At 45.6% G+C, this 137024-nt stretch overlaps 1 protein-coding gene across 2 annotated transcripts; it reads right to left on the bottom strand.

Annotated features, from left to right (window-relative positions):
• Positions 1-54846: 54846 nt before the first annotated feature.
• On the bottom strand, positions 54847-133434 carry LOC147624248 (serine/threonine-protein kinase BSK1-like). Of its 2 annotated transcripts, none has more exons than XM_086819213.1 (10): positions 132863-133434; positions 132435-132655; positions 93736-93871; positions 93301-93434; positions 93064-93169; positions 89014-89099; positions 88685-88873; positions 56685-56852; positions 55874-55987; positions 54847-55698 (listed from the first exon to the last, which is right to left on the bottom strand). In XM_086819213.1, exons 1-10 carry the CDS (start codon positions 133044-133046, stop codon positions 55453-55455), a joined length of 1584 nt encoding a protein of 527 aa, XP_086675339.1. In that variant the 5' UTR covers positions 133047-133434; the 3' UTR covers positions 54847-55452. The 2 variants fall into 2 exon arrangements, with proteins under 2 accessions (XP_086675339.1, XP_086675340.1); XM_086819214.1 differs by having other exon boundaries at positions 132968-133189.
• Between the last annotated feature and the right edge of the window lie 3590 nt (positions 133435-137024).

Raw genomic sequence — 137024 nt, 5'->3', positions numbered from 1 at the left:
GGGTAGCTTCATGGTTTGTATTGCTAGCACCTGTGCACAACCGATACAAGGGCCAAGACTGGAAAGGAATAAATCGACCCTTATCTCTAAACTTATCACTAAGTTTGACGGGTTCAAAGACCCCATACCTCATCTAGAGATGTTTAACCAAATTTTTGAGGCATTTGGCCACATGGAAGACCAGGTTAAGGTGAGTGCCTTCGGTCTCACCCTTGATGGAAAAGTAGAACAATGGTTTCGATCACTAAAAGTAGAAGACAAGGCTACCTTTGATGCCTTGAAAGAGCTTTTCAAAGTAGGATATTCAAGACAAGGAACTCAATGGAGTTCAATCGAACAGTTGCACAATGTAAGACTGAAAGAGGGATAATCCATCCAGGACTACAACAACCGGGTGAGATATCTTCACTCTCACTATAAACGATAGGGACAAGTTCTCTAACGAAAGACTGATCAGTCGATTCCTAGAGGGACTTAAACATGTAGCCCTACATGACTCTCTCTATGCTGTGGAGCATACCTCCTTTGAGAAATGCTGTAGAAGTGCCATGGATTTCGAGGACAATTTCAAGGGAACTTGTTCTCGAGCATTACATGAGGGAACTTATGAAGCTTCCTTCAAAACCACAAGTACGAAATCGGAATGAAATTCCTCTTTAAGACAACAAGTGGAGGAGACTTGAATAGTATGCCTAAACGACCGCCTATGTAATGCTATCACTTTGTTGACCTCATCAAATAGTTGAATGTCCAGTCAAGAAGGGGATGGCTAATACTCTTGTGAGTACTCCCACCTTAATTCTCTTATGCACAGGTTGTGGGATAGGCCATATTACAAGGATTTCACATTAAGAATGGGTATAATGGAGAAGGAAAACGACACTAAACCTAGTACCAACAGTAATTTGCTGAGTATACGAGATGGTTCCATCCACACAGTGCCTTTGAATGCAATCACTCGAATGCAAAGTAGAAGAAGAGATTGCTAAAGACTCACTAAACTCAGGTTTAAAGAAAGGCTTCGTTGTTTCACATGGTCCTAGCTCGGTGCATGCTACACAAAGTCTCAGGGAATCTGGATTTTAACCTTACTCCTACTAAACATAATCTAGCTATTGCTAGAACTATATGCTCAGTAGTATCATAGGCAAACTCGACCAAGGGTAGCCGTGTCTACTCAGCAGAAGCAGGAAGCCTCAGGACATGCAAGGATCTTATCTTCTAAGGAGATTCTTGAATAAGCACGAGCACTCTTGAAAGAAAAAGGCCACAAAGATCGGCAAGGGAGATAGCTGTGTCATCATAAAAAGTGGGTCCGATGAGGAGATAACTACCAATGTGCTATCTTCCTCATCTGATGAGGAAAAGATACTACCATCCGCCCCTCAAGCAAGAGAGAAAATAGGCTCCCAATCGGGTGCCCAGGAAGTTAGCCAAATATCTTATTCCAATCAAGGAGAAGGGAAGGCTAAAGGCCGCTCAAGAACTAGTCAAGGATTGTCAAGCTCGATTGGAGGAGAAACGTCAAGCAGTTCAAACTGTGGGAAGTTCCTCTATGCCCAACTTAAAACCAATTGAGGAAACCCAAGAGCTTGACAGAAGTTCCAACCACCAAGCACATCCTGAGAACCTCCCTTGAGAGGTAGACCTAAATGCCACAACATTTCCTCAATAGGTGAACCCTGTTTTGTTGCGTATCTTAAGAACCTGAGGGATGGCCACCCAAGAAGAACAGACACTAAAGTTCATATCCCTATACCCTACACCTTGAAAAGCCTAAGCATGAATAGGGATAACCAAACTCAGGAACCCACACCCATTCCAAGAGATATTGTAGGTCTCTCTTCCTTTTTGTCTTCACAAGTCTAGATTCCCATGGGCACCTTACTTCAAGGTAGCCCGAGTCTATGGAAGAATTTGAAGGATTGTATGGAAGGAAGGCTTGGAGCAGGAATAGAAGAGCAAGTGGAACTAGGAAGTTCCAACAATGAGACCAATGACGAAGGATCCATAGAACTAGACAGGATTACTGGCGTTCCTATGGTCCGGGCAAACAAGTTAGGGTAGTACTTTGAAGGAGATGTACCAACGTAGCACTGCTCCTAACTTTTTATGAGCTTCAAGTCATCGCCATCCTAGATGGCAAGGTAGGAGTGATCATTGTTACCAAACAATGATGGGAAAAATGGGGGAACCTTCTATGGATGACAACACTGCCATAATCATGAAACTAGTTGATGAAGCCACCACCCCGCGAAGCCCATAGGCCTACTGCAAGATTTGAAGATTAAGATTCTCAGAACCTCGTTTCCTATGATTACATCTTAGGATGACCCTTTATAAGATAAACCAAGATGATCCAGGACTAGGAGACACGAATAACATTTACATTCGAAAAAAAAGACCGAATGCTAAAGTTCAGCCTACGCACTTGGAAAATCCATCCAATGAGTGGGGGACTCTTAGCATAGGATTTAGTTACTACCCTAAGATCCACGACAGTACACTTATGCCAAACGTGCCATAAAACGTGATGATGAATGGGATAGCATGGAATTCGCATCTCTACTGGAGCCGGAAGGCTCTGAGAAACTAGATGCACCTCCTTACTACATTGGACATACTTCCAAAATGCACGGGTACAAGATTTACCACGAAAGATTTGTAAGAGATTACATCCCTCTATATGCTCAATGCCACGTGTATGCCCGATGCTACAAGCCAACAACCTGAGCATTAAAGAGGAAAGATCGTTACGAGAAAAACCCACCGGCAAGACCCATAAAACAAAACGGCTTCACACGAAAGGAGGCTTACATCTTCCCAATAGAATCAGAAGAGCATTGGCTGATATATGTGGAAGCTATTGACGTACATTATGACTTCTACCAAGTCTGAAAAAAGGAGCTCAACAAATTTCCCATTCAGTTAACACCAAAACCACACACACAAAAAAAGAGTCAGTCTATTCCTAAACCAAACCCCAAAAGCTTTACCGCTTTGCTCGTAAAGCATGAAACAAAAAATTGGCACTAGCCAAGCAAGAGGCCAAAAAAAGAATGGATGAGGAAAGCACAAAAGCTGAGGAGACCAAACAAGTCCCCAAAAGCTTTAAAGCCTACAAGGTAGAAGACCGTTTTGTACAGTACAAAAAGGCTCAAAGAACCCATGATGGGAAGCCAAGAACGTCTTATGATGGTCTGGCCAAAAGGTCAAAGAGATCAACCTAGCAAGTCTAGGGGAAGATCCTTGGACCATTTACATTGGGGAAGATCTCTGGAAGAAGAGAAAGACCTTATGTCATGATCTCCTTATAGAATTTTAGGATTGCTTCGCTTGGAAATATACGGATATGAAGGGTGTACCTCCTAAAGTAGTTAAACACACCATCCCCATGGTAGAGGAAGCAAGGCCGGTGCAGCAAAGAGCATACCCTATGAACCCCAAGTACTCCAAGATGGTTCGAGAAGAAATTGATCGGCTCATAGATGCCAAATTCATCTACGAGATAGAGCATACCAAATGGGTCTCACCCATCGTGATAGTACCCAAAAAGAACAGAAAAGTGAGAGTGTGCAGACCTGAAAAAGTTCAATGCCGCCCACGATACGAGACCACTATCCACTGCCCTTCACAAAACATGTGCTTGAGAGGGTCGCAAAAGGAAGCCTACAGCTTCCTTGATGGTTTTTTCGGCTACAACCAAGTGCTAATCAACCCAAAAGATCAACATAAAATGGATTTTGCCATCGAATGGAGCATATCGAGTCATGCCATTTGGTTTGACCTATGCCCGAGGCACCTTCCAACACCTAATGTGCACAGCCTACGAGGAGTATCTATGGAAATTCATTGAAGTCTTTATGGATGACCTCTACATCAATTCTACATGGAAAGCACATTTGTGGTGTCTGATTCCATGTTCACACAGATGCCTTTAGTCGTGTGTTGACTCAACCTAGAGAACACAACAAGGATTTTCGTATAAGCTTTTCCAGTCACCAATTAAACAAAGCAAAATGAAATTATACCACCACAGAAAGAGAAGGATTGGCCATGGTCTATACAGTTAAAATGTTCTATCATTACCTTTTGGTGACCAAATTTGTTTTCTTCGTAAACCATCAAGCTCTTCTTTATCTGGTAAATAAATCTTGCACCACGAGTAGGATCACCAAATGGCTCCTAATTCTACTAGAGTTTGATTTTATGGTCACAATATGTAAAGGCTCCTAACACGTATTGGTCGACCATATGTCACACATTCCTTACAAAGTACCACCGGTGGGTGTTGATGATGACTTGCTAGATGCCCCCCTATTCTAACTATGCATGATTCCTAAATGGGAAGAGGAAGTTGCATACTTCTGGCCTACCCACCAAAGCACCGATCAATAAGGATCGGGTAAGACATCTCATCAAGAAAGCCGCCCCCTATCAAATGATTGTTGTAGGGCAACTTTACAAACAAGGGAAGAATAGAATGATGAGACGTGGTGTCTGTGATGAGGATGAATACGTCTCTATTTTGGAACAAGCCCACCTTGGACTCGTAGGTAGATACTTTGCAGAGCAGATACCACTCCTTTGAAAGAGCCTTCTAGCAAGCTTATGGTGGCCAACTTTATTTGGGTATGCCGTCGAATATGTCAAACAATGTAATGAATGCCAACGGACGGCGATTCCACACAATAAGGACATGATGTCCCTTTATCCCATCATGTTCTTACAACCATTTGAGAAATGGGGAATTGATTTTGTAGGTATACCGCCGAATATGTCAAACTTTATTTGGATATGCCGCCAAATATGTCAAACGATGCAATGAACGAACGGTGATTCCACACAATAAGGACATGATGTCCCTTTATCCCATCATGTTCTTACAACCATTTGAGAAACGGGGAATTGATTTTGTGGGACCCATTATTCTGGCTGCCCACACACCCCAAGCCCGATACATCATAGCAACCCACAAACTATTGCACAAAATGGGTTAAAGCTTGCACCACATGAAAATCCGATGCAAGGTCCATGGCTAAATTCCTTTACGAGTGTGTGATCGCTCACTTTGGGTGTCCGCTTGAGCTAGTTAGTGATAATGGCACCCACTTCATCAATAAGGTAATACAATTCTTGCTACAAGAATTCCTTGTCACGCACCGTAAATCTTCACCCTATTGCCCTCAAGCCAATGGCCAAGTAAAAAGTACGAACAAGACCTCCATCTTGACCAAGACTATAGAGGCAAGTCATGCAATGACTAGGACCATAAGTTTCTACTGCACTCTGAGCTTATCGAAAGCATATAAGGTGGTCATTAATACAACACCGTTAAGCCGAACATATGGAAATGAAGCAGTTATGCCTATGGAATTTTTGGTGCCAAGCACAAGGGTAGCTGTTGAAGAAAGACTCACTGACAATGTTCTGAGTGATCGGCTCTTTGAGCTTGAGAAACTCGAGGAAACGTGTCTAAAGGCTGTGTATGGAATGATTGTAGAAAAACTAAGGTGCAAGCAGTGGTTTAATGGCTAGCTCAAGGACAAATTATCACTCCCATCATTTCCAAAAGACTGAGCTGATTTTGCCTTTAGCTTATAGCCGCCCTGACAAAAGGCTTTACCTTTACTTTTTTGATTGGTAATAGCTACTTGATCTCCTACACCACACATACAAGTTCGAGTTTGTCAAAATTTCTCTTCTTGTAAGAGCACTACAACCAACTCATCCATTGGGATTACCCTTCATCATGAGCCAAAGTGTAGATGCAAATCCATGGTATGCGTCTAGTAGAGTTGTGAGAGAACAATAGATACCAACAACACACTAGGAGTCAAGAAACCACACACATGAAAACTAGCAACATAACTTTCTCCATCTTTGTGTCCCTCCAATGGATTGGGATCATAGCCTAGCAGAGTAACAATGTTGTTTTTGTGTAATGATCGCCTAAAGCTTGATTTGGCACATATTCACCTCCCCTTTAAGGCAAGTGGCTTAATTCTTTGTCTGTTTGCAGATAGCTCTCCTCTCAAAACTTTAGCAAGTTCGCTCATTTTCTCATTGCTCCTCTCCTCTATCTTTGCTTTTTCAAAGTCTAGAGTTTAGGAAATGCCTACTTTTGTGGGGTAACAATGGGTTGCTTTTTACTCAACTAAGATATGTAGAACTACCAAGAAAAAAAAAATTCCCATTGGTGGGTTGCCTGGTATCTAAATCACTGCCCTAGTCTAAATCACTGTATGCATAAAGCTACAAGATGTCCCCTTGGGATAGAACAAATTAAGATCTAGGGAACCCTATAGATAACGAAAAATGTGTTTAAGTTTTTGCCAGCACTTTGTACCTAGGTTGTGCATGAATTGGTGCAATAGAGACACCTCAAAAGCTATGTCAGGTCTCATGTTACACAAGTAAAAATGAGGCATCCCACTACCTGGCTGCAAATGCTGACTTTAAAAGGTTCACCAATGTTATGCATGCTAAGTTATAAACCTGGTAGAAAGCGGCTTGCACTCTTCCATGTGAAACCTTTTCAAGAAACTCCTTATGTACTTAGTGTTGAAATTTGAGCTAAATGATGAGCTATGGTGGATCAAACATTAGAATCAACATAATTAACAAAGTGATTAGCAAGTGATTAAGATGTAATTAGTGAATAATTAGCACATAGATTAATGTAGGCATGGATACTCAAAAACCAGCAAATTCTCATTAGGGCTATGCCTCAATTTATAGAGTTTACATCAAGCATCAAATCCCATTGATTTCTCCATGATTTACTCCCAGAATATCTCCACCTTTTGCCTGATTCTCTCCACCTCTTCTCTTTTCCCTGAATATCTCCCAGAATATCTCCACACTCCTAAATTCCCTCATGCTACCCATTATTCTCTCCCAGTAGATTCTTCTAACCTTTTCACAGGTTCTTTCACAATTACATCTCCTCTTTTACAGCCTCTATCCAAGAGCTTGTTCCCACACACACCCTTTTCACTTGTATATTTCAACACCTCCTGTTAGATATCCGTAACGCCACTACGGGCGTTACCACGAGAGGGGACGGCCTCTGGCTCACCACCCAGCCATAGAGGAAGAATGAGGATTGCCCCTCATCCCCCAGGCTATATAGTGTGTGGCCTGCCGTCCACACTAGCCTGGCCGCCCATGACTCCGCATAGGCGTCCTCTCCCACTGAACCCCGGATATGGCCATCCGGTCTGCCGTCGGTCAGAGGCATTACAGCCTACGTGACATTACCCCCCCTTAAGAAGAGTTTTCGTCCTCGAAAACAAACTGGGGAAACCTTTTGAAAATTGCACTACGGCGTTCCCAGGTAGCTACCTCCTCATCCCTATCTGTCCATTTAACAAGTACCTCCTGGTACACTTTATGTCGGGTCAGTCTATCACGATACTGTAGAATCTTTTCAGGTTCATGTGGTATTTTTGGTGGCTCTATCAAGTCCACCAAAATCTCTCGAGAAACTGCGTTCTCTAACCCGTGAACTGATTTCTTCAGTTTACTGACATGGAAGACAGGATGGACTTGAGAACTCTCCGGTAACTCAAGTTTATATGCTACGTCCCCAATCTTCTTAAGGATTTTAAAAGGACCACAATATCTCGGAGAAAGTTTATCACACTTTCCCGTTTTCATGGTTTTTGACTGCGCAGGAACCTTGAGGAATACAAAGTCACCTTCTGCAAAGGTCACCTTTCTTCGTCCTTTATCCGCATAAGTTTTAGCGCGATCCTGAGCGCTACGAATGCTCTCACGTGCGGCTCTGAGCATATCATTCATATCTTCAAGGAAATCCTTGACAGATTGAATCTTCTCCTTTTCTAGGCCTACAGCCATTGGAGATCTCGGCTGGAATCCATACATTAACATGAATGGTGTAAATCCAGTCTCACTGAGTGTTTGGAGCTGTTATAGGCAAACTCCAGTAAGGGTAAGTACTCTTCCCAATTAGATTGCTTCTTACTAACATAAGAACGCAACATATCCTCTAGAATTTGGTTAACTCTTTCAGTTTGACCATCAGACTCCGGATGATCTGCCGTACTCATACTCAGAGTAGTATCCAGCTTTTTGAAGACTTCCCTCCAAAAATGACTGTTGAACTTTCTATCTCTATCCGACACTATATCTGCGGGCAGGCCATATAGCTTGTAGAGATGTTCAATAAAGAGTTTTGCCAACTCTGGCGTTTTAACAGTTTTCTTCGTGGCAATAAACTTTGCCATTTTAGTTAACCTGTCCACTACCACCCACACCGAGTCATTCCCTCGACTCGTCTTGGGTAAACCGGTAATGAAATCCATGGAAATGCTTTCCCATTTCCCTTGAGGAATCTCCAGCGGATGGAGTAGTCCTCCAACCTTAAGACGTTCATGTTTATTGACCTGGCACTTATTGCATTTCAGCACATAAGTCTGGACGTCCTTAAACAAACTAGGCCAATAAAACTGTCTTTTTACTAGTGCATAGGTCTTTTGAATCCCGGGATGACCCGCACTTGGACTATCATGACTTTCTTTAAGAATTTGGGCCCGAAAGTCACCAATAGTTGGTACACATATTCTACCCTTGTAGAGTAAGTACCCGTCGTCAATGGAGTAATTAGCATATTTCTCCCCCCGACGAAGTTTATCACTCCCCTTTGAAGCCGTGGCAGTCAAAGGTGATGAAGGGCCTACGTCAGAACTCTCCGGTTCCAAACTATACCCAGAAGACACGGCTAGTCTCTCCGGACTAACTCTCGCTTCCCTTCCCGTTGCACCTTCGGCCAGTCTCTCCGAACTAGCAATACGTGCCAACGAGGGAGGTGGTCGCGTCTGCGAAGAAGTGCGTACGCGTACAGCGCGCCAGACCTCTGTAAAAGATGGATCGTGCTCACATAAACCACGTAGGGACTCCAAGAAATCATTCTTGAAGACTGTGAAACTAAGTTCATTAATCTGTGGCATGCGACTAAGTGCATCTGCCACCACGTTATACTTACCTTTCTGGTAACGTATCTGAAGGTCAAACTCTTGTAGAATCTCCGCCCACCGAGCTTTTCTACCCTTCAGTTCATTTTGACTTGAAAGCCATTTCAGACTTTCATGGTCCGTCCGGACCTCAAAAGTGGCACCATATAAATAGTGTCTCCACTTTTTCAGTGCATGAACTATCGCTAGTAACTCTCGCTCGTAAGCCGAGTAGTTACGCTGCGCACGATCTAACTTTTTACTTTCAAATGCAATTGGGCGTCCCCTTTGCATAAGTACGGCCCCAATGGCCTCATTACTAGCGTCTGTTTCCAAAACAAACGGCTCATTTGGATCGACAATTGTCAAAACAGGTGCAGCTGCTACGGTCACCTTGAGCTTATCAAAGCTTTTCTGTTGGGCGTCCCCCCAACTAATGTTCTTTGTTTTTGACCGTAACTGGTCAGTCAACGGGACTGCGATCTTCGCGTAGTCCTTCACATACTGTCGGTAGAACCCCGACATGCCAAGAAAAATCTGCAGTTCCTCGAGATTCTTCGGCGCTGGCCATTTAAGAATAGCCTCTACTTTTTCTGGCTCCATCCGCGTACCATCGGCGGATATAATATGGCCAAGGTAGTGAATTTTTGTTTCAAAAAATTCACATTTGCTTTTCTTTGCAAATAATTTGTGCTCTCGTAACAACTTGAACACTAGACGCAAATGCTCTATGTGTTCTTTCTGTGTCTTACTGTACACAAGAATATCATCTAGGAAAACTACTACGAATTTTCCCAGATATGGACGTAAAATACTGTCCATCAGCGTCATAAACGTCGCTGGAGCATTGGTTAGCCCAAATGGCATAACCAAAAACTCAAAATGCCCGAAACGGGTTCTAAATGCTGTCTTCGCAACATCTTCTTGTTTAATTCTAACTTGATGATACCCAGATCTCAGGTCTATTTTTGTGAAGTATCTCGATCCATAGAGTTGATCAAACAACTCATCCATGCGTGGCATCGGATACTTGTTCTTAATCGTTATCTGATTAAGAGCCCTATAGTCTATGCACATCCGCATAGATCCGTCTTTCTTCTTTACCAGAAGAATAGGCGATGCCCACGGACTTGAACTAGGCCGAATAAAGCCTTTGTTCAAATATTCCGTTAATTGTTTTTCCACCTCCTGTGCCTCGGAGTGGCTTAATCTATAAGCAGGTTTGCTTATAGGTTTTGATCCTGGCATAACTTCGATGCCATGGTCTACTTCCCTAGATGGTGGTAAACCATCTGGTAAATCATCAGGAAAAACATCCTGAAATTCCTCTAATAAATTCGTTAAAGTATCTACGTACTTTTTCTTTAATGTCTCATTCACCTTGGATTTTTTCTTGTTTGAATCACATGCATGCCAAACAGGGTTTTCAAACAGTGTGTCTCGTCCAAGGTTATTTTGTTTTTCTTGTTTGTCTACGCAAACACCATTTATCGTTTCATCTACGGAAACAGAATTCAAAAGAGGGTAACAAGCATATACCTCTGCTATCTGGTCTCTGCGGACCGCTGTACACAACTCCATGGAGGAAATAAGTGGTGTGGCAGGGACAGTACGGTCGCCCTGCAGGGTGATGACTCTACCTCCATGCTCAAAACATAGCGTGTTATGTAAGTAATTCCGAGCTAGACTAGGGCCCAAGCCATACAGCCACTCCCTGCCTAGATATACGTCTGCTCTGGCTAAGTGCATGACTTGAAAGTCAAGCGGAGCCTTGTAGTCCTGCATAGATAATGGGACCCCCAATACTACGGTATTCCATACCGTTTTGTCATATCCGTTGGCTAGGCCAACAGTATACTCATGATCACTCCGGGTCTCAGTCAATCCCAATTTCTTGACTAACGAGTAGTTCAAGAAGTTGTGACTAGCTCCATCATCAATAAAAACTGTGACTCTACGGCCACCTAGGGTGCCATACATGCGCACCATGTCATGCGGACCTACAGTAGGCTGCCACATCGCTGGTGTCACTGAACAAGCGTGATGCTCATCACAATGACACACTGTCACCTCTCTGAACTCTGCGGAACTGAGAGGGAGTCTCTGCACTGTATGCAACTGCCTAGAAGATTTACCATCTTTTTTGGGCTCGTTGCCACTCGTGCTGGCTTTAGGCTTTGGACACTCAGCCTTCGTGTGTCCTACTTCATTGCAATTAAAGCAGCGATTTTCCTTTCGCGCTTTAATATATTGCTCTTTCTTTTGGTTTTCGGTGTCTCTTTTTTTTCTGGATGGTCGCGGTTTTTTAGACCAATGACCACCCTGTCCTTCCTGGTCCGTCCTATCCCCTTGTTTCTCACTGCGGAACCCTTTTCTTTTGAGGCTTGACCTCCTCTTTTCACTACCCTCGGCCCTGCTAGAACCACCCCGCGCACTACGGCGCTTGATGTCATCGAATATCTGTGCATATTGAATTGCCTCTGCTAAGTCTTTAGGCTGTAGGGGTTCTACATACTCAAGGTAATCATCTTTGAGGCCTCTCTTAAAGCCCCGCAATGTTTGGAATGCATCGATTCCTTTTAACTTGAGTACTATCTCCCTGTAGTTTGAGATGTACTGAGTTAGGGATTTGTTCTCCATCGAGCACTTGTCCCATAACTCCCAGCTTCTCTCCGCCTCATTAACAGGCAAAAATTCTTTTCGAAACATTGTTTCAAATTCCGTCCAAGTGGCAGGGCGAGTTGTCAGACTCATCCACCACTTGTACGCTTTGCCGGTTAAAGAGAGGCTAGCCTCTACGGGCTGTATACGCTAGGCTGCTGTCGTAGCGCGTGCAAATCTGACCACTTCGCTAGAAACATATTGACTGAGTCCTTGTTTCTCTCCTTTTCCTCGCCACCAAAACTAGGCGGCTTTAAGTCTTTTAACAACGACGAAGCTGTCGCTACGGACGGCCCCGCAGGCGCATCGGCCTGTACTCCTACAACCACTGGCGAGGCTACGCTCACCCGTGCTGTAGGAGCTCGGCTACCACGAGGAGTCGGAGTACTAGCCGAGGCGGCTGTCAGTGCATCTAACCGTGTGGAGATGCTCTGTAGCATCGTGACTAAATCAGCTTGGACTTTACCCATAGTGTTCAATTTGGCATTAAAGATATTTAAACAGTCCACTAGAGAGCTCCGTCTCTGTCAGGACATCAGCAGGGTCTAGTAGGTCATAGTCATCGTCGTCATAATCCAAGAGGTCCTCCTCGGTCCCCTCGGCGACGTCAGTGTTCATGTCCTCTGGCTCATCGGCCAGAAAGGGGTCATCAGCCAATGCGGCCGCTGCGGGCTCGCTGGGTCCTAAGGCGTGGTCAATAGACGAGGAGGGCGCTGGCGGATCACGAGTGATCGATAAGCGCGCTCCGGACCGAACAACGGTCGGGCGTGTACGGCCTGACAATTCGGTCGGGGTCAAACCCGCGACCGAGGACAAGAGACTGGAAAAACCTAGAGAAGTAGAAGGCGGTGGGGACACACTACGCCTAGCAGACATTTTTAATTCTTGCAAAAAATAATGCGAGAACTCGGAAATTACTAAAAAAAACGCTAATAAAAATGAGCAATGGTGGAGAGAGAATAATAGTCACCCCCCTTTACGGTCGCCTGTCGGTTTGTTGCGTTGCGAGCCTCTACAAGGACGCTTCCGGGATGCTCCGATCCACGAGAAAATATCTGCAACTCATAACAAAAATTAACTCCGGAAACACTTATCCCTTGCCGGGATTATTTCTTGCGGGAATGATTCTCTTCCCCAGTCGAGAGAGAGCGTTGAATTTTTCATTTTTAATTTTTTTTTCAAATTGGATAATGAAAATATATATATATATATATATATATATATATAAACCAATGGTTTTTTTTTCTTTTTTTTTTCTTTTTTTTTCTTTTTTTTTTTGGTTGTCTGGCCGCTGGTGGGCGTCTGTCGCTCGCCGGCTGCTGTGAATGGTGGCCGCCACCCCTGGCTGGCCGCCGCCCATGGTGGCTGGCCGCCGCCGCCGCCGCCCATGGCTGGCCGCCGCTGGCTGGCCGCCTGGGCCTGGCTGGCCTGGGTGTTTGGGTTGGCCGCCTAAGCCACTACGTGGAGGAGGTAATGTCAAAACAGCTGCAACCACCCACTTCAACGGGTCGCCTCTTCGCTCACGCAAGCCTGCGCCTCCCCCCCCTCTACACGACTAGATATGTGTTTCGCCGTGGGTTTTCTGGGGCTGGCTGTGTTTCGCCGCCCCACCCCCCACACACTGTTTTGTGGGGTTGGTCTGCGCCCCAAGGCTTGCTGGGGCTGGCTGCTCTTCGCCCCCCCACCCCACGCATTTCAGCAGGGCATGGGTTTCGCCGCCCAACCCCCACACACAGGGCTGTCGTGGGCGTGGTCTGCGCCCCCCCCCCCTTTTACACAGACAATTTTTTTTTGAAAACCTTCAACGCAGAGCTTTCAAAGCGATCAACGCAGAAAAAAAATAAAACAAACACATTTTGCTTACCTCGATGCTGTGCGTGACGGGGAGAGAGAATGAGAGAGAGAGAGAGAAAGAGTTCTTCCCTTCAAAAGTCTTGGCCCTCCTTCCTCCACACATTCCCTTGTGGAGATAAGGGTGAGGAGATTGTGGATGAAAACCACCGAGTGGGCTCCGGTCCCCCCGTTCGCGCGCGCGGACTCTCACGATCCCTTCGAACCATGCTCTGATACCAGTGTTAGATATCCGTAACGCCGCTACGGGCGTTACCACGAGAGGGGACGGCCTCTGGCTCACCACCCAGCCATAGAGGAAGAATGAGGATTGCCCCTCATCCCCCAGGCTATATAGTGTGTGGCCTACCGTCCACACTAGCCTGGCCGCCCATGACTCCGCATGGGCATCCTCTCCCACTGAACCCCGGATATGGCCATCCGGTCTGCCGTCGGTCAGAGGCATTACAGCCTACGTGACACCTCCCCTCTCAAGTGAATAACCCTAACACACCTGGACCCTGTATCAAGTTTCCCTCTTACTTGATAGCCCGCGACCAGTGCCTCAAGTCCCTAAACTCCATAGTCCTTGACACTCTCTCTCTCTCTATGTGTCCAAGGCTACTATAAGTGCCCGCGACCTTGACTAAAGTGCTCACACATACATCTACCACTTGGCCTACATCATCGGTGGCTCAGAGGTGGTTTTACTTTATTGGGGCAGGTTACATTGGGTTGTGGGCTCTCTCTCTCTCTCTCTCTCAGAAAAGATGATCTGACTCCACTTCTCTTGGAGCCTCCATGAAGTTTGCCGATGTCGTTCCTTCTTCACTGGGTTTGCTGTAGCAGTCTCTCGCCATGTGTCCTGGCTTTCCACATTTGTGGCAAGTGAAGGTCCTCCCTCCTACTCTGCCTCTTCCTCGTCCTCGTCCTCGAGAGAATCCTCCTCGGGTGAAGAATGCTTTTTCCTCTCCTGCTGTTGAGTCGAGCTCTTTCTTCTCTTTGCCTCTGCTCTCTTGCTCCAGTAGAGCTGCTTCTATCTTGTGTATCTTCAGTTCAGGTACATTCTTTAGTGTTGCTACAATGTTTTCATAATCTCCTTTGTCCACACTTTTCAAAAGTACAGCTAATGCTTCATCATCTTCCACCTTTTTGCCAATAGCTGCCAGCTGTTGCTTAATGCTTTTATATTTATTCAAGTGTGTGATTAAAGGTTCACTTTCCTTCATGTCCAATTTGTAAAATTGCATTAATAGATTTATCTTGGAATTTTTTGCTTGTGTACCAAATAATTTATTGAGTTCATCCCATGCATCTTTTGCCCACTGTATCCCTGTGATATGATGAATGATCTCATCATTTAAACTGAGTGCAATAAGCCCCAATGCTTTTTCATTCCTACTCTTCCACTCATTTTCCCCTCTCTCTGGGCATTCATCTCTCCCTTCAACTAATCCCCACAGATTTTTCCTCATCAGCAAATACATGGTTTTTGTTTGCCATGTATAAAACTGTTCTCCATTAAATTTGGCTATTTCCTGTGCTGAATTCATGGTGATGTGAAGGGGGTCTTACCTCTTGATCCAAATTCAAGATTCAAGGGCAGTGTCTACCCTTTTACAACTCAATCTGGTGTTTAATAGATGATTACAACAATTTTATCAGCATAAAATCACCAGAAATTACATTAAATTGAGAGTAACCAATTTGTACGGGATGGTTGGAGTATCAAACCAACTCCGATTTGCAATCTGAAGCTTTAGGGATCTGTATCAGATACCTAATGGTTAATTTAAACCCTCAATTGCACCAAAGTACAGTGATTAGCACTGATTAATCACTGATTAGCAAATTAATGCTCTGGTTTGTGTGCAAAAAACAGAGTATGCGGGGAGTCCAGATCTGGTGCCTTCCACTTCAAATGAGCTCAAATGCTTTGAAAGGCATCAATAGCAATGAGTCTAGTAGAGGATTAAGCCAAGAAACACAAGATTTGACCAAATAATGAAAGCTTAATCTCTGTTTTACCAAAGTCACCTGCAGATTTGATGAAGAGCTTGGATCTCACTGTAGACTTGATGAAATTGATTTCCGTCTTCACCAGCTTGTAGAGCATGCTTGATTACCCTTTGTGCTAAGAGGAATTGAAGACATTTGAACTGAGCAAAGAGAAATCTTCAAACTGCTTCAAAAAAACGGCGCCTGCTAATTAGCGAAAATTCGCTGCTTCCGCCGCCGCCAGCGGTTTGCTGCGTGGAGTAGATGGGCTGGTAGCCAAGGGTGTTGGCTAGCTTAAGCTAGAAGCTTGTGACCTAATTTGAAGTGTGCTAAGTGCTAGAGACCCTCCACTGGCTGGGGGTGAAGGGGAAGAGTGAAAGCTTACTAAAAATTTGATTTTTTGCTAATTATTTTACTAATCCTAATTAATTCACTAATGGGCTCATAAATCTGGTTGATTCTAGGCATGGCTCTGATACCATGTTGAAATTTGAGCTAAATGATGAGCTATGGTGGATCAAACACTAGAATCAACATAATTAACAAAGTGATTAGCAAGTGATTAAGACGTAATTAGTGAATAATTAGCACATAGATTAATGTAGGCATGGATACTCAAAAACCAGCAAATTCTCATTAGGGCTATGCCTCAATTTATAGAGTTTACATCAAGCATCAAATCCCATTGATTTCTCCATGATTTACTCCCTGAATATCTCCACCTTTTGCCTGATTCTCTCCACCTCTTCTCTTTTCCCTGAATATCTCCCAGAATATCTCCACACTCCTAAATTCCCTCATGCTACCCATTATTCTCTCCCAGTAGATTCTTCTAACCTTTTCACAGGTTCTTTCACAATTACATCTCCTCTTTTACAGCCTCTATCCAAGAGCTTGTTCCCACACACACCCTTTTCACTTGTATATTTCAACACTTAGTCTACTGCATGTGACAAAGCTGAACTAAATCCCCACTAGTGGCTATGGGTAGAAGCCCATCAAACATGTCTTGTGTGCTTGTATCATAACTTCTATACGAGTTGAGCATAGGGATTAAACTGAATTTTCAGCAAATACCACATCTCGATTCAAAGCTGTGTGCTTATATCATGACTTTTATATAAGCTGAGCATAGGGTAAATTGAATTTTCAGCAAATAATACATCTGTATTGACAAAAATCTGGCATGTCACTAGATCATAGAGAGACTTTATCTCTTTCTCATTACTATAGCCCAAAAAGATGCATTTGATTTCTCTAGCGGCGTACAACAGGTGCACATGGTCGACAATGGAATGCATTGCATGACATAGCATGGCAGGGCAACGAGACGACTGTGATGGTGGCGGTGAAGCACGACGAGCAGCTACGCGACAATGGTGCCGAAATGAAAACAATGACTTGAGTTGATGACTTTTCCACTTGCCTTTTGTATTCTCATGTGTATGTGTGTGCATTTGTATTGAAGACCTTGATGCAAGTTTGATCTACTATATCAAAGCAAGGCTTGTATAGAATAACTAGAGCTAAGAAACCACATGAAGATACTTGCTATTATGATCAAAAGTGCACTTTGGTATCAATTTGCAAAATCTCATGAGGATGACCTAGAGTAACTTATCCCATTTTGGGGGAATCTAATCAAGGAACTTTAAAAAGAGTAAGAAATTGGCTAGTTGAGATGTTGGATCTCTTTTAGGATCAAGGATTAAACAATGAAAGGATCCTTTTAAGGTAATTTCAATGGCCCACCTCGCTCATCTCTAAAGCAGTTCCTCATCATGGCACGGTTTGAGCACATTTGCTCCTATAATACATTGTACCACATCTCGGCTTGGCATGACCACATAGACTAGCCTAGAACATAAGCTTTCCCTCATCGACTTGGGTTGCTTTGTAGCAGCACTATCAAAGAACCAAGCATCAACAATGGGATGTGCCACCATTGTCATGCAAGCATCATGTAATGAACGATCATACTAACATGTGATAACAAGTGCATAGTCATCATGCACCATGTTAGCTTCATCCTTCGCATCATTAGATGAATCTATATAGTGACAAACTGACCCTACTAGTTCTTTTTCTTCTCACTTTCCATACGCTTTTTATAACATGACCAGGTTTCTGATAGTAATTGCATCTCTTATTCTTTTCCTTATCCTCATCTTTGAAAGAAGTAGAGTTCGATGAAGTAGGTGATTTGCCCTTAGGTGATTTCCCAAACTTCCCTTTCCCATGATGAGACGTAAAAAATGCATGTTCATCACCAGAAATCATGCTAGACTTATAAGCACAAGATTGCTCTTCTTGAAGAAGAATACCCACCAACTCATCAAATGTGTACAAGCTATCATCTTTCTTCGATATCAAACGAAGAGTAGTAGCTAAACCCTGATAAGATTCTAGAAATCCATCGAGCACAGAAGTAATAAGAGAATTATTCGTAATAAACTCATCAATGTCACATAGCTGCTCTCATAAGTCCGTGAGTGACGAAGTGTCAAGTATGCATCGAGAGAATCACCTTCCTCCATATGCTCTCGCACTAACTGCTTTCGCAGAGAGGTAACGTGTGCCTCATTGTGTATCTAATACAAAGAAGCCAATACATCCCATGTGTATTTGGCCATATGCTCTCGCACTAACTGCTTTCGCAGAGAGGTAACGTGTGCCTCATTGTGTATCTAATACAAAGAAGCCAATACATCCCATGTGTATTTGGCCAAAGTACACAATCGAATGTGTGGAATGATATGCCTCTTGCACAAAAGAATAATCAATGCATGTGCTTGAGCATCTCTGCTATCCCACTGAAGCTATTCTTGAGTGGGAGAAATAGGTATAGGAGACTGAGTGCCTGTCTGGCTGGATACATCAACAATTGTACTGCTTGAAGCACTAGATGTAGATGTTGTTACATGTCTTACTTCACTGCCTGATACATAGTTCCATAAGCTCTTTGTAACCAATACATAACCCATCATATAAGACCACATGGGATACTTAGTCCCATTGAGCTTGTCCACCGCATAACATCCCAAACAAATCTTTGCTTCCACCAGCCATAACGCACACAAATGGCGAATTCACTAACAATGCACATGTTTCCATACTATGCAAGTTTGACTGCAAATCAAAACCAAATGGGCTAAATGTAACAGTTGAGAGGACCTGTAAATAAGATTAGAGGTAGAGATAGAGATATGTACCACAAGCGACTAAAGAAAGCCAATTCAAGAAGCTCAAATAAGTCGATGTAGATATGGTTTGATGAAGAAGATACAAATATAGCAATGTGAGGAGACTAAAATATAGGAAGAAGATACCAAACCAAGTCACGGGCTGCTCTACAACTTTTGAACTGCTGTTTTGATGGAGAATCTGATTGCATGGTTGGTTAAAAAAGGGGGTGTAAATGTAAGTGTACTGGTCAAAATGCATTCGGCTTGCAGATTGTCGTGTCGTGGTCTTTATAGAAAAATTTGTAACATGAAAACTACGCGCGTGCGAAAAAGCAAAGCTAAAGAGAAAAATAGTAAACTGCCCACTCTGATACAATTGTTAGGTTGGGAATCTCTCAGCTCACACACACACACACACACACATAGTGTAGAAGCAAAGAAGAAACACTGAGAAGCTCGAAAGTTATCTCCTTGATATGAGTGAATATGAATGAATGTACAAGGATATCCCTGTAGCATTACATGGTAGTGATGTGTGTGAACACACTTAGGACCGTTGAGGCACTTCCCTCACTAAGTGGTTTTTTCCCCTGTGCGTATGTACACCCTCTTATCGACTCATTTTGGGGTGTATACTTATCTTTTGTATCTAGCACACATTTTTTTATTCTAATCTAGTGAGTTTGTGTACTCTCAAGCTTCTTTATCTTGTGTGTGTGCATTGTTGTAACCCTAACCCTAATTTCAACAATTGGTATCAGAGCTAGCTTCCTTAACACTTGATCTAGTAGTCTGTCTCCCTCCTCACATGACCCTGTTTTTTTTGTCTCCAATTGAGATACCCTCTTAGAAGAAGAAGGTATATACTGTAGTGTGTCTTATTTTTCGGGGTCTGCGGTGTGATTCGAGCGTATTTTGGGCACCGCAAGGCTCAGACGTTTTGGAGAGACATCGTTTTGGATTGGTTCTGCTCAATTTTGGGTGTCTGGGCTGTGCAGCGGCAGTAAAGATTTGGTGTGTAGCAGCATCTATAGTGTCTTCAACATCGACCATCATACTTTCGCCAGTAACACTCTATTCTCTACTCTGTGTTATTTTTCATACACTTTGCAAGTGATTTAGTCAGTTGGCAGCCACCCAGGGTTGCATTCAGTGAATACTGAGTACTTTCAGTGAATACTAAGTACTTGCAGTGTGTTGAAAGATTTTGCATTTGGTAGACAGTCATGGTTGGCAGTAGTGATGTATTCAACATGTTGTCTACCGATGACAAACTTGATGGGACTAACAACCCATTACGGTCCTATATGATGAGGCATGTGGTATTAGTTGCTAAAGTTCTTTGGAATGTGGCTAGTGGTAGTGAAACTTGTCCTATTTCATAACTACTAGTGCAACCAGGTGCTGCACGTACATATGAAGTAGAATCTAATACAGATGTGGCTCCTCCACATGCACCACCAGTACCTCCCACTATTACTCAAACGAGATGGGATGGAAGAGATGCACAGGCACATGCATTGCTTGCACTGTCTGTGAAGCAAAGCAGTATTCCTCATATTCGGTCGTGTAAGACTTCAAATAGGCATGGGATGCACTTGCTACATTATACCAAGTGCGCAATGAAGCACATGTTGCATATCTACGCAAACAGCTAGAGTTTGAGCACATGAATGAGGGAGACTCACAGCTTCTTGACCAAGATCAAAGATTTTAAGGAGCATCACGCTAGTGTGGATGAGATATATATTACGATAGAGCATCCATACTGCTACCAATACGCCCTCAATCCTAGCAACTCATTTTTTATTTGGTTGACTTGATTTATCAAGTGTGTAGTCCTTAAAGACTCAAAGTTGACGGGCTTTAGGCTGGAAGCTCCCGCTACTGGGGCCATTGCAATTAATGTTGAAATTTGAGCAAAATGATGAGCTATGGTGGATCAAACACTAGAATCAACATAATTAACAAAGTGATTAGCAAGTGATTAAGACGTAATTAGTGAATAATTAGCACATAGATTAATGTAGGCATGGATACTCAAAAACCAGTAAATTCTCATTAGGGCTATGCCTCAATTTATAGAGTTTACATCAAGCATCAAATCCCATTGATTTCTCCATGATTCACTCCCAGAATATCTCCACCTTTTGCCTGATTCTCTCCACCTCTTCTCTTTTCCCTGATTATCTCCCAGAATAACTCCACACTCCTAAATTCCCTCATGCTACCCATTATTCTCTCCCAGTAGATTCTCCTAACCTTTTCACAGGTTCTTTCACAATTACATCTCCTCTTTTACAGCCTCTATCCAAGAGCTTGTTTCCACACATACCCTATTCACTTGTATATTTCAACACCTCCCCTCAAGTGAATAATCCTAGCACACCTGGACCCTGTATCAAGTTTCCCTCTTACTTGATAGCCCGCGACCAGTGCCTCAAGTCCCTAAACTCCATAGTCCTTGACACTCTCTCTCTCTCTATGTGTCCAAGGCTACTATAAGTGCCCGCGACCTTGACTAAAGTGCTCACACATACATCTACCACTTGGCCTACATCATCGGCGGTGGCTCAGAGGTGGTTTTACTTTGTTGGGGCAGGTTATATTGGGTTGTGGGGTATCTCTCTCTCTCTCTCAGAAAAGATAATCCGACTCCACTTCCCTTGGAGCCTCCATGAAGTTTGCCGATGTCGTTCCTTCTTCACTGGGTTTGCTGTAGCAGTCTCTCGCCATGTGTCCTGGCTTTCCACATTTGTGGCAAGTGAAGGTCCTCCCTCCTACTCTGCCTCTTCCTCGTCCTCGTCCTCGAGAGAATCCTCCTCGGGTGAAGAATGCTTTTTCCTCTCCTGCTGCTGTGGAGTCGAGCCCTTTCTTCTCTTTGCTTCTGCTCTCTTGCTCTAGTAGAGCTGCTTCTATCTCGTGTATCTTCAGTTCAGGTACATTCTTTAGTGTTGCTACAATGTTTTCATAATCTCCTTTGTCCACACTCTTCAAAAGTACAGCTAATGCTTCATCATCTTCTACCTTTTTGCCAATAGCTGCCAGCTGTTGCTTAATGCTTTTATATTTGTTCAAGTGTGTGATTAAAGGTTCACTTTCCTTCATGTCTAGTTTGTAGAATTGCATTAATAGATTTATCTTGGAATTTTTTGCTTGTGTACCAAATAATTTATTGAGTTCATCCGATGCATCTTTTGCCCACTGTATCCCTGTGATATGATGAATGATCTCATCATTTAAACTGAGTGCAATAAGTCCCAATGCTTTTTCATTCCTACTCTTCCACTCATTTTATCCTCTCTCTGGGTATTCATCTCTCCCTTCAACTAATCCCCACAGATTTTTCCTCATCAGCAAATACATGGTTTTTGTTTGCCATGTATAAAACTGTTCCCCATTAAATTTGGCTATTTCCTGTGCTGAATTCATGGTGATGTGAAGGGGGTCTTACCTCTTGATCCAAATTCAAGATTCAAGGGCAGTGTCTACCCTTTTACAACTCAATCTGGTGTTTAATAGATGATTACAATAATTTTATCAGCATAAAATCACCAGAAATTACATTAAATTAAGGGTAACCAATTTGTACGGGATGGTTGGAGTATCAAACCAACTCCGATTTGCAATCTGAAGCTTTAGGGATCTGTATCAGATACCTAATGGTTAATTTGAACCCTCAATTGCACCAAAATACAGTGATTAGCATTGATTAATCACTGATTAGCAAATTAATGCTCTGGTTTGTGTGCAAAAAACAGAGTATGCGGGGAGCCCAAATCTGGTGCCTTCCACTTCAAATGAGCTCAAATGCTTTGAAAGGCATCAATAGCAATGAGTCTAGTAGAGGATTAAGCCAAGAAACACAAGATTTGACCAAATAATGAAAGCTTAATCTCTGTTTTACCAAAGTCACCTGCAGATTTGATGAAGAGCTTGGATCTCTTTGTAGACTTGATGAAATTGATTTCTGTCTTCACCAGCTTGTAGAGCATGCTTGATTACCCCTTGGGCTAAGAGGAATTGAAGCAATTTGAACTGAGCTTGAAGAAATCTCAATTCTCCTCCAGAAAAAACGTGCCGGCTAAATCGCTGATTTCTGCTTCGTTTGTGCGCGGTTTGCTACGCCGTCTTGCTGAGCTTGAAGCTAGGGATGTTAGCTAGCTTGTGTATAAAGCTTGTGCCCTAATTTTATGTGTGCAAGGTGCTAGAGATCCTCCACTGGCTGGGGGTGAAGGGGAAGATGAAAAAACTCACTAAAAATTGATTTTTTTGCTAATTACCTACTAATCCTAATTCATTCACTAATGGGCTCATAAATCTGATTGATTCTAGGCATGGCTCTGATACCATGTTGAAATTTGAGCAAAATGATGAGCTATGGTGGATCAAACACTAGAATCAACATAATTAACAAAGTGATTATTAAGACGTAATTAGTGAATAATTAGCACATAGATTAATGTAGGCATGGATACTCAAAAACTAGCAAATTCTCATTAGGGCTATGCCTCAATTTATAGAGTTTACATCAAGCATCAAATCCCATTGATTTCTCCATGATTCACTCCGAGAATATCTCCACCTTTTGCCTGATTCTCTCCACCTCTTCTCTTTTCCCTGATTATCTCCCAGAATAACTCCACACTCCTAAATTCCCTCATGCTACCCATTTATTCTCTCCCAGTAGATTCTCCTAACCTTTTCACAGGTTCTTTCACAATTACATCTCCTCTTTTACAGCCTCTATCCAAGAGCTTGTTCCCACACATACCCTATTCACTTGTATATTTCAACAATTAATACATTATAAAACTTATGGTATACGGGAACACGAGCAATGTTGAAGGGAAGATTACATTGATAGAAGAATTGATGCTTTTGATGATTTGTGCCGCTTGCTTTAGCTTTGGGGCATACCGTGATGCAAGTGTGCTTTGATTACCATGCGAGTATTGTCTACCCCTCTTTCTTGTGAAGACTTGTTCTTGGAAGGCATACGAAGGAGTGTGTCATGAGTCTCGTCTGTGAATATTTGATAAGATGCACCCATATGAGGAGAATATGCTGTTAGCCACACATGAGGGTGCTCCATCCATAATGGTAGAGTGTGGTGCACCAGTGCATCTTGATGCACTTTGTGGTTGTGAGCTCACACCACCAACATTTGATGAGCTTGGTGGTTGTGAGCTCGGGGTCGATGGTTTCCCACCTCTTTGACTTTGCTTTGTAGCTTCTACACACTCCTCAATCCGCTCTTGAGGTAGTGGAGGGGTGCATGAGCGAGCACACTTCTTGAATTTTTTCCCGCCAAATCACCATGAGAAAGAAAAATGGCCTCACTCACACGATAACATCCATGTCACCCTTTCTTTCCCTCCCAAAATGAATTGAGCTCTTGCACATAAGACATCTCCACAATACTTGCACACTACACATTTGGTGACAGAGGTCTCATACTTGTTTGGATGAATATAGTGTCATCCCACACATTCTGGGTATGATCATTTCTGTTACATGAGGCATTGTGGAATTTGAGGTTAGAATCATAGATTTATGGGATTAAAGGGGAAAAGGAGAGGAAGTGGAAGAAAAGAGGAAGAAGAAGAAAAGGGGGGGAAGTGGAACAAGGGAAGAAGGGAGGAAAGTGGGAGAAAGTGGATGAAGAAGGAGAAGAAGAGGGCAAGGAAGGAGAAGAAGAGGAGAAGAAAGAGGAAGGAGAAGGAGACCTGCAAGGGTAGTCAAAAATGGAAGGAGAAGGCGACCTTGCAAGTTGCATACGCACTAACGAGCAGGGCCAATGGGCGGCTAGATGGCAAGCAAGCAAGCAGGTGACGATCAGCTGTGGGGGGAAGATTGTGGGCTACTGAACAGATGTCAAGCTGATGGAAAATGAGGTGGACTGAAAACACGAGCAGCTTTGGAATCAAATCGAAAAAAACAGGACTAATATTTGGGAAGAACGTGCTTGATTGAGAAGTTTCTAGGTTTCGTAGAAACGTCTTGTCTCCAAATGTTTTATCATGAAAGGTGTTTTCTTGTAACTATGATATTAGTTTGATTTTGTCGAGATTGGTCTTCTTGATCTCCTGCACACATACTAGTTCTATTTTGTTAAGATTTCTCTTCTTATGCAAGAACACTGTAGCCAACTCATTAAAATTAAGGGCATTAGGGTTACCCTTCATAAGTATAGATGTAAAACCTTGGTATGAGTCGAGTAGAACTATGAGAATAGTAGACACCAAAGATCTATCCAAATAGGCCTCATCAACACATGCTAGTTGCTCTCCCTAAGATCTTTAATCTTTGTGAGAAACTCATCCATTAAATCTCTCTCATTCATATGCTTGAACTCAAACTGCTTGCATAAGCAAGCCACTTGTGCCTCATTACGCACATGGTAAGGCACAAACCAAGCATGCTTTGCAGTTTTACATGAGCGAATATGAGGAATAATGCTCCTTTTCACTAAAAGTGCCACCAATGTATGTGCATGTGCATCCCTGCCATCTCACCTGGTTTGTTCTACTTGGGGAGGTGTGGAGGGGGATGCCACAGTGACATTAGAACTCATATCACCATCCAAAGTACTTATACTATCTTGCAGGTAAGACATGGTGTGTCACAATGCCAATAATAACATTCCAAAGCCCTTTAGGCGACCAATACATGGCACATTATATAGGACCACAACGGGTAGTTAGTCCCATCAAGCTTATCCTTGACAAAAAGCATCCCAAATACATCGCTGCCTTGCCATTCAAATCTACAAATAACTAATCTCTAACACACAATGCAAATATCTCAACTACTTGCAAGTACTACCAATGTCCACTAAATGTAACTGATATGACAAAGAAAATTTGCAAAAGTGTATGAAAAATTACAAAGTGTAGAGTGTAGAAATGATACTTAGCAAGAATGCAAAAATCAATGATAATGTTGAAGATGTTGTTAAAGCTATATTGAAGATAAGATTGATGATACAATGTTGAAGATGACGACAATCCTGTTTGCACACCAAATGCTATTTTGGCTGTGAAGAATAACCAAAATTGAATAAAAATAGTTTAAATTGACACATGCCTAAAACTTTAAAGCATGCGAACGAGCCTCAAAATGCAATCGAAACACTCTACTACCTTCTCCAACTAAGATGATGGCTCAATTTGAAATAATCAAAAGAGAAACTCTAGGGAGTGAGAGCCAATATAACCTGCTCTTGATACCAATTATTTTAGTGGAGACCAATGTTGCAACACACACATAGATGCAACAAGCAAGGAGAGATAGATGGAAGCACACACTTAAGGTAAATTGATGAGAAGAAGAGAAGTACAAGTGAAGTAACATGATAAGGCCACTTACACACTCATAAGAGTGCATACATACGTTCGGAGGGAAAAGCCTTCTAAAGAGGGAAAAAGTGCCCCGGCTCATTATGAGCCTACGTTCACACATTACTACCATATAAATGGCTGCACATCCATGCATGTGTTGATTTCTTGAAACATCAATAGAGATGCTGCCATTTACAAGCAAAAGCATAAAGTGTGTGCAAGATGATACAATGCAATTTTGTGCTAATAAGAACTGGTACACCTAGAGTCTTAGAAGAAAGCCATTGGGTTTACTTGAGAATTCCAAAATATTATTAGGTAATGAGGACTGGAAAAGTCTATAAGTTGTCTTTGAGATATTTAGGACCTTATGTTACGTCTTCTAGACAGTGTACATGCATCTTGTCTTTCATGCTAGTAGACCAAAGAGGTGTTGGGTGTAGGAGATAACTTGGTATCTCACCAAGAGCTTGTGAGACTTGAAGATCTATCCATTTATGTTCCCCTCCATGAGTCGGATGCAGATTTTGATCGTAGATAGGGAACAGACCCTTAGAAACTTGACAGTTTTAAGTGTCTGATTAAATGGAATGATCATGTTAGTGAAGACAATTCTTGGGAGAACATTTCTTCACTTTAACACCATTACCTAGAATTTGTGTCCTAATCTTCCTCTCGATAGAAGAGAGAGAATTTTATGTCACGTGTTGTGTGGACATAACAAGGCTAGTGTTAGAGGACATTCTTGTAGTAGTGTGAATTGGTCATTGAGGCTATAAAATTGGGATTGTGGCTCTTTTGTAGTGAGTTCCAATGTGGGAGCTCTACTTTGGATTGGGGCATTGCAAGGGTCCCAAGTAGTTGATTAGCCTTGTGGTTGGCCATGTCAGAGATAACCATGAGGGTTTGGGATGCATGGTATGGGATGCACATATGCCTTGTGGATGCTTGGGTTATGCGAGTGTCTATCTTGGTGGGTGGTTTACCATTTCGCATGGTTTGGAGCCTATGGTTGGGTGGCAAGTGCAAACTGAACCCCTATTTGCTTCCCTTGTTTGTTCTTGGTTACATTGGTGGGTGTATGGTGTTGTAGTGCTATTGATGTGCTTTTTCGAGGAGCTATCAAATGTGAATTGTTGGTCTTGGGCAGACACATAGGTAGGTGGATTTTTGCCTATTCATTTCCCCTGTTTGTGTTTTAATCTTGCTCTAAAAAATAATCCTGCCTTCAAATTCTCACCAAAAAAGTTTCACCCTAAGTTTCAGGCAACTTTGTTAGCCTATCTTAAACTCATCAACGTATAGGCATGACTATCTAGTGATGGACTAGCTTCTAAAATTTTACGTTTTGGATGACTTTGGGGTAAAGCTCTTCCCCTCCTAATGCTTTTTTTATTTTATTGCTCTAAGCTTTTCTTCTTACATTTTCTCCTCTCCCAAGAGAAAATTAGTTCAAAACTACTCTCATTTGCTCCCCTCCTGAGAGAAAATTGGTTCAAAACTACCTTCTTATTGGTACTAATAGTTAAAAGGTTTAAAATGACTTTGAAAAAGTTCACCTAGCTTAAATGGGAGGAAAAGAAGTTTTTACTAGCATTGTAAGAAGAGAGAGAGAGAGAGAGAGAGAGAGAGAGAGAGAGAGAGAGAGAGAGAGAGGGAGATTTTGACTCGTGGGGGGTGATTAGGCAAGCGTTATGTACGAACGGATTTCTCCCACACCCATTTGCTATTGAGCACCCAAGAAAAGAGAAGTTGTTAGGTTCCTTCTTATGAGTAGAGTCTAGAAGAAGAGCTATGAACAACTTCTTTACTTGTTGAATGAGAAGGTGTGGCAAGGGATGAAGGGTAACATTTGGTTATGAAGGTATGAGAAATAAAGTCATAAAGCAAAAAGAATATCATGACATGTTAACAGCCTATCTTATCATAGAAAGAAACATCAAATAGGGCTCTCTATCTTCATATATCCCCTCCCATACATGAATGGTTATCACTCACATGCATTTCCCTTGACTCTACATGGGTAAGGTTCTTGAGTGGTAAGTGATTGGGGGGTAGACTACTAAGAAGCCCTATGTATAATGTGCGTTCTCAAGGGGTATTTTAAAAACCCCTTACCTGTGAATTTTTCATGAATAAATGACCCCTTTTTCTTTATAGGCTTATGGGTTTTTTTTTTCAAAATCGATTTTAAAAACCCCTTCTATATTTCTGTAAATTTTAAAATTTTGAATTGAAAAAGCCCTTCATTTGAACTCACAAGGTATACCTACATATTTTTAGGTGAACCCCCCCAAAGAAAAGTGACAATATCCATTCTCCCCCTAGCCTAATGGGAGTGATAAGTGATAATGCAAGACCTTAGTCCTCATAACCTTAGATGTAGTTCCCTTTTAATCCTTCAGTATAGTCCATGGGATGGATCTAGCGCTCATATCCTATCCACTTGCAGTTAGACCTTAGTCCTCACAACCTTAGATGCAATACCCTATTAATCCTTCTATATAGTCCATGGGATTCATACCTTATCTAATTGCATTCACACCCTTTTAATTCTTAAATAATAGCTTTTGGGGCTTAGTCCTTGTGATGTTCATGATTACTCGGGTCTAACACTCATACCCTAGCCACTTGCACTCACATTGGTGAGCCATCCATGTTGCCTAGCTTTTTGAGTGTCGTAGGATTAGGCAAATACAAGATATGTAGCATTTAGAGGGATATATTATTCTAAGTTATTGTATGTTACCATCTCAAATTCATATTTCATAGGTAGTTAGATCAATTTTATGGTGGGAACATTACCTCTATTGTATTAAATTTAAAATATAATTTTCTAATTATGTTTTGAGAACTCACCTTTTTATTAAATTGAATTTAAAATCAATTCAAATATTTAACCATTTTATGGTGAGAACATTGTATTAAACATAGGTAATCTAATTATTTGTAAGATGGGAATTTCCCAAACTTCTTAATATGGTCTTATAAGCTCTTTGCTTTTGCTACACAAGCCAACCTGGGGAAGAGAAAATGATGGCATGAGCAATTTGGGAACTTGAAATTTGAGAGTTTCGCAAAAAATGCAAATAGGTAAGCTAGTTACACACCTGTCACCAATTTTATAAATGCCATATAAATATGAAACTTTTATGGTAGGTAAGCAACACCTTAATTCCTTTCCACAAGATGCTAGTTTTAGTGCCAAGGCTAGATTTAGTGTTAAGATTTCTCTTTAATGCTAGTCTTTGCAAGAAGATAAGTACTATTGCTTTGTGAGGTTCTTCTTATTTTCTCTTCAATTGATGAATAAAGTGGAAATATTTGAGTGCATTTTTAAAAAGGAAAACTCTCAAGCTTATTGAACTATTAGATAACTATTGGCTTTGGTAAAACAAAGATAGGTACCAAGCTGAAGAATATATCAAAGTATACCAAGGAAAAGAATCCATGCATGCGTGGTGCTTGCAAAGAGGTACCATGGCTGATATTTGTACAACAAAATGTGGTTGGAGAGCTCAAGAATTGTACAAATTGTTAAAAAAACAAGGAGTTTTGCCCTGAGTTTGCATAATGGCATAGTTTGTCTTGACTTCTTTTTAGCAAAGATAGTGTTACATTCTTTATAGACAAAAAAATGGCTCGTAAGAAGCCTAGTTGGGTAAGAAACCTTTAGTTTCACACTTAAAAAGCCTTTGAGTAGTATGAATACCTTTACGTGGTCTAGGTGCAAGAACCAAATTAGACTTAAATAGACCACATAGATACGTGGGTTATAAGTTTTTGAGTATGAATACTTTTATGTGGCCTAGGTGCAAGAACCAAATTAGACTTAAATAGACCACACAAATACCTTTGAGTAGTACGAATACCTTTACGTGGTCTAGGTGCAAGAACCCAATTAGACTTAAATAGACCACATAGATACGTGGGTTATAAGTTTTTGAGTATGAATACTTTTATGTGGCCTAGGTGCAAGAACCAAATTAGACTTAAATAGACCACACAAATACCTTCTTGGGTTACAACATGGAGTCAAAGTCTTTGAGTATGCATGGTCTAGATGCAAGAACCAAATTAGACTTAAATAGACCACAAAAATACCTTCTTGGGTTATAACATGGAGTCAAAAATTTTGAGTATAAATACTTTTATGTGGTCTATTGTGGAAACAATATGAAAAGTTGACTCAACCTCAATAGTGAAAATGGGATTTTGCGTTTTCTTATCATTGGTTAAAATGTCTTATATATAACACTCATTTGTATAATGCGTGACTACCCAATTAATGTCTGAGGGTCCAATAAGCTAGTCTAGGCTAATTTCCTAGCCTAAATATGCATCATTGGCATTATACAAGTCGTAAGCTCAGATATTTCCCATAATCATTTTATATGAAGCGCATTGCACGGTACAAAAATATGGCTTGAAGAAGTTACCACGTATGGAGTAATGTTAGCCAATGTGGTTAACGTATCCCCCTTCCTAAATCACAGTTCTATCCTCGGAATTAGTAGTGAAGCTTCATAGGAGGCGAGTGGTAAAAGCCATTGAAGTTCTAATAGAAGTCACAGCAAGACTTCATGTACTGGGTGGTTCGATGGAAGGCTTTGTAGGATGCCTAGAAGACAGTTTCAAACATTTCTTCGAAAGTGAGCATACACTATTATACTCCCTTGTAGTAGCCAAGTATTTGGTAAAGTGTGGGACCCTTATTGATGTAAAAGGCCATGTCCTATTGACCTTCATGAATGCGTGCCATTCTAGGAATTCCACCAAAAGTATAATGATGAGCTTGAAAAAGCGGATGGTGTTGGCCGCCATATCTGGGTTCGGTACATCATCATAATCCTGAAGGGTGGGGGCGAAGGGATCCATGGGAAATTAAATTGCATCTTTGGGTTCTTCTCCATCTCCTACTCAAAGAGGTCCCATGCCCATCTACGTTTGATTGGAAAGTAAAGTGGGCTGATCTTGAGATACCATGGAGCAATAGTAGTACACTGGTGAGGCCAGGGCCCCAAGGGGGAATAGCAACTAAGCCTCTAAGTTTGACCTGGTAAGCTGCTCCATGACCTTTGGGGTCCTTGTAACCTAGTAGCACTCCTGACATGGTACATGAGCTTTTGCTCGACCTTCATGTCCGACTGCATTCACCTAACGGACCAGCTAACTTCTTGAAATAGCTTCACGCCAGTGGAGGAGAAGTTGATGGTAGCAACCTAATACTCTAGGAGCTTGGCAACTTTGGTGGCCTTTCTCTTCTTGGGAGGAGTGAGGAGTACTATGTCAGAGGAGGTCTTGGATGCCCCAAAGGTAGGTCGCGAGATGATGAGAGCAGAGGATGTTTGAGAGCTAGAAGGTAGGGATAAGGCAGGAAAAATTTGGCAAGAGCTTGGTTAGGTGCATAAAAAATAGTGGGAAATGAGAGGAAAACCCCTTTTTTTAATAGTATTTTACTTGGGAGCATACGTATGCAGTGGGTACGTATGTTTGCAAGTCATTCTTAGGAACATGTGTACATAGAACGACACACGTGTTGAGAGCTCCAAACGTGCATGCCGAGGTGTGAATGTGAGGTTTGCATCCACCCGGGTTTCTATATTGTTGGGAGCCTTAGGTTGCCATTGACATCACTCCTTGGTGCTTTTTGTTGTGATTGAAGAGGTTAGTCGATGGTGTGACCTTAGGGACCCAAATGCTTTTGTGACCTTGTAATACCCTTGGGCCACTAGAAACATGTCAGGCACCCACCATCTTTATGGAGTGCATTTTTGTAGAGGTTGACTTGTGTGATGGGGCATCATGAACTGTGGTACTTTCGGTAGCCAGAGTTATCTCTGCCCGGCATGGTAGCCCTGGGCCTCCAACAACTACCTTTCAAGATGAACCATGCTTTTGGTTTGGGGTTGAGGTTTGGTGTTTAGGTACGTAGTTTAGTGGGTGGCATGGCATTGGTTGGTGGATGCTGGACCTTCCGTTTGGGTACACCCAGATTTTCAATTTCCCTTCGTATAGTAACCATGTTCTTGGAGCAATACTTTTGGTACTCACCACTTGTCGCCCTTCTCATAGAAACATTGGTGTTGGTGGTGGGGATGGATGGGTGGTCCGGATTGTGCAGGCTTAGATGTGTTAGTGGTAGTGATGTTAGTTGGGTTAGTTTTTTGAGAGACCACTTACATCATCGGCGGGGGGTACTCGGATGGTGAAAGTTGATCTTACAAAGGCGAGGCATTTATGGGAGCTTAGTTACTCAGCCCTATAGAGTCAAGGATAGGAGATGCCTCTTTTTAAGTGGCTTGACTGGGGTGTGGGATACCCTTGGATGTTTTATGGGTATGAACACCTCTTTGGTTCTTTGGTGTTGAAGTTTGACAAGATCTGGGCTCCTTATCCATCATAAGGACAGTTCCCTGTCCACCAGATAGTTGTAAGGTAGCAGTTCAAGAGTCCCAATCTATTTGGCATCGATTGTTTCCCATCCGTCCATGTCCAAGAAGCACTTGTTCGTGCATGGTACCTGTAGGCTAATAGCATCATAGAGGCTCGTAGTAATCAAGGAGCATCATGACTATGCATAGATTAAGCTAAAGAAACTTAATCACAAGTATGATTAGCATAATCATGCACACATTGTATTAAGCAGCTTGCCTCTTAAATAGGTTTCATGTATACATTGTTTCATCATAGAAACTCATGGGCATGATTCCTACTTCTTCTCCTAAACCTCCTGCATAAAGCCTAGAATACCTCCACCTCTCCATAACTCATGGGCTTTAACATTTTACTCATCTATTGGTGCTTTTACATGGATAAAACTACTTTGAACCTTAGCCCCTTGTCCCCTAATGTCATACAAGATATTTTGGTGTATTTAATATAACACACGCCACATAACTTTCCTTCCAAGGGGTTATCCCCAATGTAAAACATAGCATTGAATGATCCTATGCATGGGGTATTGTGACGGTGTTTTCTTCTTCAACTCACACATTTGTGGGTGCCAAAAATGGTTGTGTAGTGCACACCAAGTTGTGTGGGACATTAGGTTATGGCTCGCACCCATGTCGATGGGGGAAAGGTTGTTTTTAGGCCAATCTCTATGGTTACACCCAGCCAAAGTCTAGTGAGCTTCACTTCCCACTCCTCCTCTTTAGGTTAACAACCTGGGCCTTGTTTATTGATATCTGGCAGTTGTGCAACTTTTCTTAGCAAGCCTTAGCTTCTCATTGGGCCTCTTGCTTTGGTCCAACTTCTTTTATTTTTTCTTCTTTTTCCTGATAAATGGCCTTCAAGGAATTCTCACTCAAGGGGCCATAGTAGCATCTAAGTTTGCTACAATTGAAGAAGCATTATTGAAGAAGCATTATATTTAGACACCGCTAAGTGGTGTAATGCACATTGATCCTTGTGGGGTGAGTTTGCAGATAAGGAATGGTCCCAACCCCTTATACAAGAGAACCATGTCCTCGACTTTGATATCTTTGTCCTTGATATTTTCATTAAACCATTCTTGGTGCCTCAATTTTTTGATTATCATGCGGGCTTCATCCAAGTGTTCAAGTTTAAATAATCGGTTAGTTAATACCCTGTGAATATCTCCTTAACAGCAATTCTTAAGCTTGGTACCAAGAATTCCATGGGCATGATAGGGTGTGTTCCATATGTTAAGTGAAAAGGCATCATGTGGATGGAAAGCCATCCTATAAGCCTAAGGAGTAGCAAGTAACATATGTCCCCAGTCATTGCATAAGGCTTCTACTATCTTGGTCAAGATAGCACACATAACCTTATTGGTGCTTTTTGCCTGACCATTGGCATGGGGATAGTAGGGCAATGATTGTACAACCATAAATAGTGGATGCCCCTCTCGCTTGCTAGCTCGAACGGAAACTCGAATCTAGTAATTATGTTCTTGTAAAGAAATTTGGTTGTTACTCTTGCATCATCATCCGTTTGTCACATAGGCCTTTACCCAGTTGGTATAATAGTTTATGGTAGTGATGTGATGAATCACAAATTGAGTGCCTCGAGTTGCTAGACTAATTGGTTGTCCAACAAAGTCAATGACTCACTTTTCAAATGGTTGGAGAGACACTACAGAGTACATAGGCATTTTGTCATGGTTGTGAACACCACAGCGAATCACTCGCATTCATCGTAGCTTTTTAGAAATTCGGTCCCAACTGTAAACAAAGTGGGCCACCATAAACAAATTTTTTTGGTAATGGTTATCTCGCAGAGAAATGTCCTCCAACTGGGCTTTCAAGAATGTTAACATATTTAATTCTGAGGATAGTGCCTCCCTCATGATCCCGTCTTAGCCCAACTTGTAAAGTTGTCCTGCAAATAAGTTGGTAAGGGGCTATCGTTTTTATAAGCCATCATGCTCTATCATGATTGATGGGTCTCTCTTGGAGGGGAAGCCCATTAGCCATTAGCCAAATAATGATGGGTATCTCTTGGGGAAGACCATTAGCCATTAGCCAAATAATGATGGGTATCTCCTGGGGAAGACCATCAGCCATTAGCCAAATAATGGGCAATCTCTTCGGCCCATTCTAGAACAATGTAGAGTCTAAGCATCAGGGATTTTGTCCTCTACTCCAACCGATGGTTCTCCATATTAGGGATACATGACAAGTGATCGCATGCACATGCCATGAGATTTTTGCACACTCATCACCCCGTGAAATCAAACTCTAGATGGATTAAGAGCCATCGGGTTATCCTTTCCATGGTGCAAGGCTTATTGACTAGGTAGAGAAGTGCCTAATGGTCTATGAAGAATACAAATTTTTTGGCATTATCAAAAGTCCTTCTCATTCCATGGCAGTGTAGTTTTGTTAAGCATCATTTAGCTGGTGGGATGGCAAAACTAACAAGGAAATCCATGTCATATGCTCTTGGTTGTGCCAAAACATAGCCAATTTTCTAAAAGTCGAGCCATCTATGTGCACATGGAAAATGATATCCTAGTTGGGAGATCGTAGAATTGGTGCGCTTGCTTGGGATTTCTTGAGAGTGGCATAGGCCTTTTGACACTCATTTGTCCACTCAAAGGTGACAAGTAGTCTGTATAAGAGTCTCACTATGTCAATAATATAGGATTATAAATCTTCTATAGTATTTAACATGTCCCATGAAAACACTGGACACCCTTGAAGTTAGTGGGTGGTGGAACCTTAGGAATTAGATTCACCTACATATCATCAATGGAGATGCCATATTCATATATAATGTGGCCTCGTATTATTCCGTGCCTTTCCCAAAATTGGTATTTGAGTGGGTTGAGGGATATCCGATATAATTTGCATTTTCCTAGTACCTTCTTAAGGCACCAGAGATGTGCTTTCCATTTGGAATTGACACAAATATCATCCACGAAAACTTCAAGGAATGTGCTATACACATAAGCCTTTGGAAAGTGTCTGGGGTGTTGGATAGGCCTAATGGCATAACCTTGTACACATAAGTGCCCCACTAAGGGGCAAATGCAATCTTATGTTGATAATTCGAGTCTATTTCCACTTGGTTATAGCCAGAGAACCCATCAAGGAAGTTGTAGGCCTCCTTGCCTACTACTCATTCTAGCACATGCTCGATGAATGTGGTAATGGGTAATGGTCCTTCACCATGGCTACATAAACCTTTTAAAGGTTAATGCAAACCCAAATCTTTCCATTTTTCTTAGGTACTATGATTATTGGGGATAGCCATTCTATGAGCTCTATCTTAAATTGTCAATTTTGTCCTCGACCATTTTAGAATACTTTGGATTCATTTGGTAGGCTCTATGACTTGTTGGCCATGCCCCTTCCAAAATGGAATGGTGTGCTTGACCACCTCTGGGAGTATGCCCTTCATGTCCATATATTTTAAGTAAAGTAGTCTTGGAATTCTATGAGTAGATCAATAAGGTCTTTTGCTTCTTCATGAGATAGGTCCTTTCCCAATGTATATAGGATTGGGATCCTTGTCGGGTCTTGTTAGGTTGAGCTCTCAGCCAATCCATTATAAGATGTCCCAAGCTTCCCGTCAGGGATTTGCTTCACCTTCTCAAAGTGTACAAAGCGATCTCACCCACATTGTATGTCTTGAAATGCTCAGGCAAATGTTTAAGGTCTTCCACACAGGTGCTGTCTTGTAGGGTGTGCTTGGCTTCTTTCTTTAGCTTCTACTTAGGCTTTTTTCTTTGTCCTTCTTGCAGAGCAAGATAGTTTTATGGACTCACTTGACTTTGTGGGATCATCTCTCTGTGGCCAATAACCTGACCACAATTTCAGAGAGATTAAGCTCTTTCTACCCTGATGGTAGAATTCTACATGGGATTCTTTGGCTTCGATGTACCGATGAAGCCAATGGTCTTATTTTCCTCCTTGGAAAGATATGCATCACCTCTTTTTGATCTGTTTGGGCCACAAGCTATGGTCACAGATTATTGCCTTCAAATTTTGGTGCATGTTGCATTAACATATATGTGGAAGCAATTTCCTTACAATCTTCTTTAGCATATCTTGTGCCTATTCTCGTTGGGAGGATGTCCATAGCTATAAGAATGTGTATCTAATTGTTTGAGTCTTCTGGCTCTCTAGAAGTGAGGCAAACTCTAAACTTTAACATTCCACATCCAACATTTTGTGACAAGGTCTGCATTTGAGTATTTCTTTGAGCCTGAGCTCTTGTGACTACATTCATCCGTGCGATTTCATCACTTTTGTTCCCACTGGTTGATGGTAAGACTGTTTGTCACATGATTAGCTAGTGTTATTGGTGGTTATGGAGTCTTTTGGCTCTAGAAGTGAGGCAAAATCCGAACTTTCACATTTCGCATCCAATGTTTTGTGTGACAGTTGGGCACATGTTTAGCTCAATGGTGGTGTTGGTGGTTATGGACTCTTCAGAAAAGATCCACCACTCATTGGATGAGTTTTCCATGTTCAAAGGTTCAGTTTGAGGGTTTCATTTCTCTTCTGAATATAGATGTGGTTTGTGTCCCAATCATGGTAGGCTAGGATGCAGTCATGGGAATTAGGTTGCTGAGAAAAGTCATGGGAATTAGGTTGCTGAGAAAAGTCATGGGAATTAGGTTGCTGAGAAAATTCCATCACCACAAAAGAATGGCAGAAACTTAAGCCAAAGTTTTTATTCTCGAGTTTTTCAATAACCCCATGGGTTTTGTTGTGGCTCCATCAATGAGCTTGACTATCAAGCTAGGTAGTGTGTAGTGATGGTTTTCCCCCACTTCTCCCAACATTGTTTTGTAATAATAATAGCCCCAGGCCTTGTATTTCACGTGAAGGATGGCATTCATGTCATCAGTTTCAAATTAGTGGCCTAGATTATTCACCGATATCTTTGGAAAGGCTTGATGAGAATAGCTTGTAGCTTAGCGGGTTTATCAGTTTTCGACTTATCTAAGGAGTCTTTTTATTCTTCCATTCTTAATTTTAACTTTCCATCCATCCAATCCTTTTAAGTCCTTCCATAGGCTTAGACTTCCTTAGAGTAAGGAGCCAATAGAAATTTTCACTTATTAGGAGGAAAGGAAGGTGGAGAGTGCAACTATGTCTCTAGGTGTTTGTCCATTAACAATGAATAGTGTCATGGTTTCCCATCCTCATGCAATATGCACACCACATATCTCCTTACCTCGGTCTTAAGTGGGGGCATTCCATGCTTGTGTAGTTGCCACAACACATTAAACACCAAACCAACTCACATCTAGGGTACAGATGTGGTTGGCCTATGTTATCTTTCCTTACCCTCACCTTCCATTGCTCTGTCATTTGCTGCATGAGCAGCCGCTAAGTCTTCTATGGGCTGGTATGGCCTATCGCTCTTTCCCTTTAACACCTACTTTAGAAGGTATTGTGCCATAGGATGCTTCAAAATGGGTTCCTTTAGGGAGATGCCTTGAAGAAGTTCCCATGAAGTTTGTCAAATTCTATGGCACTTCTACACCATGGCTCAAAGTTCTTATGCTTTTCTGAGTACAAGGTGTTATACAAGGTTAAATCAAGGATTCCTTCCATGAATCTTCCAGTAAACTTTTTGTCTAAGAACTTGTCACTGTCTAAGCATCATGAGTGAAGGTATCTCACTCTATTGATAGAGTATTTGATGGATTCTTTCTCTTATTGTTTGACATGGTATAGCCGATCGACTGCGTTCCCTTGCGGAAGTACCCAATTGTGAAAGCTGTCTTCAAGGAGTCAAAGTTGGCCTTTTCTTCTGGTTTTAGTAATTGAAACCACTATCTTGCCTTCCCTTCCATGGTAAGGCCAAAGGCACTATCCCGTATAAGGTCATCAGGCCATCTGCATGTGGCACACATCTGGTCAAACATGTGAAATGGGGTCTCTATTTCCATTAAACTTGGACATCGATTCCAAGTTTTACATGGGTTTGATAGTAGTTTGATGCCTAGGGTTCATGCCTAGGGTTCGGTCATGCTACTGTAACTACTAGTGGAGGTGTTGTTGCTAGCCTTGTTACTACCTCCCTCCCTATTTGGGATACATTCCTTAAGATATCTTCTATGGAGGGTAGCGATGAAGGTGATGGTTTGAGGCACTGGCTGTGAGTATGATAGTATATGGGTAGGTAGGTGGAGGCATGGTATATGCTGGGCATTGCTCTTATTCTCTCGAGGTAAGTTTGGGTACTATGGAGGATAGTCATGGCTACTTTGTATTGTGGTATGTATGCTTCTCCTAGAGTTGGATCTAACCTAGAGCTCCCTCCTCCGATCCGCATGGCTCCCATGGTTGTGTATTCGTTAGCTTGGATGGGCTCCTCTGCTCTAGTGGCTTGAGTGGTTGTTATGGCCTTTGTAGCTATGTTGAACCTAAATCCCCTTGCAGTGCTTGTACCGAGGTCAGATGCAATGAAGCCGGAGGGGAAAGTGCGTCTCAAAGCTATTCCGAACACACCAAGTTTCGTGTTCTGTGAGCTGGCGGAGCCAAAAGCTACTGAAGTAGTTGCTATCTTAGCAACCATTCCCGTCATGGTTCTAGGCTAGATTACTCCTTCCTCTATAGGTTTATACTTCTTGTTCCCGAGCTAGATTGGTTAGCATCCAAAAACTTAAAAAATTATAAATGCAAGAATGAATCAACCAAAATCAAAGGAAATGGAATTAGAAACTTACTTGTAGCCATACAACTTGAGCCTGAAGGATTTATTCATACTCCATTGCATCAAGATAAACAAAATAAACCGTAATCAACAAACAAAGATTAAAAATGGTAGAGTTGCACTCCAACTAGACTATGGCAATACTTTAAATGCAAAGTAACGAAAGGGAGTCCTAAGCAAAGGCACTTCCGCAGTCGTGCCAAAGATGTTCATGGGAGAGAACACATAAGCCTTGCAAGATAGAGAGATGGAGAGGAGAATGCAACGGTCATACCAGTTTGCACCTCAACCCACTCTAGGAAGAGTAACTCTCTCTTGTGGAGAGCTAGGGTCCTCAACCTTGCCTCCTTTGCTACCACCACAAAGGAGCTTTGCAAATGGATGGGGAGCAAAGAGAGAGAGAGAGATATAGAAAGCTCAACCTCTACTTCTGTGCCATGGTGAGTATAAAAGTATGACAGAGTAGACAAGAGAAGGAGAGAGGGAGAAGAGAGCATACATCAACACCATCACTCACCCACATAATCCCTAAGCAAGCATACAATAATAAGGAAGAAGAGAAAAGCATACAAGCAACTTAATCACAAAAGCAAGAAGACTCAAACTCATTTGTGAGAATGGGATTATGTTTTTTCTCATTAGTCAAAATATCTTATATACAGTACTCATTTGTATGATGCCTGATCTCGCTACCCAACTAATGTTCGGGGGTCTAATAAGCTAGTCTAGGATAATTTCCTAGCCTAAATGTACATCATCGGCATTACACAAGTCGTGAGCTTGATGTTTGACTATCTTCTGGCATTACACGAATCGTAAGCTCAAAGATTCCCTATAATCATTTTTACATGAGGCGTATTACGTGGTACAAAAATATGGCTTAAAGAAGTTGTCACGTGTGGAGTAATGTTACCCAATGTGGTTAACAAGAACTAATAACAATTTGATTAAGACTGCAAATATTAAGTGAGACATACAGTGCAAGTTTCTTACCCTTAGTTGCATCTTGACTTGACTGCTAGGAATCGAACCTAGTCTACTAGTGTAAAAACCAGTGTGTTCGATACAGCACAAGGTTGGGAGTGTGGGTTGCTTGAGAAGCAATATAGATCATTGATCGACCTACATGCAAACGCATTTCTAGAGCAGGCTATGGGTACAGGAAATGTGTACTTCAAGGAGTTCACTATTCACAAACAACTTCAAAGTAGTAAGCAAAAACAAACAAATTGATTAACACAAAGTAGTGACTTTTGAAGGCGAATCAAACTTAGCATGTTGCAAAGTTTTCATTTTGCAAAAGTAATATTTGTAGGTAAATTTGTTAGTATGTTGTAAGATATTATACTCCTAATGTGATACGACAAATGGTTATCAACTCACACCCATGCTCCATCAAAAGATTTTCAATTACTAATCTAGACAAGAGATTATATACTAACAAAGGCCAAGGTGCAATTGATATTATTTTAAATAACTAGTGTGTGGAAGGTTTAGGGTGTAACTCTCTAAATAGCTTCTACAAACCTTCAATTTCATTGACTCTCCATAGTCATTAAATGTGGTAGTAGGTGCTAGTTGGCTTAATACCACTAACCAATCCATAAACATGTGGGTGCACATTCAATCCCAACAACTTAAAAATAGGGTGTCCTAAAGTAAATTCCACTAACAACAATAGGGTGTCATAAAGTAAATTCCACTAACCCAATATATGGACTATTATGGGGATAACTATCTACACAATGCCTATTTGGTAGTGTTTCAAATGTCTCCTCTATGTTCACATTTCCATGGGGACAAAAGAACGATATGTGTGCTAGGTCAACTCAACCATGGCTAATTTGCTCAATATGGCAAATATATCTCCATGGAGACATGAGAGGCCACCATGAGACCTCCATGAAACTTGCTAGAAGAGAATAGGGCAACTCTCCACCCAACCGCCGTCAGATATAGGAACCCTAGCCGGATAAAATAGCCCTGGCCGTCCACACATGTCCGGACTCCCCTGAACCGCCCGACTCCCCCTAGTCCTACCCTTGTCCTGACATTACTCCCTCTCTTTTGGAAGAGTTTTTGTCCTCAAAAACAAAGGTAGGATATCGGGTCTTGAGAGTACTAACGTCGTCCCAACTTGAATCTTCTTCCGGTCTATCTTTCCACTCAACTAGATATTGTTGTCTAATTTTGTGAGTGACGAGTTCGCTTCTCTTGAAAATCGAAGATGAGCTCTAGCTTGTATGGTAAAACTGGGGGCTCAATTAAATCTACAAGAACACATGTATCCACCACATTGGCATCTTCACCTAGCTATTTCCACATATGACTAACATAAAAAATTGGGTGAACCTTGGAATGTTTTGGCAAAGCTAACTTGTAGGCAACTTCACCTACACGCTTAAGTATTGTGAAAAGTCCACAATACCTAGGTGAAAGCTTTGGCACTTTGCCCGTCTTCAAAGTTTCCGAACTCAGAGGAACTTTGAGAAAAACTTGGTCACCTTTTTCAAATGTGACCACTCTGCAGTCTTTGTCCGCATAATGCTTGTAATGATCTTGGGCCCGTTCAACATTTTCCTAGCGATCTTTAGCATATCGTGATGATCTTGCATAAAATCTTTAACCTTTTGAATTCTTTTAGTAGCTAACCCCATAGCTACTAGAGATCAGGGTTGAAAGCCATACATAAACATGAAAGAACTAAAGCTTGTAGTGACATGCTTCGCACTATTATAAACAAATTCTAAAATTGGTAAGTAATCTTCCCAATTCGTTTGCCGTTTACTCACAATGCCCTTATCATATCCTTGAGTACTTGGTTGACCCTTTCTGTTTGACCATCACTATGGGGGTGGTCAACCGTGCTCATACTGAGCATTGTGTCTAACCTTTTGAACACTGCTCCCCTGAAGTGACTATTAAACTTCTGATCTATATCACTGACAATATTGGTTGTGGCAGCCCATAGAGTTGATAGATATTCTCAATGAAAAGCCAAGCTAACTCTGACATTTTCACCGTGGTTTTAGGTGGAATAAATCAAGACATCTTGGTCAACCTGTCTACTATAACCCAAATGGCATCATGGCCTCTACTAGTTGTAGGTAGACCTACAATAAAATCCATATAGATACTTTCCCACTTACCATCAGGGATCTCTAAGGGTTGCTGTAATAATAGCCTGCCTATCTTAAGACGCTTAGCCTTATTGACCTGGAATTTTTGACAATGCAAAACATATTCTTGGATGTCCCTGTGAAGTCCACGCCAATAGAATTGCCTTCTAACTAAGGCATAGGTCTTCTTAATTCCAAGATAACCTACACTTGGACTATCATGACACTCATAAAATACTTGGTGCCTAGTGTTGGAGTCCGAGGGTACATACACTCTTCCTTTGTGCAACAAGTACCCATTATCGAAAAATGCTTCCAACAATTAAGCTTGTCCCTATAAAGAGAAGATCTGGGTGTGGAACTATGATCTACACTCGCTCTACTGTGCGGAGTGGTAGGAATCCCTGCGTACAACAAATTTCCACACCTTTACATATGACCAATTATGTTTGCACTTACGTTGGAGTGAATCTAAAAATTCACTTTTCAACTCCATGAAACTCAACGAGTTGACTTGAGGCATGCATGAGTCACAACATTGTATCGATCCTTGCGGTACCTTAGTTGAAAGTCGAATTCTTGGAGGATTTTTGCCCACCGAACTTTACGACCTTTCAAATCAGTTTAAGTTGTCAACCACTTAATGCTCTCATGATCAAAGACAATCTCAAACTTAGCATGTAGAGATAATGTCTCCACTTCCCTAGAGCATAAATGATGGCATAAATCTCACGTTCATACGTAGAATAATTCCGCTAAGCTCTATCCAACTTCTTACTCTCAAAAGCTAATGGTCTTCCTCTTTGAAGAAGCACGGCACCAATTGCATGGTCACTAGCATCCGTTTCAACCACAAACAGTTGATTAGGATCTACTATTGCTAACACAGGTGCGATAGCTATGGCAACCTTAAGACGATCGAAACTTTATTGTTACTCAACACCCCAAACAAAGTTGTGACCCTTATATTTTAATTGGCCCGTCATGGGAACCACTAACTTAGCATAATCCCGGGATGATTTTACGATAGAACCCTGCCAATCCAAGGGATATTTATAATTCCTCCAAAGTGGTTAGATGAGGCCACTTAAGGATTGCCTCTACTTTCGTAGGATCCATCTAAATTTCCTCTGCTGAGATCATGTGACCCAAATAATGGATCTCTGGAGGCAAAGAACTCACACTTGCTCTCTTTAGCGTAAAGTGTGTTTTGCCTTAACAAGCAAACACTAATCATAAGTGTTGCAAATGCTCTTCCTCGTTTGCGACTAAAGATCAAAATATCATCAAGAAATACTACATCGAATTGACCAAGATACGGGGGTAAGACGTGATCCATAAGCATCATAAACATAGCAAGAGCATTAGTTAGACCAAACGACATAACTAAAAACTCATAATGCATAAATTTGGTGCGAAAAGCTGTATCAAGCACATCCTCCATGCGGATGCGAACTTGATGATACCCCGATCTTAAAGTCAATCTTGCTAAAGTATCGCGCACCTTGCAATTGATCAAAAAGCTCATCAACTCGCGGTAATGGATACTTATTCTTTATGATTGCGTTCAAACCATGATAGTCCACACATAAACACATAGACCCATCTTTTTTTTTCACCAATAAAATTGGTGATACCCATCGTGAATTGCTAGGCCTAATGAAGCCCCGATGAGGTAGTTAGCAAGCTCATGCTCTACCTCACTGGCTTCACTAGTGCTAAGCCTATACGGAGGCTTGTAGATTGGTATAACATCCTTTAGCACTTCAACGGCATGCTGGATATTTTGGTCAGGAGGAAAACCAGACGGAAGTTGCTTGGAAACACATCATGAAATTTATGCAAAAGGCTTTGCAAAGAATTAGAAACTTGTTGAGTGAGCTTAGGAAAAATGTACGTTTGTTCATTATTATGCATAGCACTAACAGGTTCACATATGACAGAATTGAGAGATTTAATACTCAAACTAAAATTAAAATCATCACCACTAGCATCATCATGAGACAAAATTGAAGGAGACATGTAACACAAAAGAGATTTTCTATTTCAAGAGCGTGTACAAGGCGGTTCACTTCAGCAGAACAAATGATTGGAGATGGGGACACATCATGTTCACCTTGCAAATGAACTTGTTTACCATTGACCTGGAAATCAAAAGTATTATCTAGATAACTACAAAAAAGAGATGGTCCTAAATGAAACAACCATTCATGACCCAAAATAACATCAGCTCTAGTAATATGCATAACTTGAAAATATAAGTGCATTTCATGTCCCTAAATAGTGAGTGGTAGATGCTTAACCACTGTGTCCCATACATGCTTATCATGCCCATTACTACAAGAGATACCATGTATTTATAATCACTAGGGCTTTGTGGAAATTTTAATTTTTAACCAAGTGATAATTTAGAAAATTATGTGTGGGCGCCCCATCATCAATCATGACACGAACTCTTCGTCCTTGATGTGTCCATGCATCCGAACCAAATCATAAGGCCCAAAAGAGGGTGCCCACATATCGTAGAGATTACACAACACTCATGCGTGGCATTGGTATGGCATACTTGAACTTCAGAAAACTTTTGTGAGAAGCCTCAAGTGGCAAGACTTGCGCCGCGTGCACTGCCTTACTACTGCCTTTATCGACATCTTTGCCACGGTCTTTGGACAATTCTATTTATCGTGATTAGTAGCCATGCAAATAAAATATAAATTTTCCTTTTTAGATCGCTCATAATCTTGCGGAGATAAGGGAACCCTTGGCCCCTTGGCCTTCTTAGCCACATCACTACCTTGTTTGCTCCCTTCCGTTTGTTCCCCTTAGAACTATGGAAGCCAGATCTCCAACCCAAGGTATCTTGGTCGTGCGTTTCCTCTCAATATTATCATCGAAGATCTGTGCATTTTTTATGGCCTTTTCTAAAGTTTTAGGATACTGAGTTTTAACCTTAGTCTTATATTTATTATCTAGACCACGTAGAAAACCTCGTACTTTCTTAAAATCATCCAAACCTTCGAGCTTGAGAATTATCCCACGATACTTGAAAATATATTGAGTCAACATAAGACTTTCCATCTTACAATTGTCCCAAGCATCCTAGTTGCGATCTTTCTCATTCTCACGTAAGAATTCTTTCCGAAAAAAGTGTCTCAAAAGCAGCCCATGTCATAGGTCGATCGCTCTTGCTGAGGCTCATCCACCACTTGTAGGCCTTGCCCACAAGCGTAATACTTGCCTCGAGCATACGAACAACATCAAGAGAATGCTTCAAAAGATGCAAGTCCATCCACTTTTTTAAAAAAGTCTTCATTGTATCTTTATTACGCTCCTTCTCTCCCCTGCGGAACATAGGAGGCTTTATGCTCTTAAGCATAGCTGCCACTTCCTAATTCCCAGGCGCTTTGGTGTCTTGAGTTGACCTGACCCCCTAGGAGTAGATGTCCCTAGAGTATCAATCGAGACATTTCGAAACCTTGAACTGGCGACCAACTGCTTAAGAGTCTCTTGCATGGTCTCTAATCTTTGAGAAAGAACAAGCAGATTTTGTTCAATACATTGTGTGCGTGTTTCTAATAAAGTATGTGCATGTAAATCCACAAATCCATGATTACCCACATCTAAATCAGGCATATTAGTATCCAAAGATGGAAGACCGCGATGCTGCTGACCCTTGGGGTGCTTGAAATCTTTTGAGGTCATGGTAAAAAATCAAATTTATATGCAAGACGAAGATTAGTACGTGACCAAAACCGGCTTATCTTGCTCTCGTCGGAGTATGTTGTTTGGCGGCCTTGTTGTTGACACTGCTCTCGTCCCCTTGCTGTGTGTGGACTGTAGAGAAATATCAAGAAAAAGCCTCCTCGAAAGCGAGAGAGAGAGAGAGAACCTCTTCGAGAAAAAGCCTCCTTCGATTGCTGCTGTTGCGTCTCTCTTTCTTTCCACATGTCGGCCTGTGTGGGTGGTCATAGATGCTCCCATTGTTGTTGGTGTTGTGTGTGGCTTGGCCGACTGTGTGCGGGCGACTATTGTGCACTTTTACAGTGCTATAATACTTTTGTTGATGGCACCGTTCCTGAGCTTAACCGGGAGGAAATATAGTTGACGGGCCTTGTTCTGGGGTCTCAAAATAATTCTCTGATTTGGCAATATATACAGAGGACAATGAATGCTCCAAGATAAAATATGCCTCGTCTCCAATCCCTGCATACAAGTGTAAAGGACAAATGGGCTCATACTCTCGTCCAATTTCAAGTAAGGCCTCCACATTTATCCCACCAATAGTTCCAAGCTTCCCCCGGATCATGTTGATTGACACAAGACATTTTCCATTTGAGAAGGGGACTCGGATGCATGCACCCATTATAGAATGGAGGAAAACACGAGCCTCCCTGCATAATGCAATCACAACAACAATTAAGGAATTTACATTGAATATTAGCCAAAAACATTTTAATACTAGATGTTCTTGGTCTAATCAATAGCATATACTAGCCATAATACAATTTTACTAGGCTCATTTTAAGACTATGGGTAGAAGCAAATAAAAATATTTATTGCAAAAACAGTCATAATGAAGGGTATCAAAAAGAGTACATGTATATATGTATATATGTTTGTGTGTGTGTGTGTATGTATACACACACACACACACACACACATATATGCTTTGTGTTAGTTCTTGCACTTTTTTATAATCTCCTGTTAGATTTCAAAAACTCTACCAGTTGGATGCCATAGCATAACTGTGCTAGCTAGATTTAAAAAAATCAAAAAAATATTGACCAAATCCTTAAATTTTAGTGTTGAAATTCATTAGTGTTAGGATAAAAAAATTTGTCCAGTGCCTAACTTAGGGTTTTTAGTAGTCGGCTACTTCTTATGAAGCTATTACTTAAGGCTTTTAGTCGTCCTCCGCACAGAAGCATCTTCCCTCGAACACACACGCAGAGAAGCGATCATGAAGCATCATACGTCTCCCCAGCAAAGAAACGCCGATCTCATGCGCAGGGCCCTCTCCCCACTCCAATCTTTCTCCCCAACAAAGAGACACAGAAAAGTATCATCATCCATGAATTTGTGCTATTTTGCCTGAATGAATTTGTGCGCTCAGTGCACAAAATAATAGGATGTTTTGCTGCCGCCACACTCCACACACAGTAGTATGAGATGGGCGGCGTTACTTCTTGCTATTTTTCTTGAATGAATTTGTGCACTCAGCGCACAAAATAATAGAATGTTTTGCTGCCACAACACTCCAGACACAGTATGAGATGTGCGGCGTTACTTCTTGCTATTTTTCTTGAATGAATTTGTGCGCTCAGCGCACAAAATAATAGGATGTTTTGCTGCCGCAACACTCCAGACACAGTATGAGATGTGCAGCGTTACTTCTTGCTATTTTTCTTGAATTAATTTGTGCGCTTAGCACCCAAAATAATAGGATGTTTTGCTGCCGAGCATTGAAAAAATCATCACGATTTTGAGTTCGTTTCAAGCTTCGGGGGCGCTGCCCCCGAACTCCCCCACCAAGGGGAGCCTAAATGGCTGCCGCCGCCGGCTCCCCTTGGATCCCCCCGGCGGCAGAAATTTAGAGAGTAGTGTAAGAACATGCTATCTATATGGTGCTGTCTCAAACACATTGCATAGACTGTCTCTCTTACTACTGTCTATATTATGCATAGACTTTGTGTATACAAGAAGCTCAAAAAACTCACATTTGATGTCTTCTTGGTTGAGAAACGGCTCACACAGTCGAGAGAGGAGACCAGCAAACATGTGCATCTACAGAACAATAGCACAAAAAGAAAAAAGTTTGTCCTTAAAAAAGTGCTGGATTGCGAAATATCACTTCTAAAGTTTATTAGTACTCAATATTGAATGCCTTCAGATTTGGGCTACCGAATCTTTATATATTTTCCAATAAATTTGAATGCCTTGAATTGAACACCTGAAAAGGGCTCCGTAAATATTTTCCAATGAAGATTTTTTTAAAATATTCAATACGGCATTGAATGCTTTGGAATTTGGGCCAAAGCACTCCATATGATAATCTCAAAGATATTCTGTTCTCGTTAATGAGTTGGCCGTTTTGTTGGATAGTGAATGTGCCACCTTTGTTTGATGATTGTGTTGCAGTACTGAATTTAATCTCTTTAGTGAATGTGCCACCTTTTTTTTTAAGTTTGTGTCGTAGTGTTGAATTTGATGTTAAAATAATCAATTAATTATACAATACGAGTAGAATACTATTTGAAGATTTGTTCTTGTATTTTTGCATGGCTATCTGGTTTTCAAATGAGTTCGAGTCATTTCACTAGAGCATCTTGCTTGAAAGGTTCTTGTTGTGCAAAAATGGATGAGGTACCTCTTGCTAAGCGGAAAAAGAGTGTGCAGGTTGGCCCAGGTGAGAGCTCATCGAGACACACAAGGAGGCAAGCTGATTTTTCCAGCACTTTGGAGCAAGCCACCTCCTCAAACCCTACTACGGAGCATGCGGTACATATCATAGATGACACTAACCTGGAGGTGGATATGGATAGGCAGCATCTGCATAGTGATGAAAGAAATGAGGAGGATGGACAAAATGTAGTGGGGGCAATTGAGGAAAATAAAGGTGATCAAAATGAGGGTGAGAATACTCAAGGTGGTGATAATGAGGATGAAGGTGAGAATACTGAGGATACTGGGAGAGAGATAGAGGGGGAAGAGAACACACATCCACTAGAGGATCAAGAAGAAACAGTTGTCACAAACCAAACTGAAGGAAGCAAGCAGAAAAAAAATAAGGTTGATATTTTTTGGAAGATTCTTGAGACATCTACTCCACAAGCCTTTTTAGATAGGATAGGAGTCAAATTTAGGTCTCCACCTCCACGTGTTCCTCTCTGTAGGATAATCCAGACGGAGGCAATCCGAAAGGTTTCTCCCTCAACAGATAAGTCTCTTACTTGAAGCTTCAAAAAACTAGGTGGGTACATTGAGAGCATGGGAGCTTTCACAGTATCAATTATGGACTTGGAAGGGGAGGAGACACCATTGACACAAGAGAGGGAGGAATCTTGGGATGAGCATTGGAGGACTGTGAATCAACAATTTGAGGAAACTCTTGCACTTGACCCCGATTGGGGTCTGTACTTGAGCCGAAAAATGGTGCATATTCTTGATGGTAATAATCGACACAATGCTTGGAAGGACTGCATTTCTACAGGTGAGTTCTCATTGGGATGTTATAGTTTCTTATTCTTCTTTGTCCTTCCTAATTTTGTGTTTTATTACAGGGTTTCAAGGGGATTTGTCCATGCATTGTTGTGTTCTCTGTAAATTTTGTGTTCGAGCGGAGGGATGTGGGTGAGCTTTTGTTTTCATTGTCCAGGTTGAACAAGTAAGTTAATTTGTTATCAAAGTCTCCTTCTATGTCAAGTAAGTTGTTTGTACTCAAGAATATTAACATATTTTTTCTTTGTTTTGTAGGACGCATGATTATGCATTTGTGCCAACCACATTTGGTGATCGTCTATTTCAACTAAGAAGATTGGGAGAGTCCGACCTAACAACTCTCATGGCACATTTGGACAATGAGGACAAGCTGTGGGTTGAGAGAGAGATGCAGAGTGCATCTGCCAGAGGAAGACCCAGTTGGCTTCATTTGCCAATCCAGATTATGACTTGGCTCTTGTTCAAGGACGAGATGGAGAAAAAAATTGATGAGGCATCAAATGGACCACTTGCCGAGTCTGCTAGGGAGAATGTGACTCGAAAGGTAGAAGTTCTCTACAGAGGAAAAACATCAAAATATGCAAGGATTGCTGATCCCTCCAACGGTGAGGCCTTTTGGTGTGCGGTGCTCTCCCTCCCATGGCACACGTCAACCAATCATGTGGTCATAGAGGAAAAGCTCAATATGATAGGTTCTGCATGCATCAGAGACACATATAAGGCTCACATTGTCAAGCTATTGGACAACTCTCAGGCTGCAGTGCGAGGGTATGCCAAATGATAAGACAAAGGTTAGGGAATGGCTGCACATGTACTCCTACTGGCTTCAGATCACGGAGCTTGGTTTGAGAATCCAAAATGATATTAAAAATGCCGATCGAGTCAGGTTGCCAGGTGAGAGCCGATTCACCTCTTTTGTTGTTCTATGCAGAAGAAAGTACTTTAAAAGGGCTTTCAAAGTGCATGAAGGAGGCATAAAATTTAGCCATGATATTGACCATCAACCAGGCCTACAAAGTGCTGCACGACGAGTCGTTTATAGGTTTTCCTACAACATAACCCAGATATTCCTTGTTAAAAAACATGCATGCTTCTTTCTGTGTGTTGTTTTATCATTTGGGCTTTGGCTTGCAGATGGTTGCTTTCTGAAATTGAGGAGTACCAATTGGATATTTTACCCCCTCTCACTAGTGTGTGGCTTTGTGTTGACAATCAATCTTATATGTATGCCGATTTGAAGCTTGGAAGAGTAAGTGATTGAATTTGTCATTTTGAATCCATGATTGAGAAACATGTTCATATTGAGGGTGAGTTGTGTTTACCCATGTTTGTCATTGAACAGGCCATGTCAAGCATAGAGTCTCGTTTCTGCCCGTGGTGGTTGGACCTTGAAAGAAACCATGTGCCTGAGGAGGAGCTTCATCTGTATCGCCAACATAAGTCTATATTGGAGCTTCGTAGCCAGCAAATTGATCATAATGAGTCCACATCCACATCACATGCAACATCGATTGCATCAGCTTCTTTTCGTAAGTCATTGCCAGTGAATTTAGGGAGGGAAATAGTGAATCGTGCATTGGAGGTGAATCGAGCAATGGAAGCAAATAGGGAGCAGAGTCAACAACAGACATCCAATAGTAGTGCAGGCGGGATACAACCAACTGACATCATAACCAAGACATTGCAAGCTCCATGTATGTGAGCTTCCTACCTCATCTCTATCGTGATCCGATTGTTTTGACTTAAGACTATGTGTGTTAAATGTCAAAAACCTGTCTATAGGAACCATTTATGCCTTCAATGTCAGTATTGAGGACCTTACAGCTACTTTTGTGAACATGGAGGATGCATCCTCATTGGGAAAGCAAGTGCTTGATGCCATGAATGTTATTTGCACAGTAGGGAATGTCAAAGAGTAGAGGGTCCGATTACTGTGTGGAGTTGATATTTGCAGACTTCTCCTCAAATATCATCATTGGAGGTTGTGTTGCAAACAAGGTTCCATATTGGAATAAGATTGGGGATGGCATGTATGACTCTACTTTTAAAGTTGTTGATTCTTGTCTCTCGGATCGAGGCTTCTTTACATGCCTGAGATGTCGCAAGAGTTGCAAAGTTTGATAAATGTCAAAAAGTACGTAGGAAGTGCAATTTAGTAAAGAATAGTATGCAATTATCATCTTTAATACACTAAGTATGCTTTATGAATGCAGGGTGAAGCGGATGGTAATGCAAACACAAAAAACAACACGGCCTCTGGATGAAGGATATGAAGCCATTCTTAATCTAAAAAGAACATGCCATTTTGAGTTCTTCCATGGTTCTCGATTTCCATTGCAAGTCAGCACTACTACTGAGCGTTGCTTTATCTTTAAGATGTCTACTACTGGACCTGGTTCTGGGATTGACATTGTTCGGCGAATGAACAAGGATGGTAATGGGGATCTTCATCAAGCATGGGTCTGCTTTGATCATGTGCATCGAGTGGATACTAGATGGCATACAATGGGAGCACATGTTTATGACCACATGTAAGTTACAAGCGGTAGAGAGCATTGCTTAATTTGTGTCTTTAATATAACTTTGTTTCCATTTGTGGCATGCAGGATTGGTGAGCTATTCACAATAGCAACTTGTGAATTTAGAGAAGAGGATGAGGATACTCAAGTCATGTTTTGGGAAAACATGAATTTGGTAATGGTGGAGCACACAGGGAAGGTAGCAAATTTTTTTGGGTTTATGGCGGATGAGGCTGGCGCTAACTGGAATGCAGTGAGACGTGTCTTCAACGACGGAAAGGAGATGATTGAAAGGGAAAGGTCATGTTTATGGCATTGGGAAGACAACCTTCGTATCCACACGCAGAGGTACATCTATAGCCCACATCAAGAAAAGCACAGGGAGATGTGTGAGAAGTGGAGGACTGCCCCAAACAAAGAAAGTGCCCTTCAGCAATTTCGCAGGATACGAGCATGGTGGGCAACTGGCAAGGCAGCTGATAGAAACATCCCTAAGCTTCTTAGCTGGTTGAGTTGGTGGCACTATAGGGTTAGTCGATGGGGTCATTTCATTTTAAAGGTAATGTTTGTAAGAGATTATTCATTGTATTTTAAAGGTAATGTTTGTGAATCGAGTTGAGTGCAACCACTGGGCATCGGGGAAAAAGTGTAGCTCAAGGTTGCGAGGGGGTGATGTCAGTCCTTGTTTTTGGAGTGATTGTCAACTATCCTCCTGGAAAAAGAAGAAGTATTGCTATTTTTGTAATACAGATGTTAGGCACACTTGGAAAATTACAAAGACAATATTACATCCACCAGAGGATGTCCCTTATGTTTGGCCCATTGCTAAAGGTACCAAGTTACAAGTGAAAGAAGCCTGCAAGCTTATTAGAGCAAGATATGACATTGGTATTCCTCTTGAGTTTTTTCTAGAAAAAGAGCTTGCAAAAGGCACTAGCGAGACAAACAAGGAGGTGAAACAATTTCCATATCGACAAGAAAAAGGCTGCATTTGGTCAAATCACTGCGGCCTTAGATATGCATGCAGAAGTTGTAGGCAGCCATATACATATAGAAGGGTAAAGGAAACATTTAGTATTAATCCATTGACAAATGGGAGCCAAGACACACCTCTGATAGAGGTCACTATTCAGAAGAATCCAATGTGTTCATGTGTGGAGTTCAGAGATAGAGTGGCCAAGAAAAGACCATATCTTGCATGCAAGCACATATACTTTGTGTTCTTAATGATTCTTGGACAGGATGTGAACAACAATATGCATATTCATCAAGTTTGTATTTCTGAGAGAATTGTAAAAGACATGCTAACTAAGTGTATTAGAAGTCATCCTCAACAGCTTTAGGAACCTGCAACCCACTTTAGTTGAAATATGTGTGGGGGTCATGTCATACCAGCTGAACCGTAGTACGAGTTTATTAGTTATTGTTTTGGAAATGTTTTGGTTATTTTATAAATTTTCCTGTCTATTGTCTTTTGTTTGCTAATGGCTCTCCAACATTGTGAATACTATAGATTCAACATCTTTTTAGCGAGCCAAGCAATATAGGTTTAATAGTGATTTTTTGTATCTGCACCATCGGTTCGAAAAAAAATTTATTACAATGGTCATTTTAGAACATTTCATGTCTTCTTTGTTTGATTGCTACAGAATTGCATTGTGGTTCCACTCTTCTCTTTAACATTTCATGCTCGCTTAACATCATACCATGCCCCTACCTGCTCACTTTCACAAGAACATGAGCTGTACTCATTGCTTTGTGCTCGCTGCTCTTGGCTCGCTTTTTGACCACCCCCACTACAACCAAACCATCACCGTTGACTTCGCTTTTCTTTAAGTGTACCTTCTTAGTGACTTTATGCTACTTCACAAAAAAATCATCATATGCATTGCTCTCTCTCCTCACCCATGGTGTGACCTTATTCTGTTGTAGAATATGCTTTTACCACTCATGTAAATCAAACCATTTTAGCATGCTCTTCAATTTGTGCACTCTCATTTTATTTTACAATATTTATAACACACCTTTGTGACTTATTTGGTAGCATCTCATCATCATCATGGTCAACTTTGACCATGATTTGCACTAGTGGATTCTTTCTTATAACAAAGAAATCTTTTATTCTGTAAGCACTTGCACTTTAAGGAGTAGATTCTTTCTTATAACAAAGAAATCTTTTCTTCTGTAAGCACCTTTCATCGTCTGCGTGATGCATGTGATTTCAAAACAATGAACCTGTGTAACACTTGCCGAATAGCAAGCAAACTGCTATTGTGACACAAGCCCTGTCAAATAGTGGGAAGCTTTGGACCTCCTTTCAACAAGGGAGAGTTTCTGTGCGGGGCTTCTAATGATAAGATGTGATGCTACCACCCTCCTGTTATCCGTCAACTACCACAACTTTTAGAGCTTGCTTTTTGTGCGTCTTCTACACTTGCAACTTTCTTCCTGTGCAATCTTTGTTGGAGGTGCACATCCAGTTTTTGACAATGTATTCATCCAGCCTTTGAACTCCATGGAACTTCATGCGTAGCAGGTTCCTTGGGGGGAGAGAGAGAGAGAGAGGTTTTCCACAATTTAACCATCCACCCTTTGAACTGCGTAGGCAGAGTCTTTGGGTATGCTCCTCGGTAGAGAGAAGGGAGGGGGATTCCATTGCTAGGGAATTAGGATCATCGCTGACCAGAACTATGTGTGATAAAGCTTCGTGTGCATGCTGCAAGAGAGTTCATACCTGTGCATTATCGCCATGCATGTGAATATCGGCATTGGGACTGGTAGAGAAAAGCAAGGAACACCAACTGCAAATTTTCATTTGTGCTGGAGTTTAGAGAAAACAACAGAGCAGATAAGAGACAACAAAACAATGATTACTCTATTGAAAGCAAAAATTCTCTCATTTAGTAATACGTGGCAGAAACGAGTTTCAACATCACCCACCCCCTCCCATTGGGATGTGGGTTTTTTTTCCTTTTTGAAAAGGGGATTTAGGGTTCGTAAATTTGCTGTTTAATGCTTTTGATGACAGTGAACTTCACTTAGTACGAACCGTTGAAAGTTTTGTCGTCACATCATACCAAATTCACGCCTCAAAAAGTTGGCATGGCAGCACAACTGCTGGCATTGGTATGCTAGGCCTTCTAAAACCATGTTACTTCATAACAATTCCATATGAGAGTCAATTTCATGTATTCTCTCTTGAAACCAAAGACATGGTAGAAGATTCTGTAAAGTACTCTCGTACTGGACTCTTAAGAAGTTGCAGCTAATCTAAGCATTCGAAAAGAATATGAACGTACCCTAAATAAACAAATAGCTTGGATCAGTATGCGACCCCAAAATGCAGGACTCAGGTGGCCAAGCTAAGCAACGCGCATTTCATGTTTCACACGCATACACGCAGAGCTAGAGCCACTCAGCAGCATTTCCCACTCTATCATATTGTACACAATCTTATACTAACTCCTGCTCTGCCTTCTGGCCTCCAGATTGGCTCCTTCATCAAGCATGTCCGCTGCTTCTTTTTCCATGTTGAGCTTTGCTAGGGAAACTGACTGCAGATAAAAAGCTATGGGCCATTCAGGATTAACACATTGGGCTTGCATTGCATCCCGAAGAGCTGGATTAGGCTGATCTGTCAGAAGATAAGCCAAGCTACGCCTTGCAAATACTGTTGGAGAGACCATGGCACCTCCGTTTACAAACTGCATTACAACATCATCATTAGTAGAATACTTTTAGTATATTCTGCAATCAAGGAAGCCCTTGTTGGTATGGCCTGTAGCTCTTCATGTTAACTAGAGGTTACAAATGATAATTAAAAACACACACAGCTGCGAGCAGAAGAGTGGCGTGGTCGGAGATGTAAAGCGAGCTTACTTCAGAATACCACTCGATAGCTGTTGTGAAGTCTTTCTCACGAAAAGCTAGATCACCCTTCTTCCTGGAATTCAGCATGTCTTGCATTTCTTTTGTCCACATTTGAAACGAAAGCTGAAACATAAATGTGCAGAGATCAGAAAGGGATTTCATGGACTCATCACTATCAACTCCTTGTCTCAACCATTGGATCAGGCTACCTGGGGGTAGCAGAGAAGGGTTAAAAAAGCAACCACTTGTGCTATGGACTGGAAATTTGTCTATCCCCTGATGCCATGCATCTGTAGAATAGCTTGTTCCTACAGCACCAACCTCTAGAACAGCACAATCTGCAGGCAAATCATTTTAAACTTTTGCTTCGTCCTAGCTATATCTCCAGAACAAACCGGCTGTTCTCGCTCATGGCAATCAGGATATGCTTTTCCAGGATTGTCCTCCAGCTTATCAGATACCTAGTTAACTAGTTAATCAAGAAACCAAATCCATTGGTGCCAACTCTATCTTTGTTCCTGAGGTTATCTGCTTGGTTTGTTTGACTGTAGCATGCATTAAGCATGAAAGTCCAGATGCTCTAAAAAATGGGGCAGCACTTGAGATGGTAAACATACCATGACTTTACATTAATTCCAACCCTATCTTTGTTCCTGAGGTTATCTGCTTGGTTTGTTTGACTGTAGCATGCATTGAGCATGAAAGTACAGATGTTCTAAAAAATCAGGCAGCACTTGAGATGGTAAACAGAAAAAAAGGAGTGATGCATGCGACAGCAGCAGAAGAATGAAAAGGTTAACTATGATGTCATGGGCATTACCTCATTGTCACCAACGTCATCTTTGTAGTGTAGTTTCACTAAATTTTCATGTATCGCTGTAAGATCCATTCTTGAGCATGCATCTTTCAGCGCAGAAGAACGAGCAACAATCAGCAAAGGTTCAGAAGGTGGTTCTCTCCGTACACCTAGCATCACGCACGAAGGTACCTATTCATTCATGATTAAACTTGTCAGAACTTCGGAAGTAAAATCATTCATAGATTGATTTGATAAGTTTGCAAACTTAGCTGAGTTTATTGCTTGCTACTCAACAAAAACTTAGCTGAGTTTATTGCTTGCTACTCAACAAAAACTTTTCCATAAATCAACATGGTGACCCCATAGTCACAGGGGACGGGAGGATGGGACGTGGGGGCGCCGTGTCGGGACGTAGTAGGAACTGGGACAGCGGGGACGGTCGGACGTCCCCCCCTGGAGGCGTCCCTCACAAGGGACGGGGGGGCAGGGACGGATCTCGGCAGGGACGGAGTGGGGGATGCATGCTGCGGGGGACGACAACTGTCCATTAACGGTCACTTTTATGACCGTTGAGGGACGCCGTCTTGGGGGCCCTTTGGGCCAGTTTGCCCATAGTTACAAGGGCCATAGTGGCCCTCTTGCCTTGCCTCTTCAAGTCTTCAAGACTCTTGCCTCTCCCTCTTGCCTATCTATATAAGAACAAGCACACACGCACACTTCCTGACACACACCTTCAACTAGAGTCAAGTAAGTTCAAGTCTCATTGCTCATTGCTCAAGCTTCAAGCCACACCCACACAAGCACTCCCTCCCTCATGAATCCCTCTCCTGTGTCCAGCCGGCGGACGAGAAATCCGGTGAGGGAACAAGGCGAGGCTGGCCCCTAATGAATCTGATGGCCTGGTTGTCCTGCTCCGTCTCGTATCCCAGAGCAAGCCCTGACGAAGTCGACCATGCAGCGGCTCCCCACGTATACATGCCCTCTGGAGAGAGGGGGGCCAAAATGCGCAGCATCCTCAGCCAAATCTGTTGCGCCTGTGGACAGTCCCAAAGGCGAAGGCCACTGTAGACAAGCCAGGTGCCAACTGCAGAGCCCCTGTGGGCAACCAGCCACTGGAAAGTCGAGATCCTGCGTGCCTGTCGACTAGCCCAGAGCCTAGTCCAAAAATCCTCCACGAACTCCTGTGAGAGTCCCTATAGCCGCCAATGCTCTGATGCAGCTGGTGAGACCATCCTCCTCGCAGTCAAAATATGCCTCCCCAACCGAACAATGTACTGGAAGAAGGTGATCTCTGTGGCCTCAGGGGACGCATAAGGATCATGCCACTCGTACTCGCCAGGGTCCCACTAGAGCCGGGCCAAGGGGCGCGCAGTATATGCCCATATGTTCCAGTCAGAGTCCACATCTGCAGCAGGGTCTGGATCAATATGCCACTTTCGAGCAGCGGCGGCCACTACCCGAATCCTCTGAAAGATGCACTCTGCAACCAAAGGCGACTCCGCCTCCACTCTCTGAAGTCTGCCCTCCTCCTGTATCTCATAGTAGAGGCATCTGCCATCCTCAGTGCAAGCTCTGACAGCAATCAGGATCTCCAACTGTGTCAAGGCTCCCATCCACCATGGGGCTGCTGGCTCGAAAGGCGTGAACCACTCCTCAGTGAGTGCCTCCTGAATGTCATCCCTCATAATCAACCCCCCTCTGAAGTGACTCAGCCTCTCCGCTTGGATCTCCTCCCGGAGACTGCAAAAGGCCTGCCAATCTCCAAAACTGCGTGCTGGACCTGCCGCCAATGGTCCCCAGGCTAGACGAGGCCAAGAGCCCAGCATATGACTCTGCTCTGTGCGTACCGCGGGACTCCAGATGAGTGGCTGTCTGGCCCGCTCCTCATCACAAGTAGGAGGTCTCTGAGAAAGCCCCGGTCTCAAAAGCTCCCAGGATGCTCAAGGCAAATCTGTCCTCCCATCCTCTACTGAGGCCTGTCCTCCTCATCTCTATGAAGATCCACCGTATCTCTGGTGCCCAAGTGCCCCCTGCTGGGGGAGCTCTAGCCTGCAGCCGCTGAAAAAGAAGCTCCTTCCAAGGCTCAGCGCCTGGAAGCAACCCCCGAACAATAAGCTTCCCCAGCAAGGCTCTACTCTGATCAGCTGGATCTATAATGCCCAAGCCCCCCTGGGCCCGCGGAAGAGTAATAACTACCCAAGCAACCTTAGCCCAGGCCGGCTGACCATCCCGCCCAAACCAAAGAAAGTTCTTGATCAGTCTCTGTACCTGGCTGATGCAAGAGCTCGAGAAGATCCAGCAAGACGTGATGTACCACACAGTCGCTAAAAGCACCTGATTTGTCACCACCACCCTCCCAACCAAGGATAGCCAAGCTGTACTCCAATATAAAAGCTTCTTCCGAATGCTCAGAAGAAGCGGGGCGATATGCTTCTCAAGTGACAAATCAAGTCCAATCTGGCAACCCAGATACCGCACTGCTGTACTAGGAGGAAACCATCTAAAACCCGGGTCGGCTCCATGCCGGAGTGGGAGCGCTACTAATCCAAAAGGCCACTGTCTTGCGCCAATTGATCAATGCTCCCGAAGCCACACCAAAAACCTGTAGTAGCGACTGCTCTGCCCTCTGTAGGTTGGCCTCCTGGCCATGCAAAAACAATCCCGTGTCATCAGCAAACTCAGAATCGAGCAGGTCCTCACCTCGGACCGGGAGCTGAAGTCCTCTCAAACCAACCTCCTCTGCTGTCAGATACATGCTCATAGCCTCTGCAAAGAAGAGAAAAAGGAACGGGGCGAGCGGGCATCCCTGGCGGACTGATCTGGTCAGCTCAAAACTCGGCCCCCGCCCTCCTGCCATCAACACCTGGCTACAAGCTGTGGAATATAGAGCCCCCACTCCTCGAATCCAGTCTGGCTTAAAACCCAGGCGAAGCATAGTGCCCTCTAGGAAACCCCAATCGATAGTACCCTCTAGGAAACCCCAATCGACTCTATCATATGCCTTCTCAAAATCGAGAAGCATCACGACCAAGTCCTCACCGAGAAATCTAGCTCGGTCCGTCGCCTCGGTGAAAATGTTGTCAAGGATACTGCACTCCTTGACGAAACCTGTCTGGGTAGCATGAATCAACTCCCCAAGCAAGGGCTGGATCCTCAAACTCAAGGCCTTTGCTAAGACCTTGTAGACAGTATTGAGGATCATAATAGGCCTCCAGTGTCGAATATCATCTGACACTCCCTCCCCCTTGGGGATAAGAAAGATCAAGCCGTCTGAAAAGCTCTGCCGCATCACCCCAGTGTCCAAAACATACTGAAAGCCCCTACGGAGGCCTGGCCCCAAAAGGTCCCAATAGCGCATAAAAAAGGCAGGCATCAATCCGTCCTCCCCAGGGCAACTATGACGCGGAAGGACCCTCAAAGCCTCAACAAGCTCATCCTCTGAAAGGGGCTCACCCAAAATTGTGCGCATACGATCTGTGACCCTCCTCTGCACATGGGCCCACACAGTCTGTCTGCAAGCATCACGTGCCTCCGTGGCTGGCTCCGCTAAAAGCAGGTCTCTATAGAACTCAGTGGCAATGGCTCTAAGCTCCCCGGGCTCAGTGGCTAAAGATCCGTCCTGCCTCCTAAGCTGGCGTACTCCTGCTCGAGCATGGCGTCCGGTAATCTCAAAAAACTCTCCAGTCACTACCACCAAGCTGCGTCCACTGAGATGCCTAGCGATGATAGAACTCATGTCTCTGCTCCTCTTGTCTCTCTAACCTCCTAGCGTGCCTGGCTCAGCTGGGACGCCACCCACTCGCATGTAGGCAGCTGCTCCTGAAGACGTTGGAGCGAAGCAAGGCTATGTCTCAAGCGACGCTCCCACTCTCGTGTCTGTCCCAGCCGTGTCAAGGCTGTAGCGTGCAAAAAAGAGCTGAGCTCAATGAGTCCCTGGGCGCACTGGCCTGTTGCATCCAGGTCAGAGCTCTGGCTATCATTCCATATCCTCTCAATGTCCTCAGAAAGACTAGGATCTGTAAGTATCCTCTCTGGGATCCTCAACTGCAAGCTGGTCTCCCGTGTCCTCTCCTCAAGTGTCAAAATAACTGGTGCATGGTCTAAAAAAGAGGTGCCAACGAGAATGCCAACGGAGCCACCACGCTCCCCGAACCTGTCGCCCACATAGAAACGATCAATTCGTGATAGATTAGTCCCTCCTTGCCGACGATCCGACCGAGAAAAACTAAGACTGTCCCGAGAGCGGAAGAAAGCCTCATGCTGCCATGCATCAGTGATCCGCAGTGTCATACAAAATCGCTCCCAAGCTGCAAGCTCCGTGCCGTGCACTGTAACATGACTGCCTCCCACCCTATCAACCGGGTCCTCAAGCATGTTGAAGTCTCCCCCGACACACCAATGTGCAGCCTCGGGCAATGCATCTGTAACAGGGGTCCAGAAATTTGCTCTAGCACAAACATGGTTGGGTGCATAGACATTGAGCACACCAAAGTGCTCATCGTGCATCCTCAGAATAACATATTGTGCTCTACTAGAGCACAATGACCCCGCGATCCACAATGGCCTGCCGCCATACATCTGCAATGACCATACATACTCCTCCCTGCCCACCCAAAGGGCCAAAACCTGCATACCAAAATGTGTCCCATCTACCAGGCATCACCGAACCATACCTCCGAATCCTGCTCTCACTCAAATGGTGCTCCTGCATCATCAGAATATCAATACTGCTCCCAACCAGGCATCTCTGAAGCGCCTACCTCAAGCAACCACGATAACGTACATAGTGTGCGCCGCCAAGGCCCTGTACATTCCATGAGATGATCCTCATGGATGACCTGCTTCTGAGGTGGAGGCTGTCTCAGCCATACGGCGGGCCTTCGCAAGCGGCTTGGATGGAGAGTAGTCCCCATCTGAGCGGCTACGAATCTGCCCACTCGGTGTGGTGCAAGAGTCTCGAACCAGACGCCAGTGGCTGTGTCCCATGGCGACTGCCTCCCGCTCAGAGAGAGCAACCTCATGTATGCATACATAGCCAGGGTCGCGTGCTAGGTCTGCCACTATGCGAACCACCAAATGTCGAATCCCGGAGGCATCCGCACTCCCGGTATCAAAGAAATGTGCCAAACTCCAGAGTCGGCCTATCACGTCTGTCATCTCCAGATCGCTCACGTGGTGAGAAAACTCAACTGCCTGAGTCTTCAAAATACTAAGAGCGAGATCCAAAGTCCACTCCCGATCGCTAGTGCCGCAGAGAGGGAAGGAGAAGGCCACCGCTGAATCAAGTGCCTCCTCTCCTCGGGCCGGAGGTATCACCACATGAACTCTGATGGATGCTGGCTCATGGGGGCCCTCCGCTCCAAAGAGGCGTGTGAAGGAGTAGTCGAAAGCCTCCGAGCGCTGTCTAGTGTCGAGACTACTCAGCCAACTGCGGATAGAGGATATCCGTGAAGCACGAATCGGCATGGTAGGTCTCCTCTGCGGTGCTCAAGCAAGGTCGGTGCTCAGTGTCCGCCGGACTGCAAGCGAGCACCAGGGTACTGATGGTGCCTCCCGGGGAGCTGAAGCGAGCGGAGGAGGAGGAGGGGAGGGAGAAGGGGGTGGGGAAGGAGCCACTGAAAAAGCGGGAGCGGGAACGGGAGGAGGCGAAGGTGGAAGCGAGGCGGGAGGGGGGGACCGCGCGGGGGGGGCGGGGCGGGGGGGTGCTGGCATCTCCTGATCCTCAGCCTACGCTGGGGTCTCCTCCTAGAGGGGAGCAAAGTTGTTCCTCACGAGAACCCAGTGATGCTGAGGATGTGACTGCTGCTGCGTCGGTCTCTGGGCATGCTGCTGTGGCTGTCTCCCTCTACGGCACCCCTTCCAGGCTGCCAATCCGAGGTCTCTGTGGGCTGAGCAGGTGTCCCAGAGGCTGCCTGCCGAGCCGCATCTGTGGACGGGCCATCGGTGGTATGCTACTGCGGCGGTGAGGATCGGGGTCTCCTACGAGGGCAGGCCTTGGCCAGGTGGCCGACTTGCCTGCATATGAAACACTAGTTCGGGAGCCCCAAAAACTCCACTCTTTGATTGATCCATCCCCCCCTATCCTAGGTAACTGAATGACCTTCAGAAGGGAGGAGATGTCAGGAAGCAAAACTCTGACCGAAGGCAGGCCAGCTGCTCTAGCCACCACTGAAGCTACTGTGGGGCCAGTCTCAAGCACCGAGCCCACCAATGATCCTATCCTAGAAAGGAGCGGAAGGTACTCGCAGCGGAGTCCAGGAAAGCAAACTGTGACATGGAATAGGCGCTCTCCCTGCTCGGCCGCTGGGTCGAAACCATGCTGCCAAGGTCTGAAGAAGGCCCGAGCGCCCCTGATGTCAAGGGGACTCATGGCTAGGACCTGGGCCACGCTCTGGGCTGTCTCGAACTCGATCTGGTAGTGTCCGCGGCCCAGTAACTGAACGTCCAGAATCTTGCCCACATTTGCAAGAAGGCGGGCCTGGAGAAGGTCCCGGATCTCCCCTCTGTTGGGGCGAGTGCCAACTATACGACAAATGGTGGAGTGTGCCTGGAGGCGTTCCACCTTTGCGGCGAGGCTCGCTTCCTCTTCTAGCAAAAGAGAAAGCCTGATGGGGGTATCCTCAGGGGCAGGTGAGGGGGATGCGGAACAGTCCCTCTGAGGTGGGGCGGGAGGAGCCTCCATCAGAGTCTGAAGCTGAGTCAAGGACGAAGCGAAAAAAAACGGAGGGTCCTACAAGAACCGAGCTGCACAAAAAGGCGGAGCGGGGAGGAAAAAGGGGGGAAACGGCGGAAGACAGAGGGGGATGGGAGGAAGACAAAGGGGAAGGGGCGGAAGACAGAGGGGGGCGGAAAAAAAAAAAAGAGAAGAAGAAGAGGAGGAGGAGGAGGGGCGGAAGGCAAAGGCGGAGAAGAGAGCGGGGGCAACGGAGAACGCAAGGGGGGGGGGGGGGGGGGGGGGGGGGGGGGCAAGCGCGGAAGGGGGGGGGGGCGGGGGCAACAAGGGGCACCGGGACGCGGAGGAAGGGGCGGGAGCAGGGGGCACGAAGGTGACGGGGCAGGCGGGCAGGGAGCAACTGGCGCGAAAGGGAAGGGCGGGGGACGCGAGAAGCACAGGGGCGCGGCCAGAGGGGGGGGGAGTGAGCAGGCGGGGAAGGTAGTCACGAGGGCGGGGAGGGGGGGTGCAAGCAGGCGACAGCTCGAGCAGGGGTGGGGGCGACAGCTTCAGCGAGCAGGATTCCGTCAAATCCATGAAACCCATGTCTTGTTTCCACGTGAAAACATTCTCGGCACATACTCAAATGTAGTGCCAACACATCACACAAACAAAAGAGAGAGTCTTACTGAATATGTCTGGCTGTATTTCTGCGCCACAACTATGTGACATAGATATGTCCAAAACTGCAGGTCCCGCTCTTCCTTCCAAGCAAGAAGAAAGCAATCTGCTCCATGGGTATGCACCCATGAGAGCTTGCGTCGCTCCCATGCCAAGAAACATAACGAGGTGACCTTGTACTTGCAGCCAATAACCCATGTACACAGTGTACTTGCAGCCAAGCAAAACAGCCCATAAACAGTCTCAAAAACAGTCCTGTGGTCCTCCTACAGTTCCCCCCGCCCCCCCCCCCTTCCAAACAAGAGCGAAAGAGAGAAGAGCATGTTCAACTCTGCGCGCTGGCCTGCAGTCTTCCCGTCCCCCCTTCCAAAGGAGAGAGAAAACGCAGTTCAGCCCTGCCTCCCTGCTGACCAGCCCACCGGCCTGTTGCAAAGAGGGAGAAAGCGCGTGTGCCCTGTTCAGTCCCACCTCCTGTCGTACTACACCTCCTGCAGCCGCCGACCACGAGAGAGAGGGAGAGCACCATCCAGCCTTGCGCTTCTTGCCCCTGCAATCCTGCGTTTTTCTGCAGCCCACACCAGTCGCCAGCCTGTTGCAAAGAGGGAGAGAGTGCTGCACAGTCGTGCTTCTCAGTTCAGCCCACGTGCAGTCCAACCCACAATTGCCCTTAGAGAAAGCGAAAAAGCACACTTGAAACTCCAGCCCTGCCCGCCTTGCTTTTCACCAAGAGAGAAGCGTGTAGCTGCAGCGTGCCAGCCTTCCCAAGAAAAGGCACACTCACGTGCAGGTGCAGCCGGCACCTCCAAAAAGAGCATGGGCCCTCCCATAATAGCATATGGGCCCCGATCCCTCCATAAAGGGTATTGTTTTGTTTTTAAAGGTTTTAAACCCCTTTTTCACATGTGTTAAATAAAAATAACCTTGTTAAAACCTTGAGTCCTTTTTAACTCCCAAACCGATGCCATTCACACTGTCCACCATGTCCCCGTGCACACCTGCATACTATCCAAAGAAAAACACAAGGTCGTGACAAGGTCTTTCTTTTCTTCTGTAGAGAGGTCTTCCCCTATATAGATGGGTTTGGGATCTTCCACTGGGCCTCCAAGGTTAATTCTCTTGACCTTGGCCAGACCATCATAAGATGTTCATGGCTCCCCATTATGGGTTCTTTGGGAATTCTCGTATAGTACAAAACGGTCTCCTATCTTGTAGGCCCTGAAGTGGTTGGGGACTTGTTTGGTCTCCTCAGCTTTAGTGTTTTCTTCCTCCATTAGCTTTTTGGCTTCTTTCTTAGCTATTGCCAATTTTTTGTTTCGTGCTTTCCTTGCAGAGTGGCAAAGCTTTTGGGGTTTGGGCTGGGAATTGGCTGATTCTCTCTCTTTTGTTGTCATAGTGTTAACCGGAATGGGGAACTTGTCGAGCTTCTTTTGCTAGACTTGGCGGAAGTAAGAATGTGTGTGAACGACTTTCACATAACTCAACCAATGTTCTTTTGATTCTATTGGGAAGATGTATGCCTCCTTTCAAAAAGTTCATGGATTACAGTATTAGGCATACACAGCGCTAAGCATGTAGAGGGATGTGATCTCCTACCCGTCAACCATGGCAAATCTGGTACCCGCCCGTTTTTGGAAGTATGTCCATGGTAGCAAGGATGTGCATCTAGTTCTCAGAATCTTTTCCGGCTCTGGGAGGTGCAAATTCCATACTATCTCGTTCATCATCCAACATTTTATGGCATGTTTGGCACATGTGGACTACCGTGGACCTAGTTGTTGTCACTAAATCCTCTGCTAAGGGTCCCTCACTCATAGGATGGATCTTCAAGTGCGTAGGATGACCTTTAGCATCCGATCTTTCTTTCAAATGTAAATATGATCGGTGTCCTAGTCATGGATTATTTTGGTTTCTCTCATGAAGGGACGTCCTAAGATGCAATCGTAAGAAATTGGTAGCTGGCCAAAGCTCATCACCACGAAGGCGTATCGGAAGTTGGTTCCGAGAATCTTAATCCTCAAATCCTACAAGAGACCTATAGGCTTTGCGGTGGCTCCGTCAGCAAGTGTCACAATTAACGTGATGTCATCCATGGGAGGTTTTTCCCATTTTTACTCCGATCCCATCATCTAGGATAGCAATGACTTGAAGGTCATCGAAAGTTAAGGGCAATGCTGCATTAAGTTAGTCTCTTTTGAAATACTGTCCTAACTTGTTTACTCAGACTGTGAGAACGTCGATGATTCTATCTGGTTCTATAAATCCGTCCTCATCACTCTTGTCGGAGCTCCCTAGTTCTGCTTGTTCTTCCATTCCTGCTCCAAGTTGTCCTTTCATCCAATCTTTCAAATCTTTCCATAGACTCGGGCTAGCTTGAAGTAAGGTGCCGATGGGAATATAAACTTGTGAAGAGAGGAAGGAGGAAAGACCTACAATGTCTCTTGGAATGGGTGTGGGTTCATGCATCGGATTATCCCTGTTCGTGCTTAGGCTTTTTCGGGTGTAGGGTATCGGGATATAAACTTCCGTGTCAGTTCTTCTTGGGTGATCGTCTCGATTTTTGAGATACGTAGTAACAGGATCTACCTGGTGTGGGATTGCCACGTCCTGTGGTTCCATCTTTTGAGGGAGATTCTCGAGGAGTGCTTGGTTATCAGGACCTCTGTCAAGTTCTTGGGTTTCCTCAGTTGGTTGTAAGTTCGGCATAGGGAAACTTCTTGCAGCATGTACTGCTTGAGATTTCTTCTCCAATCGAGCTGACACTCCATGAGAAACTCTTGAGCGGCCTTTAGCTTCCCCTTCTCCTCGATTGGGTTTGGATATTCGGCCAACTTTCAGGGTAGCCGATTGGGATCTACTTGCCCTCTTTCTTGAGGGCCGGATGGTAGCATCTTCTCCTCATCAAATGAGGAAGATGACACATTGGTGGTTGTCCCCTTGTTAGACCCACTTTTTATAACCACATGGTAATCCCCTTTGTCGATCTTTGTGGCCTTTTCCTTTCGAGAGCGCCTAGTTGCGCGTGCTTGTTCAGGAACCTCTTTAGGGGATAAAGTCCTTGCATGTCCTGGGGTTCCATGGTCTTGCGAAGTAGGTGCTTCGGCGGTAGCATGAGCTGCAACTCTCCTTCTACTTTGCATTCGAGTGACTGCATTTAGAGGCATTGCGTGAATGTAGTCATCTCGTACACTTAGCAAGTTAATGTTGGTGTTAGGTTTAGCTTTATTTCCCTTGTCCATTGTGCCCATTGTCAATGGACAATCTATTACAGGATTGAGTATTTTACTTTTTTTTTTCTTAAGCATTGCAATTATGTTTAAACATGTTTAGCATTCACTGATCATGTTTTACTCTGTATATGCATATGTAAGATTGTACACGTGTGTGGGTACAGATACATGTTTGGGGTGTGTGTGTGTACATGTGTGTGCATGATCATATATTTGTTCATGTGCATGTTTTTTTGGTCTTTCTCTTACCTTGTTGCAGGAGCAACAGCAACTAAGGCATCTTGTGGGTCAGCTCTGCAAGTAGTACCAGTCAGCAACTAACGTGGCAACTGACACGTGGTACGGCTGGTTGCACAGGCTGGATTGCAGATGATGTGGCACTGGTGGCAGGCAGCTGACGTGTGGCACACCTGGCTGCAAAAGAAGCGCACACGTGTGTGGTACACCTCGTTGCAAGAAGCGCACATGGCTGGGCTGACGTGGCTGACTGCAGATGCACATGGCGGCTGGCTGCACAAGCACAGGCACTGCCACATAGGTAGGCGCACAAGCAAGAGAGAGAAGCGAAGCAAAGGCGCCGGGCAGCAAACGCAAGAGAGAAGCGAAGGCGAGCTGGCGTAAGGAAAAGCGATGGAGAAAAGCGTCAGGTCCAAAACGCACAAACATTAATTTTCGAAAGAAAAGAAAACGCTTTCGCCATGTATTTTTTTTAATAAAAATAAAAGAAAGAAAGGAAAAAGCTATTCGAAGAGTCTTTTTGAAAAGCTCTTGTAGTAGTTTTTTTTCTAAGGGGGAAGGCTATGCTTTTCACCCCAAAACTTGTATAAATAGGGGGCCAAGGCTCTTGTATCCCACAACACAAACTGGGTGAAAGTTTGAGAAGATCTCCTCCACGTGAAGCAAGGAGGCATCTTCTCGAGAATTGTATAAGGGCTACACCAACCTCGAGTAATAAATAAATACCTGCGGGGACACCACACTTTGGGGTCAATTGGTCTTTTGTGGAGGAGCACTCTAGCTCCACTTTTTCTTTTTCTTCTTCCTCTAAGTTTATTATTCTAGTTCATAAAGAGTTTTAAGTGTGATTAAGTGTGCTCACCGCCTGTCAAGTTTCTGAAGGCCGGTTTCAAGGTTCCATTGCCGAGATTCATCGTAAACTTTTTCAAGGGGCGAGCCTGTGGTGGTCGACACATTTAATTCTATGGCTGGAACTACTGCAGAGATGAAGGATTCATCTTCGGAAGAGGATGACTACTTCTATGAAGATGAGGAAAGCGAGCAAGAAATACCTTCCGATATGCCAGAATTTGAAGATGATGATGCCACCTATGAAGCAAAGATGCAAAGTTTGATGGAGGGATTAATGGAACTCACGAAGGATTCACGTTTTCCACAAAACTTCAAAGAAGCTTCTGTATGCAGACTCAATGTGTGGGAGTCTTTTGATGTGAACAATGGCTAGACTTGTTTGTGGATGCCGAGTAGATATGACGCCATGATGCAGGGTCTTTGGAGGCTTCAGGAGTTCTACTGTGACGACTGAGTTTCCAGCCTTATTGTAATCAAAGCTCTCTTATAATCAATTAAAGAAATACGCAAGGGACGCCACGGCGTTTTGGGGCCAATCGATGTCCGTGTACTGTTTGCAGGAGCACTCTAGCTCCCCTGTTTGCTTTCCTTTTCTTGGTCCTCAAAGGTGTTGAATTGTTTTGTATGCAAGTTTGTTTTTGCACCGCCCTTTGGTTTTGTCTGAAGACCGAGGCCGGTTTACACACCTTATCACTCTCCTCACAGAATTCTAGAATTGCTTCGCCTGGAAGTATGGAGATATGAAGGATGTACCTCCCAAAGTGGTCAACACACCATCCCCATGGTCAAGGGAGTAAGACCAGTAAAGCAGAGAGCATACCCTATGAATCCCAAATACTCCAAGATGGTGCAAGAAGAAATCGATCGACTCATAGATGCCGGATTCATCTACAAGTTAGAGCACACGGAATGTGTTTCACACATAGTGATAGTGCCCAAAAAGAATGGTAAAGTGAGTGTGTGTCAACCTCAAAAAGGTCAATGCCGCCACAATACGCGACCACTATCCATTGTCCTTCACAGAGTATGTGCTCAAGCGGGTCCCAAAAAAAGAAGCCTACAGCTTCCTTCATGGATTTTCGGTTATATATATATACCTAGATGAATCCAGAAACATGCCCAAATTCACCTTTTAGGAATGTGCATGTTATATACTCATGGTAGTTAACCCACAAGACTATATAACTATCAACTCCATTATGCATAGTATGGACTAGATACTACAACATCCCCACTAACGTCATCAGTGTCCAATAGTGGGTGTAGAACTCTGTATCAAGATATACTCTCACACACGCACTCCACACACACACACACACACACACACATAAGAGCATATATTCACACCGAATAAGTAGTTGATTTTCAGTTATAACCTAGTGTGATCGACCCAAAAGATCCAACATAAAACGCCCTTTGCCACCGAGTGGGACACGTATGCATATCGAGTCATGCCATTTGGACTGAACAATGCCCCAGGCACCTTCCAACGGCTATTGTGCAAAGCCTATAAGAAATTGAAACGGGAGGCGGACGCGTGTATTGGAATCGTATAAATGTGAACAAGATTCTGAGCACTTAACACTTGAGCATTACAACCACAAAGCTGAAATTGACAGTACACCACATAAAGGGGCCGATGATAGGTTGCCCCTTATACCAGGAATCCTTGAGACACATCCATGCTCACATATTCCATTGCTGTCCGGCCTGTTTTATGCAATAACCAGTCCAAAACAGCAACTTTCTATCGCGAGAAATCCACCTGTAAGGGGTCCTACAGCCCTGTGGAGGTCCCTAGAGCTGTCCTGTACTGTCCAAGTTGACTTTGGACACCTGTAACCAGCCCAAAACTCGCAATAACCAGAAATTGCAGGTCTGAAATTTACCAACCAGCCCTTTAGAAGAGTGTGGGGATCGATATCCAAGCTTGTGTGAGTCCGAGAAGCAAGCAACCAGCCCTGTAGCAACTCCCAAAGCTCCAACCAGCTCTCCAATGTGTTGAATAATGAATAAAACAGCCCAAAAGGCCTCTTGAGGGAGGCGCCTTTTTCTAGTGCCACCTAAGGGGCTTGGTGGGTACACATACTGGCTGACATGTGTACCCATAAGGTGTCCAGGTAGGTGTCCAGCCCATAGTGCTCCATTTGTCCTGTTTGTATAAGTTTAGGTCCAACCAAATGGGAAATGGCCATAAGCTGTCCGGACTTCATTAATTTTGGTCCAACCAAATGCGAACGCATTATAAGTTGTCCGGCCACTTATTCATGAGTGTGGACCTGCAAACCAATAAACTTTAGTAGTAAATGAAATAAGCTGTAAATTGAGTGTGGACGCACTTACCACCTGCAAAACCCATAAGCCCACAGTTTTAGGCCCAAACACGAGTGCACACACGTGTCCACAAGGTGCCCGGGCGTCCCGGTCCCTCGGACTTCACAAGCCAAAATAACAAGCATTGTCCAGGCAGCAAGACAATGTCACACAAAGTAAAATAAAGTTATGGCATGCATCATTTATGCATTGTGCACATGTAAACTTGGAGAACCACCTATCATCATTCTTGTACTTGAAAATATTCCGCCTGCCATCATCACACACCATGTGTGCATGGCCGGAATCCACACGGGCACCGCCCGTAAGTCCACAAATGTCTTGCCATGTCCTTGGACTCATATGCATCCACTCATATGATCCATACACATGCCCAGGTATAATACATACATGCATCCGCATGTTTCTAGGCCTGACACGTATCCGCATGTCCCTAGAATATAGGGATTTGTGACATCCCCCCGGCTTCTAATCAGTTGACCGCAACTGAAAAGCCTCCAGATAGGCCTTCGAAAGATCTAGGTAATCCTCGAAGGAGGCCTCATCCATCCATTTCGCATCCAAAGCTGAATAATTCTTGAACTTCACAAGCTACCTACGAACAAGTTTGCCTCCTGCAAGCTTTCGTTCCTTGTGAAAAACAATCTGTTCAGGTTGAAGAATCTCTTCCAGCTCATCCACCTCGGGTGGGTCTTCCAAAACCGGCTCAAACGGTGTCGGTCCCACATAAGGCCTCAATAGGCTCACATGAAAAGCATTATGCATGTTCCAATGATCTGGGAGTACAAGCCGAAATGCAACATCATTGATCTTCTCCAAGATCTGAAAAGGTCCATAGTACCTGTTGGAAAGTTTAGGGTACTTTCCCTGGCCTCTTCCGAAGGCGTGCCTTTTCAAATTTCAGCAAGACCCAATCACCTTGTTTGAATTGTACATCCCTTCTATGCTTATCAGCTGCCTTTTTAATCTTGGTTTGAGACCTCTCTATGGCTGTCCGTACCTGTGCAAATGCAATATCCAAGTCTCTGACATACTCATCTGCTGCAAAAATCTCATCCTTTGTACGAAGGATGGGTGGTAGTACCACCTTGCCATAGATAATCTCAAAGGACGCCTTGCCCGTAGAAGTATGTACCGTATTATTGTAGGCAAACTCCACAAGTGGTAAACACTTCTCCCAATCCGATTTGCGGTCGGACACATAAGATTTCAGCAAGTCGAGGACGGCTGAATTTGCTATTTCACTTTGCCCATCTGTCTGTGGGTGGTAAGCTGATGAGAAGTTTAGCTTTGTATCCATATTGTCAAACAATGCGCGCCAAAATAAGCTTGTGGTTCTAGGATCTCTATCCCCCACAATAGATTTAGGCATGCCATGGTGTTTGAATATCTGTGCCAATTACAATGTAGCAGAGTTAAGAGAGAGAGAGAGAGAAAAAACTATCTGCGTCGATCTGCTCCTGCGAGCTTCGCCCCATCCCCCTCCCGTCTCCTGCTGCTCCTCGCCGTCGCGCGCCCCCCTCCCCCCCCCCTCTCCCCCGCCTCTCCTCCGCCTCTCTCCCCCGCCTCCTTCCTCGCTTCCTCCCCCGCCATCTCCCCCCCGCCTTCTCCTCCCCCGCCTCTTTCCTCGCTTCCTCCCCCGTCATCTCTCCCCCCCCCTCCCCCTCCTTTCTCGCTTCCTCCCCCGCCATCTCCCCCCCCCCCCCGAGGCCTCCTTCCTTGCTTCCTCCCCCGCCATTTCTCCCCCCCCGCCTTCTCCTCCGCCTCGCGGCTCTTCCCCCCGCCTTCTCCCTCACCTCCCCCTCCGTCTCGCCCCTCCTCCCACTGCTAGCTCCCCCGCCTCAGCTCCCCCCGCTCCGCCCCCGCTATCCTCTCACCTTCCGCCTCTCCGTTTCCTCGTAGGGCTGTGTCCCTCCCGTTGGTGACCCCGGTCTCTGGCCTTTTCCCTCTGGAGGACTCCATGGAAGCCGCTCCGACTACCCCTGCCGATTCCGGTCTCCGTCTGGAGTTCACAGCTGCAGATCAGCAGTTGTTTGTTTCCACAGTATCCGCTCTTGAGGCCTCCTCCTTGGTCTGCAAGATAGTGGGTAGCCGTCCGATGCGGAGAGAGCTTCGCGACCTTCTGCAAGGCAGCCTCGTTGGCGTGCCTGCCAAGATCGTCAGCGTCGATTTTTTGGGATGTGGCTACTACCAGGTGGATTTCGAGTCCCCCCAGGCAGCTCAGACGGTGCTAGCTCGGAGCCCCATTGCCCTCTGCTCATCCCGGGCGTTCTTGGCGCGATGGACTCACGGTTTCGACCCCGATTCTGACCCGCTAGCAGGCGCGACAGGTTTCCCCATCACTATCTGCTTTCCTGGACTCCGCAGGGAGTACCTGCCCCTCTTGTCATCCATTGGCAAGGCGTTCGGGCAGGTGGTGGAGACGCCTCAGACAGCGGCCTCAGTGATAGCTTGGGCAGCAGGACTCCCGGCCATTCGTGTTGTGGTTCCGTCACCGAAGTCCCTCCCGAAGACGATCCTCCTCCCTTGTCTTTCTGGAGGACATCTGATACAGCGCGTGGAGTATTCGGGCCTCCCCGGCTAGTGCTACATCTGTCGGGAGATGGGCCACCTCGCACGCGCCTGTCCCAGCAAGGGGGTTCATCCTTCACGCTCAGCCGCCTCTGGACCCCCTTCAAGAGGCCCGAGGGGTGGCCATCCACCTCAGAGACCGGACATCCCCGGCTCGTCTCAGCAGGCGCCATCATCTGACGAGCAGGCCCCTGCGCAGTCCCAGGAGGCTAGCGGATGGCAAGAGGTTCGCCGGCGGCAACGCCCGGCCCGCAGGGACCGTCGCAGATGCCAGCAGGCAGCACAGGCTGGCGGACATGCTGGCGGACAGGCAACCCCAGCTGGCGTCCAGGCACCTACCCGCACTTATGCTCCAGTCAGGGATAGGCGGCCAGCAGGTCCCACCCCGATGGACGAGGATTCAGTCTCAGCGCCCGTGGAGCCCGCCAGTGGAGACCCCGCTCCCGCCTCCCCCCGCGGGGGGCCCCGCCCCCTCCATGGAGCAGATTCCTGAGGATCCCGGGCCGCACTCTGCGACCCCCGGCCCCTCTTCCCCTCACTCGGAGAGCACTCCTTCCTCCCCCCCCTCTCGCCCCCCTCCCCCCCCTCCCGCCTCCCCCGGCGGCCCCCCCTAACACCTCTCCTCTGGCAGATGCCTCTCCATCCTCTCCTCGCTCTCCCCCCTCCTCTCCGCGAGCCACCATCCCTCCCTCGGCCTCTCCAGGATACTCCTCCAGACCACCCACTGCCCCGGGGCAACGCAGCTGGGTAGGCCAGAGTTCAGTTCAGCGGCTGTTCCACCGCCACTCCGGGTCGGTGGAGATGGCGATCCTAGCTTCGCCCGCCACAGAGTTCTCTCCAGCCTCCCCTGGGGGGGCCCGCGAGTGATGGGGCTCCCAGTGGATTACGGTTTTTTCAAGTGTCTCCAGCTGGATGCTGGCCCGTTCGAGACACTGGTCACGCCCTTGCGAGTTTGCGTGGTGTGCCATCCCTCTCGTTCTCCTTCAGTGGTGAGCAACATGGTGGCCTTCTCCTTTCCTCTCAGTGTTGCCCGAGACACAGCATGGGATTGCAACTCTGTAGAGGAAGTTTTGCGTGATCAGATACTGGAGTTTTCTCACCACTTCAGTGACTTGGGGCTCACGGACCTATTGCAAACCCGATTACACTCAGCCCGCATGAGCTTGTTTGGTATAGGAGATTGGCGGGCGGATCCGGTCCACACCTCAGTTGAGGCGGTGCTAATGATTCTCCTCCACGCCGCCCCGAGGGTGCAGCCTACCTTTAGATACATATATGCAGAGGATTGGTCTCACGCCTATGCCCTGGACAGGGCGAAGGTGGAGTGGGGCTGGACACAGAGACAGGTCACCCTCTTTTTGGAGAGACTCCGCACCCGGACAGACAGTGACTATTCTCCCTCCAAGCCGGCGCCCAAGACTCACAGAGTGGAGGGCAGCTCATCCAGGCCGGCTGAGAGGGGTGAGCCAGTGGCGGCTGCTTCACTTGCCATAGCTCATCCATGAGGATCCTCTCGTGGAACATCCAGGGTCTTGGTGGACCTCGCTGCTACATTGGTCGGGGCAGACTTCGCCAGGAGATCCAGAGGGCTCTCGTTGGAGGACCCATAGATATCCTTTTCATCCAGGAGCGATCTTGACAAGGGTTTGCAGGATATCAGTAGGATGCTCAAACAGGCTGCCCTGGACCGTCTGGAGGCTTTCAGAGAGCAGGAGAGGAGCCTGCGGAGGAGTCTAGCTTCCCTTCAGAGACTTCAGGAGAGGGAGCCTACGAGCCCTTGGATTTCAGAGCAGATGGAGTCAGCTCGCACAGAGATCCGATCCATCGAGGAGAGGAGGGTGGAGTTCCGATTCCATGCTCGGGCTTCTTTTTGCACGCAGGCTGGAGACAGAGTGACTCGAGATGTCTTTGAGGCGACAGGGCCTCGCTTCAGACGAGAGGGTCTCAGGCGTCTTCGGCAGGCTAATGGCCAGGTGGTGGTGGATCCCCCCAGGGTTCGGGCGATCGCCACAGATTTTTACAGGGATCTGCTCTTTGCTGAGCCAGCAGATGACAGGGTGAGAGAGGCTCGGGAGGCAGTCTAGAGCTTCACGAGACCGGTTGTGCCGGCCCATTTGCAGCACTCCCTTCTCGGATACGGAACTGGAGGAGGCTCTTCACGCACTTCCTCGGGGCAAATGCCCTGGAGAGGACGGTCTCAACACGAAGCCAAGGAACAGCAAGAAAAACTTAGAGACCCACAAATCTTTGTAAACATGGCCCAAGTAGTTGACCTTGAGGAAAAGGACTAGGAAGTGAAACCTATGCACTTGTGGTTAGGAATGACCACTCCGATAAGTTTCAGACAAAAATAAGCACTTGTTGATATCGGTGCTAACCACAACTTAAAGTCTTAATGTCCTATGACACATGGCACTCTGTTGGGAGGCCAACCTTATTACTCACCAACCACTGTCACTATTGTTGCTTCAAATTCTATCAAATGTTTAGGTGGTGTTACAATTCTATTTCACATTCGAAATAACCCCTTGGAAGGCAAGTTCTATGTCATGCCTACAGGAACAATGCAAGAAGAGATCCTTCTGGGACGTGGATGGATGGGACACAACCGGTGTCAAATTGAATGGGATGCAAGGATGACAACACTACAACTAGCCTCAAGATCAATTACCGTCCTTATGTGACAGACGAAGAGCCGGAACCACCCAACTCACCTCCACCAAGTGACCCCTCCCCTTCACCAACCACAATCACCCTGCTTACCAACCAACATAGAACTATGCCACTCAAGAAGAGACCTCTCCTTCACCAAGATACCCCATCCACTCAACGAGTCTCATCTGCACCAAGCTCCACAGCAACTCAAACCTCGCCAACCAAGCCCACTAAATACCAACTGGCACCCATTCCACCCAACCCACCCGTTCTCACTGTTGGGTATCCAAGAAGATCCTCAGTGCCCAAGGTTATTATGAGAGTGTTCATACCCTATGGATTCACCAAAGATCCAACCTCTCCCCTCAAACTGTGGCAAAACCCAAAGCTTCGGCAAGCCCAAAATCTCCTATTCCTCGTCATATTGGCCGAACGAACCTCACGGCAACCTCCAGTAAGGCAACCACAAGCCCACAAAATCGGAGAGAACATCATGCAAAAACCCTCTCCGCCGCACAACAGTCGTCACAACCCACCTCGTCCTCACACCACAACTACTTACATGTGGGTACCTAAACCTCTTCTCACCGCCCAAAACTTCTACTAAGGCAATCAGCTCATCTGGTTACCGCAACTGCCAACGTGCACCTTCGTGCTCCCAGCACCGCAACAATTCCAATGGGAGCCCTAACTCTTGCCACTACTAGCACAGTGCAAGATAAGGAGAAAGCAAAGATCCAAGAGGAAGCCAAGGCCATGCAACCCCCACCCACTATCTCCACCAACGATATTCTCGGCTTCCCCACCTGCCCTTATCATCCGACTCCCTCGCTACACCCCTACTCCCTCTCCAACCCACCATCATACAACAGCTCCCTCCTATGAAGCATCAAGTGTCACCAATTGGCCGACCATTTGGTCCATCTCCAGTTTTTGCGTCTTGTTCACTTGAGGCCAGGCCGGTGTCTCGTGTGAAGAGGCCAGTATTTTGCTGACATGGACGGGAGCCAGACTAGTGCCACCCGTGTGTTAGCAGGATGGTGTCGTATGGACGGGAGCCAGACCAGAGCCACCCGTGTATGACCTGGACTGTGTTCGACCCATGGGATTGTCACGCCATGGAAGAGCCAGTATTCGTGCCGTGTTTTGCCTATGGGACTGTCACCCCATAGGGAGACTCGTGCCTAGAACTGTGTCTTACCTATGGGACTGTCACTCCATAGGAAGACCAGGTTTTTATGTTTTTATGTCGTGCCAGTTTTGTGCCGACAGATATTTTGTACTTGTTCCATGAACGGGAGATATGTCCATGTTACTATTTGCACATGCACACATATTTTGCATGTTTGAAACTGTTTTCGCATGACATGTATTTGTGTGTTTGCCTGCTTGACGTGTTACTTACTGAGCGGGGACGCCTGCCAGTGAGTCGTGAAGTCTGCCCTGTATTCTGACAAGTTTTGGTGCATGTGAACAGGTGGTAAGTATGTCGCACATATTGTTTTAATGTTTCAAATTCTAACCTTTCATTTTATAAGGTTAGGTGTTCACATTCACTTAAATCTGGGCACCCCCTTTGGGCACCCACTTAGGGGCCAAGGTGGAGAGCCCCACTTAAGTGAGTGTGGGGGTGGGCATGGTTACCTACCCAAACTCCCCACCCACATGCAAACGTGGGTATCACCAAAGTTAACTTCACCTTAATTTTTATAACAAGGGACTCTCTCCTTCAAGCGTGGGCACCCATCGCTTCTATCTAGCGTTGGTTCATCACCCGGCGATCACCTTCGCTGGCTGTCCTATCGGCTGCTCCACCACCCATACAAGCGACTGCCTCTACTCTCCACAGGCAGCTGCTTCATCTCCTATATAGGTGACTGCACCTTCTGCAGGCGGCTGTCACCTCCAGATTGCTGCGCTACCTCCTCTTATTACAGGTTGTACTGCAGCCGGCGACTCCTCCTGGACCAGCAGGCAGCGTGGTACACTGCCACCAGCAGACGGAGCTGCCTCTGTAGACGCCTGTGAGCTCTCCTGCGCATCTCTTCCAGCAGGTTACCTCTCTCCACTACAGGCACCTACACTACCCCTTTGCAGTCAGAGCGTTCATCTGCAGCCAGGCCACTCTATACTGGTTGTTTTTCCACGCTTCTTGAGGCTGAGCCACCTTCTCCTATACAACGGGTGGCTGTGTTCCTGCAGCGAGACTTTACTTCTTCCAAGGCAGTTTTTCTATCGCCTATTTGCACAAGGTTGTACTTCTTTTCCTTTGGCGGCTACAAGAAGACTTCACATCTCTTGGGTGGTTTCATCTTCTGCACAAACACCACGAGTATTGGTTTCCTATCAACCATCTACAAGTAAGTGACTTTCAGATTTGAATAAAGTATTTTATGTTTAAATCTGATAAAGGCTTCATTCCGCTCAGCCAACACCCGTTCGGTGCCGGGTTGTCCAAGCTATATTGGCGAACCTCGGTCCAAAGGTGCTGAGATCGGGAGAGCCAGGCGTTAGTACGAGAGCGCCTGTTTGTGCGTGGTCTCGGAACACCAGTGAGGCGCTCTCCGCGGAGTCCAGTGAAAGCACAGGACCGTAGAGATTGGACCACACTAGTGGTCATTCTCCCTCGAGCTTCTACATCGAAATTCGAGCCTATTTGTTTGGTACTGTTTTCATATGTACATGGACATTATCTGGTTCTTGGAACCCATGGAGCATTGTATTTATTAAATACTCCCAATAAATATATCATATATTGAGGGGGGGGGGGGTCGGCCCATTCCGGCCCCAGTGCTGGTGTCCATCTTTCCATTTCATTTCGTTTCCTTTAAATTTCAAGTTGTTTTAAGTTGTCCATTTCAAATTTGTGGTTTTAAAGTTGTGCTATTAAGCGTGTGGGTGTCCAACGGAGTCTTTCCCACTTGACGGGATCGGTTTCATTGGTATCAGAGCACGGTTGTTTCCCTCTTCCTAGTGGGGAAACGAACCTGTGTACTGGACATCCCGCTTTTAGCAAACTTAAAACACAATGGACAGCCAAGGCAACCCTTTGGAAGTGCCAAATTCGAGGGGTCCATCTAGTGCCTCTCGTGGGTCTGATGCCCTGCGTGGTAGGCACAAGCCCCTTGAAAGGGTTCTTGATAGTGAATCAAAGGGTCAACTGTCTCCAGGAAAGACAGTTATGCTTGAACAAGAGCCTGATGCTATGAGGGCTGAAATGGAACATATGAGAAAACTTTTGCAGGCTCAAGAGCAAGAGTTAAAGTTTTTACATGAAGATCCCCATCTGCAAAGTGCTATTGAAGCCAGGAAGGCTGATGCTATGGTAGATGTAACCTTTGAATCAATGGCTCGTGAAGTGGGCAAGAACCCAAGGGAGTTGGCACTTGCCTATCTCCTTCGCAAAGGTGATATCAAAGAGGGGGATGATGGAGAGCTGAAATTCAGAAATCCACCTCGTTTGAAGCATGGAGATCCCGCATCCCAAAGGTTGAAATCTTTTATGCAAAAGGAAGAGGTGACTGTCACCTCTCGACATGCATCCTCTCCACAAGGCACAAAGCCTGATAGATATATGTATGCCAGTGCTCATGGAGAGCATGAAAGTCACATGCATGCAAGACATGTATCTCATGGTGACAGGTCTCCTTCCAGAAAAATTTTGCCTTCTGAGTTGTCTCATGGAGAGACCATGCCATATGCAGGTAAGTCACATGCATCTGAGTTTCGAGTTCGTGGAGCACATGCCACCGTGCCCCATGAAGCTTCTATGACGGCCCATGGAGCCCATGCAGATAGGGCTACCCCGTTGGATAAGGGGAAAAGAAAAAGAGAAGACCATGAGCCTCATGCCAGGAAGCTGAAGGAATTCAAAGCAGGTGATAAATCTGTCAAATTTGATGTTTTTCATGGTGAACATGACGCTTCTAAGGTGTTAGCATTTGTGGCACAGTTCGACATTGCTTTTAGCGATGAGTATTTCACAGAAAAGTCAAAGGTGCGCCATGCTAGCATGTTTTTGAAAGGGACTGCTGCTCATTGGTGGATCACTGAAAAGATCACCAAGGATCCCATTTCTACTTGGAAGGAATTCAAGGATAGATTTTATGCTCAGTTCTTGCCACCCAATGCAGAGCAAACTCTCACTCAAAAGTGGGACAAGCTGGAACAAAAAGATAATGAGAGTGTGCAACAGTATGTTAACAAATTCTGGAAAGTGTTGCTGGAAGTGACTCCCTTCATGCAAATCACAGAGGATGAAAAAAAGAGGAAGTTTCGTTCTAGACTGCAACCAGCATATAGATCGGGTATTGAATTGCACCCGAAACATACATTGCAACAACTTACAGCTTCTGCCCTTGCTACGGAGCAATTGGTGCTCAAGATTAAGCAGGATCAAGGAGGTTCCAAGGGAAAAGACAAGGCTGTCCCAAATCAGCAAAAGGGTGGACAGCCACCTAAAAAGAACTTCCGGGAGCCTTACAAGGGTGGTAAAGCTGAAAATAACACATCTAAAGAACAGGGTCCAAGGAAGAACAAATTCGGCTTAACCCCGGAGCAAAGAGAGCAATATGCCAAGGATGGAAAATGCTTTTCTTGTGGTAGCAAAGACCACATGTTTCGGCAATGCCCAGATCGCAAATCAAAGCACGAGGACAAGCACACCAAAGCTAATGTACATGCAGTTCCTGATGTGCAAGGTAATACAGGTCATGATGCAAAAGAGCGAATGGTTTGCAAGGCTTGGGGGCAAATCAAGGATCAGCCCGCACTCTTCATGTTTGATGACTGTGCAACTGACAATTTCATCTCTATGCAAATGGCAGCTGCATTCGGTATTGAGGTTGAAAACATGGGACCTCAGATTGAAGCCGAAGCTGCATTTATTGGTAAAGAGGTGCAGGTTACCCCTTTGATAGGGAAGTTGTGCATCCATATACAGGGCTACCTTGATAATGAGCATTTCTTAGTTGCTCCACTGAACGGATGTGATGTATTGTTGGGCAAGCCGTGGCACCATAGGCTTGAGCCCCGCAAAGACTACAAGTCTAATATGATTTCTTTTATGCATAAAGGCCGCATGCACTTTATTGATGCTGGCAAAGAAGGGGATTTCATCCCAGTTGTATCACACATCCAAATTAATAAAGCAATGAAAAAGAGTCTTTCAGCGTACTTGGTTTTTGTGCGTGATAGTCTTGTGCCAAATCATCAAAATGTGGATGCTATGTCTAATGATAGGCTGAATTTTCTTAATGCATTCAACGACTGTTTTGCTGACTCGTTGCCAGGTGAATTACCTCCCCAAAGGCCCGAAGATCACCGCATAGATCTTGTGCCAGGTAGTTCTTCACCTAACAAACCCGCATACCGAGTGAGTGCCGCACAACAAGAAGAAATCATGAAGCAGGTAAACGAGCTTTTAGAGAAAGGTTTGGTTCAGTCCAGTTCCTCACCTTACTGCTCTCCTGTGCTTCTTGTTCAAAAGAAGGACGGATCATTCCGTATGTGTGTAGACTATAGAGCTTTGAACAAGCTTACCATCAAGAACAGATTTCCAATTCCACGTATTGATGATATCTTGGATAAGCTTGATGGCTCAGCTTGCTTTAGCAGACTTGATTTGAAGAGTGGTTATCACCAGATACGCGTGGTGCCACAAGATGTCCATAAGACTGCATTCAGGACAGCCTTCGGATTATATGAATTCTTGGTAATGCCTTTTGGTCTCACCAATGCTCCTGCTACTTTTAATCGTATGATGGATAGGATATTCCGACCCATCGCAAGTTTACAGGAGTCTTCTTTGATGATATCTTGGTTTTCTCCAAGAATGAGCAGGAACACAGAACTCATTTGGTCACAGTGTTCGAAGAGTTGCGGAAGCATAAACTTTTCGTCAATGTCAAGAAAAGTGAGTTTTTCCTTTCAGAGATTCATTATCTGGGACATATTGTATCCAAGGACGGAGTTACAATGGATCCTACAAAGATAGAGACTATTCGGAATTGGCCCGAATTGCAAAACGTACATTAAGTACGTAGTTTTCTGGGATTATGTTCGTATTACAGGCGTTTCATAAGGCATTTCGCCATGATTGCCACTCCTCTACATGATCTCACGAAGAAGAAAACTGCTTTTAAATGGACTTCAAAGGAACAGGATGCTTTCTTGCAACTCAAGCATGCGATCATATGTGGTCCAGTATTGATTGTTCCTGACTTGCACAAGTCATTCGTGGTTGAATGTGATGCTTGTGGTGATTACATAGGAGCTGTCCTAAATCAAGAAGGGCATGCAATTGCATACGAGAGCCGTCGTTTGCATGATGCTGAGCTTCATATGGATATCTATGAGAAAGAGCTCTTGGCTGTAATTCACGCCTTAAAGATTTGGAAACACTACCTTCTTGGGGCTGAATTTGTAGTCAAGACAGATCATCAAAGCTTGAGATACTTTCTATCTCAAACCAAGCTTTCAGAGAAGCAGATGAGAATGGCAAATTTTCTTTCCATGTTTCATTTTCAGATTGTGCATACCCCAGGAAAGAAAAATGTGGTGGCCGATGCACTATCTAGGAGGCCTTATGTTGCTGCAGTCTCAGTGGCCTCTCATGGAGATCTATTTGCTGTGAGAGATTTGTATCATTTGGATGCTGATTTTTGCCATATATGGACTGATTTGATGGCTGGTCATTCACATGCCTCTTATGTTATCAACGAGGGTTATCTCATGAAGGATAATTGCCTATGTGTGGTGAAGGATTTGCGTCCAAAGGTTATGGACGAATGTCACGCTCCACCTTATGCTGGTCATAGAGGTATTATGCCTACTATTCACATGATTCAAAGGTACTTCTTTTGGCCAAGCATGCGTAAAGACATTGAGGCTTATGTGCGTGCATGTATTACTTGCCAAAAGGTGAAATTTGACAGGCAAAAGCCTCCAGGTTTGCTTCAGCCATTGCCTATTCCCTCGCAACCTTGGGAAAGTATCACGATGGATTTTATTATGGATTTGCCTAGATCCCAGCATGGGAATGATGCTATTTGGACTATTGTGGACAGGTTTAGCAAGCAAGCTCATTTCTTGCCCGTCAAGAAAACCATTAAAGCTGATCATATGGTAAAGCTTTTTCTTGCTAATATTTTCAAGCATCATGGTATGCCTAAATCCATTGTTGGGGATAGAGATCCCAGGACTACAAGCCTATTTTGGAGGGCTTTGTTTGATAATATGGGTACTAAACTTGAGTTTTCATCAGCTTATCATCCCCAAACGGATGGCCAAAGTGAAGCTGCAAATTCGGCCGTATTTGATTTGTTGAAGTGTTATGTGGCAGATCAAAAGAGTGCATGGGAGAAGTATCTTCCACTTGTTGAGTTTGCCTACAACAATACAATCCATGCTTCCACAGGAAAGGCTCCGTTTGAGATTATTTATGGCAGAGTGGTCTTGCCACCCATCCTTCGTACCAAGGATGAGATTTTTGCAGCTGATGAATATGTTCGTGACTTGGATGTTGCCTTTGGTCAGGTGCGGACAACCATTGCAAGATCTCAAGATAAGCATAAAATGGCTGCTGACAAGCATAGAAGGGACATGGAAGTCAAAGAAGGTGATTGGGTATTGCTGAAATTTGAGAAGGCTAGGCTTCGGAAGAGGCCAGGACAAGAAGGATCATATCCTAAGCTTTCCCCTCGCTATTATGGACCCTTCAAGGTGATTCAGAAGATCAATGAAGTGTCCTACAGGCTTGCTTTACCTAGTCATTGGAAGATTCACAATGCTTTTCACGTGAGTCTATTTCGAAAATATGTGGGGCCAGATCCTGATGAGCCTGTCACATAAGATCCGCCAGAAATTGAAGAGCTTGAGGAGATCCTCCAGCCAGAACAGATTGTTTTTCACAAGGAGAGAAAGGAAAGCTTTCCAGGAGATACCTTGTGAAAGACTCGTGCCTGGAACTGTGTCTTACCTATGGAACTGTCACTCCATAGGAAGACCAGGTTTTTATGTTTTTATGTCGTGCCAGTTTTGTGCCGACAGATATTTTGTACTTGTTCCATGAACGGGAGATATGTCCATGTTACTATTTGCACATGCACACATATTTTGCATGTTTGAAACTGTTTTCGCATGACATGTATTTGTGTGTTTGCCTGCTTGACGTGTTACTTACTGAGCGAGGACGCCTGCCAGTGAGTCGTGAAGTCTGCCCTGTATTCTGACAAGTTTTGGTGCATGTGAACAGGTGGTAAGTATGTCGCACATATTGTTTTAATGTTTCAAATTCTGACCTTTCATTTTATAAGGTTAGGTGTTCACATTCACTTAAATGTGGGCACCCACTTAGGGGCCAAGGTGGGGAGCCCCACTTAAGTGAGTGTGGGGGTGGGCATGGTTACCTACCCAAACTCCCCACCCACATGCAAACGTGGGTATCACCAAAGTTAACTTCACCTTAATTTTTATAACAAGGGACTCTCTCCTTCAAGCGTGGGCACCCATCGCTTCTATCTGGCGTTGGTTCATCACCCGGCGATCACCTTCGCTGGCTGTCCTATCGGCTGCTCCACCACCCATACAAGCGACTGCCTCTACTCTCCACAGGCGGCTGCTTCATCTCCTATATAGGTGACTGCACCTTCTGCAGGCGGCTGTCACCTCCAGATTGCTGCGCTACCTCCTCTTATTACAGGTTGTACTGCAACCGGCGACTCCTCCTGGACCAGCAGGCAGCGTGGTACCCCCAGTAGACTGCCACCAACAGACGGAGCTGCCTCTGTAGACGCCTGTGAGCTCTCCTGCGCATCTCTTCCAGCAGGTTACCTCTCTCCACTACAGGCACCTACACTACCCCTTTGCAGTCAGAGCGTTCATCTGCAACCAGGCCACTCTATACTGGTTGTTTTTCCATGCTTCTTGAGGCTAAGCCACCTTCTCCTATACAACGGGTGGCTGTGTTCCTGCAGTGAGACTTTACTTCTCCCAAGGCAATTTTTCTATCGCCTATTTGCACAAGGTTGTACTTCTTTTCCTTTGGCGGCTACAAGAAGACTTCACATCTCTTGGGTGGTTTCATCTTCTGCAAACACCACGAGTATTGGTTTCCTATCAACCATCTACAAGTAAGTGACTTTCAGATTTGAATAAAGTATTTTATGTTTAAATCTGATAAAGGCTTCATTCCGCTCGGCCAACACCCGTTCGGTGCCGGGTTGTCCAAGCTATATTGGCGAACCTCGGTCCAAAGGTGCTGAGATCGGGAGAGCCAGGCGTTAGTACGAGAGCGCCTGTTTGTGCGTGGTCTCGGAACACCAGTGAGGCGCTCTCCGCGGAGTCCAGTGAAAGCACAGGACCGTAGAGATTGGACCACACTAGTGGTCATTCTGCTTCGCGCTTCTACATCGAAATTCGAGCCTATTTGTTTGGTACTGTTTTCATATGTACATGGACATTATCTAGTTCTTGGAACCCATGGAGCATTGTATTTATTAAATACTCCCAATAAATATATCATATATTGAGGGGGGGGGGTCGGCCCGTTCCGGCCCCAGTGCTGGTGTCCATCTTTCCATTTCATTTCATTTCCTTTAAATTTCAAGTTGTTTTAAGTTGTCCATTTCAAATTTGTGGTTTTAAAGTTGTGCTATTAAGTGTGTGGGTGTCCAACGGAGTCTTTCTCACTTGACGGGATCGGTTTCATCAAGGCTTTACAACGAGCTGCCAACCTTGCCCAAACCTAATTGGACCCGCCTACTCGCTATTGCCAATTGGGCAAGGAGTCAATACAAAACTCGTAACGGGCCCCGGGGTGCTAACCATGTAGTCTTAGGGTACAAAACATGTTCACAAGATGCCCTATGAAATTTATTTTTAAAAAAAACTCTCCAAGTCAAAGGGAACAGCCGTTCATTGATAAAGCCATGGCCGTTCACAGTGGTTTTCTCACGAATCCAACGTTGTTCACTCACAAAGTCACGGCTATTTCCTCACCAATCCACGGCCACTCATTCAAAAAGCCACAATCATTTCCTCATGAATCCACGGTCGTTCACTCACAAAGTCACGACCGTTTCCTCACGAATCCACAGCCATTCATTCAGAAAGCCACGACCGTTTCCTCATAAAAGCTACGGCCGTTCACTTATCCATCCACAATTGTTTATTCCTAAAGCCACGGCCGTTCAGTTATCCATCCACAATTGTTTATTCCTAAAGCCATGGCCGTTCCTCAACAAAGCCACGGTCGTCCCTTGCTGAAGCCACGATCGTTCCTCCACAAAGGAACACTCGTGAATCCACGACCGTACCTTTCTTGAAAACCTATATAAGAACCATAATCACAAGAAACATTTCGAGGTTTTTTTCGTTTCGAGGTTTTTCAGGTTTTGTTTCAAAAGGTTTCGTCCCTCGGCTAAGAAACCGTGAGGTTTCGAAAAATCAATAATTTCAGAAACTCAGTACGAAGGGCTGTGTGAATATATGCTCGTGTGTGTGTGTGTGTGTGTGTGTGTGTGGAGTGCGTGTGTGAGAGCATATCTTGATACAGAGTTCTACACCCACTATTGGACACTGATGACATTAGTGGGGATGTCGTAGTACCTAGTCCATACTATGCATAATGGAGTTGATTGTTATATAGTCTTGTCCTCACTCTACTACCCCAGCCGCACCCTTCTCGGCCCTCGTCAACGACCCATCGTGCACCTCCGCTTGCGTGCTGCCGCCACACCAAACGCTGCCTACTGGTTGGCCGATCCAAAGCGAGAGAGCGCAAGTTGCCGCGCACAACAAGCACCACCTACTGCAGATCCAAAGCGAGAGAGCGCGCGTGCTACTCCGTAGACAGAAAGTGAGTGTTGTCGCCGATCGAGAGAGAGAGAGAGAGATGGTCAGATCCATGGGAACAAATAAATATGGATTTCATTAGTGATTTTTTTAAAACTGCTAACAAGAATGATATGATTTGGACTACTGTGTGTCTACTAAAGACCCAACGGGCCTATGAGACCAAAGTGATACAATAATGTCTACCCCCTTCACCCTAGACCCTTCTACTTAAACCAATCCATGTCCATTAAACATGTTTCACTTTTGCATCCATAAATTAAAGTTCCTATCAGCAAGATTTGGCAAGTTCTGCCGAGCGGGCATCCACTAGTGGCTTTAACCCCAACACATCTTACCTAATGAAGGTGTAATTAGTTCGGTCAAGCATCATCTATTGGCTTGGCCCCACCACACTTAGTCCAACAAAGGTATAATTTCATCAAATTCCTCCCATCTCTTCTGGCTACTAGGTTGGATAAACCTGGCAAGCCTTGCGTTGAGAAAGCCGCGGATCTCATCATGGAACAAAAAATAAAATAGAACAAATCAAAACTATCTCACTCGAGTGATACAAAACTGTCCATGGAAATCTCATCATGGAATACAAGGAACATGAAACATGAGAGGAGCAGCAGCCCCCAATAGATGCTATGCCACTCTCCAAAATATCAAACATGGGGCTAGAGAGTCTGGCCAAGAGCGGCATACAAGGAGGCGGGAGCACCAAGCACATGTGGAGGGCTGGTCCGAGGTAACTCTCCCGAGCAAGATGGGTCTGCAACAACAGCTAGAGGTGGGTCCATGAGATCCACTATATGGGTGTCCTCCTCCTCCTCCTCCTCCTCCTCCTCCTCCTCCTCCTGCTGGGTTCGGAAGAAGCTGGTGATGGTTGACTGCTGGCACGAGAGTGGTCGGGGTGGTTGGGGCTGAAGCTCTCGCAAGAAAGTGTCCATGTGTCTACAGAGCTCAAGCAAGAAGAGCCCTAGGCAGCACTCGTCCGGGAAGTCAATGATCTTGGAAAGAGGGCCAAATCCCTCATGCAATAGACAATGAAACCTCCCACAGCTCTCATAGTATACTGGGCAGCGACATATGTAACGCTCCTCTGTCTCAACCTCTCCATGACATAATCGACACATCCTCTCCTCCCTGGGTCTCCATATGAGCTCCCTAGGTCTCCTCTCCTCCCTGGGTCTCCGTATGAACTTCCCAGCTCTAAAGACGTGCTCAACTCTCCCAGTCTCCACTTTGAGGCGGTGGGATGAAGCCCGTATCTGGCCCATCACAATCTACATGGCATGAGACATGTGAACACTCAAATAGCCCGACTATTGGATGAATCCATCCTCAATGAAGTAATCTTTGTAGAAGTGCATCTTCAGTGAGAGCTCCGAAGCTGTGATCAATGTGCAGTGGGTGTAGAGGCTGAGAAGATCTAACAGGATAACCCAATTGGTGTCCTCATGACAAAGCTAGAGAAAAGGTGACTGTACTAAAGGGGTGGGAGGCGGTCCATGCGAAGCCCATATCCAAAGAACTAAGTGCAAACCGCTGACTGAAGTGCTAACTGTCTCAAGGACTCCAAGGCAAGCCTCAAATACCTGTGGGGATCCATGTGACGTAGCTCAAGCCATCCGTGCGGCTAACCAATTTGCAAAGGTGTGACGTTGCCCTCACAGCAACTGACCGCGCGGGGAGAGAGGGGGGAGGGGCGGTGGGGGGGCGCTATTCCGGTCCTAGCGTGGGGTGTCATTTATGTGTTGAGAGAGTGTTCATTTGTTGTCTAAATTTCTTCTCATTAATTGTTATTTAATCACAAGATTAGGGCTCATTAATCCATCGCATTACAGACTTGACATCCAATTTACTCATGGATTTTATGTAATAGATTTTTGGTCTCATAGACCCTTCTGGTCTTTCATAGTTGTTAATAATTTCTCTCTCTATCTGGTACAAGTGAAGTAAGAAGTACATACCTCATTCTTCCTCTGAAGTGGCACCAATGATGCCACCAGAGCTCTTACACTAGGTCTCTCCCGGGGTTCATATTGCAAACAGCGTGAAGCCAAACGTACAAGCTCTGTCCCTTCCTCACTCGTGAATTGGCCTTCCAAGTGTGAGTCCATCAATGACAGCATATTTTTCCCTTTTATCAGGTCTAAAGCCTGCAAGAGCATCCCTCTAGTAAAAATGGCATAACAAAAAGCATATGCACGCATCTTGAATAAAGTTCTAAAGGCACGTTAATGCATCGAAAGCATTCAATCAACATTAAGCTAGTAGCTCAACTGGTTTCTGAACTTACATGACTTGGAGGTATGTGCTTCCCACTTAATAGGTCCAATAGAACTGTACCAAAACTGAAAATAACACTTTCTGGAGTTACTCTACCTGCAAAACAATGATAAGATCATTAAACCTCCTAGAACACACAACATTGATGACTGGATGCAAGCATACTCTTTTCCTGCAAAGACCTGACACCTGTACTGTGTGACGCAAGCATACATTTTTCTGCAAAGACCTGTACCATGTTTACCTTGAGAAAAAAAGGGGAGAGCTCTGCTCGAGTTCATTTATTGATGGCTACATCTCAACTGTTCTTTTGACACCCATAACATCTATGTACTAGTGCTCTCAGAAAAACCCACAAGACATACTAAAGTCAACGTAAATAGAAGACGGTTTACGTCCCTAGCGCATGAGTTGCATTTGTTGTTGCCTTAAGAGAAAATTAGGAAAGCTTTTAATGTAAACTTCTTGAGGTACTACCAAGTGAGGATTAGGAATAGTTTCCCGAGGCTGGCCAACGTCAGACAAGCCACCTCCTTGCTATCCTTCCTGCCCTGCCTGGATCATTCCATGCTGCCCACTGTACTTGGAATGAATCAGCCAATAATGTCCCGAGGCTGGCCAACTCATCAGACAAGCCACCTCCTTGCTATCCTCCTGCCCTGCTTGGATCGTTCCATGCTGCCCACTCTACTTGGATTGAATCTTGTTCCCTGCTGTGGGATCAGCACTTTCTGCTAACTGCAGTTTGACTCTGGACCTGCCCAATCTCCACCTTCCCTACTCAACGTAACAAGCATGCCTTCTTTGCCCCATAAATCAAGCTCCTTGTGCATGTCACAAGCATCTCCTTCCACCATGGACATCACTTGAAAGTTGACATATGGTTATGCCACATGGTCCAGAGGCATAGTAGGGGAAGTAAAGAGATAAATCACATGAAATAATTGCTGATGAAAAGATTTGCTCGAAAGGAACTCAATAGAGGATTACCCCATAAGGTTGTGTCGTAGTGGCAGATAGCATCACTTCACAAAGCACTGGATTCATGATAGAATGCACAGCAGAAGATGGAAAGTGGAAACACACGAGAGAGAGAGAGAGAGAGAGAGAGAGAGAGAGAGAGAGAGAGAGGAAACATAGGTGTGTACCTGATCTCAATATCACCAAACAAGGATACAAGTCCTGAGCAAGAGGGGAAGAAGGCCTCGTATGTGAGGTGCTACAGCAAACAAAGCAATGCAATGAAAATGAGGGAGGGAAGGATCGGCTATATATATGCCCATGTAGGGGCAGCCAGCCAGCTCTCCACGACTAGGGTAAATGCCCAAGACTCCATAAAATGGGAAAAAAAGGTGGGAACTGATGTGAGGGGTGACCAGCCCCTCTAGCTAACATGGTCATCCCTAAAGGCTAAAATAGGACACCACACAGGAAGTCAGCAACAAGGGAATGATGTCTAACACCCCCTCTCAGCACCGGATGCTAAGTGAACTCCAAGAAGCCAAAGACGCCGTCCTCCATCATAGATGAAAGATTGCAAAAACCAGTACCAGGAAAGCTCCACAAGCAATCTTCTCAGCAACTCAACTACAAAAGCAACAGAACAAGCTGCCAGGTACACCGCTCCTCTAGAAGAAAACAACCAAGTAGGTTGCGACGTGCTGCTCCAAATAATGGTGCCAAACCCAAGTGTAAGAACACTCCCCGAGTTGTATGTCGTGTTTCCGACCTGGAGAAGGTATGAAAAACCTCAAAACCACCAAGATTAGATCCTATAGATAATCAATCCTAGAAGAAGCACGCTGCTCCTCACTGGAACCCTCTAATCCATCTCCTCAAACTCTGTAACAAGAGTTGCCAAATGCTAACAAAAAACATCCTCTAGAAAGGTCGGCTTTGCAAGATGTAAAAACTCTGTAGAAAAGATGGGGTCCATCTGCTCAAACTCTGTACCATGAGTTGCCCAATGCTATACATAAGCACACTCCACTGAGGTGGGCATCGCCAGATGAAAGGACTCCACATCTCCCTCTAAAAAATGATGTCATCGGACTAGTACAAGCCCAACCTGATTCTGATCCAAATCCGAAAAACTCTGAAAGTACCACTATGCCCCAGGCACAGTTAGCAACCACAGATCCAAAGCATCCCACCGCGTCCAAAAGTCCATCCTCCAAAACAACAAACTGCCACCAAAGCCACAATCCACACATCCACACAAAACCCCCTCTGCATGTGATATGTGTCCACTGGAGAAGAAAACGCAACCAACCAGAGGACTGCAAACCTGAATTCACGCTGCCCAACTTCCACACCTCATATGAGGAGAAACGCTGAAGAGAAAGTACCTTCACGTCCAACCGAAGAAGCCCAAGTGAAGCTAGAGCTACCAACAGAATCAGTCCAGAAACGCAGCAAAACAAGGCTGTGATTCTGAAAACGCAGAGGTGAAAGGCTGTAGACACGGCAGAATATGGAAACGCACAAGAGAAACTGCTGCAAAACCCCTGTAGAAGAAAAAACGCATTACAAAAAGTGCTGCTGCCCTGAAACAGAGCAGCCGACAAAACCAATGATGGATGACCTCTAGCTGCAGTGGAGAAGCGCCTCGAAGAGGCAGGCTGTCCAGCAGCAAAGCTGAGAAAAAAAAAATGCAGGAGGGAGAGGAGGGAGCATCCAACACTGCAAGTCACCGGCTCTGATACCATGATAGAATGCACAACGGAAGACGGAAAGTGGAAACACGAGAGAGAGAGAGAGAGAGAGAGAGAGAGAGAGAGAGAGATGAAATGAAATGAAATGATATATTAACGTCTTCAAAAGGCCAAAATGACCTATGAGACCAAAAAGGTTACAACAATTGGTGGATCTGATACAATGTCTGTGTAAGGAAAGCTAAAAACAATTAAACAACTAATTGAAACTGAAACAACTATGAGGAGAGAGAGAGAGAGAGAGAGAGAGAGAGAGAGAGAGAGAGGAAACACAGGTGTATACTTGATATCAACATTACCAAACAAGGATACAAGCCCCAAGCAAGAGGGGAAGAAGGCCTCGTATGTGAGGGACTGCAGCAAACAAAGCAATGCAATGAAAATGAGGGAGGGAAGGACCGGCTATATATATGCCCATGTAAGGGCAGCCAACCAGCTCTCCACGATTAGGGTAAATGCCCAAGACTCCATAAAATGGGGAAAAAAGGTGGGAAATGATGTGAGGGGTGACCAGCCCCTCTAGCTAACCTGGTCAGCAAGGTTAAAATAGGACACCACACAAGAAGTCAGCAGCAAGGGAATGATGTCTAACAAATCAAATATCTAAAATTTGTGATAGCAGCAAATCAGATATAAACGTAGATGCCTTGGATCATCTTAGCAAGGCAAAGCAAGGCTGGACTTTATTGGGCTGTGGATTAAGAAAAATATCACAATATGAAAGCCGCCAATACCAGTTTATACTATGGTTCTACGAGTTGCATGTGACAAAGAAAAAAAAAATGATTGGCAGCCTTAGAGCATGCCACATTTGGGGATCCAGGCCACGATTGGCCAAGATCTTGAATGATGCACAAACTCAAATGTGACAATCAGTGCTACTTAAGCGGACTTGAATCCACACGTCCCACAAGCTCTATAGACCCTGAACCTGCACTCAAAGTAGCACGATAGCTCCGCCAAGACCCTTTCTTGGAAAAAGAAAACTGATGAAGCTAAAGTTACAACAGGCAAATAAATGTTACAATCAGAGTGAGATGCCAGCCAAAAAAAAAGTGATGCGGCAAATTGGTTAAACCTCCATATAATTCTAGAATTAAGAAGTGAGATAGTGACAGGGAATGGAATGTCCCATGCAAAATCTTGCAATTAGAAAAAGCCACAAGTTTGATAGGTCATCTCAGCTTTCTTTCAGCCAAAAAGCAGGAGCTAACACTTCATAAGCAGCAGTCTGATAGGTCATCTCAGCTTTCTTTCAGCCAAAAAGCAGGAGCTAACACTTCATAAGCAGCAGCAGTCCTGATAAGGCGTGATTGATGTGTGAATAGAGAGGGAAAAATTGGTACCAGTCCTCAAATATTCAGGAGGTGTATATGCTAGATTTGTACTATAGCTTTTTCCATCTCTGCTATTCTTCATAAGGCCAAAGCATGAAAGCCGTGGATTACCATCCTGAAACATTCAGCCAACATAAACAAAGAACATGCTGTTGCATAGGCCAAACATTGAGACTCCAACAAACGAACTGAAGCTAGAAGCGAATGTGCAGCTATACATCAACAAGAAGAGATAGGCGAAGTTACCTGATCAAAAAGAACACGGTATGCATTTAGATCATGATACAATGGTCGTCCATTATTGCTACAGTGTTCCAGCGCTTGGGCAATAAAATAGGCCACCCTTGACCGCATTGCCCATTCCATTGGATGCTGGTCCCCTACAACTTTTCAAGATCATTGATAAGAAACGTGTGTTCAATTCTGGTTAAAAGCAACATAAAGAAAACAAACATACTGGTGGGAATGTGTCCAAAATGTTAGCTGAAAAGCGACACAGATTGTTCAAGATAAATCTTGTCCTGAAAGTTTGTCAGCAGATCACCAGAACAAACTGATAATTACAAGCATATTCCCTGTACTTACGTGCCCCAAAAAAAAACTGTATATTTTGTTAAAGGCTGACATATTTAATGAGCCACAAGGCTTTTTAACTTAAAACAAGTTTCTTGCGTTACTTACAGTGGAAGAGATGCCTGGCAAGGGTTTCATTGGGCATATATTCAGCGACTAAATAGCGTTCATCACCCTCAAAGCAGCAACCAATAAGATTGACGACTTTATTGAAGCGAACTTGGCCCACACCCCAAGCTTCTTCCTGCAAATAAACCATTTTACAGGATAAGAGAATGTTGATGCAAACAAAATGAGCCCCTTTGGTCTGTTAAACCTCCATGTTCATGGCTTAACGATTCAGATATTTCTCCTAAGCAAAGAGTGCAAAAATAAGAAACAAAACCAGACCTTCCTGAGTTAAACTTAAGATCAGGTACAACCATACATGCATCAACAATCAGGACACCCCTCCAAACCGTAAGTGCATTACATGCCCACAATGTGCATGAAGATAGGATCAATTCTTACGTTTAGAAACGAGTCTCCAGATCATTTTATCTTTCTGCTCCTTTTATCGAAGAAGAGCTGTCATAACTTTGCCCCCAATGCATAAATTTAATTCATGTTTAAGAGCAGAGATGATCACAAAATGTGAATTTGCTTATGTACACGCACGGAAGTGGTCACATGATGTGTATCCAGTTTGCCAAGCTTGGCTCGCACGAAGTGCATCTTGGTTAGCATGAAGTCCTAGATTGGCTAGGCATGGGATCACACTAGCTTCGCTTTGTGACCTCATTCCTAGGTCTATTAGCTTGGTTTTGGCCCAAGACAGGTACAAGGATCGTGAACAGGGAAATTCCAAGTTTTCATATGCATATGCATCTCACACCTGCTTGGCTGGTTAGATGATTTTGCTACATGTGTGCCTTGTTTTCATGTCTTGCATGAGATGTTGTGGGTCAGACTTGTGGCGCCGGGAACTACTGGCATTGAGACTGCGCGTGCCATTGTATTCTGACAAGTGGTTGTCGTGGTTGTTGTAGAGCTCTGAAGTTGGGCCAAAAACTCAATTTTTGGTTCGCTTTGGGATCTCTAAGTTATAAGTTTATGTGTTCACACCCACTTATTATTTATGGGGTACACTAACTCCCAAACCTCCTTCTTGAGAGTACCCAAGCCCATTTTTAAGTGTATGTGAACACTTTAGACACTTGTCAAGTTATGCATGCATGCATGCATGTTTGGACACTTAGCAAGCAAAGTGTGCATGTTTTGACACCTCTCCTCCTTCTACTCAAAGAGAAACTCGTTTTTGTTTTTGTCTCTCGCACCCCTAACACGTGTTGCACCTTCTCTACATGCCGATTTTTCTGATTTTCAACCCCTACCCTCCACTCACCATGCACTAGAGTTTTTGGACCTCCTCTTTCCATCCACATGCTGCCAACGCCGTTTGGAAGCCTCCCATTTGGACTGTTTTCATGCAAGAAAATCCAAATTTTCAGAAACCCTAATTGCTCTACAAGCTTCCCAAGTGTCTAGGAAGCTACTTTGAGCAATTTCATCGAGTAAAGTGTTCCCCGGGAGGTGCTTGGTGCCTAGCAAATTACTCTTTTGCTGAAATTTCAGATTTTCACGCATAAAATTGTTCCATTTGAAGACCCTGAATAGCTCCATGCGTGCATCTAGGGTTATGGGCATGGCTAGAACGGTTAAGAGCGTGTCTCACAAGCGTTTGGCTTGTCCAAAAGCCTTGATCAACGTCTAACCCTGTAGAGCATGTTGTCTTTAACCCTAGTGTGAAGCTAAACTCTCCCCTTGCCTTGGGTTTGGGCGGTGGTATTGTTTTCTTTGATTTCATTCTTGTACCTTGTGTCACTCGTTTAGAATATAGTTATTCCTAAAGCCGGGGGTTGAGGGGGTTGGGGGCACTGTTTTAGTCCTAGTGTGGATTGCCGTGTCATATATGTGCTGAGAGAGTGTGTTGATTTGTTGTTTAAAGTTATTCTCATTAATGATTAATTAATCACAAGATTAGGACTCTTTAATCCACTAAATAACATTGGTATCAAAGACCAGATTTCCTTCCCATTGTGGTGGAATTAGTCCTCTCTTGTGTTAAATTTCTATTAGTAGGGTTAATTGAGGTGAATTGCTGCTCTCCTTTCCACATAATTGCATCACCGGAGGTGCATAAGGTGGTCCATGAACCAATGGAACCTTCACAAAATGTGAGCAATAAAGAGCAAGAGATAGAGGCTCTCAAAAGGCAGCTTGAAGAGCAAGAGATCCCTCTCAAGCAACTACAAGAAGATTCAAAGACGGAAAAGGTCTCCAAGGGTAAACAAAGCCTCTCTCAAATTAAACTTGAACAAAACTTTTCTATGTTTTGGGATGTGGCCAAAAACATTGGAGCTAACCCACATGAGCTTAACATTGCCTACCTCATGAAGAGGGGGGATGTAGTGCAAAATGAAGAAGGGGGCCAATGAGGTGATAGCTCAGTGGTAGGGATGTTTGTCAGGACAAGGAGGTCCTAGGTTCAAAACCCCACAAGGTGCTTTCTCGCACACATTGCCCACGGGCGGATAAAAAGCGCCCATGGGCGATGAAAGAATGGTAACTACAGGAGGATCTTGGGCCTAAGGCCGGGTTTTTTTTTAATGTTTTAAAAAAATGAAGGGACCTCACCTTGGTTACGGCATCTAAACTTGATCCAAGGAGAGGCCAACACTCAAGTGGTGCTCGTGCAATCACCTTCTCCCCCACCTTAGGATGTGCATAAACCTCTTCATCCAGCTCATAGCCTCGCCATGAATGCCATAGAGGGAGCGGCATGATGAATCTCAACCCTCTAATCTTGGAAAACGCACAATGTGTCGGCCAAGTATGCAAGACAAGGGCAAGAAGCCTCCAAAAAGTATGTGTAGCCCAAAAGAGAAGCAAAAGGATGCAAATGTAGAGCATGTCAAGCAACCGGTGCAAGAGAAGGATGTTTTGATGATGCGTATCTGCAATTGGAAGAGCGTGTGCCAAGAAGCTTGTGGAATTCAAAACAAGTGACAAGCATGTCACATTTGATCATTTTCATGGGGAATTGCATTGCACAAAGCATTGTCCTTCATTTCCCAATTTGAAGTTGCATTCTTGGAGGACTACAAAATCCAAGTTGAGGCAAGTGGGCCATCACCTCAAGGGCACCGCAAGATCTTTTGGTGGCTCGCCCAAAAGCTCTCGAGAAAAGCACCACAAACGTGGGCCGAATTCAAAGTTTACTTTCGCCAGGATTTCTTACCACCCAACTTTGAGGATGACATCATAAATGATTGGGAGATTTTCCGCCAAAAGGAGAACATGAAAAGGTTGCATCCTGCCAATGAGGTGATAGCTCAAGTGGTGAAGGTGTTTGCCTAGGACCAAGAGGTCCTGGGTTCAAACCCCCCCTTGGTGCTTCCTTGGCAGCATCGCCTACAGGCGGGCGCCTACGGGCAATGGAAAATCAGTAACTACGGGAGGATCTTGGGCCTAAGGCCAGTCGAAAAGGTGGATTCCTACCATACCAACTTTTGGAAGATCTACCTTAAAAGTGTTGGCCTTCCTTGCCATCACTGAAGTTGAGAAGAAGAGAAAATTTGAAGCAGGACTCCAACCAATCATCAAATATGTCTTGAAACTCTACCCCAATCAACTTTCCAAGAGGTGGTCACTTCCGCCTTTGGCCATTGAGAAGGTGCATGTGATGCACCTTACCGAGAAGATCCATGCCATCATGGGAAAGGACATGCAAAGAATTGCTCCCTCTATGCATAAGACAGGACACCAACAAAAGAGGGATTTATGTGATACCAAAGAGCCTAAGAAGGCTCTAAGAAGCCCCCCTTCAAGTGGGACATGAAGGACAAGTTTGGGCTTTCAAAGGAGCAAAAACTAGAGTATATGACAAGGTTCATATACCTAGGAATCCAGGAACATGCCCAAACTCACCTTATAAGAAAGTGCAATTTTTAGCATCATGGTAGTCATCCACAAGACAATAAACCTTCAACCCCATCATGCATAGTATGGACTAGATACTGCGACATCCTCACTAACATCATCAGGACCCAATAGTGGGTGTAGAACAATATATGACAAGGTTCATCCAATTATCTGCCAAGGCATGGAACTCCCTGATATTGAGCAGCTACATGTTGGGGATGGTGAGGCTCACGCACCCAATCCCACGAAAGGCTTCATCACACGGAGGTTGGTGCGATTCGATGAGAGAGGAATTGTGATATGCTTTTTAGTACATGTTGTAGTCGATGAGAGAGAGAGAGAGAGAGAGAGAGAGAGAGAGAGAGAGAGAGAGAGAGAGAGATGAAATTGAATATGTTTTTTAGTGGAGGAGAGAGATTGGGTTTTGTCACTTTTCAACGGAAGGCATAGGGGAGTGATAAGAGAGAGGTGATGATGTGTTCCAGCTCACAAGAGAAATCAATGAGAGGGATTTGGCATGGCCATGAGAGAGATGATTCTATTATGGCGAGGAGAGGGAAGAAGGGGAACAATGGAATTCCATGCCAAGAGAGCGTGTGGTTATTACTCACGAAGAGAGAGAAGATGGAGTTGTCGAAGAAAGATGTATATGTCAAGGACAAAAGATGGAGGTTGTCAAAGAGAAGAAGAAGAAGATGGAGGTTGTCAAAGAGGGAGAAGAAGAAGAAGAAGATATATTAACGTCTTGCAAAAGACCCAACAAGTCTATGAGACAAAAGGTCTATGAAAGGGAAGAGGGGTTGTGAGAAAAGGTGGAACGTGAGAGAGAGAGAGAGAGAGAGAGAGAGAGAAGAGGGGTCGTGCACAAAGTGGTGTGAACTGGACAGTGGCAAAAAGTGCTAAAAAGGATGGAGGGTGTTGAAGAGAGAGAGGGAAAGGGGGAATTGTTCGAAGAGAGAAGGAAGAGGGATTTCATCAACCACACACACAAAGAGTGGGGGGGGGGGGGGGCACTCTGAGAAGGATCCACTGCACACCTGACAAGCTGGAACATCTTAGCAAGGCCTGAGCCCAAATTGACCATAAGGTCTCTCTCCCTGCAACATCTGACCAATGCATTTAAGTGTTTATGTAAACCCTCGGCTAAATCTGAGATCAAGACAATGTCGTCAGCATATGGGCACTACTGTCTGAGCCAATGGTGAACCTCTACCTCCGAAACTATCCACAAATACTGCAATCTCATCAATATATAGGCCAAAGAGTGTAGGTGAGAGTGGGCAGCCCTGCTTAACCCCAATAGTGCTACATATATCTCCCAAGGTCCCACCGGGTGCACGTACTTGGCTGAGTATTGCCTCATATAGTGCCATCACACCCCATATCATCTCATGTGAGAACTGGAGCTCCTGCAAGTGTCCTATCAGACAAAATCAAGGGACGGAGTCAAAGGCTTTGCGGAAATCCACAAGGCAGCAATACACGTCTCTTTGAGGACCTCGACTCCTCTATGATAGCCCGTAAAGTAAAGATATGGTCCAGCGTGGAGAAGTTTCTCCTAAAGCTTGCCTAGCCTGATGCTCTGTTTCCTATCCTCTCTGTCATAGAGCTCATCATGTCCTCTACTACTACCCCATAGATTTTGGCCATTGTGTGACCAATCATGATAGTCCTGTAGTTACCTGGGTCCGTGGGATCTCTTGCTTTGTGGATGGGGACAATGGTGTTGGTAGTCCAGGAGGGTGGGAAGCCTTCACAGAGTGCTCTATAAAAAGACTGGCAAGAATGGGAGCCAATACGTGGTGTCCATGGGCAAAATGTTCCGCACATAGATCCTCATGATCTTTTGCTCTCCCATTATGCAGCTTTTTAAGAGCCCTAGTGACATTGGGGGAATGAAAGAGATAAGATGATGTAGGCATCGGGATGTGTGACATTTGTGGTATAGGTTGGTTTGGCACATCATACAGCTGCCGTGCATAGGCTTCCCAAAGGCAAGGATTTGTGATAGGTGTAGGTGCTCTTTTTTCTGAGTTGTCCTCGATCAAAAAGAGCTGGTATAACTCTTGTTCTCATCTAGCAAGAAATGCTCGTTTCTTTCGGGGGCGAGTGAATGTACAAAAGATGCATTGCATCTTATGTGCTGAAATCAGCCCATGTTCCCTCTCACGTAAGAGGCGAAGCCTGGTGGTTTTGCACTCTTCATCATACCATCCATTCTGGTTTTGGAATCCCACTGGCAAACTTGTTGTGGAGCATGTGGTGTAGGGGAAGCTGGCGTGGGCGGAGCCATGGATGATGGAGGAAAGTTGGGATGTGATGGTGGAGATAGGGAGGGATAAGTCGAGAGCTGAAATGTGGCGGGAGAGGTGGTCCTCATAGATGTGGTCAAGATCATGATGGAAATTAATCCGGGTGAAGGTGGTGACAGGGGTTGTGGGTGTGGACGATAAGATGGGGCATGAGATCGTGAAAGAAAGTAATGCCTGGTGATGGTGAAGTCTGGGATGTGTGGTGTAAGAGCGGGAGATCCCATGAGGTAATCCACCGTACTAGTGCCTCCCCCATGCGGAAAAGATGTAAGGCTGTCCGACTGCGACCATCTGGACAACCCATTATATATAACCAGCTCAAGCATAGCCCCCATCTCCAAGAAGTGTCTACCATATGATGGTGCATTCCCCATATCCTGGTTGGCCCTGTGGAGGCCCATCTCAGCCAAGTCAATTTCTGACAACATAATGGCATCTCCCCATATGTCTGCACTTGTTCCCCTTTTGTTCGTGCATTAAAGTCTCCTAATAGGAGGACCTCTCCTTGCTAGGCGAACTCTGCAATGTCTGCAAATAATGGCAAATAGGGAGTCTCCCCTTTCTCTGTCAACCTGCATGCGTATTCTGATTTCTTTGGTGGGAAGTAGCATACTGCAATATGCATCACTCTCAAGCCAGGCCCGGCTAATCGCATCCACATAAAATGAGCCTCTTCATCGTGTCTAACCATTGTGAGCATGCCTCTCAAATGAGAGCAAAACAAGCATGCCACTCCTCCCTAGTCACGTGTTTGTCCTTTGAAAGCTGATTCCCATGTATAACCCTCCACTTTGGATAGCCCTCTCTCAAGACTTTGATGCATTCCTGTGTAGAAGATAATATCCCTATCTGTGTAAGTCTCTGTGAAGCCTCTTGTGTCTGACCATAGAGTTCCATTGCAATTCCATACTCCCATCCTCAATGAATCTATGATCTCATAGGCCCCGCACCGTCATGTGGGGCGTTTATCCATGATGATGACTCGGTCATCACGATAAACGGCCCATTTTCTTGCTTTGCGGGCTTCCATAACCTACCTGAACCATCCCGACTTTCCTGTGTTCCACCTGTAGGGGGGTGAGGTCATCTCCAAGGTATATTTTGGTCGTTCAGAGGGTGGCCCTCTTCTTCAAGAAAGCCAAACGGGACTCCGTATCTTTGAACTTGAGGAGGAGAGGCCTCTCCCTCGTCAAGTCCTTCCCAGCTCGCCAAGCATCTACAAAAGGGGTGTTAGTGAGACCCATCTGTCTACATAAAGTCTCACCGTCCTCTTTTGGTGAGTTGCCCGCTTGCAAGCCTGTTACTCGCACATGTAGAGTCCTAGATTGGCGACGCTTCTCTTCCTCAAGCGTGGCCGTCATGATGGATGTGGCATTCGAAGTGTGGAGTGTTTTTTTGCTTTTTCACAACCTCAACCCATTTGGATGTTTCTCCAACCTCTTCTTTGGTTGCTTCCATGTCTTTTCGGAAGCCTGCATGCTCCTCCCAGAATCCTGATTTGGCCTCTTGAATCTCTACTTGCTGTGATTACCTTCTTAGCCTTCTGTACTTCCACCTCAAGTTTGGCATTGGCGTCTCGCAATTGGGCAATCTCTAGAGCAAGGGCTTCTTGTGTAGCTATTTCTCCTTCCTCTTTGCCACGCTTGTGCATCTCTTCCTTGCATAATTCCATACATTTCTCCATGCATGCACCCAGGCATGCGTCCTTCCAAGCTTCCATCTCTTGTCGCATCTCAGCTTGCAGCTTTTTGTACATTTCCTCCGGGAGCCGGCACGATGCGCGATGGGGTAAGTACGGGAGTGGCTTCTGGTTGACGGTTCAACCATTAGTCCGGGGTAGGGACATTCTACATTGCTACGCACAGAGCAGAAGGCGAAGGCAGGACGATGACGGCGGGCACACGAAGCAGATTACTACGCACAGAGAGAGCAGGAGAGAGCAGGAGAGAGGCGGCGACGGCGGCGACCGGCGCACAAAGCAGAGGGCAAAGGAAGGGCGGCGGCGGTGGCGAGCGCACAGAGCAGAGGGCGAAGGCAGGGCAGCAACAGTTTAGGGTTTAGGGTTTGAGATAGAGAAGAGAGAGAGACTAGGGAAGCGCTTGTGTGGAAGTGGAGAAAAAAGTCAGCATAACAAAAAGAACTAACAATAATCCCTACGTAAATGTAGATATGTATGGATCACCATTGTCATCCTCATCATGGAGGATCACTATCCTTTTACCACCATAGGTGCTATAGCAAACTCTGCTCGAATGATATGGTGAGGGACAGATGGTTTGCTGAAAGAAGGAACCACATGTTAGCGAAGAGAGAGAGGGAGGCATTCAAGGGAGAAAGGGGACACTTTTCAACGAGAAGAGAGAAAGGGGGACTCTTTTGTCGGAGGGAGATAAAGGGGACTCTTTTTGTTGAAGAGAGAGAAAGGGGACACCTATTGTAGAACATTTGCACCTATGTGCTAGGGTTTTCCAAAGATACAAAGAAGAGTGCAACCGAATCACACATACAGCACACACAAGAGGATTTCAGCAAAACCCAAGTGCCCTTTTCAAAGGCTTTATAAATGCCTTCGTCACTTCTCAGCTTGATTCTGTTAGAAGTCATCTCCTGTCTTTACCAAGCTACAGGGCCTTTGTTGTGGGTGTGCCCGACTTGTAGGTGTTGTTCTCATTTTTCCTCACTCCCCGTATTTTTCCCCACATTTTTCCCATTTTTTCTATGGCTTGGGTGGCTGCCATGTGGTGGCTGGAGTTCTCAAGTACAACCCGACTAGTCACTGTTCTGGCCGACTCATGACAGCTGGCTGACTGCTGGTTGTGGCTAGTCGTGGAGCTTCAGGGCCTGTCGGCTGCCTTCTGATGCAGGCCGACTGCAGTCTGGGGGCCATATAAAATGGCCCCACCGCCCTCTTGCCATTTTGTATAGTATTCGGGATTCTTCTTGTAAATATATAGTAGAGTTATACGCCCCTCTCTCCATTGCCGTTTTTTTTCTGCACTTGCTATTGTGTTTCCAGATTTTGTCATCATCTCCGCTGCATATTCTGACATGGTATCAGAGCCCTAGGCTCTTGATAGTTCTTGGGATTTGTGTGAGCAAGAGGGGGACTGTTGTGTTGCTGATTGGTGGACTGTACGGGACTGTTTGGGAAGAGAAGCAAGAGGACGGCGGGCTGATTTGCTGGACAGCCACTTGCAAGTGTATGTTCTTCTTTGTTCCCACCCCTTCACCCTTTTTTCAAATTACATCCCCGCAATGGCAGATTTGTTAGAGATGGCCGAGTGGCATGTGAAGATCCCTACACTCCCCACGTTCCCGGTGGACCGTCAGTTGGATGGGAACAACTACGGCATATGGAAGGTTATGATGGAATCTGTTCTGGAGTCTTACGACCTTGCTGATTTCATCATTGTTGGGGTTCCACGGCCAGAAGTAGAGGAAGGGGAGTTACCGTCGATCCGAAAGGACCGGGAGGCACAGGCACAGTTGTGGGATCGTGTCAACGCCAGGGTCCATTCATTTATTTTCCTCAACTGCACACCGCAGGTAACCAATCATGTAAAGCATATGATGGTGGCCAGAGGTATATGGCAGCATTTGGCTTCTCTTTACAACAGGGTATCGCCCATGAAGAGGATTTTCTTGGAAGTACAGATGCGGGTTATGAGCCCTGCAAAGTCGTCGATGATGCGGGAGCATATTAACAAGCTGCAAGCTCTTCAGCAAGAAATTCTTCAGGCTGGGAAGGAGATATCGTCAGAGGACATGGCCATAACGTTGCTGTCGCACTTGCCCTCTCAGTACTCAGCATTTTACTCGTCTTTGATTACCAATGGCAAGCTCAGCACCATCACGTGGGAGGAGCTTGTGCCCATGGTCTTGGACCAGGGGGAACGATTCACGAACCCTCCACAAGGCGGAGGTTCGAAGGCCTTAACTCGCCAACGGTCAAAAGGCCGTAAAACGGGCAAAGGGAAGTCTTCTGAGAAAAAGTCCGACGCTGACCGCGAGAAACTAGGGGCAGAGAGGACCTGTAATCATTGGGGCGAGAAAGGCCACTATTGGAGGCAGTGTCCCAAGCGGAAGACCAAGAAGGGTGAAGATTCTTCAGCAGCAATCATGAAGACTCCGGCTTTTGTGCACTTGGAGGTGATGGACACCGATGTTTCATTTTCTTCAGGCAGGGAGGAGATTGGAGGACTTTCCGCAACGGATACTCGAGAGTGGATTCTAGACAGTGGTGCTTCCAGGCACATGACTCCTTCCCGTTCAGATTTACAAGATCTCTGCAGGTATTCTGGTCACATTCTTACTAGGGATACATCCACTATCCCAGTTCACAGTGGGGGCAGGTTGAAGATAGTTTCCAATGGCAGAGGGAGGAAGCATTCCTCCCAGGTGTTGTATGTTCCGTCACTTGGTTTTCATCTGTTGTCAGTGCATCAAGTTTGCAAGACTGGCGTACGGGTGGAGTTTGATGAGCATTTTGTTGCTCTCCAGGACAAGGCAACAAGCCAGGTAGTGTGGGAAGGCGGAGTGGAGAATGGAGTTTACAAGCTTTCAGCACTCTCTCTCCCAGGTCCTCAGTTTTATGATGAGTGGCAGTCTGGTAGTGGCCACTTAGGTGTGGATATGCTGCAGGTGCAAGCTTTCTCGGACCAGATGGTGGATAGCTTGCCAGTTAATGGCAGCAGTTGGCAGGAACTTTCCAGTACTGATGTTGGTAGTTCTTGTGTTCGTCAGCCAGAGGAAACTTTACAGGTAACCTATGCTCTGATGTCTCGTAGTATTCGGGACAAAGAAACTCCTGTAGATGAGGATGTTCTTTCCACGGGGACCTCTTGGAAAGCCAGGCAGGTGGTAGTTGATTACTTGCAGAACGAGGTGGATTCTCCAGGCTTTGTGGTTCCGGATTCAGAGGGGGTGGTCAACAGGTTTCAGAAGGCCTCGCGTGGTCTTCAACAGGTTTCCAAGACTTGGCTTCCCACGGTAACAGGTGTTGATCCTTGGGAGCAGTGTGATGCCTCTTTGACTCGGAAGCAAAATGGTTCATTGATTTGGTTGATGGATACCAGATTGGGCGGGAGCTTCCTAATGAGGCTATTGAGCTCAAGTTTGCAGATGACTCTTTAGGAGGCAAGATTGCGTATCTTGTGGTTTCTGCAGCATGCGAAGGATCATGGACTTTTTATACACAGGAGGGGGATTGATGGATGGAGTCCGACTCCACGGTTGGAGTGACTCAAATTGGGGAGGAGATCCAGACACGAGGAGTTACTTCAGGCCCAGGAGCAATTTTATGGAGCAGTAAGAGGCAGTCATCTTTTGCCTTGTCGTCGACAGAGGCAGAGTACCGGGCTGCTTGTGATGCTGCTTGTGAGGTGGTACGGTTGCATGGCAGGATTGGGCTTCCACCAGAGGAACCCACGGTCATCCAGAGGCACTTTGTTCGTGAACAGTTCGCTGCTAATTACATCTTGCTAGAGTTCTGTTTGACGGAGGATAGTACGATAGACCTCTTCACTCACGAAGTCGCTATCTCAGGATTTGCTCAGGCGGCACCCCAGCTCCCTGTGGTTGGTTTCATAGCCAGGAGCTGAGAGGGGATGTTAGAAGTCATCTCCTGTCTTTACCAGACACCAGGGCCTTTGTTGTGGGTGTGCCCGCCCTTGTAGGTGTTGTTCTCATTTTTCCTCACTCCCCGTATTTTTCCCCACATTTTTCCCATTTTTTCTATGGCTTGGGTGGCTTCCATGTGGTGGCTGGAGTTCTCAGGTACAACCGGACTAGTCACTGTTCTGGCCGACTCATGACAGCTGGCCGACTGCTGGTTGTGGCTGGTCGTGGAGATTCAGGGCCTGCCGGCTGCCTCTGATGCAGGCCGTGGGGGCCATATAAAATGGCCCCACTGCCCTCTTGCCATTTTGTATAGTATTCAGGATTCTTCTTGTGTATATATAGTAGAGTTATACGCCTCTCTCTCCATTGCTGTTTTTTTTCTGCACTTGCTCTTGTGTTTCCAGATTTTGTCATCATCTCCGCTGCGTATTCTGACAGTTTCTTCTTTCCTGAGCTAGCCTTATGGTGGCTCATACCTAAGTCATGGCTGATTTCAGATCCAAACCAAACTGATCAGCAACAAATATCTTGTCTTTGGTGTGAACAATGGGTGGAAGATTGACCCTTCCCTGCATGATTCCATTTGGAGCTTTTTCCTTGTAGATGAATGCACTCTGTTGTAGGCAAATTCTAACAAAGGAAGATACTTTTCCCATTGTGTTTTGTGTTCACTGACATAAACCTTAAGCATATCCAAGAGTGTAAGATTCAGCACTTCAGTTTGACCATCTGTATGAGGATAGAAAGAAGAAGAGAACTTAAGGGTTGTTTCAAAGTTCTCAAACAAAGCACACCAGAAGTTGCTTGTGAGCCAAGTCCCTGTTTGAGATAATCTCATTCGGCATTCCATGCAATCTGAATGAAAAGACATGCTGCTTCCATGCTTCCAAAGACTTCAATGTTTTGTGACAAGGAATAAAATGCTATTGTTTACTAAACATGTCGACAATGACCCAAATCATGTCATGACCTTGTGAAGCTCTTGGAATTGTGATGGACTCAATAGGGACATTTGGTATAGTTTTATGCCTGTCATACTTGGATTTCTGGCAAACCAGCAATGACTCTACACACTGATGAGTGTCTCTTTGAAGGGTGGGCCAATAGAAGAAGCTCTCTAATGCACTTAAAGTGGCTGCCATTCCTCGATGACCTGCATAAAGAGGCCGATAGCTCTCTGTAAGTACCTTCTCTCTGATTGGAAGAAAAATGCATAGGCGATTATTCATCAAGAGATAACCCTCTTTGATAGAATAAGGATGAGGTTTCCCTTGCTATAAATTTGCCCAAATTTGCCACCACATTATGTTTTCCAAGAGTATACATAATCTAGAAATTGAACATAGAGAGGAAATTTTTCCATCTCACATGCTTCTCCTGCAAGTGCTTCCAAGTCTTGAAATACTCAAGATTTGATGATCAGTTTTAACAACAAATTCATTGCCCAACAAATAATGCTTCCATAGCTTTCTTTAATGCATGAAGCGCAACTAATAATTCCTTCTCATAAATGTCATACCTTTTCTCCACTTCATTCAAGCATCTGCTTTCAATTGCCACAGCATGCTCTTCTTAATGGAGAATTCCACCAAGACAATTTCAACAAGCATCTACTTCTACCAAAAATGACTTTAATAGGTCTGAAATAATGAGAACGGGTTCAGAAGTTTAGGGCTGTTTTGAGCTTGTTGCAAGCTAGTTTCCATCCATCTGAATGTGCTTTTCTTCTTAGTAAGGTCATGCAGTAGAGAAGCCATGTCTCAAGGAGTTCCTATAGGAAAGGATTGTGTATATGTGTCTGTGGTAAATTTTTTTGATACAAGTGTTTGTATACCATATTCTGCAATGGATTCAAAGACATTGGCTGATTCCATAGGAAGCACAGTCAAATGGCCTAGAGTTCGTTTAAAAAATCATGTTTCTTTGCAAGATACAAATTATTCATCTTGTGAAAGAGATGAATCCATCGTGGATGCAATTGTGAATGACGGCATGTCATTAAGAGAAAGCTGGGTGCATAAGGAAGTTAAACTATGGTCAGAAGATAACACGAATGCCTTGGAGAGGAAACAATATTAAGAGAAAGTTGGGTGCATAAGAAAGTTAAACTATGGTCAGAAAAGAACATAGAATACCTTGGAGAGGGAATAATATTGTTGGCTTTTAGGTGAAGACCATGTGGGAATGGTAATGGCTAGAAAAAAAGGATGAATCAATGCCTATGGTGGTAGGGGTAATAGAAAATGTGACGCTTGAACGGTGACCAATTAACAAATTAACTCTACTTAATGGGTCACCTGTTTTGCCTGGGCCCTGAACACAAGGTTGGGTTTATGTTGAAGAAACACCAAAACTTGGGCAACCAAAGCTTCCAACACAAATAAGGAAATATTGCATGGTGAATAGAAAAACTAAAGGAATCTTGCATGGTGAATAGAAAAACCAAGGAACCTACGGATAAAAATTGCATGCAAAGGAATGCGGTTGAATAGGATTGTCAAATCGTCTAGTGCGAGCTCCTGAACTCGCACCCCTTCGGTCACCTGTGCCCCCCCCTCCCTTTGTCACGCTGCTGCACCCCTCCCTCTGGTCGCTGCCCTCCCCTCTGTTTGTTCCCCACCCCCCCCCCCTTTTTCTTCTTCCGCTTCCCGCCTCCCTCTCTATGCCCATTCCCGCGCCGCCCCTTTCTTGCCCCCGCTGCCCGTCTCCCCCCTTTGTGCGAATTCCAACACCCCCCCCCCCGGACGGCCTTTTCCGCCCCTCTCCTCTCGCTCTTTTCTCCTGTCTCCTCCTCCTTCGCATTGCCTTGCCCTCCCTCTCTCTCCTCCGCCTCACCTCGCCCGCCCGCCCCCTCTCCTTTCTTCTGATCCACCCCCCTTTTTTTCTTTCCCCCTCACCCTTTTTCTCCGCCTCTCTCCGTTCACCCCTCCCGTGCATGTTCATGCTCCAAGCTTCTGGGGTTTTTTCTCTATTAGGCAAGTTTCGGCCTATTTTGGTCTTCACCCTCAGGACTCCATGGCAGCCACTCCGTCATCCCCGACCGAGGCAGCCATTGCTTGCATTTCCTTCTCCGAAGCGTATTTTCAGGTTCTCGCCATGACAATTGCCTCTCTTGAGGCCTCCACTCTGCTCTCCAAAATTGTTGGTAGCCGCCCTACGAGCGGACAGCTCAGAGATCTCTTACAAGCCATCCTCATCGGCGAACCTACGAAGATCACCGATATTCAACCTCTGGGGCACGGATACTACCAGGTGGAATTCAACTACCCAGCGGCGTCAAACCGGGTCATGCAGATGATGAGTCCCCTTGCATTGCGTACGGCACAATCCTTCTTTGCAAGGTGGCAGCACAGCTTCGATCCAGCGTCTGACCCACTGGCTGGTGTTTCCGGCTTCCCATTGACAGTTTGTTTTTCAGACCTTAGGAAGGAGTAGTTCCTCTTCTCCCGGTGATTGGTGGTGTCATCGGGAGAGTGATGAGTCCCCCCCCACTGCTACCTCGGCCCTCACACGGGCAACTGGGATTCCATCCCTCCGTATTTGTGTGGCCTCGCCAGAGTCTGTACTGCATTGTATATCTCTTCCTAGCCTCAGGGGCAACCCATGAGTCCCCCCCCACTGCTACCTCGGCCCTCACACGGGCAACTGGGATTCCATCCCTCCGTATTTGTGTGGCCTCGCCAGAGTCTGTACTGCATTGTATATCTCTTCCTAGCCTCAGGGGCAACCCCATAAAGCAACGCATTGAGTATTCGGGCCTCCCAAGCCAATGTTTCATTTGCAGGCAGATGGGCCATCTAGCCAAAGCTTGCCCTCGGGCGGCAAGCCAAGAAACCGCCTCCAGTGGTTCCTCTCTCCGGTTCTCATGCTGATCCTCATTAAGGGGCAAGGAGAGAGGCAAGCCCTCAAGCAGCAGAGCCCCAAGCCCCGACTCCAAATGACCCAGCTACCGGCGAGTGGCAGACGGCTGGCCCGCGCACGGGCCGCAAACGACCACTTGAGCCGAACGCCACCGCGCGCGTGCCTGGCTAGCAAATCTCACGAGGATTCGGTTCTATCAGAGAACCGTTATGAGCATTTATCTCAAGATTTTTCCGTTGGTGAGGCGCCCTTGCCAATACCGGAGCGGGCCCCTCCGGCCCCACCAGTCTGGCGACCAATCCCTCGTCGAGATCCCCCCCCCCCCCCCCGGGCGGCGCGCGGGTGTTCTGATAGGCCGACCGGCCTCTATGAACCCCTGACGAGCCCCTCCCCGCAGCCGTCCTCTCCGATGGATCTCTCCCAACAGCACCCCTCCCCCGCCACTCCACCCCTCGACCCTCCCTCACCTCCCCCCCCCTCCTGTCCCTGCTTCGACATCGACTTTACTCGCCACCCCGCCCTTATCATCCCCCCCCCCCCCCCCCCCTCGCCTTTGCCTCTCCAGAGCACTCTCATCGCCCCCCAATAGTCCCCAACCTGGAGCAGAGGCAACCGGTAAGATCCGTCCGTCGCTTGATTCACCGATTCTTTGAGCCGGTAGAGATGACCATTGCCGCTTCCCCCGTGAGGCTCCCAGGATCCTGCGACATCTAGTCTATAGTTTCTTCCGATGTCTGCCGACGGAAGCGACCGACATTTTTGAGGAGACAGTAGCCCCTGTTCGGGTATGTGTGGTTTTTCACCACTCCAGGCCCTCTACGCCACATAATGGCGCGATGATCTTCTCTTTCCCCTTCAGTGGGACCCCAAGGACGGATTGGGATCCCGAGATGGTGGCAACTACCATCAAGGGCCAGGCAACCGAGCTCTCCCAGCACCTCCAAGATCTTCGCATCACCGACATTCTCACCCATTTCTGGCCTTTGGCTAGGATGGAGCTTGGAGACTCTGCTCATCGAGGCCAAGACGGGGAGCAATAGTCTCTAGCCTGGAGGTGCTGCTTTTTGTCTTCATGCATACTTTTGTCGCGGTACCTCTCCCCCCCTCTTACAAATACCTCTATTGTGATCAATGGGGTCCGGATCATGCATACATTCGCGCTCGTACAAAGTGCCGTCACATGGAGGACAAGATTAGTGCCCACCTAGCGTGCCTTCGCCCCCGCACGGATTGTGATTATTCCCCATCTAAACCCTCGCCCAAGACTCTTCAAGCGGAGGGTAGTTCCGCTAGTGCCACATCACACAGAGACTAATATGTGGATTGTTACATGGAACATTCAGGGTTTAGGGGGACCTCAGTGCTTTCAGAGACGAGGTGTCCTACGAGGCGAGCTCCAAAGAGCCATGGTTGGGGGACCCATGGACATTTTATTCCTCCAGGAGCACCACCTCTCAGAGGGGCGCACTTGCAGATGCAGGAAGATTCTTCCAAGCAGGAGTCACACTTTCTGGTCCCCATCTTTCGGCCCCTCTGGGACACAAGGGGTATGTATTTCTGTCAGTGAGCAGCTGTTGCCAGCAATGACTGGCTCATGAGTCATTGTCCCCGGGTGTGCACGATGCATGTCAAATCCCCACGGATCCCCTCGTGATCGATCTTGGTTCGAACTCGAATCCTGCAAACAAACGAACAAACAAACAAGCAAGGGGGTGCAGCCTGACTCACCTCCCAACCATGACAGCCGTGGGCAAGCCCACAGTCTTGGCTGTCCCCACCGAGCCACGAGCTGAGCTAACTAGGATGACGTACCGACCAATCTCCTCCTCGCGACGTCCCATACCGCCACGAAGCTGCCCTCGCGGGCCTCGAGACTGCTGCCGGCCTCGGCTGCGTAAAGCAAGTGCACGTCTGCACTAGATCCAGGCTCCAAGACCATAGAGCTCTCACAAACTCGTGAGACTCTCTATAATCAATAACTAACCTTGGCCACCCTTTTATAGGCTCTTGGCCGGTCATCGCCCGTCCACACTTGGCCGCCCGCCCGTCCATACTTGGGTGCCCGCCCGTTAGTATTTTCCTAACTCAGCTCGTCAATCAGCCTTCCAAGCTTCCCCAAGCCTCGAAACTAGTCTTGCATGCGTATAGCACACGGTAGATACACACTGTGCACATGACATACTCCCCTTCCTCTAAGAGCTCACTCCTGAGCTCACTAAAAAGCCAAGGTAATCTCTCTGAAGAGTAGTCAATGTCTCCCATGTAGCGTCCTCCTTAACACGATCCTTCCACTTGATCTTGTATTCCGTGATAAGCGTATTACGCAATCTTCTTTCACGAAATCCAAGAATCTTTTCAGGTTCGTGCGGAACAACTGTCATGTCATGGACATCTATGATTTCTTGAGGAGTAACTAACTGATCTGCTCCACCCAATACTTCCTTAAGTCTAAGGACATGAAATACAGGATGAACTTTCACATGAGAAGGCAAATCCAATTCATATGCAACTGAACCAATCCGTCGTGTAACACGAAATGATCCACCGTATCTAGGGGATAATTTCGGAGATCTACCTGTCCGCAAAGTCTCGGAATCTTTCGGAACTCGCAAATACACTATCGTTCCTTCAGAGAACTCTCTAGGTGAACGATGTCTATTAGAATAAAACCTGTCTCGGTCTTGAGCACTTCTAATAGATTCCTTTGCAACTTGTAACATTTCTTGCATATCTTGCAAAAAATTACGTGCTGCATCATGCTGAAGTCCTGAGAATCCTACTGTAACAGGTGATCTAGATGGAAAACTATACATAAGCATGAAAGGACTAAACCCTGTACTCGTATGCTTAGTACTGTTATATGCAAATTCTAACATAGGAAGATAATCCTCCCATGAACTCTATCTTTTGGATACATATGCTCGAAGCATATCCTCCAAAATCTGATTCACTCTTTCAGTCTGGTCATCAAATTGAGGATGATCAGAGGAACTCAAATTCAAAGTTGTTTCCAACTTCTCAAAAACAAGTTTTCAAAAATCACTCGTAAACTTAGAGTCCCTATCACTGACTATGTCTTGCGGTAACCCGTACAGTCTAAACAATCGCTCGATAAACTGCCGAGCTACTTGCGTAGCTGTAATATTCTTCCGGGTCGGTAAAAATCTAGCCATCTTTGTCAAGCGATCTACCACAACCCAAATAGAATCGTGGCCTTGATGTGTTCTTGGCAATCCGGTAATAAAATCCATGGAAATACTTTCCCATTTATTACCTGGGATTTGCAAAGGATGCAACAACCCAGCCTGTCTAAAGCGTTCAGCTTTATTTGCCTGACAAATTGGACACTTGAGAACATAATCTTCTACATACCCTTTCATCTTCGGCCAATAAAAAGTGTGTTTTACTAATGATAGTGTCCTGTGTACCCCAAGGTGTCCAACAGAAGGAGTGTCGTGACACTCCTTAAGAATCTTGGACCTAATGTCCGGGATCTCTGGTACACAAATTTTGTCATTACAAAATAGCAAACCATTCCGAATCATCCACTGACCTCCTGCAACCTGAATAGTAGACTGCTGAGTCACCGAGTCTTGGTCAATCAATGAGCTCCCGTCTTGGATCTTCTGCCAAAATGGACCAAAATAACTATCAGTCCTGCAAAGCCCTCTCAATGACTGAAATAAGTCAGTAGAAATCTCGGTGAACGACAAAGTATTCACCTCTCTAATTCGACTAAGCGCATCTGCAATACTATTCATGGACACTTTCCGATAACGGATCTCAAAATCAAAATCTTGCATTAACTCTACCCAACGAGCTTTCCTGTCTCTCAAATCATCCACATCACACATATAGTCATCGGTAGTGTGAGCTGAGAGTACTCCCGTACAGATTTCCGAAGAAAAACAACAGAACCGAGAAAAGAACGAAGTTGTTTCACTGTTCGCGGTATAGGCCAGTCCAAAACCTTCTGAACTCGGTCATAGTCAATGCTCAATCCATCTCTAGTGATCTTGTGTCCCAAGTAAATGATGTCGGACATAAAGAACTCACATTTACTTAACTTAGCATATAGTCGATTCTGTCTTAAAATAGATAAGACAATCGTGAGGTGTCTGACATGATCCTCAAGAGTACGACTATATATCAAAATATCATCTAGGAACACCACCACAAATTTCCCCAAATGTTCACGAAAAAGATCGTTCATCATTTGCTGGAAAGTAGCTGGAGCATTTATTAACCCAAAAGGTAATACGAGAAACTTGTAATGGCCATACCTAGTCCGAAAGGCGGTTCTTTCGACATGCCTTTCATGAATACGTATCTGGTGATAGCCAGTACGTAAATCGATCTTCGTGAAATATTTCGCTCCTGCTAATCGGTCAATCAGGTCATCTGATCTAGGGAGAGGATAACGGTTCTTAATAGTCAGCTTGTTCAATCTTTTGTAATCTATACACATTCTCCAGGTATTGTCCTTCTTTCTCCTAAGCAACACAGGTGCACCCCAAGGTGATTTATTACGGATTTGGCCCATCCTCAAATAATCTTCGAGTTGTTTAGCCAACTCATCGTTCAGGTAGTAAACCTGATGGCAGTTCCTTAGGAAATACCTCTTGAAACGAATCAAGTATCTTCTGTAATTCTTTGCTTTCAAACACACTTAATTCATTCACATCCATGGAAGGGATGAGAAAAGAAGAAAGTGGAATCAGTACACAATGGAAAGCGGTATACAAAGAAGAATCCATTATATTTCCAAAATCAATTGTATTTACAAGAGATCCCTGAGAGAGGTGAATACAATCACCTAAAATACTATACTTGGTGTCCCTATGCTGAAAAGAAAAAATATGACTACACCAATCTATCTGGACGTCAAGAGTCTTAAACCACTCAATCCCTAATAACAAGTCTACATTTTCCAGATGCATAACATAGCATTCCAGAGTGTCTTTGTAGTCCTGAATCTGGATTGGAAGCATCCCAAACTTGTCTTCCCGTAGGTAGACGTACCTCATAGGTATGGTCGCTAAGTGTCAAGTTTGTAGTTAACAAAGTTATGCGAACTGCCAGGGTCTAAAAGAATGTGAATCTTATGGCCCTTCACTTCTCCATAAACTCGGAGAATATCATGCAAGCCAAATACCTTAGAATTGAACAGACAATCAGAACAAGTACTAGGGCGAGAAAGTACAATAATTGACGTACCTGTCAAAGACAACTGGTTAGCTGCCTTTGGCTTGGGTCCTGCGTTTGACTTGGTACCCTTTTGCTTCGGACACTCGTTACGCATGTGTCCTTTTTCTTCGCAGATAAAACAACATCCTTCCTTCTTGAGCTTCAAAGCCCGAAGGAGTCGTTTCTTCTTCGCTGGTGTCGAACTGGAATTCTTCGAAGGTTGGTCCGAAGACTTGCCTTCAGTCGTGTTAGCCATAGGTGCGGAGAACTTTCTTTTATGCTTGTTCCCCTGCTCGGTAACGGGTTTCAACTTGGAAGAGACCATCGTGTCATCATAGATACGAGCTGAATGAATGGCCTCGTCCAAAGTTTTACATTTATTATTTTTAACCTGTAATCGGTACGAGTCTGGTAAACCAGCTACGAAAAACCCCAAAAGAGTAGTGGGATCCATCTTTGTAGCTTTCATCTGCAAGTCACGAAACTTCTGGAGGTAGACCTCATAAGTGAGGTGCTGCAAGGTCATGGTCAAAGCTGAAAACCAGGCAACAACATCGTAATCATCCTCTTTCTTGAGGAATTCTTTCTTGAAGATATCTTCAAATTGTGCCCAAGTCGTTGGCTTAGGGTTGAGTTCCTTCCACCAAAGCAAAGCTTTGCCGGACAGGAAACCTGCTGCTAACTGGATCTTCTTTCCATCATCATATGGATGAAACTAAAAGTGAACTTGCCACTTGTGTAGCCACGTGTCCACGATCTCCTTGGTTCGCTGCTTTTGCTCGTCCCCGAACGGTTCCTTAGTAATATTGGGGCCTAAAGCTGAAGCCAAGGTATCCATTCCCGAGAAAGTAGAGAGGATAGTGGTCAATAGAGTGATGGAGTTCTGCAAAGCTTGCATCTGGGCTGCGATTTGTGCCTGACGTTCCGTCGAAGAAGCTTCGAGAGCTACTTTGAACTCTTGGAAATCTGATTTTGACACAAAATCGTCAAAAAGATCGGCATCGGTACCTTCCGTAGCCAGCAAGCCTTCGTGTTCCACGAGGGGCTCCAACTCTGATTCTTGGGTCGACATCGTGAAGAGGATACGTGGAGAGAAAATTCGATCTTTGCACAATGAAAGTGCGAGCGAACTCGAGAGCTTGAGAGCTTGAAAACTTGAGAGATGTGTGGCAAGAAGCCCACTTGAGGGGATTTATAAAAGTTTCCCAAAAGCCAAAAATCTCGAAAAGCTAGGCTTAGCTTTTGCTTTAGCTTTTGTGTTTTTTTTTTCTTGAATAAATATATATATATATATATATATATATTCTCTTTTCTTTTAAAAAAAATAAAACACCTTGGAAACCTTAGAGAGGGGGGTTCTTTTAAAATTTAAAAATTTTAAACTCCCAAAAAAAACAAAAAACGAAAGCACTAAAAAAAAAACGAATGCTTTCCTTGTGTTTTTTTTTTTTCGCTTCCCTCCTGGATTAACCGGCACTGCCATCGTGGACTGCTGACGTCACCTGCAGAGCTGCTTTCGCTGCCGGCGCCACGCCAGCCCCCGTCGGCTGCACCTTCGCTCGAGCGCCTGTGCCAGCGTGCGCCTCGCCAGCCTGCTGTGCGTGGGCTGGGTGCTGGCTTGGCCTGGGCATCAGCCCGCCTTGCCTTGGGCGCCGGCCTGGCCTGGCTGGCTGCGCTAGCCTGGCCGCCTGGCTTGGCAGGCCTGGCCACGCAAGCCTAGGCGCCTGCCAGCCGACTGGCCCTGGCCGCCTATACCCTGCGCCCTCAACACCACGTAGCATCGTACAGCACCCGGCCAACGCACATGACCAGCAGTACAGCGTTCGCTTCGCACGCTCTCCTCTCACGTTCATCAAAAGCAAACGTGCTTTTTCTCTCTCTTTTTTTTCAGTTTTCTCTCCCTGCAGTTCATGCGTATGCACAACAAAACAGGCCTCTTCTTTGCAGAAGCAATCAACCCTTACTACACTACCATCTCCCATCAACATGGGTCTCTTTGATGAAGAAAAAACACATACTATTCTGAAATCTGCAGTATGCACAGAAAAAACAGCAAGCTTTTTAACACATACCGTTCTTCGACCTCTTCTTCTCTACCTACCGACTTGCTCGTTCACGAGGTATGCTCTGATACCACTGTCAAATCCCCACGGATCCCCTCGTGATCGATCTTGGTTCGAACTTGAATCCTGCAAACAAACGAACGAACAAACAAGCAAGGGGGTGCAGGCCTGACTCACCTCCCAACCATGACAGCCGTGGGCAAGCCCACAGTCTTGGCTGTCCCCACCGAGCCATGAGCTGAGCTAACTAGGATGACGTACCGACCAATCTCCTCCTCGCGACGTCCCATACCGCCACGAAGCTGCCCTCGCGGGCCTCGAGACTGCTGCCGGCCTCGGCTGCGTAAAGCAGGTGCACGTCTGCACTAGATCTAGGCTCCAAGACCATAGAGCTCTCACAAACTCGCGAGACTCTCTATAATCAATAACTAACCGACGTCGCTCGCTGAAGCTCCCGCCTCCCCTCTCCCTGCTCGCGATTCTGCACTGCGCCTGTCGCCCCCCTGCCTGCTCGCCCCCCGTCTTCTCCTCGCTCCTTCCCCCCTCCGCCTTCCCTGCATTGCCCGTCGCCAGTCTTTTTAGCCCCCCCCCCCCCCCCCCCCCCCCCCCCCCCCCCGCGCGGCCTGCTTCCGCTGCTGCGCCCTTCCCCCTTTTTGTTCCGTCTCGCTTCCTCTCCTCGCGCCTCCCCCCTTGTCTTCGCGCCCCCCTCCCCTCTGGTGCGCCTCATCCCCCCCCCTCCGCCTGCTCGCTTCCTCCCTTCCCTCTTGCGCGCAGCCCCCGCCTTCCCCCTTTTTTAGGGTTTTTTTTCTTTTTTCTCCTTCGCCTTCTCCCACCCCCCCCTCCTCCCTTTTTCTTGCTTCCGCCCCCCCCCTTGGGGTTTGGTTTTCCTTTTTCGCTCCGTTTCCCGCCTCTCTGTGTGCAGTTCGGTTCCAGCAGGATCCCGCCTTCGCCGCAGCTTCAGACTCTGATGGAGGCTCCTCCCGCCCCGCCTCAGAGGGACTCATCCACAGCCCCCTCGCCCGCCCCTGAGGTCACCCCCATCAGGCTTTCTCTTTCGCCGGAAGAGGAAGCGAGCCTCACCGCAGAGGTGGAACGCCTCCAGGCTCATTCCACCATCTGCCATATAGTCGGCACTCGCCCCAGCAGAGGGGAGATCAGGGATCTTCTTCAGGCCCGCCTTCTTGCAGATGTGGGCAAGATCCTGGATGTACAGCTTCTGGGCCGGGGACATTATCAGATCGAGTTCGAGGCCGCCCAGAGCGTTGCCAAGGTCCTTGCCATGAGTCCCCTTGACATCAGGGGTGCTCGGGCTTTCTTCAGACCTTGGCAGCATGGATTTGACCCAGCAGCGGCGGCGAAGCAGGGAGAGCGCCTCTTCCATGTTACAGTTTGTTTCCCTGGTCTCCGCCGGGAGTATCTTCCGCTCCTCTCCAGGCTCGGAGCATTGGTGGGCTCAGTACTAGAGACGGGCCCCTCAGCAGCTTCAGTGGTGGCCAGAGCAGCTGGGCTACCTTCGGTCAGAGTGTTGGTGTCTGACATCTCCTCCCTTCCTAAGGTCATTCAGCTACCTAGGATAGGGGGGGGTGGATAGATCAGAGAGTGGAGTTCTCGGGGCTCCCGAACCAGTGCTTCACTTGCAGGCAGGTCGGTCATCTGGCCAGGGCCTGTCCTCGCAGGAGACCCCGACCCTCACCACAGCAGCAGGCTACTGATGGCCCGCCCACAGATTCAGCTCGGCAGGCTGCCTCCGGGACACCTGCTCAGGCCACAGAGACCTCGGAGTGGCAGCCTCGACAGGGGCGCCGCCGAGGGAGACAGCCACAACAGCACGCCCAGAGACCGCTGCAGCAGCAGCCACAGTCTCAGCCTCACTGGGTCCCCGTGAGGAACAGCTTTTCTCCCCTCCAGGAGGAGACCCTCGCGGCGACGTCTGAGGACCAGGAGATGCCAGCACCCCCACCTTCACCCCCCCCACCCCCGTCCCCTCCCACCGCCTCGCTTCCACCATCGCCTCCTCCCGTCTCCACTCCGGTTTCGGCAGCGGCTCCCTCTCCACCTCCCTCGCCTCCCCCTCCTCCCCCTCCGCCCGCCTCACCTTCCCAGGAGGCCCTGGCAGTTCCCTGGCGCTCACCTGCAGTCCGGAGAGCGCTGAGCACTGACCTCGCTCGAGCATCACAGAGGAGACCTATGCCGATTAGGGCTTCACGGATTTCATCTATCCGCAGTCGGCTGAGTCGCCTTGGCATTAGACAGCGCTCGGAGGCTTTTGATTATACCTTCACACGGCTTTCCGGAGCAGAGGGCCCCCATGAGCCAGCGCCCATCCGAGTTCATGTAGTGATACCTCCAGCCCGCGGGGAGGAGGCACTAGACTCAGCGGTGGCCTTCTCGTTCCCTCTATGTGGCCCTTGTGACCGGGAGTGGACTCTAGAGCTCGCTCTCTGCACTTTGAAGACTCAGGCAGTTGAGTTTTCTCATCACATGAGCGATCTGGAGGTGACAGATGTGATAGGCCGACTTTGGGAGTTGGCTCATTTTTTCTTGGATCCCGGGAGTGTGGATACCTCAGGGATTTGGCATTTGGTCGTGCGCATAGTGGCAGACTTGGCACGCGACCCTGGATATGTGTGTATACACGAGGTTGCTCTGTCAGAGCGGGAGGCAGTCGCCATGGGCCACAGCCACTGGCGCCTGATCCGGGATTCTTGCAGTACACCGGGTGGGCAGATTCGCAGCCGTTCGGATGGGGACTACTCTCCATCCAAGCAGCTTGTGAATGCCCGCCGTACGGCTGAGACAGCATCCACCTCAGCAGGGCATCCATGAGGATCATCTCATGGAATGTACAGGGCCTTGGCGGAGCACACTTTATACGCTATCGAGGTTGCTTGAGGCAAGAGCTTCAGAGATGCCTGGTTGGTGGCAGCATTGATATTTTGATGATGCAGGAGCACCACTTGGGTGAGAGCAGGATCCGGACATATGGTTCGGTGATGCCTGGCAGATGGGACACTTTTTGGTCTGCAGGGTTTGGTCCTTTGGGTGGACAGGGAGGAGTATGCATGGTTATTGCAGATGTATGGCGGCAGGCCATTGTGGATCGAGGGATCATTGTGCCTGGTAGAGCACAGTATGTCATTCTGAGGATGCATGATGAGCTATTGGGTGTGCTCAACATCTATGCGCCCAATCATGCTAGTGCTAGAGCAGAGTTCTAGACTCAGGTTACAGATGCATTGCCAGAGGCCGCACATTGGTGTGTTGGGGGAGACTTCAACATGCTTGAGGACCCGGGAGATAGGGTGGGAGGCAGTCATGTTACAGTGCACGACACGGAGCTTCCAGCTTGGGACCGGTTTTGCATGTCACTGAGGATCACTGATGCATGGCAGCATGGGGCTTTCTCCCGGTCTCAGGACAGTCTTAGTTTCTCTCGGTCGGATCGCCGGCAGGGAGGGACTAATCTATCACGGATTGATCGCTTTTATGTGGGCGACTGGTTAGGGGAGCGAGGGGGCTCCGTCGGCATTCTCGCTGGCACCTCATTTTCAGATCATGCGCCAGTTATATTGACATTGGAGGAGGGGACACGGGAGCCCAGCTTGCAGTTGAGGATCCCAGAGAGGGTACTGACAGATCCCAGTCTCGCTGAGGACATTGAGAGGATCTAGCATGATAGTCAGTGCTCTGACCAGGATGCAGCGGGCCAGTGTGCCCAGGGACTCATTGATCTTAGCTCTTTTCTACATGCTGCAGCTTTGACACGACTGGGAGAGATTCGCGAGCGGGAGCAACGGCTGAGACGCAGCCTTGCTTCGCTACAGCGCCTTCAGGAGCAGCAGCCTGCATGTGAGTGGGTGGCGTCCCAGCTGAGCCAGGCACGCCAGGAGGTTAGAGAGGTAGAGGAGCAGAGACATGAGTTTTACTATCGTCGTCAGGCCGCTCAGTGGACGCAGCTTGGTGATAGAGTGACTGGAGAGTTTTTTGAGATCACTGGACCCCGTCATGCGCGAGCAGGAGTCCGCCAGCTTGGTAGACCGGATGGATCGGTAGCTACTGAGCTCGGGGAGATCAGAGCCATTGCTACTGCATTTTATAGTGACTTGCTTTCAGCGGAGCCAGCCACTGAGGATCGAGATGTTTGCAGACAGACTGTGTGGGCCCATGTGCAGAGGAGGGTCACAGACCATATGCATACACTTCTAGGTGCGCCTCTGTCAGAGATTGAGCTTGCCGAGGCCTTGAGGGTCCTGCCGCGACATAGTTGCCCAGGGGAGGACGGACTGACGCCGGCCTTTTTTATGCGCTATTGGGACCTTTTGGGGCCAGGCCTCCGCAGGGGCTTTCAGCATGTTTTGGACACTGGGGTGATGCCGCAGAGCTTTTCAGAGGGCTTGATCTATCTTATCCCCAAGGGGGAGGGAGTATCAGATGACATTCGGCATTGGAGGCCTATTACGATCCTCAATACTGTCTACAAGGTCTTAGCAAAGGCCTTGAGTTTGAGGATCCAACCCTTCCTGGGGGAGTTGATTCATGCTACTCAGACAGGATTTGTCAAGGAGCGCAGTATCCTTGACAACATCTTTACTTTCTGGGAGGCGACGGCCCGAGCTAGATTTCTTGGCGAGGACTTGGTCGTGATGCTTCTCGATTTTGAGAAGGCATACGATAGAGTTGATTGGGGTTTCTTAGAGGGCACTATGCTTCGCCTGGGCTTTGAGCCAGGATGGATCAGAGGGGTGGCAGCTCTGTATTCCACAGCTCGCAGCCAGGTGCTGATTGCAGGAGGACGGGGGCCGAGTTTTGAGCTGACCAAATCAGTTCGTCAAGGGTGTCCTCTCGCTCCTTTCCTTTTTCTCTTCTTTGCGGAGGCTATGAGTATGTATTTGACGGCAGAAGAGGTTGGTTTGAGAGGACTGCAGCTCCCAGTCCAGGGGGAGGACCTGCTTGATGCTGAGTTTGCAGACGACACGGGCTTATTTTTGCATGGCCATGAGGCCAATCTTATTCGGGCTGAGCAGTCGCTCCAGGTTTTTAGTGCAGCTTCGGGAGCATTGATCAATTGGCGCAAGACAGTGGCCTTTTGGATCAGTAGTGCTCCCACTCCGGCATGGAGCCCGGACCCCGGTTTTAGATGGATTCCTCCAGGCACAGCAGTGCGGTATTTGGGATGCCAGATTGGCCTAGATTTGTCACCTGAGCAGCAGATTGCCCCGCTTCTTCTGAGCATTCGGAAGAAGCTATTGTATTGGAGTACAGCTCGACTATCCTTGGCTGGGAGGGTGGTGGTGGCAAATCAGGTGCTGTTAGCGACCATGTGGTACATTACGTCTTGCTGGATTTTCTCAAGCTCTTGCATCAGCCAGGTACAGAGGCTGATCAGGAACTTTCTGTGGTCTGGGAGGGACGGTCAGCCAGCTCGGGCAAAGGTTGCATGGGCAGTTATTACACTTCCGCTGGCTCAGGGCGGTTTGGGCATTATAGATCCAGTCGATCAGAGTAGAGCCTAATTGGGGAAGCTTATTGTTCGGGGGTTGCTTCATGGCGCTGAGCCTTGGAAAGAGCTCCTCTTTCAGCGGCTGCAGGCTCGAGCGCCCCCAGCAGGGGGTACTTGGGCACCAGAGATTCGCTGGATCTTCATAGAGATGAGGAGGACAAGCCTCAGTAGAGGATGGGAGGACAGATTTGCTTTGAGTATCCTGAGAGCTTGGGAGCTGCTGAGACCGGGGCTCTCTCAGCGACCTCCTTCTTGTGTTGAGGAGCGGGCCAGACAGCCGCTCATCTGGAGCCCAGCGGTTCGCACGGAGCTGGGTCATATGCTAGGTTCTCGGCCTCGTCTAGCCTGGGGACCTTTAGCGGCAGGCCCAGCTCGTAGTTTTGGAGACTGGCAGGCTTTCTGTAGTCTACCAGAGGAGATCCAGGTGGAGAGGCTGAGTCACTTCAGAGGGGGGTTGATTATGAGGGATGATATACAGGAGGCACTCACAGAGGAGTGGTTCACGCCTCTCGAGCTAGTGGCCCCACGGTGGATGGGAGCCTTTACACAGTTGGAGATCCTGATTGCTGTCAGAGCTAGCACTGAGGATGGCAGATGCCTCTACTATGAGATTCAGGATGGGGGCAGACTCCAGAGAGTGGAGGTGGAGTCGCCTTTGGTTGCAGAGTGCACCTTTCAGAGGATTCGGGTAGTGGCCGCCGCTTCTCGGAAGTGGCATATTGACCCCGACCCTGCTGATGTGCTCCCGGATTGGCGCATATGGGCATATGCAGCACGCCCCTTGGCCCGGCTACAGTGGGACCCCGGGGAGTACGAGTGGCATGATCCTTATGCATCCCTTGAGGCCACAGAGATCACCTTTTTCCAGTATACTGTTCGGCTGGGGCGGCATATTTTTACGGCGAGGAGGACGGTTTCTCCAGCGGCAGCGGGGCATTGGCGACTACAGGGACTCTCACAGGAGTTCCTGGAGGATTTTTGGGCTCGGCTCTGGGCTAGTCGACAGGCCCGCAGGATCTCGACTTTTCAGTGGGGGCTGGTCGCCCACAGGGGCTCAGCAGTTGGCACTTGGCTTGTTTACAGCGGTCTTCCGGCGGCCTGCGTCCGATGCGGCCACCCTATGGAGACAGAGAGACATTGCCTTTGGGATTGCCCTCAGGCACAGCAGATTTGGCTGCGGATGCTGCGTATTCTGGTCCCCCTCTCTCCAGAGGGTATGTTTACGTGGGGTGCCGCTGCTTGGTCGACTTCGTCAGGGCCTGCTATGGGCTATGAGATGGAGCAGGGCAATCAGGCCATCAGATTTATTAGGGGCCAGCCTCGCCTGGTTCCGGCACCGGATTTCTCGTCCGCCAGCTGGACACAGGAGAGGGATTTACGATGGGAGCTCCTCAGCAGCCTCACCATCTGGTTCACCTGGAGGGCCCAGTGCTTTACGGCCTTTGAGGGGAGATTGGAGCCACCAGCAGAGACTGTACGGGGGATTTGGCAGGAGTTGATCCACACCCTGCGAGGACAGTACGACCGCATCCGGGGAGACTCGGATGAGGCGATCTTATGGCGCCAGGCCTTTCACACCACTTGGCGTTGTGGCCCTTTCTACACCTTACACACGGGATCCCCCCGTTGGCACTACAGGCCACCTGTTTGGCTCTTCCCCCCCCCTATTGTATGATTTAGCCGCTCAGTTCTTTGTACTGATGCTTGTATTTTGCAGCACCTAGGGAGAGTCTCCCGGGCTGCCATGCTGTATTCGCTGCTCTCTCTCTCTTAGGAGCAGGAGAGATCTTTTGTAGCCCTACGGGCGTTTTTATATAACTAATGAAAGGATCTTTTCTCGGAAAAAAAAAAATCAATAACTAACCTTGGCCACCCTTTTATAGGCTCTTGGCCGGTCATCGGGCGTCCACACTTGACCGCCCGCCCGTCCATACTTGGGTGCCCGCCCGTTAGTATTTCCCTAACTCAGCTCGTCAATCAACCTGCCTAGTTCCAAGCTTCCCCAAGCCTCGAAACTAGTCTTGCATGCGTATAGCACACGGTAGATACACACTGTGCACATGACAATGCATTACCATTACCATTGGAGAGGAAAGCATTTGCTTCCTCAACGTTTACACTCCGAACGTTGCTGCAAGTAGAGCCCTCTTTTGGATAGCCAGTGGATGGAGAGTCAGCTTGCCGCCGCTCGCTCAGAGATTAGATCCATAAAGGAGAGGAGGGTAGAGTACAGATATCATGTCAGGGCCTCTTTCTAGACTCAGGCACGCGATGAGAGTCACAAGGGATTTCTTTGAGATAGCGATATTCGCAAGTTGCGTGGCCAAGATGGAGCTATTGTTTCAGATCCCCCCCCCCCCCCCCCCCCCCCCCCCCCGCGCCCGATGAGAGCCATCGCCACGGACTTTTTTCGATCCCTCCTCACTGGTGCCCGAGTATCTCCACAAGTGGTGGAAGCACGCAAGAGGGTCTGGCGGCATACAATGTAGGTGGTTCCTCCTCCTCTTCGGTCATTCTTATTGACACCTTTTACTAGGGACAACCTATAAGATCTTGGCCAAGGCCATCAACAGGCGATTTCAACCTTTTCTCCCAGACTTGATCCACGACACTCATACCGGCTGTGTTCAGGATCGGAGCATTCTGGACAACATCTTTACCTTCTGGGAGGCAATAGCTTCGGTCAGGATGCAACAACAAGACCTCATTGTGCTACTCCTAGACTTTGAGAAAGCTTATGATAGGGTGGATTGGAGCTTTTTGGAGGGCAATATGAGCCGGATGGGATTTCCCATGGAGTGAATTCATGGAGTCTCAAGACTTTACTCAGCTTCACACAGCCAATTTCTCATTCAGGGAATCCTGGCGACAAATTCTCCCTCGTTGGCACCTTACCTCTTCCTATTTGTCGTCGATGCCACGAGTAGTTTTCTCTCCACCACCCAAGAGACCGAGCTTCAAGGATTGCATCTTCCCCTCCGAATGCAAGACAAGCTGCTAGACTCAAAGTTTGCAGACGACATAGCAGCTTTCCTTGCAGGAGATGTGGGGAATCTCCAGAGATTTGCGGGGGCGATCGAGGTTTTCTACCGTGCATCAGGAGCACAGATCGACTAGCACCAGTCGTGTGGTTTTTGGGTAGGCTCAACATCCACCCCAACTTGGCGACCAGTTGAGGATTTTCAGTGGATCCTGAGGGGTACTCCACTTCGATATCTCGGTTGCCAGGTTGGCATTGATATCTCTCCCAAGCAATAGTTCGCCCCGCTTCTTTTTTGAGTATTCGAAAGAAGCTTTTATATTGGAGCTCGGCGAGGCTCTCCCTAGTAGGCAGAGTGGTGGTGGCGAACCAGGTACTTCTAGCCACCATGTGGTACATCACTTCGTGCTGGGCCTTTTCTCGAGCATGCATTGGCGAGGTACAACGATTGATCCGAAACTTCTTATGGGCCAGAAGTGATGAGAGGCCAACCAAGGCCAAGGGGGCATGGCGAGTGATCATTCGGCCACATAGCAGAGGGGGGCTTGGCCTCATCGATCCTGCTATTCAGAGTCGTGCCCTGTTGGGCAAGCTGATTGTCAAAGGACTCCTTCTTGGTGGTGAGCCTTGGAAGGATTTCTTATTGGCCCGGATTTCAACCTGCACTCCAAGCCTTGGAGTGTTCGTGGCTGCAGAGTACCTGATGGATCTTCACAGAGATGCGAGCCCGTGGTTTTAGCCCAGCTTTTGAGGACAAATTTGCAACTAGTTTACTTCAAGCTTGGGATCATCTCAGGCCAGCCCTCAGACAAATAGTTCCAGTTCCCTCAGAGGAGCGACTTCGACAGCCTTTGGTCTGGAACCCCTTGATCCGTTTACCCAATGGCCACATGTTAGGGGCCCGACCGCATGTATCTTGGGGAGCCTTGAGCACAAGACCAGCCAGGTCTCTTGGAGATTGGATTGCACACAGGCAGTTACCCCTCGAGGAGCAGGAGCAAGGCTTGACAAGGATCCGAGGTCGAGATAGGCTCAGCATCGGCATTGACTCAACTATCCCTTAGGAGTGGCTAATGCCTATTTCAAACCCGACCTCCCAGTGTGGTTAGGAGTGTTTACTAGACACAATATCCTTGTGGCGGTCCACAGAGCAGATGAGGACAGTGGTCTACTCACTTTTTCTATTGGATCCCAAGGCAAACTAGAGAGATCAGAGCTTCCCTTGAAGGATTTCAAAGGCTGCACCTTGCAGAGGGTGAGGGTGATCGGTTTTCGGGCACGGGAATGGGAATGGCACATAGATCCAACACCGGCCAAGGTGGTCAAGGAGAGACTATGGTGCTATGGATTTGGAAGTGCTGACCTCTCATGCGGCTGCAGTGGGACCCGAGAGAGTAGACTTGGCATGATCCTACGGATCGAGAGGAGACTCTGGACGCCCCCTTCTTTGCATATACAGTGCGGCTAGGCCGCAGCATCCAGATGCCTCAGATAGATGGCACACTGACAGCAACAGCATATTGGCAGTCTCACAGGGCCTATCACAGCGATTCCTTTCAGATTTCTAGAAGAGACTTTGGGACAACTTTTGGCCTAGAAAGATCACTCTCTTTCTAAGATCGCTCTCTTTCTTTGGTTGATGGCACACAGGAGTTTGGCGGTCGGTACTTGGCTAGCAGTTGGAGGTCGGTCAACAGCTTGTCCGCGGTGCAGCCACCATCAGGAGTGTCAACGACATTGCCTTTGGGATTACCCGAAGGCTCAGCAGATTTGGTAGCGGATTCTCCGCATCTTCGCTATGGATAGGGCATCGACCCAAATCATCACTTGTGGCACTGTCTCGGGCCACAAAGGCTGGAGCGATCAGGGCTTATGAGGAGCATGGGGAAGGGATAGCCCTTCAAGTCTGTCAACCATCATATTGCAGCAATACCAGTCAACCCCTCCTACACGTGACTAGCGGCCAGACTCATGCCAGAGATGGGAGATTTGCAATAGCATCCCAACCTGGCACATTTGGCGTGCTAGATGCAACAAGGCCATCGAGGGTACCCACACTCCATCGGTTGAGACCATCGCAAGCGTATGGCCTAATATTATTCACACCCTCCGTGGTCATCAGTGGAGTAAGCTACAGAGAGGTTCTGACCGCATGCGAAAACGGCGAGAAGCTTTGTTGAGACTTTGGAGACCTAGCCCTCTCCTCACGGATAGAGGCGATGACCCCATTTGGCATTACAGACCACCTGTGTGGTTGTTCCTCCCCCCCCCCTCTCCCCCTGTATGAGAGATGGCCTTCTCCTCACAAAGCGGCCAGCCAAAGGAGAAGCATCTCTTCCCCTTATGATCACTTGTTTCCTGCCCTTATATGAGGCGAGTTTGTATCTAGCCCGTTGTGGTTGTACTTAGCCCTTTGTGGCTATTTTTTCTTTAACTAATTGAAGGATCTTTTTGCTGGAAAAAAAAACTGCATGCAAAGGGTTACAAAAGAGCAAGTGAGGCTTTTAGCAACAATTGATTATTATAAAGCTCAATGTTGGCAGTCGGTTGATCAAAGAAAGGTTATGGAACTTTGGAAGAGCTAATGGAGCCAAAGCCTCCATGATCGCAAGACACATTGGGCCACATTTATCGCAAGGATAACTCAAAGCATGATAGATATGATTTTGTTTTTTATGGCAAAGGAATATATTGCAAGGCTTGGTGGTATGAGATCTGTGTGAGCAATAATTTCAAAAACTGTGACAAGCCTTAGCCTCGAAACCTATCCTCATACCCCCAAATTGGGGCTTGATTTTCCATGTGCACATCGACACCTCGGCATTTACTATTGGATGTACCTTGACCCAAACCAAGGAAACACAACATTGATTTTCCAATATGCTACACTACCCGTGCGGCAGTCAAATGATGCTAAGAAGAATTATACAACCACGGAGTGAGAGGGACTGGCCATGGTTTATGCTGTAAAGAAGCATAGACATTATTTCTTGGCCAACAAGTTCGTGTTCTTTGTTGATCATCAAGCTTTGTTATACTTGGACCTTGTACAACGAGTCGGATCACGAGATGGTTGTTGATCCTTATGGAGTTTGACTTCACCGTTGCGGTTTGAAAAGGATCTCTGCACGTTTTAGGGGATCATCTATCAAGAATCCCAAATGGAGAAGTGCCTAGAGGTGTGGATGACAATTTACCGAATGCTCGTTTATTCCAATTGAGTTAGTTCCTAAGTGGAGCACAAAAATTACCCATTTTCTATCTATAGGCTTGCCTTTTGATGAAGAAATTACTATTGATAGAGCTAAAAAATTGGTGACAACATCAGCTCCTTACCAACTCATTTTTGAAGAATTATATCAATTGCAACGAGATGGTATCTTACAATTGTCCATACATAAAGACTACTACCTCCAAGCTTTAGAAGAAGCACATGCAAGAGTAGCAAGTGTGGCCACTTTGCTGTAGATATCACTACCCACAAAATATCATAGGTGACGCTGCTAAATTTATCAAATGATGCGATGCTTGCCAAAGATTTGTAGTAACCCATAATAGAGACCAAATGTCCCTAACTCGAGTTCACTCTCTCCAACCTTTTGTGAAATGGGACATTGATTCTATCGATCCTATCAGTCCCGCTACTACAAAGTACACAAGTGCTCGATACATCATTGTAGCTGCTACAGAATATTGCACAAAGTGGACTGAGGCCAAGTCATCTGAACCATCCAGGTTTCCAATGCAAAAGGTATCTTGATCATCGTAGGCTTTCCATTGGAATTTCTACTTATCAATGTAAGATAAAACAATCTTCTTGGAGTCCCAATCATCAAGATGCATAGCTTGGCGAAGCTCCATGGATATTTCCATATCTTCATGCTTTAGCTCTAGCTCCTTGACTAGTTTCCATGAGATGAGGTTCTCATTAACTTCTAGATCAATTAAGAAGAGAGCCTACTTTCCTTAAAACTTCCCCCAAACACTTCAAGAAGTTTAGCAACTCTGAGAAGATGAAGTTTCAAGGAGGTTTGTATTTCAAACTTTGTATTGCTCGCAATCATTATAAATGTTCTAGTCTTGCAGAACTAATAGAACATGCTGAGACATGGGAAATGGAGAATGATGGTAGTAAGCCATCCAAAGTGACCTAGCAACAAAGAAGGGGTTGTAAATGGAGAAAAATAGCAGGAGATTCAGTCGCCATTCAAGAAGAAGATGAAGCCATATCCATTGCCAAATGCTCCTCAAAGCCGCTTTGCCATGTACTCACGCAACAAATAGCTTTTTGAAGGAAAAACAACAATATATGGAGGAAGGGAAACATTTCAAGTGCAGACAATGAGAACATGTTGTGAAGCAATGTCCTTACAACAAAACAAACACGAGGTAAAGGAATTTTAAAGACACTTGAAAATGATGTTGCACCACATGCCACCATCAACATTGTAGCATATGTGTTTGGAAACATAGGCCGTACATTGGAAATGCGTGAACTGTATACTCCCAAAATCTCTTAATGGTCTCGTCAAGGGATTCACTCTTTTTTTGTCCGAATGAGTCGCACTCCATCTTCACCCCTCTTGAAATGGATGGGAAGAAATTGTGCCTTGGTCTCACGAACAAACAAAGGCCTCCAAGATTTTGGTGCAGCATAGCAACAAACTTGATCTTTTCCTTCTCCTTATACTTATCCCACCCATACAAGATTTGAAATTGACGAATGAACTTAAGAAGAAGATCAATATTACAAGATCCATCATACGTAGAGAACTTTATCTTTTTCTCAAGCTAAGATAAAGATTTTGTCTTCTTCTTTTGATGTCTCCTATGGCCACCTCTTTCAGATCCAAAAGATGAGGTAGAGAAAGAGGATGAGGATGAAGGTGAAGAAGAATGTGAGCGGCAGTGATACTTATGATGGCGCCTCACCATGCTTCAGCCACGAGCAGGGCATGAGCTTCTATCCGAAGATAAAGAGAAGATTGAGTTTGAGAAAGACAAATAAGGGAAAGAAGAAGAGGAGAAGAGGATCTTGGACGTCTTTTCTTCTCTTTTTTCAAGGAAGATCAACCTTTGCTTGCATGCTTCTTTTTGGCACCAATTAGCTTCTAAAAATGTTCACAAATGAGCTGATTTTCCTCTCTAAGGCTTCTTATTTCCTCCACTAGAGAACTCTGCTCTCCTACAGGAATTTCATAAGAAGCTGGATTCTCCATGAGGATTACTATGCTTATTAGTCAAGCAACGATGCAAACACACCAAATACAATGCACACAACAGAGAATTCTAATTGTAAGTACTGTTAGTGTAAGTGTTGGGATCGAGCCAAAGCTCTGATACCACTGTGAGGACCCGTACAACTTAATATGCTTAACAAGTAGAACTAACTATTCACAATCACTTACTTGACTCAAATATACAAGGATAAGAGATAAATTATAGTCATATACATGTTATCTTTACGAAATCTGAAAATTATTACAATACATAAGACTTGAATAACTTGTGTAAGGTAGAGGTAAGAGAAAGAGAGAAATAAGAGACATGCATAGAGGGTTGAAGATGGAGCAACCCCCCATAAGGGAATCATATTGTCGCTCAATCTAAGTACTTTAGGATGAGCTCAGCTACAATCAACTTGAGGTGAGAAAAAGAATTCCCACTCTCACAGGTTATGCAAGACAAGTACAACTACTCACGCTAATAACACATGCAAAATATGAGATTAAATATGTGATATATACAATACTCAATTAAGCTTGAGTTTCAACCCAAAAGAAGGAGAGAAAAATCAGCCTTCATTCGATTCCATAGTGGTAGCACATCTTCCGCAAAGGAGAGGATTCACCTTGTGGAAGATGAAGAGAGTTATGAGAGTAAGTTGAAGAAATATTTATGAGATGATGTAAAGCGGAGTAAAGCTTGTGAGAAAGAGAAGAGAGACTGTAATTTATAGGAAAAGAGGGTCCTCAAGACAAGGCCTTCCAATGACAAGTGGAGAGACACTTGTAGACTTGATGGGCAAGTGGAGGGACGCTTGTTAGAACAAGTGAACGAACACTTGTTAAAAAAGTAGACAAGTAGCAAGACACTTGTGGGCTCAATAGACAAGTGTTGAGACACTTGTCTCTCTTCTAGATCTTTCTTTCTAGAGGTATGTACTCCATAAATAGAAACATTCGAATTTAAAAAATTCTATCAATCCTCAAAAAGTTACTAAATTAAGTAAATGACTCCTAAAATTTAGAAAAATCCTAATTTTTAAGATTAACATTTTAAGACTAATTAAAGCTTCTAATTTTTTGAGATCTCTTAAAATTTAGAGACCCTCCAATATGGCGGTCAAATGAAAGATCTTTTCGAACGCGTTACCAAAACAAGATCAGAATCTCCAAAACGTGGTGGTATATTCTAGCTACAGGGTCCAATATGGCATTTTTTCCCTCCACCATAAATATAGTCTCTCTTTGAGAGTAGCCAACTATGGAGAGAGCCCACCCCCACCCCCTTTCTTTTTTGTGTTTCTATCTCTTTGGAGGGTCCCAAGCAAATTCTCTCTTTTTTACTAAAGGAAGGATCTTTCTTCCATGGAGGGGTGAAAATTCCATCTCATTTGGCCCCCACCTTTAGTCCACATTGTGTCCACATTCAATGGCCACACCTGATGACTCAAACCCATCTTTCACACCCCTCCCCCCTTCTTCCTTACCAAACACCACTATCATGTAGCAAAATCTGCTGTCTCATTCTTACTTGGGAGCTCTGCCCCAAGTTACTATGCTAGTAAAATTGAATTCCCTTCTGCGAATAATCCTGGTTTGAGATTACATTGCTCTCTTACATTGCATTGAAGGCCATTTATAAAACTCCTATTGTGATTCACATGCTTGTATTATGCATAGCAACCACGGCAACTGCCAAAGTTGTGCAAGATGGCTCCCACTTCTTCTTGAAACCCATGGGACTTGCAGACCCTATTGCTAGCACAATCTAACATCTAAGAGAGAAAGGCCAACTGATAAATTAATCTTAAAGGTGTATAACGCTTGCATGAGAAGAACTTGGCCGCATCTAGGGGATAACCAGCCTCTGCCAAAGTCCCCCTTAACTTGAGGTGCTATTCAAAACCTTCTGAATTTCTGACATACTTAGAAAGTCGTGATTGAATGATGGCACGTCTTGTTTCTTGTGTGAAGTTAAACGACAAATTAAAACTGACTACCGTAAGGTTTTTTCGTTAAAACTATTCAAATGCTTTTACATTACTTATAATTTCTTACTTTGCCAGAAAGCAACAGGAAAAAATGTAGTAGACTCACTGCAAATTGCCTGGAGTCTGGCCAAGCCGCCTTTGGAAACCGTTTCACTGCAATCCAACGATAATTATCTAAGCACCCCTTGAAAACCATGTTGGGTGCCCTGTCACCTCCTTCCGACACAATATTCTCACGGCTGAAACCAGCTGTTGCTGCTCTGAGTTGCTCTAAAGAAAACTCTCTGAATGGTGGCACTGACTCCACCTCGTTGGCAAGCAAGTTATCTGCCACATGGCATCGAGACACCATGATTAGCCTCCATTCAAAAATGATACTTCTCTATATGCATTACAACATACATTACTGTTCCAGTTGCAGTGCCATTATACATAGCTTGTAGGACTTCTCCATGACACTTTCACGTCATATGGAAAGTAGAGCTTCATCATACATGGCATAGGCTATCCACATGATGGCACTAGATCCTGTACCTTTGTGCAATGAGCTAGAATCTATATCAAACTGAGCAAGGGAACATCTGGTCATAGAACAAAAGCACATGAGCAAAGGAGGAGGAGGACGGAGAGGAGGGGGACCAGACTCTAGTCGGGCGGCATCCGCTGGCGTCCCATCCAATGCCTGGGATACATTAAGCCGTGAAGAACAGCAGCCCATCACTCGAGAGGACAGCAGAGGCTTCTCTCAATGGTAAGGGCACATATGCTCTGCTTCAGCTGAAGACACCGTTTGTTGGATCCAAACCAAAACCGCCAAAACCTCGATTCTCCAGTTTCTCAATTCAGCAATTGCAGAGCCCTGGATTCTGCAGAAATTAGGAGAACATGCAGGTTGGGATCGCATCGAGCTACACTGCGGGGGAAGCAGCTGTTTTGGCCAAGAAGGATAGAAGCTTTTTTGGCTATGGCGAAGCAAAGCTCTCTGGGTATAGCTTTCTGGCAGAAAAAGGAGATATGGGGAAGGTGAAACTGATGCAGGAAAAAAAGAGCGTGCAGGGAAGCGATTGCTGGCTAGGCTCGCTCTAGCTGTTGTGTGCAGGACCCTGGTTTCAACATTAATATTATTAATATCTTTTTGAAAACAAAGTGATTGGAATTTGGAATAGTGATTTCGTTGGCTTGCGGTTCTGCCGGCAGCCTTGAACTCGCACGTGTAGAGATCTTCCCCCGCACGTTTGACCTCAATCTCCGATTTTGACCCCCCGTGACCGTGGTCCTAAAACGGGTCGTTTCATATGGTGCTATCACTTTTAACACACACTATTCTTAGGACCACGTGTCGTTTCATATGGTGCACAATGCACACGTGGTCTGTTGCCTTGGCTATGAATTTTTAACACTCTCTCTCTCCAACTTATATGCCATATCATATGTGGTTTGTTCTCTCCAACTTATCTGCCACTCTCGTGCATATGACAGGCCATTCTAAGTAAGGGGGGATCCACAAAGCAATAGGTGGTGGTCTTGTTAGAATACAAGCTACACCTATCTCACAATAATTACATGGACAATATGAAAAGGAGAAATGATAGTGTTATTCGGTTGGGTGTGCCTAACTAGAACTAGTTGCGATCATTCATGACTACTAACTTAGATAGTCATGTGGCATGGACCTATCTGCCACCCTTTGTGAAAGGCATTCGTGGATTTTCGGCACTTCTAACGATCTAGATTCTTCCTTCCAATCATTTATGGGTCCCCCCCATGCAAAAAGCTAGAGACTCTTCCATTTTATGATACATTTATTGTATGACTTGTAATAGGAAGCCATGTCATGCTTCCACTACTACTTAGTACCTACTAAGTAAAAGAAGGAGAGAGAAGGTGTACAAAAGATCACATCATACCATATCATCCCACCTTGTTTGCAAATGGTGAGGGCTCAATGAGAAGTTTGAGGTTTAGGGATGGCCATGAACGTATATACCCAAATGAAAACTCCATGTTCTCTCTCTTTTTCACACTCTTGTGGAAACATGCCCAAATAAGTTCTCTCTCTCTTTCACACTCTTGTGGCAACATACATCCAACCCTAAAAGATTTGATTGTAAGGTGGCATTGTGCAAAGGACTAGTATGATTCCCCTCATGTGAAATGGTATACACAACTAACCCTCCATATTGGAGCTTTTAATAGTTATATAATGGGAAGCAGGGCCAATCAAGGCACTTTGAAAGAGAAGGGAGAAAGAAAATGTGTATCTTTCAAATCATAAATTGAAGATGGGAGATCATCATAACTGCAAGTTTTCAAAAATGTATTGTGAGTCTTATGGTGATTATTGAGGGCTTCTTCACGCTAGCCATCTCATGTATATGAAAGGTGTCATAATACATTTTTTTCTTGTCATATCATGGTATGTTCTCACTTCTGTTTTCAAACGAGTAAAGGCTTCTTATCTTGTTAGTTTTACCCTCATGTGTGTAAGGTGCTCAACACTTTCTCCTTGACTTTACCTAGTCCCTTCCCCACTTGAATTATTTATTCAAGAGGCACTCATCTTACTTGTCTCTTGTATTGAATACAACGGAGGTTCAACGTGTTTTTTCACTCCTCCTTAATCTATTTTAGAATATTGGTAATGCTCAAAATCATGTGAGACTAGCAATATCAAGTTCTCCATATCCAATTATGATGGTAAATTTGTAAATATACTTCACCAATACCATCCCAATTATCCTCGCACTTAGCAAGTTTGCCTAGTAGTTAATGTTTAAGAGAACACCTTCCTTTTTCCACACGTGCAAGTTTGTCCAATTAATGTCTAAGAGAACACCTTCCTTTTTTCCACACATGCAAGTTTGTCCAATTAATGTCTAAGAGAACACCTTCCTTTTTCTACACTTGCAAGTTTGTAAAAAGACTTCTCTAATATGATTCCAACTGTCATGTTGCATAGCTCACATTTGGCAAGTTTGTCTAATTCATGTTTAAGAGAACACCTTCCTTTTTCCATTTTTCTGAAATCAACTTAATCAAAACCTTCATATTTGCAATTTAAACCAAACAATAAGAGGAATTCAAACAAACATTGTACATATGTTAACAGTGTTCTAGCATTGAATGTAAGGAAAACTTTTCCTTAATTTTTTTAATTAAGGAATGTACAAATGTTAGCCTTCCACACCATCACCAAAGCTCATTCAGTTGAATTTTGTATTTGCACAAAGTGTTTTTATTTTTTACAATATAGTTTCTAATAGTCTATACTTGAATCATCTAGGAACAAGGAAAGCAAACATGGGAAAGATTTAATATGACAGTTGTACGGTTTCTAGCAAACAATATGAGGAATTCAAGCAAACATTATACATGTGTTAGGTAGTGTTCAATAGTTTTCTAGCATTGAATGTAAAATGTTTAATATGGAAAACTTTTACTTAAATTTTTTATTTTATTTTTTCATAAAGCAGTGTACAAATGTCAACCTTCCATCACCAAAGCTCATTTAGTTGAATTTTGCAAGGCCAAATTTTCACAAAGTATTTTTGTTTTTTACAATGTAGTTTATAATAGTTTATGCTTGAATCATCTAGGAACAAATGAAGCAAACATGGGAAGGATTTAATATGACAGTTGTATGCTTTCATAAATGAATTAATTGAATAAAAAATCTTAGTGTGCATAAATTCCATGTACCTAAATGTTATCAAACATACATCTTGTACTTTTGGAGCAAATCTTTCCAAGCATTTACACATCATATTATGTAACAATAGAGTTAAAACATGGTAGAAAAATGGTAAATGTTTTATGTTCAAAGAAATCAAATAGGTCTGCATCTTTTTTTCATCGCTCTAAAAAACTTTTGACATAAACTTATACTAGGAGATATGAATTCCTCACATACATGTCTACAACCATAGCTTGAATAATTGACATAAGCAAATTAAATAATCCAAGATAAATCATGAATAAAAGCAAGCATTGTGTGCAATCTCCCCCCCCCCCCCCCCCCCCCCGCGGGCGGATGTGAGTGGCTCCCTCTTCTCTCTCACATGGGTATTTAAATACTTTAATGCCAAAAAATGGCCCATGGAGCTAATAATAGCTTTTCAAACAAAAGTAGGCTTCCCTTTTCAAAAATTACCACATGTCCATGCATATAAGCTTTTTGTATAAAATAAATCACCAAAGCATGTAAGCTTATTAATCAACACCCTTGTAGCATTATATGGTAGTGATGTGTGTGAACACACTTAGGACCGCCAGGGCACTTTTTCCCTCACTAGGAGGTTTTTTCCCTGTGCGTATGTACACTGCGTATGTACACCCTCTTATCTACTCATTTTGGGGTGTGTACTTATCTTTTGTATCTGGCGCACATTTGTTCACTCCTATCTAGTGAGTTTGTGTGCTCTCAAGCTTCTCTATCATGTGTGTGTGCATTGTTGCAACCCCAACCCTAATTCTAACAATTGGTATTAGAGCTAGCTTCCTTGACACTTGATCTAGTAGTCTGCCTCCCTCCTCCCACGACCCTGTTTTTCTGTCTCCGATTGAGATACCCTCTTAGAAGAAGAAGGTATATACTATAGTGTAATGTTTTCGAGGTCTGCGGTGCAATTCGGGTATGTTTTGGGCACTGTAAGGTTTATTCAGACGTTCTAGAGACGTCATTTTGGATTGGTTCTGC

The sequence above is a fragment of the Cibotium barometz genome, chromosome 25 (genome assembly GCF_041138505.1).
Source record: "Cibotium barometz isolate CiBa-2024 chromosome 25, ASM4113850v1, whole genome shotgun sequence".
NCBI lineage: Eukaryota > Viridiplantae > Streptophyta > Polypodiopsida > Cyatheales > Cibotiaceae > Cibotium > Cibotium barometz.
The sequence above is the reverse complement of the archived record's forward strand: the minus strand, read 5'-3'. Positions and strand labels throughout refer to the sequence as shown.

Bases quoted from the DNA above. Each gene is read 5' to 3' on its own strand.
- LOC147624248 (XM_086819213.1), bottom strand. From the start codon at position 133,046: ATGGGCTGCTGTTCTTCACGGCTTAATGTATCCCAGGCATTGGATGGG. The intron at 132,656-132,862 runs GTACAGGATCTA...GCCATGTGGCAG, and splicing joins TTCTAGCTCATTGCACAAAG to ATAACTTGCTTGCCAACGAG. The intron at 93,872-132,434 runs GTGAGTCTACTA...GTTTATTTGCAG, and splicing joins CAGACTCCAGGCAATTTGCA to GAAGAAGCTTGGGGTGTGGG.